General features: G+C 43.5%; 6 protein-coding genes across 8 annotated transcripts; 3 read left to right on the forward strand and 3 right to left on the reverse strand.

The window, feature by feature from the left end:
* Positions 1 to 27,462: 27,462 nt before the first annotated feature.
* On the forward strand, positions 27,463 to 57,582 carry LOC121551643 (heparan sulfate glucosamine 3-O-sulfotransferase 6-like). The gene is made up of 2 exons (XM_041864349.2): positions 27,463 to 28,309; positions 55,444 to 57,582. Exons 1-2 carry the CDS (start codon positions 27,765 to 27,767, stop codon positions 56,060 to 56,062), a joined length of 1,164 nt encoding a protein of 387 aa, XP_041720283.1. The 5' UTR covers positions 27,463 to 27,764; the 3' UTR covers positions 56,063 to 57,582.
* Positions 57,583 to 64,780: 7,198 nt separating this feature from the next.
* On the reverse strand, positions 64,781 to 66,228 carry LOC121551647 (acylpyruvase FAHD1, mitochondrial). The gene has a single exon (XM_041864356.2). The coding sequence runs from the start codon at positions 66,199 to 66,201 to the stop codon at positions 65,545 to 65,547; it is 657 nt and encodes a 218-aa protein (XP_041720290.1). The 5' UTR covers positions 66,202 to 66,228; the 3' UTR covers positions 64,781 to 65,544.
* A 68-nt stretch (positions 66,229 to 66,296) lies between these two features.
* On the forward strand, positions 66,297 to 73,031 carry LOC121551646 (hydroxyacylglutathione hydrolase, mitochondrial). 2 transcript variants are annotated; one of them, XM_041864354.2, is made up of 9 exons: positions 66,297 to 66,320; positions 67,404 to 67,594; positions 67,722 to 67,786; positions 67,936 to 68,053; positions 68,147 to 68,255; positions 70,757 to 70,860; positions 71,123 to 71,224; positions 71,769 to 71,848; positions 72,082 to 73,031. In XM_041864354.2, the coding sequence occupies exons 2-9, from the start codon at positions 67,490 to 67,492 to the stop codon at positions 72,179 to 72,181; spliced, it is 783 nt and encodes a 260-aa protein (XP_041720288.1). In that variant the 5' UTR covers positions 66,297 to 66,320; positions 67,404 to 67,489; the 3' UTR covers positions 72,182 to 73,031. The 2 variants fall into 2 exon arrangements, with proteins under 2 accessions (XP_041720288.1, XP_041720286.1); XM_041864352.2 differs by lacking the exon at positions 66,297 to 66,320 and adding an exon at positions 66,527 to 66,701.
* A 426-nt stretch (positions 73,032 to 73,457) lies between these two features.
* LOC121551644 (cytosolic Fe-S cluster assembly factor narfl) lies at positions 73,458 to 82,104 on the reverse strand. Of its 2 annotated transcripts, none has more exons than XM_041864351.2 (11): positions 82,024 to 82,104; positions 81,229 to 81,324; positions 80,762 to 80,905; positions 80,465 to 80,594; positions 80,217 to 80,351; positions 79,748 to 79,866; positions 76,227 to 76,356; positions 76,024 to 76,096; positions 75,587 to 75,724; positions 75,100 to 75,257; positions 73,458 to 74,763 (listed from the first exon to the last, which is right to left on the reverse strand). In XM_041864351.2, exons 1-11 carry the CDS (start codon positions 82,087 to 82,089, stop codon positions 74,522 to 74,524), a joined length of 1,431 nt encoding a protein of 476 aa, XP_041720285.2. In that variant the 5' UTR covers positions 82,090 to 82,104; the 3' UTR covers positions 73,458 to 74,521. The 2 variants fall into 2 exon arrangements, with proteins under 2 accessions (XP_041720285.2, XP_041720284.2); XM_041864350.2 differs by having other exon boundaries at positions 80,465 to 80,597.
* Positions 82,105 to 85,077: 2,973 nt separating this feature from the next.
* LOC121551649 (hexosaminidase D-like) lies at positions 85,078 to 103,292 on the reverse strand. Its single transcript, XM_045210690.1, has 14 exons — positions 102,851 to 103,292; positions 101,180 to 101,275; positions 100,699 to 100,993; positions 98,451 to 98,560; positions 98,118 to 98,205; positions 94,015 to 94,179; positions 93,562 to 93,745; positions 93,243 to 93,314; positions 91,487 to 91,691; positions 90,999 to 91,081; positions 89,521 to 89,596; positions 87,277 to 87,375; positions 87,036 to 87,125; positions 85,078 to 85,734 (listed from the first exon to the last, which is right to left on the reverse strand). The coding sequence occupies exons 2-14, from the start codon at positions 101,263 to 101,265 to the stop codon at positions 85,542 to 85,544; spliced, it is 1,746 nt and encodes a 581-aa protein (XP_045066625.1). The 5' UTR covers positions 101,266 to 101,275; positions 102,851 to 103,292; the 3' UTR covers positions 85,078 to 85,541.
* A 543-nt stretch (positions 103,293 to 103,835) lies between these two features.
* Positions 103,836 to 121,672, forward strand: LOC121551648 (transcription factor E4F1). The gene is made up of 14 exons (XM_041864357.2): positions 103,836 to 104,058; positions 104,561 to 104,703; positions 104,806 to 104,896; positions 105,111 to 105,292; positions 113,662 to 113,782; positions 113,892 to 114,044; positions 115,382 to 115,554; positions 115,881 to 116,126; positions 116,854 to 116,968; positions 117,303 to 117,520; positions 117,816 to 118,014; positions 118,274 to 118,446; positions 118,765 to 118,851; positions 119,652 to 121,672. The coding sequence occupies exons 1-14, from the start codon at positions 103,962 to 103,964 to the stop codon at positions 120,015 to 120,017; spliced, it is 2,364 nt and encodes a 787-aa protein (XP_041720291.2). The 5' UTR covers positions 103,836 to 103,961; the 3' UTR covers positions 120,018 to 121,672.
* The last annotated feature ends 224 nt before the right edge of the window (positions 121,673 to 121,896 follow it).

Raw genomic sequence — 121,896 nt, forward strand, 5'->3', positions numbered from 1 at the left:
AGTAGTGCAAGGAGACCAGGTTCAACCAAAACAAGGATTTTATTAAAGGTCTTGGGAAACTAACGAAAGTATAACACAATACTGTTCTCTGGTGGCTCTTAAGGGTTAACAGTTCAGGGATGTCTCTTCCACATCCAAAATCATAACTCTCCCTCGCTCAAATAACTTTTCCCCAGTCTTACTGTCTTCCACGTTGCAGCTAGTGGCCAACCCAGCAAAACGTCCTTCCAAATGTCCCACACGTATTTCCACAGGTGAGTATTTCCCAAAGGTAAGTATCTCCAAATCCTTATATTCCTCATGGAAGTGGACGTGCAGCACTCTTGTCCTCCAGAGAGCCCAGCTTGGAGACTGTGTCTCTTCACTTCAACCAACCTTCAGCTCATCAGCTCCTGATTTGTTTCAGCTGCGTGGGAAGATTGGCCATAGAGGGGTGGAGTTCCCGACCATACCAGCAGATGGAGCCATAGCTGTCTGGGTTTGCAGCCACCTCAGGGGGATGTAACGTCCCTCCAGGACACAGCCTCTCGTGACATCACACATCCCCCTCCTCGGGACCGACGTCCTCGCCGGGTAAAGGCAGCGAAGAAGGCATCACGCCGGGAGAGGGCGTCCGCATTTCCGTGGTGCTTGCCAGCCCTGTGGACAACCGAAAAGTTAAACGGTTGCAAGCTCAAAAACCATCTGGTTACTCTACTGTTTGATTCCTTGTTCTTGGCCATCCACTGCAGAGGGGCGTGATCAGATACCACCATGAAACGTCGGCCCAGGAGATAGAACCGAAGGGACTCCAGGGCCCAGACTACAGCCAGACATTCCTTCTCCACCGTTGAATAGTTCTTCTCTCTTGGAAGTAACTTCCTGCTTAGGTAGAGAATGGGATGTTCTTCCCCGTCATGTGCCTGGGCGAGGACAGCACCCAGACCCACCTCCGAAGCATCCGCTTGGACAATGAATTCCTTCTTGAAGTCTGGTGCCACCAGGATCGGACTGGAGCAGAGTGCTCGCTTCAGGTTGCGGAAAGCCGCCTCCGCCGCAGGGTTCCACTTCACCATTCGTGAGTGGCGTTTGGTCGTCAGCTCCGTCAATGGTGCCGCTATGGTAGCAAAATCTGCAATAAAGCGTCTATAGTAGCCAGCGAGGCCCAAAAATGACCTTACTTGCTTCTTGTTGATGGGCTGCGGCCAGTCCTGTATGGCCCGCAGTTTGGCTTCCTGTGGTTTGACCAACCCCCGCCCAATGGTGTACCCCAGGTAGTTTGTCTCACTGAAGGCCACCTTGCACTTCTTCGGGTTTGCCGTGAGCCCTGCTTCCCTGAGCGAATCCAGCACCGCTTGTACCCGGGGGTAGGTGGCTGGCCCAATCCTGACTTTGTATAACCACATCATCCAAATAAGCCGCTGCGTACCTCTTGTGGGGCGCAAGGACTCGATCCATCAGGCGTTGGAACGTGGCAGGTGCCCCGTGGAGACCAAACGGAAGTCGGGTATACTGGTAGAGCCCCTCCCGGGGGTGGCAAAGGCTGTCTTCTCCTTAGACGCCGGGGTCAAGGGCACCTGCCAGTAGCCTTTTGTGAGATCAAGAGTGGTTATGAAACGAGCATGCCCCAAGGAGTCTATTAAATCATCGACACGAGGCATTGGGTATGCATCAAATTCAGACACTTCATTCAACTTTCGATAGTCATTACAAAATCGTACTGAACCGTCTGGCTTGGGAACTAGTACTATGGGACTTGCCCAGGCACTGTGGGACTCTTCGATTACTCCCAACTCCCGCATCTTCCTTACCTCCTTCTGTATAACCACTTTACGAGCCTCTGGCACGCGGTACGGGCGCTGGTTTACCGTTCGGCCAGGCATGGTGCGGATCTCATGTTGGACCACCTCTGTGTGACCGGGAAGGGAGGAGAAGACATCCTGGTTCTGCTCCACGAGTTCCAGGGCCATCTGTCGTTGATGTGGGGACAGATTTGGACCCAGCTGAACCTCTTCTCGCGCCGGTTCCTGGGTCTCTGTGGGGGTAGAGAGCTAAACAGCGCCTCTCTGGCGTGCCACTTCTTTAAAAGGTTAACATGATAAATCTGCTCAGTTTTTCCTTTTATCTGGTTGCCTCACCTTGTAGTTTACTTCTCCCATGCGTTCAATGACCTCATATGGTCCTTGCCAGGTTGCCAGGAATTTGCACTCAACGGTTGGCACCAGGACCAGCACTCTGTCCCCCGGCTTAAACTCCCTGGGCTGAGCAGATCTGTTGTAGGAGGCTTGCTGTTGCCGCTGACTGGCCTCCATGTGTTCCCGCATCATGGGATAGATGGCCTTCATTCTCTCCCTCATAGCCCCTACATGGTCGATCAGTGTCCGCTGTTGGCATGGCTGCTCCTCCCAGGCCTCCTTGGCGATGTCGAGCAGTCCTCTGGGTCTGTAGGAAAGCAAGAGCTCAAAGGGTGAAAAACCAGTAGAAGACTGAGGTACCTCTCTCACCGCAAATAATATGTATGGTAACAGCTGATCCCAGTTGCGCCCATCTTCCCCTACCGCTTTCCGCAGCATGGATTTTAGTGTTTTGTTAAAACGTTCGACTAGGCCATCTGTCTGGGGGTGGTAGACCGAGGTTCTCAGCTGTTTGATTTTCAGTAAAGCACAGAGTTCTTTCATCACCCTGGACATGAATGGAGTCCCTTGGTCCGTCAATATCTCTTTTGGGATTCCCAGACTAGTTGAGAGACGGAACAGCTCCTTGGCGATTTGTCTGGATGTAGCCTTCCTCAGTGGAATGGCCTCCGGGTACCGGGACGCATAGTCCAGAATGACCAGAATGTATTGATGTCCCCTGGCACTTTTCGGTAAGGGCCCGACTATGTCTAATCCAATCCTCTCAAACGGAGTTTCGATAATGGGCAAGGGAATGAGCGGGTTTCTATATGTGGGCTTTGGCGCAACCTGCTGACACTCAGGGCAACTACGGCAGTAGTTCTCTATCTCTTTGTGTACTCCTGGCCAAAAGAAACGTTGCATGATTCTTTCCTTAGTCTTCTCTACCCCCAAGTGGGCCCCTAAGCGGGTGTGTGGGCTAGGTTGAGTACTGTGGCCCGATAGGGCTGTGGCACGAGGAGCTGTTCATGCACTTCCTCATTTTTCTTGACTATCTGATATACTAACCCTCGGTTTACTGCGAAATGGGGGTAAGTAGGGGTTGTCTTATCACCTAACACTACACCTTCTAATACCTGCACATTTCTTAAGGCATTTGCAAGAGTAGGATCTTGTAATTGAGCCGTACCATACTGGCCTGTGAGAGGGGGAAGCTCTTGGGTGCCTGGGACGTCTTCTTCACTGGAGAACGGAGCACTTTCCTGGGCTGCGTTCTCTTCTCCCGTATCCGGACCAGTCTCGGTGTCGGTCTGGGCACCTGCCATCCCTATCAGAGCCCGGGCGGGGAGTGAGTAACTCGGAGGATTGCACCGGAGCCTTCCCAGGATGAGACTTGCCTCTCCGTTTCCGAGGTACTCGGGTTATCCTCTCCTGAGACTCTCTCCAGAGTGGGTAAAAGGCTGGGCAGTCTCGTCCAATTAGGACAGGGACGGGGAGGGAATCAACCACCCCCGCCGTCGTGTGTATGGTTCCCCGTGTGCTGGTCATTGTAAGTTCAGTAATGGGGTATTCTCTGGTGTCCCCATGGACACAGGAAACTGGGAGGACTTTCCCCGGGGTCAGACACGTTGGGCCCACCAAATCCTTACGCACCAGGGTGGCCCGGCTACCAGAATCCAGTAAGGCCTCCACATCATGGTGATTCACAGTTACCGGGCAGGTGGGGGGGTCGATCTGGGCCGCCATCTACGACTCCCAAGAGCGAGGCAACACGGTGTGTGGGTGCTGAGCTGGAGGACTCCGCAGTGGGCATAGGTTCATCGGCTGGTTTCCCACACTGCCAGGAGATATGTCCCATCTCCCCACACCGGTAACACTGTCGAGTTTCCCCCTCCTGGTGTACTCTTCTTGGACCCGCCTGGTTTCTGGCTCCCCTGGAGCCGGGATAAGTCCTGACGTGGCTGGGTTCGAGACCTTGGGGTCCTTTGGACGGGTTCTTCCCATTTGTGGTGGGGCCGCACTCCTGGGGTCTTTTCGGGAAGCATTCAGCATCTCCGCTGTGGCCTGGTACTTTTCCACAGCTTCCACGGTCAGATCAGCCGTGGTCAAGGCCTGTTGACTGATGAACCGTTTTGCCTCATAAGGCAGGGCGCGTGAGGTAACGATCCACCACAACGGCCTCCACCACCGCCGCTGCTGTATTCCTCTGCGGATCCAGCCATTTCCTTGCGATTCGGACAAGTTCATGCATCTGCGCCCGAGGAGGTTGGTCTGGTTGGAAGGTCCAACTGTGAAAGCGCTGGGCCATACCAAACTTTGTGAGTCCATATCTGCTGAGGATCTCAGACTTCAGGGCATCATAGTCAGTAACCTGGTCAGGGCCCAGGTCCCGGACAGCATTCAGCGCTTCCCCGGTTAGAAAGGGGGCTAACAGACCAACCCACTGTTGCTTGGGCCAGGCTTCCCTAGTGGCCGTGGCCTCAAATGCATGCAGGTATGCCTCAATGTCATCGGTAGCTCCCATCTTAGATATAAAGTCACTTGCCTTTATTGGGCGGGTATTTTGGACCACCCTCTGTCTCTGCAACTGCAATTCCTCTGCCTTCAGAAGGTTGGCTTTCTTTTGCTCCTCCAAGAGAGCCACGTTTGCTTGCATCTGGGCTTGCTGGCCAGCAACAAGGGCTTTCAATATGTCCTCCATTTCAGTCGGCGGGGAGCCTACGGCCAACTTGGAAAACTGGGTGATCAAACCTTCGGTATCCTCCTCTGACATGCACTATTAACGCTTGAGCGTGCCTGTATTCTCCACCATCTGTGATGTCACGAGAGGCTACACAGCTTTCAGCGGGATTGCTCAAGTAGTGCAAGGAGACCAGGTTCAACCAAAACAAGGATTTTATTAAAGGTCTTGGGAAACTAACGAAAGTATAACACAATACTGTTCTCTGGTGGCTCTTAAGGGTTAACAGTTCAGGGATGTCTCTTCCACATCCAAAATCATAACTCTCCCTCGCTCAAATAACTTTTCCCCAGTCTTACTGTCTTCCACGTTGCAGCTAGTGGCCAACCCAGCAAAACGTCCTTCCAAATGTCCCACACGTATTTCCACAGGTGCATATATCCAAAGGTGAGTATTTCCCAAAGGTAAGTATCTCCAAATCCTTATATTCCTCATGGAAGTGGACGTGCAGCACTCTTGTCCTCCAGAGAGCCCAGCTTGGAGACTGTGTCTCTTCACTTCAACCAACCTTCAGCTCATCAGCTCCTGATTTGTTTCAGCTGCGTGGGAAGATTGGCCATAGAGGGGTGGAGTTCCCGACCATACCAGCAGATGGAGCCATAGCTGTCTGGGTTTGCAGCCACCTCAGGGGGATGTAACGTCCCTCCAGGACACAGCCTCTCGTGACATCACAGAGGTTTTGGGGTTCTTGTACTTTGATTACTGTGTACAGTAAAGTACGTCTGCCAGTGGCTCGGTGTCCTGCATTTGACTTCGTTTACCGCATACACGTCACCTTGACAGAATCACACATGGAGTCAGCAGGAGCGGCGGTGCCAGCTGGATCAATGGAAGAACGCATCGAACAACAAGCGGCCATGATCCAGGCTCTCGGCACCGCCATGGAACGGGCGGTGAGCACAATGGAGCGATGGGAAAGAGGGGGTCTGCCTACACCTCCTCCTCCGACGATACCACCACCATCGGCGATGCCCATCGCTTTCATTCCGGGGTCCAGTGGGATTCGGCTCTCGCTCCCGAGGGCTTATGATGGCACAGCTGCCGGGTGTCAGGGTTTCCTGCTCCAGGTTGAACTCTACCTGGCAACCATCCACCCGGTGCCCTCGGGATACGAGAGCGTGTCCGCCCTCATCTCCTGTCTGTCCGGCAAGGCACTGGAGTGGGCCAACGCCGAGTGGGGGGGAATAGACGCCGCTACTGTCAACTATGCAGAGTTCACCCGCCGCTTCAGGGCAGTATTCGATCATCCACCAGAGGGTAAAGCGGCGGGTGAGCGTCCATTCCACCTCAGACAGGGGAGGAGGAGCGCACAGGAGTTTGCCCTGGACTTCCGGACGCTGGCTGCCAATGCGGGATGGAATGAGAGGGCCCTCATCGACCACTACAGATGTAGCCTGAGGGAGGACGTGCGTCGGGAATTGGCCTGCAGGGACACCAACCTCAGCTTCGACCAACTGGTGGACATGTCAATTCGCCTGGATACCCTGTTGGCTACCCGCGGACGTCCGGATTCAGGGCCATCCATTCCATCCCCCAGCACTTCCGAGCCGACCCCTATGGAGCTCGGAGGTGCTGGTACTAGGGAGACCCGGAGAGAGACCAGGAGAGAGGCCGTACCCTGCACCAACTGTGGCCGCAGAGGACACACTGCTGGTCGGTGCTGGGGAGGGTCTCCTAGGAATCGAGGCAGTAGGCAGTGCACTGATGAGTCATTCCAGGTGAGTAGGCACCAAACTCACCCAGAGTTCCCTTGCGCATATGTGTATTAAAGTTGTGTTCCCCGAGGTTTCTCCTCATTCCCAGCATAAGGCGCTAGTAGATTCAGGCGCAGCTGGGAATTTTATCAATCGCCAGTTCACCTATAAGTTAGGGATTCCCATTGTACCAGTTGATGTGCCCTTCCCTATCCATGCCCTAGATAGCCGCCCTTTGGGGTCAGGATTGATTAGGGAGGTCACAGCGCCTCTCAGGATGAAAAAGCAGGAGGGCCATGAGGAGATCATTCGTTTGTATTTGATTGATTCTCCTGCATTTCCCGTGGTGTTGGGGCTTCCCTGGTTAACATCTCATGACCCCAACATTTCATGGCAACAGAGGGCTCTTAAGGGATGGTCTGATCAGTGTTTCGGGCGGTGTGTAGGTGTTTCCGTAGGGGCAACGACGGTGGAAAGTCCGAACCAAGTTCCCACCATGCACATTCCACCTGAATATGCCGATTTGGCACTCACCTTCTGTAAAAAGAAGGCGACTCAATAACCACCCCATCGACAGGGGGATTGTGCGATAGACCTCCAAGTGGGCGCTGCGCTTCCTCGTAGCCATGTGTATCCTCTGTCTCAGGAGGAGACGGCGGCTATGGAGACATATGTCACCGAATCTCTGAGACAGGGATACATACGGCCGTCCACTTCCCCCGCGTCATCGAGTTTATTTTTTGTGAAGAAGAAGGATGGGGGTTTACGCCCGTGTATTGACTACCGTGGTCTCAATCAGATCACCATCAAATACAGCTATCCTCTCCCTCTGATTGCTAGTATGACGGAGTCATTACACGGGGCGCGATTCTTCTCAAAATTGGATCTCAGGAGCGCGTACAACCTGGTGCGCATTAGGGAGGGAGATGAGTGGAAGACAGCATTCAGTACCACTTCGGGTCACTATGAGTACCTCGTCATGCCATACGGTTTAATGAATGCTCCTTCAGTCTTCCAATCGTTTGTGGACGAGACTTTCCGGGATTTGCATGGACAGGGTGTAGTGGTGTATATTGATGACATTCTAATATACTCCGCTACACGAGCCGAGCATGTGTCCCTGGTTCGTCGGGTGCTTAGTAGACTGTTGGAGCATGACCTGTATGTGAAGGCGGAGAAATGTCTGTTCTTCCAGGAGTCCATCTCCTTCCTGGGACAACGGTTGTCCGCGTCAAGGGTGGAGATGGAGATTGACCGCGTTTCAGCCGTGCGGAATTGGCAGACTCCCACCACGGTGAAGGAAGTGCAGCAGTTTTTGGGTTTTGCCAATTACTACTGGAGGTTTATCCGGGGCTTTGGACAGGTAGCAGCTCCCATTACCTCCCTGCTAAAGGGGGGTCCGGTGCGTCTGCAGTGGTCGGCTGAGGCGGACAGGGCTTTTAGACATCTGAAGGACCTGTTTACCTCGGCTCCAGTGCTGGCACATCCGGATCCCTCTTTGGCGTTCCAAGTTGAAGTGGATGTGTCCGAGGCTGGGATTGGTGCTGTACTGTCTCAGCACTCGGGTACGCCACCAAAACTCCGCCCCTATGCTTTCTTTTCTAAGAAGCTCAGTCTGGCGGAGCGCAATTATGACGTGGGGGACAGGGAGCTGTTAGCTGTGGTTCAAGCCCTGAAGGTGTGGAGGCATTGGCTTGAGGGGGCTAAACACCCTTTTCTCATTTTGACTGACCATCGTAACCTGGAGTACATCCGGTAAGCGAGGAAGCTGAACCCTCGCCAGGCAAGGTGGGCTATGTTATTTACCCGATTTAAGCTCACCTATAGACCAGGGTCACAGAACGTTAAGGCAGACGCCCTGTCCCGACTATATGACACAGAGGAGAGGTCCATTGAGCCCACTCCCATACTTCCGGAGTCTTGTTTGGTGGCACCGGTGGTGTGGGAGGTTGATGCGGACATCGAGCAGGCGTTACGTACCGATCCTACTCCCCCACAGTGTCCAGAGGGTCGGAAGTACGTGCCGCTCGAGGTTCGTGATCGATTGATATATTGGGCTCACATGTCACCCTCCTCTGGGCATCCTGGTATTGGTCGGACAGTGCGCTGCCTTAGTGGGAAGTACTGGTGGCCCACTTTAGCTAAGGACGTGAGGGTTTATGTTTCCTCCTGCTCGGTGTGCGCCCAGTGTAAGGCGCCTAGACACCTGCCCAGAGGGAAGTTACAACCCCTACCCGTTCCACAACGGCCGTGGTCTCACCTATCGGTGGATTTTGTCACGGACCTTCCCCCCTCCCAGGGGAACACGACGATCTTGGTCGTTGTGGATCGGTTTTCGAAGGCCTGCCATCTCATTCCTATGCCAGGTCTCCCTACAGCCCTACAAACTGCTGACGCCCTGTTTACACACGTCTTCCGGCACTACGGGGTACCTGAGGATATAGTGTCTGATCGGGGTCCCCAGTTCACCTCTAGAGTCTGGAGGGCGTTTATGGAACGTCTGGGGGTCTCGATTAGCCTTACCTCAGGTTTTCACCCCGAGAGTAATGGGCAGGTGGAGAGAGTGAACCAGGATGTGGGTAGGTTTCTGAGGTCCTATTGCCAGGACCGGCAGGGGGAGTGGTCGGGATATATCCCCTGGGCAGAGATAGCCCAATACTCACTCCGCCACTCCTCCACTAACCTTACGCCTTTTCAGTGTGTGCTAGGTTATCAGCCGGTCCTAGCACCTTGGCATCAGAGCCAGATCGAGGCCCCTGCGGTGGACAAGTGGTTTCGGCGCTCGGAAGAAACCTGGAACGCTGCGCATGTCCACCTGCAGCGGGCTATCAGGCGGCAAAAGGCGAGCGCCGATCGCCACCGCAGTGAGGCTCCGGTGTATGTACCGGGAGATCGGGTCTGGCTCTCGACCCGAAACCTGCCCCTTCGCCTGCCCTGCCGGGTGCTGGGTTGGCGGTTTGTGGGGCCATTCAAAGTCCTGAGGAGATTGAACGAGGTATGTTATAGGTTACAACTGCCCATTAATTACCGCATTAACCCCTCGTTCCATGTGTCTCTCCTCAGGCCGGTAGTAGCTGGTCTACTCCAGGAGAGTGAGGTACGAGAGGCTCCTCCGCCCCCACTGGACATCGAGGGGGCTCCGGCGTACTCAGTCCGGTCCATCTTGGATTTGAGGCGTCAGATGGGGGGCATGCAGTATCTCGTGGAGTGGGAGGGGTACGGTCCGGGGGAACGGTGCTGGGTCCCTAGGAGGGACATCCTAGATCCCTCCATGTTGAGGGATTTCCATCGGAGTCATCCGACTCGCCCTGCTCCGCGTCCTCCTGGCCGTCCCCGAGGCCGGGGTCGGCGTACGGCTGGAGCCGCGTATCAAGGGGAAGGTACTGTCACGGATTCAGCCGAGGCTGCTCCTCCTCCTTGCTCGGGCAGGCTTCGGCGTTCGTCGTCCCCGGAGTACTAGCTGCTACCGATCTATGTTTCGGTGTTTGTCTTGTTTGGTCTTTATTGTTTACACCTGTTTCCCATTATGTTACATTGTATTCCCTTTATAACCCCCTGTCTCTCATTGGTTATTGTGTGTGATTGTTTTTCGTGAGGTTGGCAGTAGCTGTGTTGTGCGAGTATTTGTTTCCTCCCTGTTAGGAGGTTTTTGGGTTTTTGTACTTTGATTACTGTGTACAGTAAAGTACGTCTGCCTGTGGCTCGGTGTCCTGCGTTTGACTTCGTTTACCGCATACACGTCACCTTGACAGAGGCTCCTCAGAGGAGGAAGGGGAGAACCATCCTCCTCAGTGAATTTCATACAAATGTAAATTGTAAAACATTTAAAAAGTTGTCCTTTTTAGATAAAACTATACTAAATATAATCACGTCACCAAATAACTGATTAAAACACACTATTTTGCAAAGAAGGTCTACAGTAGCCTCAACAGCACTCTGTAGGGTAGCACCATGGTGTAGCCGGAAGACAGCTAGCTTCCGTCCTCCTCTGGGTACATTGACTTCTATACAAAACCTAGGAGTCTCATGTTTCTCACCCCCTTCCATAGACTTATACAGTAATTATGACAACTTCCGGAGGACGTCCTCCAGCCTATCAGAGCTCTTGCAGCATGAAGTGACATGTTGTCCACCCAATCAAAGGATCAGATAATTAATCTAGTACTGAAAGCATAAGCTACAGCTAGCTAGCACTGCAGCATATAAAATGTGGTGAGTATTTGGCTCTAAGAGAGAGAAAGACAATTGTTGAACAGTTTGAATAAATGAATTTCTTCCAAAATGAAGGAGAAGCAAGAGAGAAATGGAGAGCGAGAGAGAGATTTCGTCATTTTTTTTTCACTTTCAGTTTCACTAACTTAGCTAACAAATGCAGCTAGCTAGTTTAGCCTACTGAAACACCCTGCTCAAACAGAGGAATGTTATGTTAGCTAGCTGGCTATGACTTTCCGACACAACACTGGAACTCTTCCAAGTCAAGGTAAGCTTTTAGTATTACTAATTTATTGCCACCGGGCCCGCCGGTGTAACTGCTTACTGACTGTACACTAACGTTACTGCATGGTTGTAGCAGGTTTACTAACGCATTAGTTCTATTAGCTATGCTGACTATGGTTACTTTAGCTAATATGGTGACAACAATGTAGGCTGTGTGTAGCGGTTTGGCTTGGAAAGGTTTTTTCACCTGGTCACATACAGCTGATGTGTTGTGCATTGAAGTCTACAAGCGAAGGGAATAAAACGTGGCTGCTATGAAAGTGAACTCTGTTTACACGTGATCAGGGTTGTATTCATTCTGCAGATTCTGTTGAAAACGTGTCTTAAACGGAAGCAAATGGAACAAAGCGGGGATAAACATACCTACATTTGTCCAATAGAAACTCTTGTTTGCCTCAAATTTGTCTCTCGACCTGTGTGCACCTACGTTGTAAACTTTCATTCATAGGCTAGGTTGTAGCAACCTCATGATGTGTATAGAGAAAATTTGAGTATCATGTAGTAGCCTAAACCTATCACTGTTACATTAAACTGGGTGAATGGAATATGAATGAGAGTCATCCAATATTCTGTAATAGAGATAAGGCCATGCTCATGAAAACATAGTCGTCCTCCTTCATCTTAAACGGCACTGACCGCCACTGGTACATATATAGGCCTATTCCTGTGACCAGTGGCAGTAGTACGTTACATACAGTATATAGGCTTTATACAGCCTCATCAAGGTAAACACACACTCAAGGCATCCATCAGCAATTACACTGGTTTGGTGGTTTGCTTTGCACACCACAGAGGCCCTGGTCAGATGTTGAAGGCCCATGCACGTACTGCACTGTGTATACAGAGAACAAAGCTTTTGTCTCCGTGCCCTTAACAATAATACACAACCACCCTTTCATCATGGATTAATATCTACAAGACGTGTGTTACCACAACCACCTCACCATCTTACACATGGTGCTATAGGACGGCTGCCTGCATCCTACATAAGGGGGCTGCGAACCATGTGTTTCGAAGGGGCATGCCAGACCTGGGTTCAAATCCTCTTTGCTAACTTTTCAAATACTTGATCAAGCTCTTCATTGAGCTTGTCTGTTGCAATGGAACCAATACAAAGTCCCAAAAGTCCAAACCCCACCAACCTGGCATTGTGGCTAAAGTAATCTCTCAAAATATTTGAAAGGTTTCAAATAATATTTGAACCCAGGTTCAGAGGGGCATACATATGGGCCTTTCCACGGCCTAGCCAAACATCTGTCTCTTTCCCAGTCCGTACGTGATGAATGAAAGAGTAAACAGCGTTTTTATAAATGGAATGGGAATGTGATTTCCTACTCAGGATCAAAGGGAACGTTCCGAACATCCGGAACTTGTGGCACTTCTCCAGGTTCTAATTCAACTCTATCAGGTCAACATGTGTTATAGACAGCAATTCTAGTGTAGAGGAGAACCTGGGAAATAATGAGGTTATTTGGTCTCTGCCTTTGAGATAGCGGTGAAGTGTAACGTGAAATTATGTGTAGTTTACATACTGCATAAGATTAATGGTATCTATTGGCAACATGTCTGTCATAACATACAGACTATATTGTACAGTAAATACCTTCGGCGTGTTGGAACTTGTGAGGAACCGGCATTGTAACAATATGATTTAAAGCTAAACTCAAAGTCTTTCTCTTACTAGCCTCTCTTACTTTGTTAATTTTGGTCAGTTAATTTATAGTGAGAGGGTACAGTATGTTGTGAAATTGGACATTGGCCAGACAGAACTGGCTGGCTCTGAGAGCGTCAAAGTGAATATTACAGTATACACCAACCAACCAATGATGTGAGCTGCTGGTATTGTACTAGGTATCTCTCGGATCAGGGACAAGTTTCCTTTTTGTAGAGGGATGGAGGGTGGAATGGGAGAGAGAGAGAGAGAGAGAGAGAGAGAGATAGAGAGAGAGAGAGAGAGAGAGAGATAGGAGGCCTGGAAAAGGATAATAAAATGTCTCTGATTGTTTACCTTTGTCTGCTTTTATCATCCACCATGATGGTATAGTAGACCAAAGCAACAGAATAAGAAAGGAAACGCATATCAACACTATATGAAAGAGAGTCTGTGTTCAGGTTAGAATGTGTTTATGGTATTGAGGCTGTGTTCAGGTTAGAATGTGTTTATGGTATTGAGGCTGTGTTCACGTTATAATCTGTTTATGGTATTGAGGCTGTGTTCAGGTTATAACGTGTTTATGGTATTGAGACTGTGTTCAGGTTAGAATGTGTTTATGGTATTGAGGCTGTGTTCAAGTTAGAATGTGTTTATGGTATTGAGACTGTGTTCAGGTTAGAATGTGTTTATGGTATTGAGACTGTGTTCAGGTTAGAATGTGTTTTATGGTATTGAGGCTGTGTTCAGGTTATAACATGTTTATGGTATTGAGGCTGTGTTCAGGTTATAATGTGTTTATGGTATTGAGGCTGTGTTCAGGTTAGAATGTGTTTATGGTATTGAGGCTGTGTTCAGGTTAGAATGTGTTTATGGTATTGAGACTGTGTTCAGGTTAGAATGTGTTTATGGTATTGAGGCTGTGTTCAGGTTATAATGTGTTTATGGTATTGAGGCTGTGTTCAGGTTAGAATGTGTTTATGGTATTGAGACTGTGTTCAGGTTATAACGTGTTTATGGTATTGAGGCTGTGTTCAGGTTATAACATGTTTATGGTAATGAGACTGTGTTCAGGTTAGAATGTGTTTATGGTATTGAGGCTGTGTTCAGGTTAGAATGTGTTTATGGTATTGAGACTGTGTTCAGGTTAGAATGTGTTTATGGTATTGAGACTGTGTTCAGGTTAGAATGTGTTTTATGGTATTGAGGCTGTGTTCAGGTTATAACATGTTTATGGTATTGAGGCTGTGTTCAGGTTATAATGTGGTTATGGTATTGAGGCTGTGTTCAGGTTATAATGTGTTTATGGTATTGAGGCTGTGTTCAGGTTAGAATGTGTTTTATGGTATAGAGGCTGTGTTCAGGTTACAACATGTTTATGGTATTGAGGCTGTGTTCAGGTTATAATGTGGTTATGGTATTGAGGCTGTGTTCAGGTTATAATGTGTTTATGGTATTGAGGCTGTGTTCAGGTTAGAATGTGTTTTATGGTATAGAGGCTGTGTTCAGGTTACAACATGTTTATGGTATTGAGGCTGTGTTCAGGTTATAATGTGGTTATGGTATTGAGGCTGTGTTCAGGTTATAATGTGTTTATGGTATTGAGGCTGTGTTCAGGTTATAATGTGTTTATGGTATTGAGGCTGTTCAGGTTATAATGTGTTTATGGTATTGAGGCTGTGTTCAGGTTATAACGTGTTTATGGTATTGAGGCTGGGTTCAGGTTATAATGTGTTTATGGTATTGAGACTGTGTTCAGGTTATAACGTGTTTATGGTATTGAGGCTGTGTTCAGGTTATAACATGTTTATGGTATTGAGACTGTGTTCAGGTTAGAATGTGTTTATGGTATTGAGGCTGTGTTCAGGTTAGAATGTGTTTATGGTATTGAGACTGTGTTCAGGTTAGAATGTGTTTATGGTATTGAGACTGTGTTCAGGTTAGAATGTGTTTTATGGTATTGAGGCTGTGTTCAGGTTATAACATGTTTATGGTATTGAGGCTGTGTTCAGGTTATCATGTGGTTATGGTATTGAGGCTGTGTTCAGGTTATAATGTGTTCATGGTATTGAGGCTGTGTTCAGGTTAGAATGTGTTTTATGGTATAGAGGCTGTGTTCAGGTTACAACATGTTTATGGTATTGAGGCTGTGTTCAGGTTATAATGTGGTTATGGTATTGAGGCTGTGTTCAGGTTATAATGTGTTTATGGTATTGAGGCTGTGTTCAGGTTATAATGTGTTTATGGTATTGAGGCTGTTCAGGTTATAATGTGTTTATGGTATTGAGGCTGTGTTCAGGTTATAACGTGTTTATGGTATTGAGGCTGGGTTCAGGTTATAATGTGTTTATGGTATTGAGGCTGTGTTCAGGTTATAATGTGTTTATGGTATTGAGGCTGTGTTCAGGTTAGAGTGTGTTTATGGTATTGAGACTGTGCTCAGGTTAGAATGTGTTTTATGGTATTGAGGCTGTGTTCAGGTTATAACATGTTTATGGTATTGAGGCTGTGTTCAGGTTATAATGTGGTTATGGTATTGAGGCTGTGTTCAGGTTATAATGTGTTTATGGTATTGAGGCTGTGTTCAGGTTATAATGTGTTTATGGTATTGAGGCTGTGTTCAGATTATAACGTGTTTATGGTATTGAGGCTGGGTTCAGGTTATAATGTGTTTATGGTATTGAGGCTGTGTTCAGGTTATAATGTGTTTATGGTATGAGGCTGTGTTCAGGTTAGAATGTGTTTATGGTATTGAGACTGTGTTCAGGTTAGAATGTGTTTATGGTATTGAGGCTGTGTTCAGGTTAGAACATGTCTGTGGTATTGAGGCTGTGTTCAGGTTAGAATGTGTTTATGGTATTGAGGCTGTGTTCAGGTTAGAATGTGTTTATGGTATTGAGGCTGTGTTCAGGTTAGAATGTGTTTATGGTATTGAGACTGTGTTCAGGTTAGAATGTGTTTATGTTATTGAGACTGTGTTCAGGTTATAATATGTTTATGGTATTGAGGCTGTGTTCAGGTTATAATGTGGTTATGGTATTGAGGCTGTGTTCAGGTTAGAATGTGTTTATGGTATTGAGGCTGTGTTCAGGTTATAATGTGGTTATGGTATTGAGGCTGTGTTCAGGTTATAACGTGTTTATGGTATTGAGTCTGTGTACAGGTTATAATGTGTTTATGGTATTGAGGCTGTGTTCAGGTTATAATGTGTTTATGGCATTGAGGCTGTGTTCAGGTTATAATGTGTTTATGGTATTGAGGCTGTGTTCAGGTTATAACGTGTTTATGGTATTGAGTCTGTGTTCAGGTTATAATTTGTTTATGGTATTGAGGCTGTGTTCAGGTTATAATATGTTTATGGTATTGAGGCTGTGTTCAGGTTATAACGTGTTTATGGTATTGAGGCTGTGTCTGTGTTCACACTCATGGGGGTGTCCACTGAAAGTTGACTAGCAACAACAACTGGGACCTAAAAGACACCCACCATGAGCTCCCACAAAATTTGCCCAACAAGAGGCAAACGAAATAAAATAAAACCCACACCAAACTTAAAGACAGGAAGCAAACCAAAAAGTGGAGCAAAATGAAAACAGGGAAGATCAGATAAAGTTTTTCTAGAAATCAAATAGGGAGCGCCAACTAAAGGTGTTAACCCTCCAAATCTCTCAAGACTGGAGCACTGGGCCAGCAGCTCTTAAATATCACCTGGGTCAGCATAAGTGAACCACCTTCCGATTAACGAGATGGACAAACCAGCACAGGTGTAACACAAACTGACTGACAAGGTGACACCAATCAGTGCACCCACGTGCTAATGTGCTAATGTCCGACCTCGAAATATATATGGAATTACCAAAGCCTGCAACACCTTCCCCCTTAAGACAATAAATATATCCTATATTTTAGTTTGACAAGTTTGCGCACAACCAACAAAAAATTACTTCCATCCCCAACCATGATCAAATGAAATGCTTCGCTACTTAAATGCGTCACCTCCTCCAATATAAACATGGTGTCTACTGGCTGTCAACACTTAAAAACAAGACAGAACAGCCACCTTAAAAAAATATATATATATATATACATTCTTTCTTATTTTTTACAATTTTCTTCTTATTTTTTATGTTTGTTTTCTTTCTATAGATCCCAAGGAATTGAGCTCTGCTACCTCGTTCTGTGTCTCTTTGGGTTGAGTCTTGGTTTGATTCATCCTGATGGACCAGTAAAGGAGTCAAGCATTCAGGAGTCCTGGAAAAGTCAAGCTGGTGTCAATGAATGATGAAATGGAATCAGAGATAATAGGAGCATCAGAGGGAAACATTTATCAAGCGCACACGTTTTAAGAAAAGGGAATATCGGATAAGGTTTAAGATTTCAGTCCAATCACTTTCAACCGAGGTCATTTGGAAGATGGTTGAAACTTCAATGGGTGGTGGAAAAAGCAGAGACACATACACACACATAAAGTGAATCATGCTCCGACATAACTATCTCAGTATTTCCCTGGGTATGGTGCCATGGATAACCAGCAGCTCATCCTCTCTCTCTCATCTCTGGATAGGGCTTTTAGTGTTCTCCATATGTGTATGTGGTGTGGTGTGGTGTGGTGTGTGTGTGTGTGTGTGTGTGTGTGTGTGTGTGTGTGTGTGTGTGTGAATAGGCCTGCGTTTGTGTGCGTGTGTGTATGTGTGCATTGCATGTGTATCTCTGCATGCATGCATGTGAGTGTGTACTTGTCTAGGGAACCCCTCCGGGCCCCAGATGGGGGGGTCCTAATTTATCTTCTGGTAGTCCTGATTGCTAACCTCTGTGGTATAAATTCAGGGTGTCTTGGGAGATCCAGATCCCTTTTCTTCTCCTGAATGATGGTAACCTGGGCAATTATCCATAATCCACATCATCCCCCAGCATACGAGTGGTGTTACGGAGCCATGTGGATGTGTGTGTTTGAATTTTATTCTCACACTGCAGGTGAGAACAGGAGATACTGTGATGAAATAGATGGGAGCTATGGAGAAGGACTGTCTTTCTTTAGTGTAGATAAACACCGGTGTTGGAGGAAGAGAGGAGGAGAGGGGTGATTGTTCCAACTTTACACCGTGGAGGAGACGTGTGTGTGTGTGTGTGTGTGTGTGTGTGTGTGTGTGTGTGTGTGTGTGTGTGTGTGTGTGTGTGTGTGTGTGTGTGTGTGTGTGTGTGTGTGTGTGTGTGAACATGTGTGTTCATTTCCATTCACATCTGGATCCCCCTCATCACCTGAATGAGGGGAATTCCAGATTTCTACAGATTTCTGCCCTTCAGCTCCTCCTGTGTGAACACACCTCCCTAACCTGCTTCACACATGCACACACACATACACAAACACACACACACACACCTGTCTCTGACACACTGTAAGTCTCAGCAGAGGTAAGTTCTCAGCAAACTCCTAAACTCTTAGAAAAAGGTGCTATCTAGAACCTAAAAGGGTTATTCGGCTGTCCCCATAGGAGAATCCTTTGGAGAACCCTTTTTAGTTCCAGGTAGAATCCTTTTGGTTTCAGGTAGAACGCTTTTGGGTTCCATGTAGAACCTTTTTCACAGGGTTCTACATAGAACCCAAAAGGGTTCTACCTGGAACCCAAAAGGGTTCTCCCATGGGGACAGCCGAAGAACCCTTTTAGAATTTTTTTTTCCTAGAGCATATAATATCCTGACATGAAAGATGTTGAGGGATTCATTGACATTACTTTATACTGTATATGAACAACACCAAGACCATCAATTTCACCAGATCTTGACACTTTTTGAAATAACTAAAATAATAAATTCACACAAGATTAATATTCCACAGTTGAAAAAACTTTGATTTAGTATCTAAAATTGGCCAGTGCAGTTCAGATTTAATTATCACACGTTGTTCTTTGAATGGCGTGCCAAGGAAGCAAATACCTCCTAATCCTCCAACTCATTCAACTGACATTTATTTACTCTGTCTATTTGTCAGCTTCTTTCCACTGGGTTTGATGTCTTTGTAGCCATGTCCGGAGTGTCCTGTGAGTGTACTGTGAGTGTACTGTGAGTGTCCTGTGAGTGTACTGTGAGTGTACTGTGAGTGTCCTGTGAGTGTCCTGTGAGTGTACTGTGAGTGTCCTGTGAGTGTCCTGTGGACCAGACTGACACAGGTAGTAAGACTTGGTGAGGAATGTGCGTTGTGTGGTCCACATTCATCAAAGACATGAGAGGGTTAGATTAGTCCGCTCTAAGTATGGATGGTGAAATGAAATGCTGCAAAATCCTCGTATTCTATGCTTTATGCTTGTGATTTAATAAAGTTTGGGAACCACTGCTCTATGGATAAACGTTACTTCAATTCAACAATAAAACGTTTTATTAATCCAACTGTTACGTCCATGAGAAATTGGTCTTCTGCTCCTCTCTCCACCCCCATACAAAACAAACACACACATCCACAGTGCAGCGGCTCTTTCAAATGTACTGGATGTTGGAACTGTTACAGCGTCTTTGCTTTGCTTTCAGGATGGGGGATTTTAGACTTGACTCAGTTGTAAATCAATTTGTTACAGTAATCTGTGAGAAATAACCTATCAACTGTAGAAACTGATTATGCGAATGAGGCTGATGTAAACAACATAACTCTTTGCGAGTTAAGCAATTACTTAAGTATGTGGGGAAATCTCCCACAGCATTAATAGACTTTCATTGTGGCATAGGAGTCCCTGTCTGGTGTGTGTCCCCAGACCCCAGAACCTGGACCCAGGCCAAAGTGAGGAGAGGGGAGAGGGAGAGGGGAGAGGGGAGAGGGGTTAGTTCAATGATGAGGTCAGAGCCTCAGAGCAGATTCCCACAGAACTGAGGAACTGAAGATGACAGACTCCCGTCAGACACCCCTTTAACCCCCATAATCCAGAGAGAGAGAGAGAGAGAGAGAGAGAGAGAGAGAGAGAGAGAGAGAGAGAGAGAGAGAGAGAGAGAGAGAGAGAGAGAGCAAACCCCCTCCATACACTGGGGAACACAGACGCCCCACTCCAACCCTCTCCTCTACACAAGACTGAGGTAGAGGTACCCAGACTTCCCTAAGAGCGAATATACCAAGACTGAGGTAGAGGTACCCAGACTTCCCTAAGAGAGTCTGACTTTTGAAGGAAACCCCCTCACCCCCCTTGAAGTTCCACTCTCATAAGTGTGTCTTGCTACAGAGGAAAGACATTCTTAACCTAATCCTCAGTGTCCCCTCAGGAGCATAGGCCATCCACCATGGCTCTCCCCCTGACTCACTGAAGGAAGACATCAGACATGCACATATCTAGGTATACTCCTGTCCCCTCTGGCTGAAGATATCATCACTAGCCAATGTCCTGTCTGGGGTGTGTATGTTCTCACAAACCATGTGATATGTATACTACTGGACGTGACTCGACAGCGAGGCAGTGGACATGATGTGCATCATTGTTTAAGAGTACACCAATAGTCTAAGAGGACACCCTGATTTAAGAGTACACCAATGGTCTTAGAGGACATCATTCAGGTTTTAAGAGGACACCGTGGTCTAAGAGTACACCATGATTTAAGAGGACACCATGGTCTAAGAGGACACCATGATTTAAGAGGACACCATGGTCGAAGAGGACACCATCATTTAAGAGGACACATGGTCTAAGAGGACACCCTGATTTAAGAGTACACAAATGGTCTTAGATGACGTCATTCATGTTTTAAGAGGAAACCATGGTCTAAGAGGACACCATGGTCTACGAGGACACCGTAATTTAAGAGTACACCATGGTCTAAGAGGACACCATGATTTAAGAGGACACCATGATCGAAGAGGACACCATAATTTAAGAGGACACATGGTCTAAGAGGACACTATGATTTAATTAAGAGGACACCATGGTTTAAGAGGACACCATGATTTAAGAGGATGCCATGGTTTAAGAGGACACCATGATTTAAGAGGACATCATGGTTTAAGATCTATGTACTATGTATTGTGATGTCACGAGAGGCTGTGTCCTGGAGGGACGTTACATCCCCCTGAGGTGGCTGCAAACCCAGACAGCTATGGCTCCATCTGCTGGTATGGTCGGGAACTCCACCCCTCTATGGCCAATCTTCCCACGCAGCTGAAACAAATGAGGAGCTGATGAGCTGAAGGTTTGGGAAGGGAAGAGACACACTGAGGGAGTGTGTGGGGGGTGAAGAGACACAGTCTCCAACCTGGGCTCTCTGGAGGACAAGAGTGCTGCACGTCCACTTCCATGAGGAATATAAGGATTTGGAGATACTTACCTTTGGGAAATACTCACCTTTGGATATATGCACCTGTGGAAATACGTGAGAGACATTTGGAAGGACTTTTTGCTGGGTTGGCCACTAGCTGCAACGTGGACTACAGTAAGGCTGGGGAAAAGTTATCTGAGCGAGTGAGAATTATGATTTTGGATGTGGAAGAGACATCCCTGAACTGTTAACCCTTAAAGAGCCACAAGAGAACAGAATTTTGTTATATTTTCGTTAATTTCCCAAGACCTATAATAAAATCCTTGTTTTGTTTGAACCTTGTCTCCTTGCACTACTTGAGCAATCCCGCTGAAAGCTGTGTAGCCTCTCGTGACGTCACAGTATATATGTACATTTTTAACTGACAAATAAAATCAATCAATCAATCAAGAGGACAGTGTCTCACCTTTTGTGCCTCTGTGAGGTCTCAGGTGATGTCAGGGTGGCGTGTCACATTCCTTTGGTGATGGGGGAATTTCACAAGGCGAGAAACACATCCTTGATCCAACCAATAATTACTGACTCCGGAAACCCAACTGACGGCTGCCGTTTTGTTCTCCTCTCTCTCATGCTCTCTCTATTTGTGTTTCCATAGCCTTGTGGTATTGTGGATTGATATAGTGTTGTGGGTAGGCTTTAAGTGTTGAGGAGAAAATCCAGTTGGAGAGTGATTCTGGTGTGGTCCATCCGCCCAGCCCAGGATCCAGTCTTCCCTGTCCGTTCAGTGAATCGTTCAATGGAAAAGAGAGCTGGGTGGAAATGCATGGTGACAGTAACACATAAAAGAAGGGAAGTTGTGGTTTCATGTTGACGTCATGGCAGTAGAGGTTAAGACTACGAGGCTTGAATGAAAGAAAGCCACAGGGACTCTCCCAAAAGCATTTAGACAACAGCTCAGTGTGTGTGTATGAGACAGATGTACACGCAAATATGGAATATAGACAAAGATCAAAGGGCATATTTTCCCTCCCACACACACTCTCCTCATGCGTGTGCACATATGCAGACACATTCCACAGGCATGCTCGGACACACACACACACACACACACACACATGCTGTTACAGGAGGGGGTCGCAGTTCCGGAGCGACCCACTAGGTGTCATCCTCCGACAACCTTAGGCACCTCCTGACTCACAGTCCTGACTAATCATCATCCTATTGGTGTCAACTGTGTCTACCTGTTCACCTGTGTATGTATGCCCTCACTTCCCTGTGTTCCCTTGCTCAGTTTTCTCTGCTAGTTTCTCTATGCTCAGCAGTACTAATCAGTGTCTGATCGGAGAAGTATGTACAGGTACTCGAGAAGTGTTCTCCCTGTTTCTTTATTATCTCAGTCACAGTTACTATTTCGTATTTTGGCTGTCAGCCTGTTTTTGGAGACTTATTTGCTCCACCTTTCTTTTATCGTGTTAAGTCCGTTGCTTTGTATCCTGGCTTCGGGACCACCAGTAAAGATCCTTGTTTCACAATCTCTGCCTACTGCCTACTGTCTATTCTGCACCGCACCTGGGTCACACCTCACACCAACCCTTACACATGCACACACACACACACACACCTTTACAGGGCTGTCAGCTTTGCAGACACAAGTCTTGGTTAATCCCTCAAGCGAGCTTCAAGGTATGAAACTGTATAGTGAACTAATCAGAGCTCTCTCTCCCTCGTTCTACCCCTTTTCTCCTTTTCACTAATCTTATTCTCTCTCTCTCTCTCTCTCTCTCTCTCTCTCTCTCTCTCTCTCTCACACTCACACTCACACTCACACTCACACACACACACACACACACACACACTATACACATGTACACACACACACACACTTTGACATTCTGAACCTCTTTCGCCACAGTGTTTTGTATTAGTAGAGCAGGCGTTTCTCAAACGCTGTGTGGCTTATGTGATGACATAATTGTCATCCAGAGTAATTCCCATCCTTACTGTCAGAGTGCCCTATACCTGGTTCCCTCCCTCAGTACAATAGAGACTCCTGCGAAGGTAAATAAAACTAGATGAAAGACTCCTGGATGGACTTTATAGCCAACGTGATAAAACTGAAAAAAACTGTTTCTCCTCAAATGGCTTCTGGATGTCCAACCACTGTAGATACTGTAACTATACATCTATTAAATAGGAAGAAATTGTTATATTGATCTTTCATAGTGAACAAACCTCCCACCAGGCAAAAACACATTACATCAATGCCATATTTTTTTCAACATACTGATCAATGGATTTTTTTTGTTGAATTCGCAAGATATATGACTTTTTTCGTTGAATATGCAAAATATATGTTATTTTTCTATTGATTTCACAAAAAGTAATCAACGTACATTACCCCTTATTTTAACTAGACTTCAACCACAAATCAACAACAGGTGTGTAAACCAATGTTTCTAATCACAAGTTTTGCATAATATCTAAGCCCATGTGTGCAACAGTCTATTGATCCAAACAGCCTTTGAGGTTTTTAGAGTAAGCTGCAATAACTTTATTTTCCCAAAGACCACCATATTAGTGGTGTCCCTACAAGCCTTAGGGTCTGCTGTGCTATGAAAGCCAACCTGGAGGCCAGGTGCATGGATGTAACTGTATGGGTCTGGGTAGTGCTTCAGGCTGGGGGGATGGGAGAGGGGAGGGGAGGCCTGGAGGTAGGATATACACTGGTGTAGGGACCCTGGAGGATGGGTCGAATGTAGAGATCAGTCACCACACCCAACCTTCCATCTCTCCATCCATCTATCATTCACCTGTGGCATTCAGATAAAAGGGGAAATAAAAAAAGGGAGGAGGAAGGAACGATGGCGGTAGAGAGGAGGGGTGGTGCTTTCATTGTATAGAGCTGTGTCACCATCGACTTTGATGTATCTCTCTGGGTTCTGTGATCCTGTCTGTCTGTAGGTCTGACCCAGTGGGATATCCTGTTACAATCAGAGGTGTGTGTGTATTTGTTTGTGTGTGTGTGTGTGTGTGTGTGCATGCGTGCGTGCGTGCGTGCGTGCGTGTGTGTGTGTACATGTGTGTACATGTGAGTGTGTGAGTGTGAGTGTGTAGTAACAGAGAGATGGACTTAGCGCCCCTGGGGGTAAGGGAGATTTCCGTTCTCTTTTCAAACAAGACAAACTTCAGACACAGCCTTGTACCACACTAGATCTCTGGTGATTGGAGTGAGGGGTGGTCTACCTTAGATCCAGTGCAAAAGAAGTGATACATATCACAATAGAAGTTCTATATACCGACTATGGTTGTGTCCCAAACGGCATCCTTATCCCTATATAGTGCACTACTTTTGACCAAAGCCCTATGGGACCTGGTCAAAAGTATTGCACAGGGGTGCCATTTGGGACACAATATAATTGAATCAATATAGTCAAATTACTGTGAAAATGTTAATGTCCCTAAATTAAAAAGGATCATTGAACTGATATCAGATGAGAATCAAATCAAAGGAACACATGTGAAACACATCCAGTACAGTAGTGCTGAGAAAGGGAGGTTTATACGTCCTCAATGTGGAATCCATTATTACTAAATATCTTGATGAAGAGGACGTAGTAGCATTCAGACACAATGGGTCCGTCCCAAATTGCACCCTATTTTCTATATGGTCACTGCTTTTGATCCGACCAGAAGTAGTGTACTCTATAGGGAATAGGTTGCAATTTGTGAGGCAGCCACAATATACACATCGGGTAACGTTTCCTAAAGGACTCCAGATATCCATGTAGACGCTAAATACCCTCTCATGGGTGGTGGTTAGAGGGATCTGTCGAAATGGTTTTCAACCATCTCTGCTGGGTATCTTGTGGCTATCACAACTATAGCCCAGAGCTTCTCTTCTCCAGTCCTGGAAATGACAAAATGAGAGCGGAACGTTCTCCTTTTCGGTGGGGAGGACTTGTAATTTGCCGTAATGGCTGACACATGGACACACCATCTGCGGGCCGCTAGCTATGGAAATCTATCAGTAACACACACACGTAGACATATGGACACACACACGTGAACACCAGCAGGCACACACACACACACGCACGTATACACCGTTCCCCCCCCCCACCCCCAGACACACACACACTCTCTTCAAACGTGTTTTTCAACATCACCACCAGAAAATACTGTTTGTTTCTACATTTTTTACGTTTACATTTCTGGATCCAGAACTGTCAGCATACAGGCCCAAATAGAGCAATTAGTACGGGAGAAAAGCCAATAAAAAGTCTGATGAAAGAAAGGCTGCATGTTGACCTCATTGTGACTCTATGACCGTCTTTCCTATTCCTAAATCACAGAGGGTTGCGTCTGAAATGGCACCCTATATATGCCCTATGGGCCCTGGTCGAATGTAGTGCACTACATAGGGAATAGGATAGCCATTTTGAACGCAATCAGAACGTTTTTTCAGAGCTGTGAATTCCACAGTGCCAGTCTGCCCTGTCCTTACATGGATTTACAATGGCTGTTTATGCTTAAAAACATATCATTATTCTATATTTGCTCTGCAGATGCCAGTATCCATGGAGACCATTGTTTAAGCACAGTTTCAAACACGTCTTTTTCTACAGGTGGACGTTTGAGTCATGTATGACACGTCAACTTTTACTTTGTTTTACTGTTAATTTGTCTCTGAATGGAATATGCATGGAGCTTGCTGCAAAACTATTATTCACAGAAAATAAATAAAGGAATTTTAGTGACGTGGAACAAATCGGAAAGACAACCTGAGAGATATGGCCAAATGTTTGTTCATGATTCATATTGACTGTTTCAAAACGATCTGTTGACGTTCTCCACCTTCATCGCTCTCTTAAGGCGTCTGCATGCTTCCCAGCCGAAACAGTTCGGAAGAGTTTGTGCATATATTATGCTGACATTTTGTGACGTTTTTGTTCGTTTTGGACTTCAGTACGTTTTTTTTTTTTGTGCAGGCACACAACCTTTTCTCTTGAGGCTAGCCGAAAACGGTAGCCAAAGTCTACACCCCTTCGTCGGTGATTGGTCAACAGCAGGGATTCTTCAGTAAAGTCTTTGTTGTCATTCAGTGAGAGACAACTCATTTTCATGCACATTTTTTCATTTAGAAATACTGCACCAAACATCTTAGTTAGATGTAAAATTGCGCGACTAAGATCTCCTCTGCAAAAAACGTCAAAATCAATGACAGATTTCTTGAGTTATCATAGATTAATTCTAACTATTTTGAGGAAGTGTTGACTGGCTACAGTGTCTCTAAATGGACAAACAGTACTATTGCTGCTTTTTCTCGTTTTTCAAGCGAATGTCTTTTAAGGGAGTATGGGAGCACACTGGTTCGCTTGGCCTAGCTGACTCTGGTTAGCCGCCAGCCCAACTGAAGCATGCTGATGCCTTTATACACCTCACACCTTGTCTCCTCCTCTCTCATGCTATCCTCCCTCTCTCCCTGTATTACCTTGCCACCTCTCCCTCCCCCCTCTCTCTCTCTCTTTCCCTCTCCCTTTCTCCATCCTCTCTTGCTACCCTCTCGCCCTCCATTCTCTTTGCCACCTCTCCCTCTCTACCCCCTTGTCTCCCCCCTCTCCTTCTCTCGCTCTTTCTTGCTCTGTCTCTGCCTCTCTCTCTCTCTGTCAGTTGTCTCGGGTTGTACCATAGCTTCTTCCCCCAGGGGTGTCTGTGTGCATGTGGTTCCCAGACAGATGATCTCTCCTCCAGTTTATTCTAACTGGAGACGCTGATATTGGTCAGGTTCAAAGGACCTGACACACACACACATGCATGTGCACACACACACACACACACACACCTTTGTCGGCCCTGAAACTCTATACATTATAGACCTACAGTGTGATGTGATGATCTCTCTCCCAACAATGCCTTCTATTCTGCTAGGTTACACCAAACCATAACACTGTATCTACAACAGGTATGCTTGGGAATGAGTTAGGGGCAGGGCTCTGCTTTTCAAGTCTTTGTTGTGAGACTTGTGTCAGTAGATATGAAAGGACTGCCGCACCACTTGTTCTTATGACAAGGAGTCTCGAGGTGCAGATAAAGTACAATGGTTTGGATGGATGTCCTAAGGGTCATTCTCATTCATAAGAGGAACGTTTCATCTATCATGAGGTTCAAAGGGGGAAAGGTTGTTATTCGTTTTTTGTCCATTTCCTGGGACAGCATGCACCATTAAAATACATTACTCTTTTGATTTTAAAAGTTGATACACTGTGTTAAATTGTGATGGTATTATTTTCTGTGGGCTGTAAATTGATTCAAACATATGCTTGTTACACAACCCAGTCTGGAAGGATGAAGAGAGGTGTATAGCTTAACAAGTACAGTAGAATAAAGAACCAGCAGTTGACAATAGCTTACACCATTGAATGCTGCTAAACGTCTCATGGGGCATGTTATCCATTGCTGGAGAAGGGAAGGGTGGAGATTTTTTAAAGGGTGTGTCAGCAATCTTTGAAGGAGAGGAGAGGGGAAACCTTCCATGAGAGAGCACCAGAGCTGACTTGAGTGCACAGCAAGGCAGTGGAATCATTACTGAATTAAAAGTATTGAGCCATGCAGAATGACAAATGCTTGTTTAAAAAGGTTAAAAACCCGTTTTCTGTCTAGTGTAATGATGCGTGACAATGGTATGAGGATCACCTTGATAAGTTCGATGACAATGCTCCAATTTTGGGGTGTTATGATGATGAAACAACTAAACTTTTCAGGATTTAGGAAATAGTTATATAGAGAACAATTAGACTATTCAACGTAAGAAAAAGCAGTATGCTGACAACATTTTGTTACTTGCGCACCGAACAGGACAGCGACTCATGGGATGTAGTGTGGGCTGTAGAACAAGGCTCAACTTTGGAAAGGCGCAGTCCAAAGTATCCGTGTGTTTTACCATGGTCGTGATTTTCACCTATTTCTTCTACTGTTTTACCGGATTATGTGACTCGGCGCCGAGACAGATGGATGACCATCACACTGTAAACAGAGACTATGTCTCCGACCGTGCGTACGACAATCTGCGACCGCCAGCGCGACTCTATCCTCACCACCCGGGCGCACCGACTCACTGGAACAGGACAGACCCTTCAACGGACGAGCCCGTCGCCTCGCTACAGGGTGTTGAAGGCGGACTGCTCCCACAAGAGATACCGCAGAGCACTAAGGAAAATGTAGCTGGTAACGGCATCCCCGTGTCCAACACATTTGAGAGTAAGAAGTTCCCCCAAGCCATCATAATCGGCGTGAAGAAAGGTGGAACGCGGGCTCTGCTGGAGTTCCTGCGGATTCATCCGGACGTGAGAGCTGTCGGGGCAGAACCTCACTTTTTCGACAGGTTCTACGAGAAAGGACTTGAGTGGTACAGGTAAGGCACATATTCTGCTACTTTACAATGTTCATAGAGTGTTTATCAGTGCCAGTAAAAACCATGCGCGGCTTCTAGCCTATTGTGCAGTGATCTTGTTGAATCGAATCTGTGAATTGGGGGCTGGGGCTGTATTTCATACATATCAAATCAGTTGCAATATAAACATCTAACATAGCATTTAGTTGTATTTGTATTGTTGACAACAGTTTCAGTTGAAGCTGCATGTTGAGCCTTGGAGAAAGATGACACCTCAGCCACTGTAGGATGATGAATGGAGAAAGGATGACGGGTAGATGATGAGCAGTGTTCTCCCCTGGGGAAGCTTTTCACCTGTGGAGAATTCTGCTGAAGTCTCTTGTCAATAACAGACATAGAGATGTACACATTGACAGTCAGATATCCAGTTCTGTGAGTGTGTGTGTGTGTGTGTGTGTGTGTGTGTGTGTGTGTGTGTGTGTGTGTGTGTGTGTGTGTGTGTGTGTGTGTGTGTGTGTGTGTGAGTGTGTGTGTGTGTGTGTGTGAGTGTGAGGTGGTGTCCTGTGTGTGTGTGTGTGTGTGTGTCAATACAACCCTGCCTGACTTGATGTAGATGAAGAAGCTATAAGTCCCTGGGGTGTTGTTAATCATGACAGTGTTTTAAACACCATTTATACAGTTCAACATGACATCCCATATTAACATACAATCCATGTACACTACCAGTCAAAGTTTGGACTCACCTACTCATTCAAGGGTTTTTCTTAATTTTTTACATTATAGAATAATAGTGAAGACATCAAAACTATGAAATAACACGTATGGAATCATGTAGTAACCAAAAAAGTGTTAAACAAATCAAAATATATTATATTTGAGATTCTTCAAATAGCCACCCTTTGCCTTGATGACAGCTTTGCACACTCTTGGCCTTCTCTCAACCAGCTTCATGAGATAGTCACCTGGAATGCATTTCAATTAACAGGTGTGCCTTCTTAAAAGTTAATTTGTGGAATTTCTTTCCTTCTTAATGTGTTTGAGCCAATCAGTGGGGGGTAACAGACACATCTCAACATCAACTGTTCAGAGGAGACTGTGTGAATCAGGCCTTCATCGTCAAATTGCTGCAAAGAAACCACTCTTAAAGAACACCAATAATAAGAAGAGACTTGCTTGGGCCAAGAAACACGAGCAATGAACATTAGACCCATGGAAATGTGTCCTTTGGTCTGGAGTCCAAATTGGAGATTTTTGGTTCCAACCGCCGTGGCTTTGTGAGACGCGGAGCGGGTGAACGGATGATCTCCGCATGTGTATTTTTCACCGTAAAGCATGGAGGAGGAGGTGTTATGGTGTGGGGGTGCTTTGCTGGTGACACCGTCTGTGATTTATTTAGAATTCAAGGCGCACTTAACCAGCATGGCTACCACAGCATTCTGCAGTGATACGCCATCCCATCTGGTTTGGGCTTAGTGGGACAATAATTTGTTTTTCAACAGGAGAATGACCCAACACACCTCCAGGCTGTGTAAGGGCTATTTTACCAAGAAGGAGAGTGATGGAGTGCTGCATCAGATGACCTGGCCTCCACAATCCCACGACTTCAACCCAATTGAGATGGTTTGGGATGAGTCGGACCGCAGAGTGAAGGAAAAGCAGCCAACAAGTGCTCAGCATATGTGGGAACTCCTTCAAGACCGTTGGAAAAGCATTCCAGGAGAAGCTGGTTGGGAGAATGCCAAGAGTGTGCTAAGCTGTCATCAAGGCAAAGGGTGGCTATTTGATGAATCAAAAATATAACATATATTTTGATTTGTTTAACACTTTTTTGGTTACTACATGATTCCATATGTGTTATTTCATAGTTTTGATGTCTGCACTATTATTCCACAATGTAGAAAATAGTAAAAATAAAGAAAAAGCCTAGAATGAGTAGGTGTGTCCAAACTTTTGACTGGTACTGTAATGAATACTCGGACAGAGTGGTAAGATCCAATCGCAGAATTGCGATGCTTTATTAGAGTACAGACAAGGGAATAGCTTAATCGTGGTCGGGCGAGCTGTGGTCAAAACCGGGCCAGGCAGAGACAGGCAGAGGTACCAAGGGAGCGGGTGTAGTCGTAGTCGAGGGCACAGGCACAGGGTCAGTACGGTAATCACTGGGATAGACAAGCAGAGGATTAAGCAATTCGGGGAGTCAAACAACAAGGCACAGGTCGGATACACGGGTAATCAAAACAACAAACTCTCTCTCTCTCTCGGAACAAAACGCTTAGCAAGTCACAATGGAACAATACCTCGCACCGACTGAACTTCTGAGCACACCTTATATCCTACCCTAATTACGGACAGGTGTGCTCAGAACTCAGGTGAACCAGATCGAGTCTGATGACTCCCCCTCTCTGTAGATCGGGGAAGTGTCAGACTCTGTCTAGACCCAGCCAACCCACGATCCCTTACAGTATCCCCCTCCCCAGGGCCGGCTCCTGACGGCCTTCTACCTCTACCGGGTGGTCTTCCTCTGGGTCGGGGTCCGGGATGATCTGGGTGTTCAGCGTGGAAAGTGGCCTTGAGAGCGGGGTCTAGTATGTCCTTAGCAGGGACCCAGGACCGTTCCTCAGGTCCATATCCCTCCCAGTCCACGAGATATTCGATGCCCCCTCGTCTCCGTCTTGACGCCAGTATCTCGTGGACTGTATAGGTGGTGTCCTGTTCATCCTCCAAAGGTGGTGTGGTAGGTTGTTGAGCGATTGGTGGGTACATCGGGCTATAATGGACAGGTTTCAACAGGGAGACGTGGAACGTAGGGTTCATCCTGTAGTGTCGAGGGAGTAACAGACGGTAGGTGACAGGGTTAATACGTCTCTGTACCTTGAAGGGACCAATGTACCTGGGTTGGAGCTTCTTGCAGCTCCGTCGGAACCGCAGGTCTCGGGTAGACAGCCACACTCGCTGCCCGGGTTGATAAGTGGGAGTGGGTCTCCGGCGTCGGTCGGCGTAGGTCTTTTGCTGTTGTGAGGCTTGACTGAGATGTTGATGGGCCGTCTCCCAGACCTGCGCACTCCGACGGAACCACTCGTCCACCGCCGGTACCATCCCTGATGCGGTATCCCACGGGAACAGGGGTGGTTGATACCCTAGAACACACTGGAAGGGTGTTAGGCGTAGGGAGGTGTGAATGAGTGAGTTCTGAGCATACTCTACCCAAGGAAGGAATCGGCTCCACTCTTGCGGCTGCCGCGAACATTGTTGCCGTAGATGTTTCCCAATTTCCTGGTTGAGTCGTTCTGTCTGCCCATTGGCCTGGGGATGATATCCGGAGGTTAGGCTAACCGAGATGCCCAAGCGTTCGCAGAAGGCCTTCCATACCCGGGATACAAACTGGGGTCCCCGGTCGGAAACAATATCCTCCGGGACACCAAACTGCCGGAACACCTGGGTAAACATAGTCTCAGCCATCTGAGTGGCGTTAGGCAAACGGGTCATGGGTACCAACCGGCACATCTTGGAGAAACGATCGATGACCACGATAATTACTGTATGGCCCTCTGATTCTGGTAGGTCGGTAACAAAGTCCATTGCAATGTGCGACCAGGGTCGTTGAGGGGTTGGCAATGGCATCAGCTTACCCTCCGGTAGTGCACGAGGTACCTTGGACTGAGCACATACTGGACAGGATAAGACATAGTCTCTGACATCATCTGTGAGGGAATCCCACCAGTATTTTCGGCTGATGAGGCGTGTAGTTCGAGTGATTCCGGGATGACGAGATCCCAGCGACGTGTGGCACCATTCCATCAGTTGAGGTCGAAGTGGAGCTGGTACAAACACCTTAGACACCGGGGTTTCTGGAGGGGCTGGTTCCGCTTGTAAGCTCTCCTGAATAGTGTCATCAATAGCCCACCTCACCGGACCAGCACGGCAACTCATGGGGAGAATAGGTTCTGGCTCCACGGGTCTTTCCGCGCGCTCGAACCGTCGGGAAAGCGCGTCCGCCTTACCATTCTTGGACCCGGGGATATAAGAGACAGTGAATCGAAAACGGTTGAAGAATAAAGACCACCTTGCCTGTCGGGAGTTCAGTCGTTTGGCACTGTGAAGATACTCCAGGTTGCGGTGGTCCGTGAGCACTTGGAACGGATGCTCTGCTCCCTCCAACCAATGTCTCCACTCCTCCAGTGCTAACTTCACCGCCAGTAATTCCCGATTACCCACGTCATAGTTCTGCTCGGCCGAATTCAGTTTCCTAGAGAAGAAAGCATAGGGTCGTGATTTAGGTGGTTCACCTTGGCGTTGGGATAACACGGCTCCAACTCCAACCTCCGAGGTGTCCACTTCCACAATAAACGGTAAGGTAGGGTCCGGCTGACATAAAATAGGAGCGGTGGTAAAGCGTTGCTTCAACGTCTCAAACGCACGCACTGCCCCCTCCGTCCAGTTCAGACCGCGACCCTTGTAGCTGGTCATCGCCGACAAGGGCGCTGCGGTTGTGCTGAAATTACGCACGAACCGTCTATAGTAATTGGCAAACCCTAAGAATCTCTGGAGCTCTTTCACCGTCTGGGGTTGAGGCCAGTCTTGTACCGCTTGTACCTTGGATTCATCCAGATTAACCCCGTCGGGAGTGAGTATGGCCCCAAGGAAGGAAATCGTAGTGACATGGAATTCACTCTTTTCTGCCTTCACGAACAGAGAATGGTGTAGGAGCCTATCTAGAACCTGTCGTACATGGGGCACATGTTCACTCAGAGAGTTAGAATAGATTAGGATGTCATCAATGTAAACTATCACAAAGCGATCAATCATGTCCCTGAAAATGTCATTCATGAACGCCTGGAATACTGAGGGCGCGTTGGTAAGTCCATAGGCCATGACACAATATTCATAGTGTCCTCGATGTGTGATGAAGGCGGTCTTCCATTTATCCCCTTCTCTAATGCGCACCAGATTGTACGCACTCCTGAGGTCCAGTTTACTGTAGATAGAGGCCTGCCCCACCTGCTCGAGGGCTGCTGGGATCAAAGGGAGAGGGTAACGATTTTTTATGGTAATATCGTTCAACCCTCGATAGTCTATACAAGGACGCAGTCCGCCATCCTTTTTCTTCACGAAGAAAAAACTGGATGCGGCGGGAGACGTAGATGGGCGAATGGCCCCTTGCTGTAGCGCCTCATCAATATACTTGCTCATTGATTCTCGTTCCGGCTGTGACAACGGGTAGATTCTTCCACGAGGAGGTGTAGCCCCGGATAGCAGATCAATCGCGCAGTCCCAGGCCCGATGAGGTGGTAATACGGTAGCCCTCTCCTTGGAGAACACCTGCGCGTAATCCTGGTATTCTGGGGGAACAACAGTAGACACCGCACCCTGCGCATCCTCCACAGTAGACGCTTTGCAAGGTAACTTGAGACACTCTGCCCTACATACCTCACTCCACGCTGTGATATCGCCAGATTTCCAGGATATGACCGGATCATGGGTGACGAGCCAGGGGTGGCCGAGAACTAGCGGCTCCCGTGGAGCGGAGATTACAAAAAAAATGATGTTCTCATGGTGTATGGAGCCCACTTGTAACTTGATTACCTCTGTACGGTGCGTAATGAACCCAGTGCCCATGGGCTCACCGTCTAACGCGTTGACTCGCAGGGGAGGTTGAATTGGGATAAGTTGAACTCCCAACTCCTCAGCAAGACCCATATCCAGAAAGCTGGCAGCCGCTCCGGAATCAATGAGTCCGTCCAACCTGCGCACTTTCTCTCCGACAGATAAGGTCACTGGCACATACATTTGTTTCGATGTAATGTTCAAAACTTGAGTCTCACTCACCGGTTTGGCAGTTCTGAGGCGATATCCTGGGGTACGGTTTGGTCGTACCGGACATAGACGAACGAAATGACCCGACTGACCACAATACAGGCATAGTCCGTCTTGCCGACGTTGTTGTCTCACCGAACCTTGTAGAGGTGACCGTCCCAGTTGCATAGGTTCCTCCTCAGATTCTCTCCTCCGCTCTGTCGATTGCTTAGGACCAGTGATCGAGGGCTCCCGGACTGTGGATACCTTGTGTTGCACTATCAGATTATCAATAGAGATGGCTATTTTGATAAACTCATGTAGCGCAGTGATATCTCCTCGACAAGCCAACTCAGTCTGTACGTCCTGCGCAGCCCTCTTCGGAAAACGGTGAGCAACGCCGTCTCGCTCCATCCGCTACCGGCTGCTATAGTACGGAACTCTAAAGCGTAGTCGGCTACTGTGCGACGGCCCTGCTGAAGTTCGCATAGTTGGTCTCCCACACTACGCCCAGATACTGGGTGGTCGAACACCTCTTGGAACAGTCTCTTGAACTGAACTTCCGCATTCAACTCGGGGACCTCAGCTGCCCAAAGCGCAGTAGCCCAATCCAGTGCTCTTCCCGTTAGCAGAGAAATCATGAAATCCACCCTGCTACGGTCATCGGGAAACATAGTACGATTATACGACATATACAGGGACGTCTGGAGTAGAAACCCCTGACATTTGCCAGGTTCCCCGTCGTACCTTGTTGGTAGAGAAATCGGAGGTGCATGACGAGGACTGACCGTGCTCGGGGTGGTGCCTTCAGCCGCACCAGCGTTGAGTAGCTGCAGGAGTTCATCCATCCGTTTCTCCTGTATCTCCCATCGCCTCTGTAATTCCGCTGGATCCATGGTAATGGCGAGGTATTCTGTAATGAATACTCGGACAGAGTGGTAAGATCCAATCGCAGAATTGCGATGCTTTATTAGAGTACAGACAAGGGAATAGCTTAATCGTGGTCGGGCGAGCTGTGGTCAAAACCGGGCCAGGCAGAGACAGGCAGAGGTACCAAGGGAGCGGGCGTAGTCGTAGTCGAGGGCACAGGCACAGGGTCAGAGTACGGTAATCACTGGGATAGACAAGCAGAGGATTAAGCAATTCCGGGAGTCAAACAACAAGGCACAGGTCGGATACACGGGTAATCAAAACAACAAACTCTCTCTCTCTCTCTCTCTCTCTCTCTCTCTCTCTCTCTCTCTCTCTCTCTCTCTCTCTCTCTCTCTCTCTCTCTCTCTCTCTCTCTCTCTCTCTCTCTCTCTCTCTCTCTCTCTCTCTCTCTCTCTCTCTCTCTCTCTCTCTCTCTCTCTCTCTCTCTCTCGGAACAAAACGCTTAGCAAGTCACAATGGAACAATACCTCGCACCGACTGAACTTCTGAGCACACCTTATATCCTACCCTAATTACGGACAGGTGTGCTCAGAACTCAGGTGAACCAGATCGAGTCTGATGACTCCCCCTCTCTGTAGATCGGGGAAGTGTCAGACTCTGTCTAGACCCAGCCAACCCACGATCCCTTACAGGTACTGTATATTCTATTGAAATGGAATGGTGCACTCCCATTAAAAGCCCATGTCCTCTTGAATGATCATAGGCTTTAACCTGACTTTTTCCCTCTTACTAGCTCTGACTTTGCTGATTGCTACTTTATTGAGGAAAATTGTACTTATTATGACTGAGATATGTGGTTGTCCCACCTAGCTACACTATTTTAAGATTAACTGTAAATCGCTCTGGATAAGAGCATCTGCTAAATGACTAAAATATTAAATGTTAACTTAAATGTTACAGTCTCATCTTTGTAGGCAAAGAGGGTTGAGTCAATAAGCACACCTAACTCATAGCCTATTCGTCATATAAAGCATTCATTGATCTCAATAGAAGATACATGCTTATGTGCAGTAGTTTGATTTTGGATTTGGCCAAGAGTGAATACAGCCACAGTGTGATATAGGCTGAAACATATAATATCTTGATATATCAAATCTCCTCCCAGGCACTGTAGCTACTGTGGAAGTGATAGGATCTGCTGGTAAAAGATGACACAGCTGACCAGAGCTGTAATTGGGGTGTGGTTATGGCCCTAGCAGCCCTATTGCAGGGACATGGATTTTGATGGCCCTTTACCTGCCTTACTGCAGGCCTATGGAGCTGGCCGGAGGTTCTGATTACCTCCAGATGTCTGGACTGTAGGATCCTGCTGGAGAATGTCATAGCTGAGGAGAGAGACTGTTTGACAGTGTCTAGAAGTGCTGATCTAGGATCAGGTCCCCTCTGTCCATGTAATGTTATTCATTATGATCTAAAAAGCTAAACTGATCGTAGATCCAGGCTCTGTCTTGGCCGGCCGCGACTGGGAGACCCATGGGGCGGCGCACAATTGGCCCAGCGTCGTCCAGGGTATGGGAGGGAATGGCCGGCAGGGATGTAGCTCAGTTGGTAGAGCATGGCGTTTGCAACGCCAGGGTTGTGAGTTCGATTCCCACGGGGGGCCAGTATGAAAAAATTCAAAAATAATAATGTATGCACTCACTACCTGTAAGTCGCTCTGGATAAGAGCGTCTGCTAAATGACTAAAATGTAAATTTAAAAATGTAGATCAGCACTCCTACTCTGAGACGTTTTATGACTAGGTCAGTTGTTGTTTCTTTCTCTGTGTAAAGGGTTTTCATGTTTTCATCCTCCCCAGGGCCAGGAGTTTTTCCAATCTTAAAAAAAAAAAAACATGACCTGATTAGAAAAATAATCTGGTCCCATCATAGCCAATATAAAACCTTTTTTTACAGCTGATTTATGACAATTTCATAAGCTACAACTAGGGTCCGGAGTTGGTTAGGCTAGCCTCCTACCAGATCAGGAAAAACTCTAGGCCCCAGGAAAACTATCCCCTCCCCCCATTCAACTCTGGGACCTGTTGTGCCACGTTTGAAATCACCACACAATGTTACAAATTAAAAACGAATCCAATTTGTATGAGCACATTTGACATGTTTTGGGTAGTGGGGATGGGCTTCCATAGTTTTTTGTGACTCTGCTGGCAGCTACTGCGACAATTTCAGAATGTAACAGGCTGTTACGGCAATTTCAGGTAAAAATTAAATCAAACAAGTCTCAAATATTAGGAAAATGTCTAACATTTCAGCTGTTTCAAAAACATTGTGTTGGCTCAACAAGACAGTTCTGTTCACACTGCCCTGCTACAAGGGAGGCAACTGTTGGGCGAGAGTCGTGCGCTCGAGACATAGCAAGTACGCAGTGGTGTAAGTACTACTACTACTACATTTTTTTGGGTATCTGTACTTTACTATTTATATTTTTTGACAACTTTTACTTTTACTCCACTACATTCCTACAGAAAATAATATACTTTTTACTTCCATAAATTTTCCCTGACACCCAAAAGTACTCGTTACATTTTGAGTGGTTCAATTCTCACACTTATCAAGAGAACATTCCTGGTCATCCCTACTGCCTCCGAACTGATTCACTAAATAAATTATGTCTGAGTGTTTGAGTTTGGCACTGGCTAAAAAACAAGAAAATGGTGCCGTCTGGTTTGCTTTATGTAAGGAATTTGAAAGGATTTATACTTCTACTCTTGATAATTAAATATATTTTAGCAATTACATTTACTTTTGATACTTAAGTATATTTAAAACCAAATACTTTTAGACTTTTCAAATCAAATCAAAATCAAATCAAATTTTATTTGCTACATGCGCCGAATACAATAGGTGTAGACATTACCGTGAAATGCTTACTTACAGCCCTTAACCAACAATGCATTTATTTCTTAATAAAAAAGTAAAATAAAACAACAACAACAAAAAAGTGTTAAGAAAAAAAGAGCAGAAGTAAAATAAAATAACAGTAGGGAGGCTATATTACAGGGGGGTACCGTTGCAGAGTCAATGTGCGGGGGCACCGGCTAGTTGAGGTAGTTGAGGTAATATGTACATGTGGGTAGAGTTAAAGTGACTATGCATAAATAATTAACAGAGTAACAGCAGCGTAAAAAGATGGGGTGGGTTGCAAATAGTCTGGGTAGCCATGATTAGCTGTTCAGGAGTCTTATGGCTTGGAGGTAGAAGCTGTTGAGAAGCCTTTTGGACCTAGACTTGGCACTCCGGTACCGCTTGCCGTGCGGTAGCAGAGAGAACAGTCTATGACTAGGGTGGCTGGAGTCTTTGACAATTTTGAGGGCCTTCCTCTGACACCGCCTGGTATAGAGGTCCTGGATGGCAGGAAGCTTGGCCCCAATGATGTACTGGGCCGTACACACTACCCTCTGTAGTGCCTTGCGGTCGGAGGCTGAGCAGTTGCCATACCAGGTGGTGATGCAACCAGTCAGGATGCCCTCGATGGTGCAGCTTTAGATCTTTTTGAGGATCTGAGGACCCATGCCAAATATTTTCAATCTCCTGAGGGGGAATAGGCTTTGTCGTGCCCTCTTCACGACTGTCTTGGTGTGTTTGGACCATATTTCGTTGGTGATGTGGACACCAAGGAACTTGAAGCTCTCAACCTGTTCCACTACAGCCCCGTCGATGAGAATGGGGGCGTGCTCAGTCCTCTTTTTTTTCCTGTAGTCCACAATCATCTCCTTTGTCTTGGTCACGTTGAGGGAGATGTTGTTATCCTGGCACCACACGGCCAGGTCTCTGACCTCCTCCCTATAGGCTGTCTCATCGTTGTCAGTGATCAGGCCTGCCACTGTTGTGTCGTCGGCAAACTTAATGATGGTGTTGGAGTCGTGCCTGGCCATGCAGTCATGGGTGAACAGGGAGTACAGGAGGGGACTGAGCACGCGTCCCTGAGGGGCCCCCGTGTTGAGGATCAGCGTGGTGGCAGATGTGTTGTTACCTACCCTTACCACCTGGGGGCGGCCCGTCAGGAAGTCCAGGATCCAGTTGCAGAGGGAGGTGTTTATTCCCAGGATCCTTAGCTTAGTGATGAGCTTTGAGGGCACTATGGTGTTGAACGCTGAGCTGTAGTCAATGAATAGCATTCTCACGTATGTGTTCCTTTTGTCCAGGTGGGAAAGGGCAGTGTGGAGTGCAATAGAGATGGCATCATCTGTGGATCTGTTGGGACTGTATGCAAATTGGAGTGGGTCTAGGGTTTCTGGGATAATGGTGTTGATGTGAGCCATGACCAGCCTTTCAAAGCACTTCATGGCTACAGACGTCAGTGCTACGGGTCGGTAGTCATTTAGGCAGGTTATCTTAGTGTCCTTGGGCACGGGGACAATGGTGGTCTGCTTGAAACATGTTGGTATTACAGACTCAGTCAGGGACATGTTGATATTTTACTGGGTGAGTTTCACTTTTACTTGAGTAAATTTCTATTAAGGTATCTTTACTTTTACTCAAGTATGACAATTTGGTACTTTTTCCACCACTGCAAGTATGCTAGTTTATATTTGAGTAATACGTGTAGCTGACCGTATTTTGAGGAAAAGTGTAGTAAGTGTGAAGAGGCTCTATGTTCTTTAGTTCGGCCAATTCCTCTGACTGTGTTTGACATGTTTAGCATGACAATGATAGTCAGAGGAATGGGCTACATACAGCACATACTGATCTAGGATCAGGCTATTGTAGCTACAGCGCATACTGATCTAGGATCAGGCTATTGTAGCTACAGCACATACTGATAGGATCAGGCTATTGTAGCTACAGCACATACTGATCTAGGATCAGGCTAATGTAGCTACAGCACATACTGATAGGATCAGGCTATTGTAGCTACAGCACATACTGATCTAGGATCAGGCTATTGTAGCTACAGCACATACTGATCTAGGATCAGGCTATTGTAGCTACAGCACATACTGATCTAGGATCAGGCTATTGTAGCTACAGCACATACTGATCTAGAATCAGGCTATTGTAGCTACAGCACATTCTGATCTAGGATCAGGCTATTATAGCTACAGCACATTCTGATCTAGGATCAGGCTATTGTAGCTACAGCACATACTGATCTAGAATCAGGCTATTGTAGCTACAGCACATACTCATCTAGAATCAGGCTATTGTAGCTTCAGAACATTCTGATCTAGGATCAGGCTATTGTAGCTACTGCACATATTGCTCTAGGATCAGGCTATTGTAGCTACAGCACATATTGATAGGATCAGGCTATTGTAGCTACAGCACATACTGATCTAGGATCAGGCTATTGTAGCTACAGCACATACTGATAGGATCAGGCTATTGTAGCTACAGCACATACTGATCTAGGATCAGGCTATTGTAGCTACAGCACATACTGATAGGATCAGGCTATTGTAGCTACAGCACATACTGATCTAGTATCAGGCTATTGTAGCTACAGCACATACTGATCTAGAATCAGGCTATTGTAGCTACAGCACATTCTGATCTAGGATCAGGCTATTGTAGCTACAGCACATACTGATCTAGAATCAGGCTATTGTAGCTTCAGAACATTCTGATCTAGGATCAGGCTATTGTAGCTACTGCACATATTGCTCTAGGATCAGGCTATTGTAGCTACAGCACATATTGATAGGATCAGGCTATTGTAGCTACAGCACATACTGATCTAGGATCAGGCTATTGTAGCTACAGCACATACTGATAGGATCAGGCTATTGTAGCTACAGCACATACTGATCTAGGATCAGGCTATTGTAGCTACAGCACATACTGATAGGATCAGGCTATTGTAGCTACAGCACATACTGATCTAGGATCAGGCTATTGTAGCTACAGCACATACTGATCTAGGATCAGGCTATTGTAGCTACAGCACATACTGATCTAGGATCAGGCTATTGTAGCTACAGCACATTCTGATCTAGGATCAGGCTATTATAGCTACAGCACATTCTGATCTAGGATCAGGCTATTGTAGCTACAGCACATACTGATCTAGAATCAGGCTATTGTAGCTACAGCACATACTGATCTAGAATCAGGCTATTGTAGCTACTGCACATATTGCTCTAGGATCAGGCTATTGTAGCTACAGCACATACTGATCTAGGATCAGGCTATTGTAGCTACAGCACATACTGATCTAGAATCAGGCTATTGTAGCTTCAGAACATTCTGATCTAGGATCAGGCTAGTGTAGATAAGCCTTTCTCTCATATAGGAACAACATGGGATGGATGGAGGAAGATGAAGTGGGGGAGAATTTGATAACAGATAGTTTGAGTTTGAAAAAGAGAGGGAGAGAGAGCAGAAGAGAGTGTGAAATTCTCAGCTGTAATTTAAATTCTCAGCTCTCTGCTCTCTCTCTCTCTGCTCTCTCTCTCTCTGCTCTCTCTCTCTCTCTCGCTCTCTCTCTCTGCTCTCTCTCTCTGCTCTCTCTCTCCTCTCTCTGCTCTCTCTCTCTGCTCTCTCTCTCTCTCTGCTCTCTCTCTCTCTCTCTCTCTGCTCTCTCTCTCTCTCTCTCTCTCTCTCTCTCTCTCTCTCTCTCTCTCTCTCTCTCTCTCTCTGTCTCTCTCTGCTCTCTCTCTCTCTCTCTCTCTGCTCTCTCTCTCTCTCTCTCTCTCTCTCTGCTCTCTCTCTCTGCTCTCTCTCTCTCTCTCTCTCTCTCTGCTCTCTCTCTCTCTCTCTCTCTCTCTCTGCTCTCTCTCTGCTCTCTCTCTCTCTCTCTCTCTCTCTCTCTCTCTCTCTCTCTCTCTCTCTGCTCTCTCTCTCTCTCTCTCTCTCTGCTCTCTCTCTCTCTCTCTCTGCTCTCTCTCTCTCTCTCTCTCTCTCTCTCTCTCTCTCTCTCTGCTCTCTCTCTCTCTCTCTCTCTCTCTCTCTCTCTCTCTCTCTCTCTCTCTCTCTCTCTCTCTCTCTCTCTCTCTCTCTCTCTCTCTCTCTCTCTCTCTCTCTCTCTCTCTGCTCTCTCTCTCTCTCTCTCTCTCTCTCTCTCTCTCTCTCTCTCTCTCTCTCTCTGCTCTCTCTCTCTCTCTCTCTCTCTCTCTCTCTCTCTCTCTCTCTCTCTCTCTCTCTCTCTGCTCTCTCTCTCTCTCTCTCTCTCTCTCTCTCTCTCTCTCTCTCTCTCTCTCTCTCTCTCTCTCTCTCTCTCTCTCTCTCTCTCCCCTCTCTCTCTCTCTCTCTCTCTCAGACACTCTCTCTCCTTCCTTCCTTCCTTCCTTCCTTCCTTCCTTCCTTCCTTCCTTCCTTCCTTCCTTCCTTCCTTCCTTCCTTCCTTCCTTCCTCCTTCCTTCCTTCCTTCCTTCCTCCCTCCCTCCCTCCCTCCCTCCCTCCCCATCTCTCTCTCGCTCTAGCACTCTTTCCCTCTCTCTCTGTTCATTAAGAGTGGCAGATGAAGGAGAAGTGTTTATGTGTAATTTGTGTGGTAGCACTGGTTTCCAGGAGGCAGGGCAGGGTAGTGTGTGTGTAGTATCTGGAAATACTATGTGTGTTTTAATTGCCGGGGCTTTAGCAGGCACAACACCATCACAATCACATGCAGATGTGGCCACGGCAACTAGAAACAGTGTTCAGTCATATCAGTGATGTCACATTGTTTGAACGGACAGTTGATGGAGTTATACAAAAGCGACAGTACGTATGTTACCAGAACCATTCTGTAGTGCTAACCTACATCAGTTATATGGGATGTAATAAGATCATAATCATTGCTTGCTATTTATTCAGTGTTTTGTCAGAAGATGCTGCTGAATAGCCTAAAGGGTCAAAACTTTGGGGCAAGCGAAAGTAAGATGGAAGGGTGAAGACAAGGTGATAGGACAAAGTGGAGAAGGAAAATACGAATGGATTAAACGAGAGGTATTCCTTTCTTCTTCAAGGTGCATTGTTTTCCTATTGCAGAACAGTTATTGTTATCATATACAGTAAAATGTGAGATATAGAGAAACAATAAGCTAGCCTGGACCCAGATCTATCTGTGCTGTCTTGCCAACTCCCAGGGACCATAGGAGAACATATCTGCGACCAGGCTATGAAATTCTTGTCACTGAATCTTGAAGAGTGTGAAAGACAGTGGATCTGTTTGCATTCACAGATCACAGAAAGAGGACAGTGACAGTTTGGTGGTGGGAACTCATCCATGTGGAACCACTGTAACCCTCTCACCTGGGTGTCACTGACTGGGGGTCCCTGTGAGGGTAACACACCTGACCCCTCTGTGCCCGTCGTGCTCAGTTAGCAGTAACTCAACACACTGTCACGTCTGGGTGCACACACACACACACACAATGTGACAGCCTCCTCTTAAAGCCCTTTGCTTTGACATGTCAGTGTGTGTATGAACTTCTGTCCTCCTCTCAGAATCCATGACAGCTGCATACTGTCATCAGAGCTCTAGCTACCTGCCAAATGGCCTGTGAATCTCGCTTCTTGTATTTGAAAATAATCAACAAAAAACATAGCTTTGAAATGCTTTATAACGAGAACAATATTATACACTTTTTATCTACATTGTGTGACCCTTGCCTCATGTAGTTTTGGAACCAAATGTGTTGTCATTGCCAGAGACACACACATGATTATGGACAGAGAAAGAGAGTTGGGAGAGTTGACAACAGTTAGTGCATTGTGATAATATGTCTGGAGCCATATATCCTGGACAGTGAAATATGATGACTGCATCTGATTCTAATAGAGTGGGAGAGGGACTGTTCGTGCACTGTCATAAAAAACTTTATTATTTATGACTGTCAACCACAGGGACATACAGGGGCAATAGGCATACTGGAGAGACTTAATATGCACATACGCACACACGTGTGCACACACACATACACACGCACGCACACACACACACACACACACACAGATACACAATCCCATCCCAGCATGTTCTTCCAAAAATCATTGTCTGCTATAAGACAAAACTGCTCAGACCTCTTTTAAGTGTTTTCCACTGACTTCTCTCTGTGATTCTTGCCAGCTATTTTCCTCAGCTTTCCAGAGCCTTAGAGTGTGTGTGTGTGCATGAGAAAGTGTGTGTGTGTGTGTGTGTACGGCCACACGTGCGTCTATGAGTGTGTGTGCGTGTGTGCGTGCGTGTGTCTGTGTAGTTTGCATGTGTGCCTACGGCCATTACTGAACTGGAAAAAGCCACAGAACAGTCCCATCAGAATGAAAAGGGAGATTTAATAATATTCTGTGTTGTTTCATGGGTTTAAATAGACTTAGGGCCAATGTCATATGGGCGCTGTGAAAGCCACACCAGACACAGTTGAAACAGGAAAACCAGCAAACCTCAGCTTTCCGTGGCACAATGGCATGGAGTGTTATCCATATGTCACCACGACGCGGGCACAATGAAGTAAATGAGTTGTCACTGTTTTTATAGATCTGCCTCCTGTTGTTGATGACTTTATAATGAACTAATTTGTTTTTCTGCTTTCTTATGAACGTTTTGGGTCTTTATTGTATGGAAATGACAAAATGCCTCGTTGGCTCATTCTGGGGGGAAAACGTTTGTCATTTAGATGGCATGTAAACACGTCTATAGGTAAAGCAGGGAGGGACTGGGAGAAAACAGACTTCTTGGAAAGGCTGATGGTAGAAAATACTCCTATTCAGTTTTCAATTTGATTAATGGATTGATGACTAACAAATATTACAAATATTACAAGTTACTAAATCTTTGTGTATACCAGTGTGACACCGCCATAAAGACTTGAATTAAGACAGATGGATCAAGAGAGATCATTGAATTCTATCCAGTCCTATTGAGTTATACTGTATCAATAAACCAAACTGTATGAAATATGCTTTTCTACTTTTGTGCTTTCTCTTGCTAACCCCCCCCCCCCCAACTTCTCAAATCCCAGCAAGAATGTCACACATTCCTCCAAAAGAGAACCCTCTTGTGAATAGGACCACTGAATATGCAGTGAAATTTCATACATTGTAAATTAGTGCCATGTTTCAAAACCTGCAAGCTTGGCCACAAGATGTGTGACGTCGTTGACAAGTCCATCCGTCAGTCAGTGCCTTAGCGTGTTGTGTACTAGACTAGCCATTGGTTCTGACATGTTTTACCCAGACATATGAGATTAGCTTCTTCATGTATGCTTCTGAGGCAGAGAGGAGCTTTATTTGAGTTTGGATTGAACCCAGTCAGACATCACAAGAACAGCTACAGTCCAGTCAGACATCTGGACCATAAGAGAGTCAAAATACCAATAATTGGACAAAAGATCAGAATTGGGCTGCCTGTGTAAACTCAGCCATAGTGACTGGACTGGACAAAAGATCAGAATTGGGTTGCCTGTGTAAACTCAGCCATAGTGACTGGACTGGACAAAAGATCAGAATTGGGTTGCCTGTGTAAACTCATCCATAGTGACTGGACTGGACAAAAGATCAGAATTGGGTTGCCTGTGTAAACTCAGCCATAGTGACTGAACTGGACAAAATATCAGAATTGGGTTGCCTGTGTAAACTCAGCCATAGTGACTGGACTGGACAAAATGGATCTCCACTTATTTTTCATATTGCTTTCATAAAGATTAAAGAATTATGAATAAGATGCTGTTCACTTGTTCCACTCCTCACGTTCATACAGAAAGAAACACTAGCTACATATTGCAATTCTAAAAACATATAGTAGGCAAGCTGTTAAATGTGAATGTCCTGTTATTATGATTTGTACTGTGCATGAACACAATCATGCATACAGTGAATATGCGTGATGATGATACAGCGTGATTCATGAAAAGATCATTACTGCATTTCAATTTGAGGAAAAACGTCAATACGCAAGTGATGTCATCAATATTTTGACAGCTTGTCAATTGGCTGACCTTTACCCCTGACACCGAAGGCCTCAGCCAATCGGATTGCAATTAAAATATAGTATAAATCCTTTAAGGGCAGCGGCATAGGGAAACATCAATATTACTGGAAATCCCATAGGCTCACAAAGTGCCATAGATGAAGTCATATAGATGTGATGATGACAACAGGAGGATTTTCACTGTCCTTACATTTTAGTCATTTAGCAGACGCTCTTATCCAGAGCGACTTACAGGTGCAATTAGGGTTAAGTGCCTTGCTCAAGGGCACATCGACAGATTTTTCACCTAGTCGGCTCGTTGTGCCAGTAACCGGAACGCTCTTAACCACTAAGCTACCTGCCGCTCCTTGTTGGTTACTGTTGTTATCAGTGATATGCTCATTAGTGTTATCAACCAAATGTTAAAAGATCTATTGACCGTTATGGAAGCAAAACAACGTTTAAATGGGCTGTTTAGCGCACAGCTACACCATACTCCCTCTCTGCACATGAAACAGCCACTGTAGGCCTGCTGGAAGCTTGCAGGAGCAACACACCTCTATCAAGCTAAATGATACTGTAGTCAATGCATAGTTATAGACCTTTCTGTTGTTGTTATAACCAGCTTCAGAATTCCAATGGGTACATTCTGTAAGAATAGTGTAATGCTCAATGATATAAATATGGAAGAACATTTTCCTTTCTTTCTCACTTCCCTCCTCATCACATTTTGAATTTTAAACACATTGATCATGCATGACACAATATTGATTAGACAAGTTGAATTTCTCTCCTATTCATCTGACATAAACTGTAGATTTATTGATGAGTGCTTCTGGTCTCAGTCAAAATAAAACAATTATACTTTTTTAAATAAATTATATATTTTGTAAAATATATAAGCAAAATTGACACTCACTGTATCAATCCATGAGGCTTGGTCATAGCATTAGTACCGAATAAGAATTCTGTGTGTAAAACTAATAATGACTCAATAATCCATGCTATCTGGGAATGCTATAAAATCCGGAAGTTGACTGTCAGAAGTAATACAATGTAAACGTACTTTTAATCCACCTGTCTGCATATTTCAAGACATATGGCATATGGGAGTGTAGTGAGATACCCGATGTGTTGGACAATTTTCTTCTCATCACTCATCTTGAAAAAACTTATACTTAAAACGTGGAAATTAGTTAATCCGCCATCATTAACACAATGGAAAAATCAAGTGATTTATTATTTAAATATTGAAAGTGTGTGGGCTACGGAGAGAAACAAAATGGTGCAGTTTGAGGCCATGTGGTGGAAAGTGATGCGGCGCTGGAGATGGGGGTGTGTGCTAGTGGGTCTGGGCAGCTGTGATGTAGTTGATGTTTGTATGATGTTGTTGATTGTATGTGTATGTTTTGTATTGTTTATAAAAACATTTAAATGAAATAGAAATTCCAAATCTTCTTTCAATCTCACACAACGACGATTCAACTCTGCTAAACTTATAAAAACATACTATAACCATATTTTAAGGTAGAACCCAAAATCTCACAGCATCACTCTCAGTCCAGACAATGTATAAAACTGACTATAAAAGTAACACATTATTACAGTACAGTACGCAAGCCTGATTTTCCATTAGAGTAAAGGTGATTTTCCCAACACCTCAGTCCCTCACTGTCCTGCCCTGTGGCCATTAATGATAAGTAGAGGCTGAATACCGTGTTGAGTTGTCTAACAGACCAGGAAGTGGCTGCGGCGTTCAGTTGCAAACAGAACAGGAAGTGGCTGTAGCGTTCAGTTGCATAGTGTTTTAATAGTGTTGGGCCTGGGTGGGTTGGGGTGGAGGTGGAGGTGGGGGTGGGATACGATAGACTACTTGGCCCTATACTCACACCACATATGGTGGGAATTATAATCATTTGAGGTGCGTTGTGCTCCATTTTTAGCGATCCCATAAAGTACTGAGGAGACATCAGAACGTTTTGTCATTTTAGCTGCACTCCCAGCGGTAATAAGTCAGTCAGTCAGTCAGGAGTAGGAAGCAGAAACGCGTTTGTGAGGAGAAATAATAGCTCGCTTCGACAGGCCAAAATGAAATGTTTCAGATGCCTTGGGTTGTCATGCATGGTTTCTCTGCCATCCCCACAAAGAATAATGTTAGGTTAAAAACGATAGAAAATGTTTAATGGAAATAGCCTGAAATTACCCAGAGGGCTCATGGGCCAATGGCTTTGTCACACTTAATCAAACTATTTCAAGTTCTCAATCATACGAGAGCTAAATGCAGTAACATGCAAATCTTGTAAGTATATGTTTCTAAAGATAACCTTTATATGTATGTACAGTTGAATATAGAATGGCGGCAGCATGTCATGGAGTTGACTGTTGGCGTCCTACAATAACAACGGCCAGACCTGGGTTCAAATGCTTTATCTGTGCCTCATTAACCTTGCCTGTTGCAATTGAACCAATAGAAATGTCCCAAAAGTCCAAACCCCACCCACCTGGCACTCGCGGGCAGGGTAAAACAAACACTCAAAGTATTTGAAAGATTTCAAGTAGTATTTGAGCCCAGGACTGACAGCGGCTACATGGTTTTTGACTGCTTGGCCTATGTACTTTCATGTGTGTAAATGTTGAAGCCATTAGCCGTTCCCCAGAAAACTCCCCGGAGACACATTATTGACCTCAGATCCTGTGATGATACTTCATTATGATTGGCCACTTCTATTCTAGTCACTAATTAGTCATGGGCTCCACTGCACTTCATCTCTAAAAAGAGAAGCCTACGCACGTGTACACACACACACGTACACACACGCACACTTGCATACACATGCACGCTCATACACACATACACGTACACACACGCACACTTGCATACACATGCACGCTCATACACACATACATTTTTTTTGTTTTTTTTGTTACCGTTTTGGAGAGTCCTTCATATCTCTCTATCACGCCTATGATAATGGTATCCTACTCTTGTTTAAGGAACCTGTTACAAGAGTTTGGGACTATACGGTTCAATCTACATTTTTGTCAAAATTGAGTTATTGACATAGCCTTGTTCTGTTCAATGTTCTCTACCTATATAGTGCTCTAAATACCCCCAATTAATGTTGTTAAGTAAAACAAACCAAAAATATAAAAATAGCTGACACCATTCAAATCAATGAGGGTTCAGAAATGTAAAGCCAATTATCTCCTCTGTAGCTCAGCTGGTAGAGCACGGCGCTTGTAACGCCAAGGTAGTGGGTTCGATCCCCAGGACCACCCATACACAAAAATGTATGCACGCATGACTGTAAGTCGCTTTGGATAAAAGCGTCTGCTAAATGGCATAATATATATATATATATATATATATATATATATATCTCACAATAATATTTTTACAGATAGAACCTTTCAGTCCCAAGCTCGGGTGTAGCTACTTCCCCCTACTCTACTATATACTATGTATAACCATTATTTTCCTCTTCCTGTCTGAGTATCAATGGGTGGATGTGGGCAGTGGAGCCTGATGGGAGACCCACTGTGAATCCACAGGCCTTCACCTCCAGGCTGACACACACTACATCTCGGAGACACACCAGATCCTGGCGTCCAGGCCATTCTGGTGCTTGATAGCGTGTGTGTGTGTGTGTGTGTGTGTGTGTGTGTGTATGTGTATGTGTATGTGTATGTGTGTTTGTGTGTGTGTGGGGGGGAGAAGTGATGTGGATGTGAGGCTGTGTCTGGGGTGTGTGGGTAGTTTTACTGTATTTTTCAGACTCTGGCTCCATAGTGTTTGATAGAGTGTCAAGGGGGTGAGGGGGTAGGGGGATTCAAGGGGGGGCGGGGGGGTAATGTTGCTGTGAGTCAGATTACTAAGACATGGCACCCCCCGTCCCTGGCTCCATAGTGTGTCATACAATGTCATGGAGGGAGGGGGGGGTTGTGATGCGGATGTGTGTGTGTGGTATGGGGATATCAGACATTGGCACCCCTGGTCTCTGGCTCCGTAGCATTTAATAGAGCGGTTGGTGGGAGAGGGACAGAGAGGGTAGAGTGGTATGGTACGGATGTTTGGGTGGTTTCATGGTTAATTCTCAGTCATGCAATCATGACATCGCTACAGCTCTGTGGGTTCTATTCTTTACTGAGACTGTTCCAGAAAGTTGCATATTGCTTGGCTAGTGTTGGTGTTCAATCACAGCAGCCCTGCCCATCCTGAGGCCATCCTGAGGCCATCCTGAGGCCATCCTGAGGCCATGATGTGTTGCCCCATGTGTTGCCCCAAGGTCTGGCGGCCTTGACACACTACTGGCGCCACGGCCGGGCCAACGCTATAACTCGCCAGCTCAGCTATCCCCTTAGAAGCTGTCACAAAGACCTGACATCAGAGACAGGTCGCTAGCATGTCGGCCTGCCATGGTCCTTCAGTGTCACACGTACGGTACACATGTCAAAGGCTCAGTGGCTCTCTTCTTGTACAGTGTGTCCCGTTTCCTGTTGTAGTGTGATATCAAATATCAAATCACATCATCAGGGACCGGTTTATGTTTTCTCTTTGGGGAAATGGAAGCCTACTCGTGCTCTTTTGACATGTTTACATCCTGTAGGTGAAATGCAGTCAAACTGGAGGAATGCTTGGAAAGTATCTATACAGAGTAGAGTCAAAACATGTATTTAGAATTTCAATATTCATTTACATAACATCACAGAACAGTCATTGAACCTTAAAGGTTCCAGGTTTAAGCCTGATTTCGTGTCATTCAAGGAGAATACAGTAAACAACATGCTATCAAGCTATCCAGAGAGGCAGGAAGCACTGCACGTTGGGAAAGGTTCCCACAGTCAGTCAGACAGCCCTGCCCTGCCTGTCCCCTCAGGCTGTCTGTCTGTCTCTGTCCGACACCCTCTGTGCACAGCAGGGCTGCTGGGAGTTGTTGTTTTCTTCAGCTTGTTGTTTGCGCTCCTGCCTCTTTTATGGGGCTGATTTTCAGTCTCTCTAATTGGATCGCACAGACAGAGTTCTGGGTCTGTGTTCAAAAAGTGTCTCAGAGAAGGAGTGCAGTTTTGGCTTTCAGATCTCAATGAATAAGATTATATGGGCAGGGGGGATCTGATCCTAGATCAGCACTCTGAGATTCTGTGAATATGGTCCCTGAATACTTAGAGACTACTTCCAACAAGCTCTGTGCTCAATAAACCTAGTGAGCAGATCCTCCAACTCCAACGTCCACTTCAGTCAGCTTCTCCTGCCTCTGAGTAAAGTGGAGGCATTATGATTACTTTACAGTTCTAAAGCAGAACGGTGTGAGGTTTGAACAAATAAATAGTGTTTCTTGACTGTTGATATTATAAATATTTTGGTGCAGTCATAATTCATAATTCATTGAAGTCTTAGCAATTCACCTTTCCATAGACACAATACTTCCCATGTTTCTCTTACAGGAAGACACAGTATAGGTGAAGTATGTTGTGTAGTAGTAGTACCAGTACTTTACAGGGTTATGATGGTGAAGGCAGGAAATGTGTCAGCCACATCCTAGCCGCGGGGGGTAGCTTATTCGCTCCGCTCCAGATTGGTTACTACATATCAGTCGTATAATCAGCAGCATATCACTTCAGGGTAAAAATACCCACTTCCTCTAACAGCGGGGACCTACTGGCTAATGTGGCTAGCTCAGCAAAGCTCTCCAAGAAAGCCCCAGATAGAGAACTCTACCCTGTTCTGTTGCTGCCTTTCCAAGTACTGTAGCAGTCAGACATGTTTTAGCTAACTCTTGGGCTACACTTTTAGTTAGCGCTTGGGCTACACTTTTAGCTAGCTCTTGGGCTACGCTATGTTTTAGCTAGCTCTTAAGCTACACTTTGTTATAGCTAGCTGGACGCTTGCTGTTCCTTGTTTTTCATTTCGAAGAATGTCCTAAGAAGCATATGTCCCACTATTCTACAGATTCACAAATGCATGTCGATTGTGCTTGACACTTAAGGCACACAAACACATTAATGATAGGGAGAGAGTGGCTCCTATTGATTGTGTGATGATGAGGCAGATTGTGAGGGGGATAGATAGGGACCTGGGGAGGGTGCATCACATTAACTATTCATAAATATGGAAGGAGAAGTTCTTATGGCCCATTTCAGCAATGACAAACATCACTTATGAGGGGAGACACCCAAGGCCAGACAGGAGACACCCAACCAACATCATCACCTCCATTAGGCTACGACTGTATCTGTTGTCGCTGTCCTGCCATATCTGTTGTCATCACAGATATACAGAGACAGACACATCGATCTGGCAGAGCAGGACTGGGGACAGACAGACAGGACAGGGAATTAACATTTTTGGATGTTAATCAATAAATGGGATGTGTTTATGGGCTACATTTAAAACAGTAAACACATTAGCAGAATATAATGCTGCGGTGTTATTTTATATTACTTTTGTTGATGAACGTTCAAACGTGGATATCCAGCACCCACTATTGTAAACAAAGCTGTGGAAAGTGGATAATGTGTTGTAGTCTTTTCTGCACATTTGACCACACAATGTGTGAGTCAATGTGTTTGTGTCATCCGGACTGTTTGGAGATTACAGACATCTTTGTCACACACAGGAGGTGGGTGGTACCTTCACTGGGGAGGAGGGGCTTGTGGTAATGGCTGGAGCAGAATTAAAGGAATGGTATCAAATACATTGAATACATTAGATTGCCATTCCATTTGCTCTGTTCCAGCCATTATTATGAGCTATACTCCCCTCAGCAGCCTTCCCTGTTGTCACAGTACCACTGCTCTAGTTCTGTCCACCTGTGATTATAGAAGACCTAGTCTACAATACCCCTGTACTTTGACTACAGATGACTCTTGCTGAACTATTGTAAACCAGTGCTTAGCTCAGAGCTAATAGGGGGTCATTTTTTTGTTCCACTCTGTTGTCTGTATGATTTGAGCCTTTAGAGATTGCTGAAGCTCTCTAGAATGTCAACAGGGTTGAAGGTATTGGTCCACCTAGTAATTCAACTAAAGTAAAGCCAAAATATGGTATAAAGAGATTATAGAGAGGTGTTAAAAACACTGTTAGTCCTCCTCAAAAGCCAACCAAGAGCATGCCCATGCTATCGAATACTTCAATATAATATCATTTAGAAAACTATTTAAAATAAAATATGAAATGTACAGAGGTCACTATCTGTGTTTATCATGACTGTAATCTGTTTGTGATTACTTGTTAGTTTGATTAGCTTCCCTCCCTCCTTTCTTGGTTTGGTTTTCATTCCAACTTCAGTTAAGCTAAACCGTTCTGTTTTAGTGCCATGTCATGTCTGGCAGCAGGCCTAATGAACAGTTTGATTTACCCAGCGACGTCTCTGAACCGTCGTCAAAGTCTCTGAACCATCGTCAAAGTCAGTCAGCAACCACTGCCAGAGTCCTGCTGGGGAATAACTGGCTAAATTAAACTATGATCACACACTGTTTGGACGAACTCTTTGAACTTCATTTGATGGGCGCTTCATCCCTTGTCAATAATAGACGCGCTTGAAAGGACTCCTGTCATTCTCCATTATTGTTTTGGCGAATCTTCAATAATCTTTTCATAAAAAACAAACGGACTTTTTCAAGTGCTGGCTGTCCATAGAGTATATGTTGAAGTTGTTTATTTCAGTAAAGCCACAATAAGGTCTCCTTAAGAATAACAGACTATTCAGATGTAGGATCTTAATTTGATCACCTTGTTGCAGGATAACATTTCTGCAATGCAGGACATGTATAACTTCTACTGTATTTAAGGTTTTAAAAGACTTCTGAAGCTTCTGACAAATTCAGACTTGATTTTCCTTTACGAGAAATGTATGAACCCCTGCAAAAATGTCCATTAGTTATATTCCATATAATAATTCACATACTGTTGCTGCAGGATTATTTTCCTGCTGTAGCAAACTGGCTCAAATTAAGATCCTACATCTGTAGGCCTATGATGTGGATGGATGAATGAATTGATGGATGGAAAAGTAATTGCTATTAACTAACATTTCTCCTCATCCTTTGTTAAGTAAAACAATTTGTTCCCTGAATCCATTCTTACCACAAAACAGCGGCCTCAGACGCCAGTAGAGGTTTGGACCAACTCCACACATTACCCACAAATCCCCCAGATCAGACACTTGGCATATAGAATGGTGGTCCTCTGTAGCTCAGCTGGTAGAGCACGGCGCTTGTAGCGCCAAGGTAGTGGGTTCGATCCCTGGGACCACCCATACACAAAAAAAAATTATGCACGCATGACTGTAAGTCGCTTTGGATAAAAGCGTCTGCTAAATGGTGTAGTATTATTATATTATTATATAACAGAATTTATTCAGATGAATTTAGATGAAGCATAATTATAGACAGTAGAGCTTGGAGTTTTCCCTGGTCAGTACAGTACACTACAGTACAGTAGATAAGATAATTAATAATTAGGTGGGTGATTACATTTGTTCTATACAAGTTTGTTTTTTGCATATCCCACTTCCCCTGAGACACCCTCGGAGAGTGGGGTCAGAGCCAGGGATCATCCACTGTTGACAGCGACCCTGGAGCAATTAGGGTTAAGTGCCTTGCTCAAGTGCACATTGACAGATTTATACTTTATAGTAGACTTCACTGCACTTGATTTTGGGGTTGTTGTTGAGCCAAACAGCCATGTCAGGACATGCACAGAGCAGATAGGAGAACAGATGCTGAGAGAGGTGACAGAGGCTTGTTCTCCTGTCTGAACTCAATCTGCACTGCGTTTACACAATGTTTCTTATGGAACTGTTTCTTATGACACCTCAGTTACATCTTTGCCTACAGGACAGAGTTGGGACTTTATCTGTTGTATCTTTTTCCAGTATACAGTATCTCTTACAAGAGGTGTCTATGATCTAAGACTAAAAGTAGCTGTGAGAAAGGCGGTGTAACTGAGCTGAGCACCTTAGCTAGCCTTGTGTTTCAGAGCAGTCCTGAATCTGTTTCGTCTGGTACGACTAAATTCTCCACAGAGCCTGCCTGTGGGGGGAACACATCACTCTGCGGTGCAGAAAAGGGGGCTGGAGAAGGAAGTCTTAAGGAAATTGCTGTTAAGTGGTTCTTGTGGCTTTGGCTCATCAGATCCATATTGGCTATGCAGCCTCCCAGTTTCCCATGGCTCCTATACCAGGACTGGGGTGGGCTGGGGACTGGTTCATAAACATAGACTGTACTCTTTTAATCATGACTGTTTAGGAGAAGCTTTAATTTAGGTATACAATTCTGGATTTGTGGCAGTTAAGAATGCAATGTTTCATACCTGAGTTTGTAGAGGAAAACAGTGTTTTTGGAAATGAAACATTCCATAAAAAAACATTTTTGGACAAAGTTTTGAACTTGAAGGATGTATATCTGGCTTAGACAAAGATGTGTATCTAAAATTGTGAGTCTGTAATGTCTTCTTCATTTCTGTGAATAGACACAGATGTAAGAATCCTATCCAATGTACAGTATATTATTAATAAATGTTCCAGCTATTTATGCATAGTGTGAAGTTTGACATGTCGTTGAGTGACTGACAGTAACTGATTCTTCTCCATGTCTGTTGTCAGGAACCTGATGCCTCGGACCCTGGAAGGTCAGATCACCATGGAGAAGACGCCCAGCTACTTTGTGACCAAGGAGGCTCCTCGTCGCCTCTGCACCATGAACTGCCGCACCAAGCTCATTGTGGTCGTCCGCGACCCCGTGACCCGGGCAGTCTCTGACTATACCCAGACACTGTCCAAACAACCCGGCCTCCCTTCCTTCCAGAGCCTGGCCCTCAAGAACACCTCTACGGGATTGGTCGACACCTCGTGGAGCGCCGTGCGCATCGGCCTGTACGCCAAGCACCTGGAGAACTGGCTCAAGCACTTCCCCTTATCTCAATTCCTGTTCGTCAGTGGTGAGCGGCTGGTGTCCGACCCGGCAGGGGAGATGGGCCGGGTGCAGGACTTCCTGGGTCTGAAGAGGGTGGTGAGCGACAAGCACTTTTACTTCAACCAGACTAAGGGATTCCCCTGTCTGAAGAAGCCAGAGGGAAGCAGCAGGCCCCGGTGTCTGGGGAAGTCCAAAGGAAGGCCTCATCCACAGATCTCACCAGAGGTGCTGCAGAGGCTCAGGGATTTCTACAGGCCATTCAACATCAGGTTCTACCAGATGACTGGACAAGACTTTGGATGGGTCTGAGCCGTCCACCAATGTTATATGGAAAATCAAACCAAAGGATGAAAATTATTACTTTAAAACATGTGGAGAGGACACTCTGCTTTCATCAAGACAGCAAACACAAGACTGACATTACATTTGTCAATGAGGGAACAGGGGTTCTAGGTTACCACTTTGACTTGTGACATGGTATACATTATACAATATGTGGGCATTTTTTTGTGTTTTATGAAACAATGATATAAAACTGTAATTTATAGTTTCAGTTACAAGATACAGATATTTGTGTGTTGCTACATGTTAGAATATGATCTTAAACCAATTGTTTTCTCAATGTAAAGTACATGAACCAAGAGATGTGTGAGGAGACTCATGTTAAAAAGAAGCACAGGATTATAACCAACCTGTTTCCGACCAGCGTGTGTGTGTATGTATGTTTGTATGTTTGTATGTGTGTGTGTGTGCGTGTTTAAGATACCGTAAGAAAAGTGTATTTATTGTAATAAGTGTATGTAGCTTTAATTATTCTTGTGACCACCCAACTAAGCAACAAAACGTTTCTTTATCAGGTTTGACAATCATGTTCTTTTGACTTTTGACTTGTGTTTTCAATGGTACTGTAGATCTAAAAACCAAATGTGTAACTATCTATCATTACCTGCAAGTCAATCTAATACCAGACCCTGTTTACAGCATTTACATTGGGACAGTATTACATGGATAATGAACCACTATTACAAAGACCTTGTACACATAATTATTTTTATTCTCCTTGGGTTATGAGCTATGATGTAATACTTATTTCCTCTTTTAACTCAAAGTTATTTAAGCCTCATTTAAAATGATGCTTTTACTTGCAAACCTTTTCTGGCTTTACAAAACTCTTATGCATCCAACAATGATACCTCACTTTGGGTACAGAAACATCATAGTGACTGTGATGAGAAATCACGCACATTTCATTTTGGAACCGAAACAGATTTGTATATATAGTTTACCCTTCAATGATGAATCACAATGTACAATGAGTATCATTATCTTGACGTTAACAGCTGGGTCATTTGTAAATGTCATGCTTAAAGATTATGTTTGTCAAAGTTTATTTCATTTCAAGGATGTATAGGAAACTGTTCATATTACTCTGTAAAAACGTTAAATTGAACCATACTGAAGTTTACAACCCTATTGTACATACTGAAATGAGAATATGTTGAGATGTTTAGTAAAGCTTCATTTGAAAGAGTACATCATGTTGTCTTTTTTACTGAAACACACACACACAGTGGTGCAGTGATGCTCTTGTGACCCGTCAGTGTTTTTACTAGCCACAACAGGTCTCACTGAGACCCACCACCAGGAGACTCTTGGAGGCCTGTAGACCCAACTCTACCAGGTTTTGCGTAGCCAGACGTTGTATTATTGTGTTCTATGTATTCTAGGAGAACTCAGAAGCCTGGAATAAGAGGCTGAACTCTGTCTAACTCCTCAGTAGAAAACATGCACAGACCTCAGCTTCCCTCTTTCCCTCTCCTCTCTTTCTCTCTTTCCTCTCTTCTCTCTTCCCTCTCCATCTTCTCTCTCCCTCTCTCTGCCCCTTCCCTCTCCCTCTTTCTCTCTCCTTCTTTCTCTCTCCTTCTTTCTCTCTCCTTCTTTCTCTCTCTCTCTCCACATAGTGAGACCACACGTGCAGTCTGAGGGTTGTGTGTGCTGTGGCCTTTAACCCAGTAGTCTACAATACCTCCACCCAGTAGTCTACAGTACCTCCACCCAATAGTCTACAGTACCTCCACCCAGTAGTCTACAGTACCTCCACCCAGTAGGATACAGTACCTCCACCCAGTAGGATACAGTACCTCCACCCAGTAGGATACAGTACCTCCACCCAGTAGGATACAGTACCTCCACCCAGTAGTCTACAGTACCTCCACCCAGTAGGATACAGTACCTCCACCCAGTAGGATACAGTACCTCCAGCCAGTAGTCTACAGTACCTCCACCCAGTAGAATACAGTACCTCCACCCAGTAGGATACAGTACCTCCACCCAGTAGTCTACAGTACCTCCACCCAGTAGGATACAGTACCTCCACCCAGTAGTCTACAGTACCTCCACCCAGTAGGATTCAGTACCTCCACCCAGTAGGATACAGTACCTCCACCCAGTAGTCTACAGTACTTCCACCCAGTAGGATACAGTACCTCCACCCAGTAGTCTACAGTACCTCCACCCAGTAGGATACAGTACCTCCAGCCAGTAGTCTACAGTACCTCCACCCAGTAGAATACAGTACCTCCACCCAGTAGTCTACAGTACCTCCACCCAGTAGTCTACAGTACCTCCACCCAGTAGAATACAGTACCTCCACCCAGTAGGATACAGTACCTCCACCCAGTAGTCTACAGTACCTCCACCCAGTAGTCTACAGTACCTCCACCCAGTAGGATACAGTACCTCCACCCAGTAGGATACAGTACCTCCAGCCAGTAGTCTACAGTACCTCCACCCAGTAGAATACAGTACCTCCACCCAGTAGGATACAGTACCTCCACCCAGTAGTCTACAGTACCTCCACCCAGTAGTCTACAGTACCTCCACCCAGTAGTCTACAGTACCTCCACCCAGTAGAATACAGTACCTCCACCCAGTAGGATACAGTACCTCCACCCAGTAGGATACAGTACCTCCACCCAGTAGGATACAGTACCTCCACCCAGTAGTCTACAGTACCTCCACCCAGTAGGATACAGTACCTCCACCCAGTAGGATACAGTACCTCCAGCCAGTAGTCTACAGTACCTCCACCCAGTAGAATACAGTACCTCCACCCAGTAGGATACAGTACCTCCACCCAGTAGTCTACAGTACCTCCACCCAGTAGTCTACAGTACCTCCACCCAGTAGGATACAGTACCTCCACCCAGTAGTCTACAGTACCTCCACCCAGTAGGATTCAGTACCTCCACCCAGTAGGATTCAGTACCTCCACCCAGTAGAATACAGTACCTCCACCCAGTAGGATACAGTACCTCCACCCAGTAGGATACAGTACCTCCACCCAGTAGGATACAGTACCTCCACCCAGTAGTCTACAGTACCTCCACCCAGTAGGATACAGTCTCTCCACCCAGTAGTCTACAGTACCTCCACCCAGTAGTCTACAGTACCTCCACCCAGTAGGATACAGTACCTCCACCCAGTAGGATACAGTACCTCCACCCAGTAGGATACAGTACCTCCACCCAGTAGGATACAGTACCTCCACCCAGTAGTCTACAGTACCTCCACCCAGTAGGATACAGTACCTCCACCCAGTAGGATACAGTACCTCCACCCAGTAGTCTACAGTACCTCCACCCAGTAGGATACAGTACCTCCACCCAGTAGGATACAGTACCTCCACCCAGTAGGATACAGTACCTCCACCCAGTAGACTATGCCGATCACACATTCCCACCTATCTGCCTCACTTCAATATGTCTGGCCACAGGCTAGTAGTGGGCCTCAGTACCATTTAATGTCCCTGGCTCACTTAATCTGTGCCAACTTTTATTACATTTTATTTTGCTGTCTTGATGATAGCTGCCTTTTCCGAGTGCCAGCCCAGTGGTAGGAGTGTGTGTGTGTGTGTGTGTGTGTGCGTGCGCGTGTGTAACTTCTTACCCATTCCCCCTCCATCTGGACAAGTCATTATCACCTATGTCTTCAGTACCAGCCTAACAGTACACTTAATGAAATCAGCGGAACGTTAATCATAGGCTACATGTTTATTATACACTGGGCTAAACTACTGTCGCTCTAATGGGACTCCAACCCAACTGCAACCACAGCATGGTAGGAGTGGATGCTCAGGGCAAAGCTTTCCCAAAACATTGCACAATGGGACCCTGAGGAATGGCTATGTATTTGAATCATTCCATTCTATGGGCATGGTCTCAACTTGAGATGCATGCATAACACAACTCCCATTGATATCCACTGCAGGCATCTGAATTGACGGATCTATTTACTGTAGATCTATGTATCTGCTAGCTATGATTCAACCCTTTAATAAGTCTGGTAATGTGACAGATCATGTAGACAGTCAAAGACTCCATCCTGCTTACAATGAACATGCCATCGTAAAACAACCCTGACATCATTGCCCCCCATTGTGAAAACAGTAGTACCAAGACATAATTTCTCACACGTGAGCCAAAAAGGGGATTTTGGAGTTTATAAGACTCTACTAAGTTATCCAACAGAAATGACAAACTGTGATGCCATGACTGTAGTATTACTGTAGTGTACAATAACCAATCATTGCACTTTGGTTTCCATACACAGATAATTCCACAGATAACCCCTGAGGGAAATTGTGATCCAGTTGCTCTGACTGATTTGTTTACATTGAAGAGGATGGAGGTCTCAGTTTGGTTTTAACAATGTAGACCTATAAGATCCTTACATGACTGAATGTGTATGTCAGTTAAATTACAGGTTCATAAACCTTAACGTCTTCCGTTCCCCAACTAGACAATTTGTTGTGGCCCTAGTGGTATGCAACGCTTAAGAATCTGAGCCCACAATTTGATGCATGCCATCAATTCCTAGCATTGTTGATTTGTTTACCCTTATGAAAATCACCTGACGTGGATACGGTTACAGCCCTGTAACTATTGGAGATTAGCCGTAATGAGGGACCTATATATTTTGCGTAAGGGATGGATGAGACGTACATGGGCATATGGCAGACTAATCAAAACCAGTCACGGAGGAGGGATGAACCATTTTGAGGGTTCTCCGCTGAAGGAAAAAGGCTGATTTGTACACACCAGATAAAAGCAGGATTACAGTGTAAAAGTGGTTTCCCTTTGATTACTCATAAATGAAGACACTCCGTACTACAAGGACTCCACACCATACCGCAGGCTCCTAAGGCTGAGGGGAGACATGCTTGGGGATTTTGTCTCACTCTGTGGTTAGGGTAGTACACTGTATCTTGTTAAAAGAGTGACTCCGGCTTTAATTGTTCAGAGTAATTTGGGTCAAAATGGTTTTACTTGAAATTGGTGGTGAGTAAGCCTGTTTCAGGGAATGGTTTTTAGAGTTGGGGATTAGGAAGTTTTACAATGGGACTTTATACTCTTTTGGTGGACATGTTTTCAGGACAAAACTCTCGCTTCAATACCACTTAACATCCAAGTTGCCAGTCATTTAGAATTAGCTTATTGGGGCTTTATTGGAAAACTCACACAATTAAAATTAATAGGATGACAGACACCCAGAGCTGGCAAGGTGCAGTGCTAAATTACTGTTGCCAATTGGATCGGAAAACTTCACACTTGAAACTATAACAGGGTTTTTAAATAAATGATTTACTACAGTACTGTCGACAGTCGCCACATTCTAGGCATTCTGTTTTGACTCTAACAAGTGAATCTATATCACTTTACATCTGAAAAGCACAATGATATCAGTCCTTTAAGACTAGAGATTGCCTCAAAATATACATCTACTACTTAGTGCACCATTGAATTTCTTCAATTGATAGCATAGTACCTTCAGAGATGATGTGCCCTACACTCTTCGAAAAAAATGTGCTATCTAGAACCCAAAAGGGTTCCATAGGAGAACACTTTTTGATTCCAGGTAGAACCCTTTTGATTTCAGGTAGAACCCTTTTGGGTTCCATGTAGAACTCTTGGTTCTACACGCAACCCAAAATGATTCTACCTGGAACCAAAAAGGGCTCTACCTGGAGCCGAATAACCCATTTTTTCTAAGTGAAGCATGGTCCCAGATCTGTTTGTGCTATCTTTTCAACTCCTATAGGCTATATGGTCATTTTTTGGAGTCAGGCCAAACAATTACCATATATGAGTTGGCAAGACGGCACAAACAGATCTGGGACCAGGCTAGCTGTACTCCCTTTTAGGTGCTACCGTGCTAAGCCTTAATGAAGTTCAATTTCAGCTGCCAAGGACCCCATTCTGCATGCCATAAGTCAGTATTTAAGTTCCATGGTATAGGACTAGTTTTATATAAGTATGGTATAGCTTTGCCATGCCTATATAAAGCACTCATTGGTTCTTGATATGTTCCATGGTTTTATTAAACCCCAACAACCCACTTATTAATTATTTATGATGGATTGCCTTGAACACAAAGTAATTACTTCCATGTGTGGGAGATCAACTATAGTCAAAGATTCAGTCATTAATTAGGACATTTGTGAAGAGGACAAGAAGACAAACTATGAATGTAACTAGTTGGTTTCCTAGACAGACAGACATACAGATGCACACACACACAATCCAAACTTACACACAATATTTTTCTCAGCTAATCGGCAGCAATGAAATCCCATAATATTTATTCCTCAATAGTTTCCCATTCGTTGCCAGGTGGACATATCTGTGCCTTGTCGTCATGCATGTGATATTGAATCCTCCCTCACTCTTTCCACTGGATGTGTGTGCCTGTGGCGTCTGTTTTCTTAGAATGGCCACACCACAGTACAGTCTGGTGACATACATACAGCACAGCACGCAAGCAGAACATCACGAACGGTCATTTTCTAACCGTAGACGTGACCAAACTGTATAAAAAAGTCTATAGGAATCTCAGAGTCAAGTCTATAGGACCTTTTCAAAAGTGCACTTGAAAATGACTTCACATGAACAGACAAAATAACGTTTGTTAAGTGATCTACTGTTTTCCAATCACCGCCCATTTTGCAGCCTACAGATGAGCTTGAGCATTGGGGTGAGAAATCAACATAAAAGGAGGAAGCTGCTGTCTGTATGAACCCAAGTGCAGGGACTCAATGTCCTCAAGCCAAGAGAAGAGAGATACCTACCTGCCACTACCACTTCCGCCAAGTCTTGAGCTGCTGATGAGTGCTGAGGATGGATTAAGGTGTCATACAGACTGTCTATGTGAACTGAACCTCCAAAACTCCTCTGCCTTCCTTCCTGCCTGTGTACCTCACCTCTCCCTGCTCCTGGAATAACAGCTACCAGGCCTGTCATCTTTTAAAGAGCTCTGTGTTCGCACACAGTGGAATGGTACCTGATACCTTTCTTGTGTGACTGAGTGAGTGTCAGTATTTGGTCGTTAACTTTTTTTGGGGGCTTAGTCTAATTAATGTGTAGAAATGCAAAAGCTATACCCCACAGCGGAATTGCTTTTGTTTCCCCACTCAAAAGAAAGAATGATAAAAGTGAATGTGTTTTATTTTCACAATGGGATTCCCTTTCTTCAAAGAGCGACTTCCCTCTTTGGCTCACTTTTACCCCTCTGGCTTGATGCCTTGCAATGAATGACATCATTGTTACTGTCAGTGTGTGAGTGTCGGGTTGGTTTGAAGACACGCTGTGGTCTGACTGCAGGTAATCCACTCCCTGAGAATGTTAAGTGTACCTTCTCAGGCCTCTCGCTCGATGACAACATGCCATTTCACTGTGCTAAATGCTAAGCCATGGCTCCACACTCGGCTTTGAACCCATTGTTCAAGCCTAAGAGGAGACTAGAGGATAATACTCACAGACACATATAAGCTAAGATGATGATGAATCATATCTCGTAAAAAGGAGACACCTGTAGCTACACAAAGCGTACACATGCATATGCTATAACCCAATCATTGTTCACGGGACTGTATCAGAGACGATAGTTGGGTACAGTTACAGCTACACTGAGATTCTCAGATAGATAAAAACTGAACCTTTCATAGTTGCTATGATGATGAACAAGTTGGACATACCCCTAGTCCCCTGGAGGCTGCTGGGACATAGAGTTGTGAGGCTGGGTGATAGAATACCTCTGAGGTGTGGGATGATGATGGTGTATACTACAAACAGACTCAGGTTACAGGGAGAGACAGGCCTGGGACAAGCCAGTCTGAGACTGTGATTGATCCTGAAAGCAGAGAGGCCTGTGGGAGAAGTGTAATTGAACCTGGAACAGATGTTAAACACCCCTGGAAGAATGTGGTTACGGAGAGGGCAGAGCCGGCAGACCCACGCGGCCCTTATTAACCGGCATCATGGACAACGGTTGAGCCACACAGCCCGAGCCAGTTACAGATAAGAGGATATATTTGACTGTGGATGTGAGAAACTGAGAAATGACGGACTGTAATCAAGTCAGACAGAATTTACACGAGCCTGAAAATCTGGAGTCCTTTCCTGGAAAGAGAAAAAGGCTTGTTTGATCCTATGACAAGAAACATTCCAGTTGAGAGTTGTCGCAGGTTGAGAGGAATCATACAATTTTCACACTACCGTGCCGACCCGAACCAAGCTTTGCTGGCTACGATATCAATATCAACTAGCCACTATGGTGGACACACAACCAGGCATGCTAGGTACAGAAAAGCTCAGGTTAGTTTGATTCGGTTTGGCTCAGTAATGTGAAAAGCCCTTTAGTCTGTTCCTCTTCAAAAGATAGAGATTCAAGTGGAAATGGAGGGTGACAAGGATATGCCGCAGGCCTGAAGTCTGATACTCTGATCACTTCCAAAAAACACGGGTGTAATATACTGTCTCATAAAGCCAGTGGATGAAAAGGCAGTCTCCTCTCCACTGTTATAACAGGAGAACTTGCAGCAGGCCCACAACACAACAAGAGTCAAACCTCCCTAAACTCTCTCTCTCTCAATAAGTCACGTCCCAAACATCACTCATCTGTGACACTGTAATGGAGACTCATTTCATCTATGAAATGTTTGAGATTATAAAAGGCATGCCAATATAAATGAACAGGCTGTAAATGTTTAATGTGACTATTTCTTCAGGCTAATTTGGCTTTGAAGAGGATTGGGCCTGTAAGATAAAATCCCCTGCATTATTTTCCTATTCCCAGTAGAGTAGACAGAGTACAAAAGGCCATGGGCAATGTTCCTCACAAACAAGAGAAAAAGACACATGCCCAAAGATCTTGAAGACGAACATTGTAATTATGATCACAGTGATGTGCTGTGATGGAGGCTGTTATCTAGGGTTGTGGGTTTGATTCCCACGGGGGGCCAGTATGAAAATGTATGCACTCACTAACTGTAAGTCGCTCTGGATAAGAGCGTCTGCTAAATGACTAAAATGTAAATGTAAATGTCTAGAGCAGAACACAACAATAGGTCAGGATAAGGTTAAGATCAGCACCTGTGTCTGAAATCTACTGGACCAGAATTTCAAAGCAAGACTTCAAGTTTTGCATCAATCATATATTTCCCATTGTGAAATCAATACACGTTTTAGTGTAACAGACTACATTGTAATTCTGTAGGACAGAATATGTATTCATCTTTAGAAAAATCTCATGAATCTTTGAGTGAGCACTGCCCTCTGCTGGTTTCAGAACTACAACAATGTCCTTAATCAGTGTGGCCATACTGCATGAAATAGGCCTGCCTAATGATTCCGGTGTAATTCCATACATTTCTTCCAGCACTCTGCTCTGATTAAAAGCAAATGACAGAAATGTACAATAAAATACCGATTTTAATAGTGTCTGCTAATGATCTGTCAAAGTCTGCCAACTTTAAAAGTCATGCTGACAACATCATCTATGCCAGCATGTAGTTCATCGTGCACCTGCACAGCCGATACACCCTTGGGGGTCCCAGTGAGAATCAGATCCCCCTCTTCTAGGGTGATGATCTCACTGATGTAGCTGATGAGAAAGGGAATGGAGAATATCATCTGAGAGGTGCAGCCATTCTGGCGCATCTGGTCGTTCACTTTGAGCCAGATCTTCACGTTCCCCGGGTCGGGAATCCGCTCTTTGGGGATGAATTCACTGACTGGACAAGAGGTGTTGAACGCTTTGGCCAGAGTCCACGGAAGACCTTTAGACTTGCAGTCATCCTGGACGTCCCGAGCTGTCATGTCCAAGCACAGGGCGTAGCCTGCGACGTGTTCCATCGCGGAAGATTGGGGAATAGCGGTGCCCCCTTTCCCGATGACCACCCCCAACTCGATTTCATGGTGTAAATTGTTGGAGTATTTGGGAATGAGGATTGGTGAGCCCTCTGTCAGATATGCAGATGGCGTCTTCAGGAACAACACGGGCTCTGTTGGGACGGCGTTCTTCAGCTCCTTTGCATGGTCGGCGTAGTTCCTCCCGACACAGATTATTTTCTTTCCCCACTCCCAAAACCGAGATACATTTCGTGAAGTCATTGTAAAGATATCTTGTCAAGTCTAAAGCTGCTCCGAAGCAGTTCTTACCATCAAAACGACCTTTGCCCGCGGCTGCTTCCTCGAACCAAAACGTACGGTATCTCAGAGTGGACAAAAAGGTGACGTGTTGCATAATTAGTCATTCAGAAATATGAGATATTTCGATACGAAGGAAATGCATTATGTAAATATTACAATGAAGCTAAATCAGTGCATATATATTACAAACTGAATACAAATTTGACGTCGTAAGGTTCCGTGGGTTCGCGTTCTCCAGCCTATCAGCTGATATTCACGTGCTACTCCCCCGCATTCGATTGGTGTATCTGTAGAGGTCAACGTTAAAAGGAGGCGGAACTCTTTAAACCAAACTTGTCTTGTTCCTGTACATGCGATTGCGAAATTAGCAAACAGCTACAGTGTTGCTATGTTGTTCAGGTCACTGGTAGCGAGTGCCTGCACTCTTGGCGTTCTTGGAGCCGCTGCAACGTATAAAATTGGTATGTTTCGCTCACATCCCGATCTTCCAGCTTCTTTCCACAGCTACAAAACAACCCTGCAAGTTTATTAACGAACTGTCACTGATGACACGCTAATGTAATGTTAGCTAGCTTTCCTATTTGTAATTTTCACAGCATAGTCAAATGCTAGCTAGTTACTGTCAAAGCAGTCACAGATCTTTGAAGCAGCTGTCCCGAGCTAGCTAACTTGTGTTGATTAGCGCTTAGCAAGCCCCTGATGCTGTTACATCATCCATCCCCTTTTCTGGCATTGCCTCTATTAAAATTCTCTCACACACAGACTGAACTGAAGGCTTAGCTACTGATATGCATACAATGGCAGCATCGAAATATTTGCAAACCATTTGATTCCAGTTATTGTTATTTATTATTCTGATCTTACTCCATAGTACTTTGGCTTTGTGCTTTCTTGTTTACTTTCATGTGAATGACGGCTTGAAAAAATTGACAACAACATTCTCTCTCTGACATGGTTACAATAGCGAAACTTTACGTAGAACTATGTAGCCCTAGTGTACATTGTAAGCACATGTTTACCCTGTATGAACTGTATAAATATTTTCCCACGAAAATGGATTGGTGAATATTATGTAAACTATTTATATTTTACGATGACAAATTGGTTAGTGCGTTCTATTATGTCAAATATGTCTAATGTGCTACTTTGTAAATATTGTGTAGCCCCTGTACACGTCCAAGCAGCCCTTCTACACAAGGAAGCTCCCGATTTCCCGATAAGGAAGTCTTTACTGGTGGAGCAGAGCGACATGAAGATAGAACTGCTGCCAGCCCTCACTGACAACTATATGTACCTTCTCATTGATGAGGAGTCAAAGGAAGCTGCCATCATAGACCCAGTTGAACCAGTGAAGGTATGAAATTAAATATAGCCTGCTGTGTGTTAGTTAACATTAAAGTAATGTTTGAATGAATTTAGTTTTGATGGATCAACAATAGGATATTATGTATATAAAATGTATAATTTGATTGTCTCTTCAGGTTGTAGAAGCTATCAGAAAGCACGGCGTGAGACTTACGACCGTTCTGACCACCCATCACCATTGGTAAATCAAGTTGTCACTCATTGTTTTGAATATCACTCAGTACAAATGACTCAATGAAATTACCATTGTGAGCAGTCCAATAACACTGAGATTAGATATACCGGCATTATAGGATTTCTATGTACCATGTGTTGTCTCTCTCTCCGCAGGGACCATGCGGGAGGCAATGAGAAGATGGTGAGGCTGGTGCCTGGTCTCACTGTATACGGAGGAGATGACCGGGTGGATGCCCTGACTAAGAAAGTCAAACACTCCAACACGTTCAAAGTAAGGCCTTATACCTGAGTAACTACCAGCAGAATAACCTATGTAATAACCATAACAGGCCTAAAACAAAACACCTGTCTATTTCATTGCCAGGTTGGCTCACTTACCGTCAAGTGTTTGTTTACGCCATGCCACACCACTGGCCACATCTGCTACCTTGTGACCAAAGACAACAGCACTGAGCCTCCAGCTGTCTTCACAGGTAAGCTGCCAGTATCTTTCCAATTTGCAGTGGTGGAAAAAGTATCCATTTACATTTTAGTCATTTAGCAGACCCTCTTATCCAGAGCGACTTACAGTTAGTGAGTGCATACATAATTTTTTTATTTTTCATACTGGCCCCCCGTGGGAATCGAACCCACAACCCTGGCATTGCAAACGCCATGCTCTACCAACTGAGCTACATCCCTGCCGGCCATTCCCTCCCCTACCCTGGACTACGACAGAGCCTGGATTCGAACCAGGATCTCTAGTGGCACAGCCTTAGACCACTGCGCCACTCGGGAGATTTGTCATACTTGAGTAAAAGTAAAGATACCTTAATAGAAAATGACTCAAGTAAAAGTCACCCAGTAAAATCCTACTTGTGTAAAAGTATTTGGTTTTAAATATACTTAATTATTAAAAGTAAATGTAATTGCTCAAATATACTTAAGTATCAAAAGTAAAAGTATAAATCATTTAAAATTCCTTATATTAAGCAAACCAGACAGCACCATTTTCTTGTTTTTTATAATAATAATAAATAATAATATGCCATTTAGCAGACGCTTTTATCCAAAGCAACTTACAGTCATGCGTGCATACATTTTTGTGTATGGGTGGTCCCGGGGATCAAACCCACTATCTTGGCGTTACAAGCGCTGTGCTCTACCAGCTGAGCTACAGAGGACCAGGGGCACGCTCCAACACTCAGACATCATTTACAAACTAAGCATGTGTTTAGTGAGTCTGCCAGATCAGAGGCAGTAGGGATGGCCAGGGATGTTCTCTTGATAAGTGTGTGAATTAGACAATTTTCCTGTCCTGCTAACCATATAAAATGTAACGAGTACTTCTGGGTGCCAGGGAAAATGTATGGAGTAAAAAGTACCTGCTTTTCTTTAGGAATGTAGTGAATTAGAAGTTGTCAAAAATATAAATAGTAAAGTACAGATACACAACTGCCAATTTAGTAATCAAAACAAGCACAAAGGCTTCAGAATTCATAAAGGTCATGTTAACTGACTGATATTCTCACAGAACAAAACATATAAGCTCTCCTAAGCCTGTGTTAACCTCAGACCTTATTTTTGGTGTTTATCCCAAAACCCCATTAATTTTCCCCCAAAAGAATGGCTGAACGAACCAGAGGTACACTACATGACCAATAGTATGTGGACACCTGCTTGTCGAACATGTCGTTCCAAAATCATGGCCATTAATATGGAGTTGGTCTCCCTTTTACTGCTATAACAGCCTCAATTCTTCTGGGAAGCCTTTCCACTAGATGTTGAAACATTGCTGCGGGGACTTGCTTCCATTCAGCCACGAGCATTAGTGAGGTCAGGCACTGATGTTGGGCGATTAGATCTGGCTCACACTCTGCGTTCCAATTCGACACGGTCTCGACAAACTATTTCTGTGCACGGGGGCATTGTCATGCTGAAACAGGAACGGGCCTTCCCCAAACTGTTGTTACAAAGTTGGAAGCACTGAATCGTCTAGAATGTCATTGTATGCTGTAGCGTTAAGATTTCCCTTCACTGGAACTAAGGGGCCTAGCCCGAACCATGAAAAACAGCCCCAGACCATTATTCCTCTTCCACTAAACTTTACAATTGGCACTATGCATTGGGGCAGGTAGCGTTCTCCTGTCATCCGCCAAACCCAGATTCGTCCGTCGGACTGCCAGATGAAGCGTGATTCGTCACTCCAAAGAACGTGTTGCCACTGCTCCAGAGTCCAATGGCGGCAAGCTTTACACCACTCCAGCCGACGCTTGACATTGCGCATGGTGATCTTAGGCTTGTGTGTGGCTGCTCGGCCATGGAAACCCATTCATGAAGCTCCCGACAAACGGTTATTGTGCTGACGTTGCTTCCAGAGGCAGCTTGGAACTCTGTAGTGAGTGTTGCAACTGAGGACAGACAATTTTTACACGCTTCAGCACTTGCCGGCCCCGTTATGTGAGCTTGTGTGGCCTAACACTTCGCGGCTGAGCCGTTGTTGCTTCTAGACGTTTTCACTTCACAATAACAGCACTTACAGTTGACCGGGGCAGTTCTAGCAGGGCAGAGATTTGACGAACTGACTTGTTGGAAAGGTGGCATCCTATGACGTTGTCACTGAGCTCTTCAGTAAGGTCACTCTACTGCCAGTGTTTGTCTATGGAGATTGCATGGATGTGTGCTCTTTGTATATGCCTGTCAGCAACGGGTGTGGCTGAAATAGCAGAATACACTAATTTGAAGGGGTGTCCACATACTTTTGTGTGTATATATAGTGTAACTCATTTCTGGGTTTTATAAAGCTAGGCGAACTCTAGTGAAGTCTGAATAGACTCGTCGTAATACAGTTCCAGTCACAGGGGACTTCAATCTCTTAAACAGTTCTGATCATTAAACATGAGTTACCTAAGAGTAAACCTACAGTAGTTATCTATGTATTATTAAATCAGCAGATTTTCATGGATGACCTTTGACCCTTTATCTTCCTGTTTAGGGGACACGCTGTTTGTGGCTGGGTGTGGGAAGTTTTTTGAGGGTACAGCTGAACAGATGTACAGGGCATTGATAGACGTGCTGGGACGCCTGCCACCTGAAACAGTAAATCTACCGCTATCACTTTGTGTTAAACATGACCAACTTCAATATATGATAACTTTCTTTACATGTAATGACCGCTAATGGATTAACATTATTCAGTGTCTGTCTTATAGGTTAGAAAAGGTCCGTTATTATTACATTAAATGTGACCAAGCACGTGTGCTGATAAACTCTGTAGTGTTAAATTCTAACACTACAGAGTTTGTCAGCACACGTGCTTGGTCACTCAGCAGATGGGAACAATGGTGTGTTTGTGTTCCAGCGTGTTTACTGTGGTCATGAGTACACCGTCAACAATCTGAAGTTCGCTCGACATGTGGAGCCTGACAACGAGGTCATCAAGAAAAAACTAGCATGGGCAAAGGTATATCTTGATACATTGTCTATATTTCATTAAAGGCCCAGTGCAGTCAAACATTTTCCTGTGTTTCTATATATATTTTCACACTAGGTTGGAATAATACTGTGAAATTGTAAAAATGATAATGCCCTTAGTGTAAGAGCTGTTTGAAAAGACTGTCAGAATTTTTTTGGGTAGGATGGAGTTTTGTCCTTCCATGGTGAAATCACCATGCGGTAAATTAGTTAGACCAATAAGAAAGAGTTCCAAACCTCTCTGCCAATAACAGCAAATGTTCCGTTTTCCCCTCCCCACTCAGACCACTCCCAGACAGTCCTAGCTAAAGTATTGTCAGTCCTAGAAATTGCCCTTTTGTTAAGAAGCTATTTTTGTCAATTAAAATCACAGTAAGGTACTTAATTGTTACCAATAAATTATATTGAAATTGAGATGCAAACGGCTGCATTGGACCTTTTAATGTGTGTGAACGTTAATAATTAAGATTGGCCATGGCAATCTTTTAATGGAATCAAGAAAGTTGATTTTCTGCTTTTTATTAAATCCGTAGGAGAAGGTCAGTAATGGAGAACCCACCATCCCCTCCACTGTGGCTGAAGAATTCAAATTCAACCCCTTTATGAGAGTCAAGTAAGGACAACTCTAATGATTCAGCCATTTTTAAAAAGCACTCGCTCATGTGGGCACAAGCAGCACTGATCTTTAATATGAGCATCAGACAATCCACAAGTGCCCTCTTGAGCTTTGTGTCATAGAGGAATGCAGGGAAGAAGAGGATTTTAGCATGGAAATGAAAGTGCCAATGCTCACTGGGTGTGTGGTGAAATCATTTAAAGTCACATCTTCCTTGCTTTCTATTCCAGAGAGAAGTCGGTGCAAGAGCATGCTGGGCAGAATGACCCTGTTGAAACCATGAGGAGTCTCCGTAAGGAGAAAGATGGCTTCCGGGTCCCCAAGGAGTGACGGCAGAATGGAGTCTAGTGAAATCCGTTCCACTACATGCGTACCAGTGCACTGCGAGCTGTTACTAACAACTATGGCAAAATATTTCGTACCTCTTTCATTCACTACATAAAATACTGTATTTAACTTCAACATTCTGTACATTAGCTTGTAGACCTAATGCAAGCATTAAGCAAAACAAAATTGTTGTCTCGTCGCAAGGATGACTGGAGATTGAGTATAACTGGACTTGATACAGAATAAAATTAGATCTGTATTGCAAAATATTGATTTAAGAATCTTGACTTGAATTAAGTTTTAATTGAGCTTTTAATCAGGGTTGATTACTGAGAAATGTACAGTTTGATGTAGAGTGAATACAGTATTGATATTCTGTAATGTGAAAAATAATATTTTCATAAACCCCAACCCACCAATTGCCATCTGCGGAAGCAAAACATAAATTAATATAAAAAGCAGGGAGAAGCTTGAAGAAGGAAATGTACATCTTAATGTGCAATGTTTGTACATTTATTTACTTTTTTTTTCTCTGTGTAAAGTTTTCTTATCAAGTGTTTTATTACTTTTAATATGGTATATTTTCAAGACAATATTTCAGGTTTGTGTATAGTCCCTTTAGAGAAGCCAGGGCTACTTCAGTGTGAGACTGCTCTAATTTAGTGATTGTTGGACATATAAAAATGCAAGATTGAAGCACTTCCAATATTTTTTGCTCTTTGTTAATCAAAAGCTCCATATACACGTATCAGGCTTTTTTTGAGTGCAGATGTCAACTTCGTGATGCATAGGCTTTATTAAAAGCTCCATTGTCTCTTCCACTGAAAAAGCAATAAAGCACATGTATTCTGTTGTTGGCCTGACAATTCATTTCATAACCCTAATGACTGTTACCCGCTAGCAGATTTCTTGGGTTAAAACAGTGATGTTTGCTCGACATTCTGTATTAATTTTTAAAAATTCACCACCCAATATAACAAAAGCTTCTAAACATTTTGTTTAATATATAAGCAATATATTTTTGACATATTGCTAATATTACTTAGTCCATTTTAATCAATGGCCTAGCTGCTTAACTGACAGAGCATACCATATGAAGGTATGTGCCTCTTGTTCTCACCATGCCATTCAAAGGAAGAAAACACATATTTAAAATAAATATTTTAAGTGTATGCGCTTATTTTCTACCTCTGAAACGGTTATTTTGTATTTCAAGTAAAACATGTCAGTATGTATATCACTGATTGCTGGTATTTGGTGAATAACATGTACTTGAAAGTCACACTAATGTAGCATTTTAATATGCAAAATATGGTTCATCATATAGATTATTTTTATAAATAAGGCAGAGATTATATACATTTAAACTATGTAAAATATTTCTTTAGAATTCCATCAGAAAACATTTCAAGAGTACAACAAATACTTTTCAGTGCATACAACTGAAATAACAGAATTTGCTGCTGTATTCATAATTAGTGCACACTTGACAACAGTAGTAAAGTCATAATTCTCCAACCACATTAAGGTCTGGTATGAATTAGCTTGTGTGTATAGAATCTATAGCCTGAATGTATACAGCCTTTATGTTGGTATAAATGAATGAATGATAGGCCGCCACAGTAATTAAACACTTGGCGATAATGCTCTATTTGACCTGACTGAGACAGTCCTTTAAGCACAGACAGAGAGGGATACATAGAAAGGAATTAATGGATAGATAGAGAAATCAAGAGATGAGGGGTCCTTAAAAGCAGAGAGAGACAGTGATGGAGAGGGAAGACGGAGAGACGAGAGAGAACGCGTGAAGGAAAGTGGTAAATTCAGTCGTTTGGACGGTTCTGCAGTCATCCAGTACAGATATAAACATTGATCCAAGGTCAAGTTTTGTGATTTCACTCAATGGTTCAAATAATCCTAGAATAGGGATGCATCTCAATAGATTTCCTCTCATGCCCTTTCCTTTATTTCTACCAGTGGAGGCTGGTGGAAGGAGCTATAGGAGGACGGGCTCATTGTAATGGCTGGAATGGAATAATGGAACGGTATCCAACGCATCAAAGATATGGAACCCACCTTTGACTCGGTTCCCTTTATTCCATTCCAGCCATTACAATGAGCCCTCCTATAGCTCCTCCCACCAAGCTCCACTGATTTCTACTGTTATTAAAGAACTAGAAGTGACAGAAAATACCCGACAAGAATCCGCCATGCTGCTTTCACCTAATATGTGTTAAGCTCAATGGAGATGAAACAGAGGAGGCCACTATTGAGATGTACCCTGACAGTCTTACATTCACTTACAGAAGCCAGAAACCCCTCAACATCCTTTCACCCTCTTCTTCACCATTTGACAAGGAGTCCGTTGGTGGCCTTCTCCACTGCATGGTACTGTGTGTGCAGCAGCTCCCTGGCTCTCTCCTCTCCTACACTCTGTAGCCAGGACTGGTACAGCTCTGCCACGCGCTGGTCCTCCTCGGGCACTAGAGGACGCTCCTCCCTGTACAGATCCTCCACCTGCTGTAGTAACTCCTTGTTGTTCTGCTCTGGTAAGGGCTTCACCTGGCCTCCCCCATTCAGACAACCTGTATACACACACAGTGAGGAAACAACACACAACCCGGTTTTACAAATTCAGTTAGACTTGAACTAAAAAAAATGCCTTTACAAAGAGGAACCTTTCCTCAGGGGAATTCATGCAGTGTGCTTTCTAATACTAGATTGCCTGTGGTAGCTTCTGTGCAGGTGTAGAATAAAGATTTCAACCATAGCAGTAAATAAATAAATGGACATGACATTATAATTCAATTCCACCCTCATGCATGTTTTTTTCTTCATTCAATTGTATATAGTATCTTGTGTTTATATTAAACTAAAATGTAAACCAACAAGCCAACAAACAAAGCCTCCTCTTTCCTCACCTGACGGACAGGCCATGACCTCTACAAAGTGGTAGGGTGACTTGCCCCTCTTGAGTTTCTGCACCAGGTTCTGGATGTTGCGGAAACCGTAGGTTGCGGCGAAACGCAGCACGACCACACCGTCCCTCTCCAGGGTCACCTCCTGGAAGTCCTTGTTCCTATAGGGGACAGGTTCATCAGGGTTGTGTTCATTAGGCACCAAACGAAATAAATCACACTGAAACAAGGACTTCTTGGACTTGTCCAATAACAAACGACTGTTTCTTCAACTTGCTCTAATTTCAAGGTTATTCTTCTCAACAAATCTATACTTCCCATGGCTGATAGGATGCAGAGGCAGACTTCCCTGCAAATCTCATCGAAATAAAGAGAGACTGAGTATTTTGCCTGCACTATTTCACAGTTGACACAACTAAGTGAATGCTAACCAATTAGCTGAGGTGAGCTCCTAACAGGGCTTTAATACTGCAGGACCCGACTGACTTACTTGAGTGTTTTGTAAGTGAGCTCCTTCACCTCCTCTCCAAACAGCTGTCTGGCAGCGTGTGTGAACACGTGATGGAGGTATCCTCCTGAACCACTCCCTGCATGACCCAGCAACTCATCACCACACACACTGCTGAACCTGCAGGGACACAAGTGCACACACACATCAGCAAGTGTGGAGTTCTCCTGACGCACGCGGCGCACGCACAAACACACCTTCTGGAGTTCTCCTGACATACAAGTATGTAGTCATTTACATGTAAAAGTCCCCTGTAGCTCAGTTGGTAGAGCATGGCGCTTGCAACGCCAGGGTTGTGGGTTCGTTTCCCATGGGGGGCCAGTATGAAAATGTATGCATTCACTAACTGTAAGTCGCTCTGGATAAGAGCGTCTGCTAAATGACTAAAATGTAAAAGATGATGACGTTCAAACCCTTACATTGTATCGAATGGGGCTGGCTCCACGTCGCTGAGCAACACTTTCTCTTCCTCTAGCATCTTCAGAACTTCTCCTGTCATGAAATAAACAGAAACGGGCATCATAAAATGTACATTTAAAAATGTGATTCAAAACAGAAAAACACACACAGACACACACACACTTTGAATTTATCTGCCATAGTGGTTTAGTGTCCTCCCTACCTGAAGTGATGACACAGTCCACCTCTCTGGTCTCAGCCTCCTCCAGGTAGAAGTCAGGCCTGGAGGCCTCCAGTTTCTTATCATAGCAGGGCATCACAGTCACATGGTAGATCTGCTGAGGGCTCAGGCCCTGCAACAACAACACACCTGTCAGTCATATCCTTTAGAAGATCTCATCCTACTATACAGACATGATAGAATCATCATCGAAAATGAACACACATTCTTAATATCATCTATTAAACGTTACTCTACATCTCTGCTCTATATCACCTGACTCCATTTACTCTATTCCATAACTAACATCTAGATATTTAACCCTGCAGTCTGCATCCCTGATCCATGCTGAGTGTCAGACTCCTGCATCATCGGCTGGCGGGTGTCATTTTTTTTTTTTTAATGTGCAGGTTGGCTTTCGGTTCAAAACAATTATATTGCGGGTCAGAAACTTTTTAAATCAAGATGTTTTTATTTGTTAAAATTTACAAACCCAGGAGCTTGTTGTTTTGCATTGCTATGTGAATTCCATTCTGTGAGCGGTGAGGCAGACATAGCAGCCACGCACGCAATGAAAGTGTGGAGCAGGGAACTGTCAATTATTTGTGTGGTGCTGAAACATTTTAATTTGTCCACATGCAGAGCTTATGTTCCCTTCCCCCATGTGAGAATACATTGCCATGTTTACTTTACAAAAATGGCTAATGTAACAGGACAAATAAAATAAAAGTTATTATCGGGGAATACACAATCATGGAAAAAGGTGCTGGGGCAAGTGAAATCCCCACTTTGGAAGGATTTTGGAGTCATTATGGACAAGGACAACAACCCGGTAGATGGATGCACAGCCTGCAAAAAGTGCAAGCAGGTATTTGTTTACGATAATTCAGTTAATTATTAGTGAATGATTATGTTAATTCAGGCTTTTGTACATTTAGACCCTATGCAGGCCATATAACGTTTAAACCAGTGCCGCTGGTAAAAGTGTAGCCTACTAAATAAATTATTCTGGGAAAGACATGAGGTACTTTAGCGACTAGTAAGTATTTTTTTAACCTGAGGCTTTGGGCTGGATGTCTCAATGTGTAGTTCATACATGCATAATCCATGAGCAGAATTACTGTCTTACCTCAATTAGCCACGAAATCCCTAGTTTGAAAGCGACTATTTTCTGGAACCTGTACTGCGGCATTTTCCCTAACTTTCCCCCACATGAGCCAGCCCCCTAGCAATTCGAGTTCCAGCCAATGAGATTCAGCCCATCGCCATTTGAGTGACAACTAGCAAGAATCACACACAGCAGTGCGAAAGAGAGAGCAATGACGTGGAGCACATACAGTGGGGAGAACAAGTATTTGATACACTGCCGATTTTGCAGGTTTTCCTACTTACAAAGCATGTAGAGGTCTGTAATTTTTATCATAGGTACACTTCAACTGTGAGAGACAGAATCTAAAACAAAAATCCTGAAAATCACATTGTATGATTTTTAAGTAATTAATTTGCATTTTATTGCATGACATAAGTATTTGATACATCAGAAAAGCAGAACTTAATATTTGGTACAGAAACATTTGTTTGCAATTACAGAGATCATACGTTTCCTGTAGGTCTTGACCAGGTTTGCACACACTGCAGCAGGGATTTTGGCCCACTCCTCCATACAGACCTTCTCCAGATCCTTCAGGTTTCGGGGCTGTCGCTGGGCAATACGGACTTTCAGCTCCCTCCAAAGATTTTCTATTGGGTTCAGGTCTGGAGACTGGCTAGGCCACTCCAGGACCTTGAGATACTTCTTACGGAGCCACTCCTTAGTTACCCTGGCTGTGTGTTTCGGGTCGTTGTCATGCTGGAAGACCCAGCCACGACCCATCTTCAATGCTCTTACTGAGGGAAGGAGGTTGTTGGTCAAGATCTTGCGATACATGGCCCCATCCATCCTCCCCTCAATACGGTGCAGTCATCCTGTCCCCTTTGCATAAAAGCATCCCCCAAAAATGATGTTTCCACCTCCATGCTTCACGTTGGGATGGTGTTCTTGGGGTTGTACTCATCCTTCTTCTTCCTCCAAACACGGCGAGTGGAGTTTAGACCAAAAAGCTCTATTTTTGTCTCATCAGACCACATGACCTTCTCCCATTCCTCCTCTGGATCATCCAGATGGTCATTGGCAAACTTCAGACGGGCCTGGACATGCGCTGGCTTGAGCAGGGGGACCTTGCGTGCGCTGCATAATTTTTAATCCATGACGGCGTAGTGTGCTACTAATGGTTTTCTTTGAGACTGTGGTCCCAGCTCTCTTCAGGTCATTGACAAGGTCCTGCCGTGTAGTTCTGGGCTGATCCCTCACCTTCCTCATGATCATTGATGCCCCACGAGGTGAGATCTTGCATGGAGCCCCAGACCGAGGGTGATTGACCGTCATCTTGAACTTCTTCCATTTTCTAATAATTGCGCCAACAGTTGTTGCCTTCTCACCAAGCTGCTTGCCTATTGTCCTGTAGCCCATCCCAGCCTTGTGCAGGTCTACAATTTTATCCCTGATGTCCTTACACAGCTCTCTGGTCTTGGCCATTGTGGAGAGGTTGGAGTCCGTTTGATTGAGTGTGTGGACAGGTGTCTTTTATACAGGTAACGAGTTCAAACAGGTGCAGTTAAAACAGGTAATGAGTGGAGAACAGGAGGGCTTCTTAAAGAAAAATTAACAGGTCTGTGAGAGCCGGAATTCTTACTGGTTGGTAGGTGATCAAATACTTATGTCATGCAATAAAATGCAAATGAATTACTTAAAAATCATACAATGTGATTTTCTGGATTTTTGTTTTAGATTCCGTCTCTCACAGTTGAAGTGTACCTATGATCAAAATGACAGACCTCTACATGCTTTGTAAGTAGGAAAACCTGCAAAATCAGCAGTGTATCAAATACTTGTTCTCCCCACTGTATATGCAAATATGTGATGTAGTACACAATTTTCGGGGACCACTTTTAGCTCGTGGACGCTACTTTCAGAACTACAGGCTAAAAAGTATACAAATGTACCGGAGAATCCCTTTAAGTTTCAATTAAACTATTTGATTATCTAAACAATACTGAATGTAAGGGTCTTGTTTTGTTATGTCGGCTATAGGCTTTCATTAGGTAAGAAGGCTAATTAGAAGGCTCCTTTTTTCAAAGCAATTTCAGTTGTCAATGCATAGCATTGTGAAGAAAAAAAAATATATATATATATAGTTCTTAATTCATGTTGAATAGACATGCAGACAAATTCACTCATGCAGGGAAGGGGAATATTAGCCTACTACTCAGGAGTCATAAACACTAAATAAATCGATGTTATTTGGCGGATAATGTATCAGCTCTCAGAACAATTTTATGCGGATGGGTCGGGTTGCACAGAAAAATATGTCCTGATGTCTGGTATCGGGTGGAGATCAGAATTGATGTGGCTGGCGCGGGACGGGTGCGGCTCCAAAAAACAGACCCATGCAGGACACCATGGGTGTCAATGAGCCCCTACCAACCTGCTGGCCAGCGAAGAAGCCCTTCACCAGAGAGCCCATCATCTGCTGTGGGGAGCGGGTGGTGCTGACGTAGGGCAGGATGAACTCTCCATGGGTTTTCTCTGCATAGCAGATCCAACCTGAACACAACACAAGCCTGTATTATTACTGGACCTGGAAGAGACCAGGGCCTGTATTTATAAAGTGTCTCAGAGTAGGAGATGATCTATTCTCTTATTCCTCTTATTCCCTCTTCTGGCCGTGACCCCACTCTCTGAGGGTATCTCAGGGGGAGTTGGGATATGCAAAAAACACATTTCCAATTAATACACACTTGTACATGTGTGAAATAGGACAAATATAAGCACCCACCCACTTCTAATCTGAGGAACTTTGTGAAATTGGGCCTTGGTTTCTGAAGTTCTATTGAAAGGATTCTGGCCTGGAGATAATCAGGGACTAGTGAATGGGTTGAGGTACAGCTGGTTACCTGGGCAGGCAGAGGCCAGCATGGGCAGGGCCTGCTTGTCCTGTCCCTTCCGATGGAACCGCTCCACAAACTCCCTCTGACTCTCCAACAGGCTGAAGGTCCGGCTGAAGCTGGTGTCAAACACGTGGTGAACCCCTGAAACACAACAGTCAGTATATTTTATCTAAATATAATGTAGATCACTAATGTGTCAGATAAACTGATGTCCTATATTACACAAATGTTTATCTTTTAACCTTCCCACTCACCCAGACCCTTGAAGAAGGCGGTGAGCCTCCTGCCCGCCTCACTGCTGCTCAGGCCATAGCGTGCTGCCAGGGAGGCTCTGGACTGTGGGGACACAGACACCACCACCACCTTCTGCTCTGTTACACCCGCCTGCTGGGGAGAGGAAGGGAGACTAGTTACACACAGGGAATAAATTATTGGCACGGATACAGACACCATCATCATCAGTGAACACTCTGGGTTGAGTATGACTGGTGGGTCCTGTTTGTGGATCTTCAGATGGCTGACAACACTCACACACACACACCTTACTCTACCTTGTTGTTGCGTAGCACCCTATAGATCTCTTCATGACTCTGCTGTGTGATAAGGACACTCTCAGCTGAGGTGATGCAGCCACTGCAGGCCAGGCAGTCATTCAGAGTGATCTTAGCTTTCTCCAGCTTCTGCTTTCCACCATCCTGGAGACACAAAGAACAAGGTGGAGTAATATTGTACTGTAGGTAAACAGAGAGAAAGAAAATGTGTCTCAATAAGTAGCATCCTCTCCTCAAATTAATTTGATAAAGTAAAACAAATCCCATAAGGCAGCCATATTGCTTTCACCAATCCTGTGTCTTCAGAACAAGTGCAGGTGAAGGAGAGATGAGAAGAGGAAGCAACATGGGAGTTTTGAGATTCACCCTCAGTGAAGCAGGCTCATGACAGTTGACATGTTAGTCAATGTGATATCATCACAGCTCCTGCTGTGGTCACAATGTGGGAAACATTGAGGCATCCGCACCTGGTTAACCTGGAAATAGCTCCCATCATCTTCTATTTGAATTTTAGCCACAGATCTGCCTTGCTTCTTCTCCACCTTGACTGGTTTCACACATTCCTGGGAAAGGAAAGGAGAGCAAGTAGCAATAAAAAAAAAAGGGAAAGTACAATCACAAACAATACTAGCTAGCTTAGTCACATCCAGGTGCTTACAGTATAAGGACCAATGAAATTAAAGTGAAATGAACTAATGGTGTGTCTGACGACAGACAACTGTCACAGATAAAATTGGACATCTTTGGCTAAGTTCTTCAACCTAGGAAGTTAACTAGTTAGCTAGTCAAATGAGTCACATGTCATTTCGATGACCTAGCTACTTAGCGAGAGCGCAAACCAACTAGCTAGTAGCGGAGGCTGGAAGGAAACAACGTATTTGACTCCATTCCATGATCCCATTCCAGTCATTACAATGAGCCCGTCCTCCTATAACTCCCCCCACCAGCCTGCGCGACTAGCTAGCTAGATTAAAACACGAAAACATGCGCTTTCAATTCAAAACCACCATTGCTTCAACCAATTTACACAGCAATGCCAATAGAGCAACATACGCCTTTGGAAGTTGGACAGATAATACTCTATTTGACAGCACTTAAGAGGTTAGCAAACGTTAGCTAACTAGCTAGCTAGGTAACGTTAACTAGCTACTGCGAGTGGCGACCAGTGGGTCGTTAACATTAAAATAACCACATTAGACCTAAGCCAAAATGATGTAAAACATGTTTAATAAGCTGATTTTTTATGGTTAAGTGTTATTTACCTGGGAAGGAGTGATAAAATCATCTAGATCTGTCAACTGCAAAACACCGCTAAATTGGGACGCCATGTTTAGTGCTGCAGTAAAGCAGTTTGTGTTTACTTTGTGTCGTAAACATGCTTCGTTAGAGAATGTGCTTCTCTCATAATACCAACCAATTTTGATGCTAGGTATTTTTAAACAGTACCCACGTTTGCCGAAGCGATTAAATAAAAATAAATAATGTGCGTATATAACTTCATTTATTTAAGCTCTTAGTATTCACATACCAGAATCAAATCATATACATCTATGAATCAATACACTCTTTTAATTGGTATTGTACACTGTCAGCATTGAGGTAGGCTATGATAAAGGAAACCCAAGGTGACCAAAACTTGATATAGCATACCATAACCTACACATCCAGGGAACTGTCAGAGCTCCTCGTTAAAGAAAAAATCCTGTATTAACAATAAAATAACAATAATCAAGTTAAAACCTTTTAATACATTTCAATCAAGAATAATCAACTAATATGTGCAAAATACACAATCTTCAATTTGTAATGACTGCACATTTAATTTGTAATGACTGCACATTTAATTTGTAATGACTGCACGTTTGTAATGAGCAACCAGTGTTCAACAATGTTGTACAATGAGCCAGTGTTTCAACTTGAGACTGTGCAGCAGCACATCAATAGAACTTAAAGAGCTACATCCTGTAAGCTGTAAAGGCACGTTAACGTCGCAGTATAATATAGACTGCATGAATCTTACAGCGCAATTTGAACATAACAGGATCAGTGTTCCTTTCTGTAGTGTTCATATTCAAGCATACACTTGTAATAAACATCTCTTTGCTCATAACCCATAGACCAGGGGTGTCAAACTCATTTTAGCTCAGGGGCCACATGGAGGAAAATCTATTCCCAAGTGGGCCGGACCGGAAAAATCATGGTATATATAACTTAAAAACAACAACTTCAGATTGTTTTCTTTGTTTTAATACGATCAACATACAACATAAAGCTGGAGCCTGAGGACAGTGTGTCCGAAATAGTACAAGCACAACATCACTATTAATCATAAAACACGTCAAGTTTATTTGAAAATTCTAAAGAAAAAGAACACACAAACACACAATTCCTCAGTGATTAACAGAACTGTTTCACAGATCACAGAACTATATCAGGGTGTCATTTCTCAGGCAGAAATGTAGATAAAAATAATGAAATCCTGTTCCCCAAACAAGTGCAAGAACCACAGAGTCAAGAATAGGTTAAATATACAAATAAAATAAAAACAATTAAAAACAATAGCACATCAACATAAAAACATATAAACATAAAGCTGGAGCCTGAGGACAGTGTCCAAAAGCACAACATCACTATTAATCATAAAACACCTCAAGTTATTTGAAAGTTCTGAGGACAAAGAACACACAAACACACAATGCCTCAGTGATTCACAGAAGTATATCACAGATCACAGAACTATATCAGGGTGTCATTTCTCAGGCAGAAATGTAGATAAAAATAATGAAATCCTGTTCCCCAAACAAGTGCAAGAACCACAGAGTCAAGAATAGGTTAAATATACAAATAAAATAAAATCAATTAAAAACAATAGCACATCAACATAAAAACATATAAACATAAATCTGAAAGCGTTGCTCAAACTCCCGTAACAGTCCCGTTATTTTATCTTTGAACCGCTTCATGTCTGCCACATGTTGGGTCGCGCACACATTTTTCAGACAGGGGAAGTGAGCTGCATCACCACCGGCAAGTTGCGTCTCCCACAATGACAGCTTCAACTTGAAAGAACGTATGCTGTCATAATACTGCGTGACAACTTTGTTGCGCCCTTGCAGCTGTTTGTTCAAGTTATTCAGGTGCTCTGCACCATCTGTAGCCAGGCTGACAGCGCGGGACCAGTCCACTCCGACCCTGTCCAGCGCGCCGACGAGTGCGGTAATAATATCAGCTGCTGTCGTTGTATCTGTCATCGGCACCAACTCCACAAACTCCTCGGTGACGGTCAATGTGTCATCAACTCCGCGGATGAAAATGGCCAGTTGTGCAACATCTGTAATGTCCGTGCTTTCATCAATTGCAACCGAAAACGCAATAAATGACTTTACTTTTTGCTTCAACTGGCTGTCCAAATCCACTGAAAGATCGGAAATCCTGTCTGCAACTGTGTTTCTTGTCAGGCTGATATTTGCAAAAGCCTGCCGCTTTTCAGGGCACACAATCTCCGCTGCCTTCATCATGCATGTTTTTACAAATTCACCCTCACTAAATGGTTTTGAAGCCACTGCGATTTCATTAGCAATGAGGTAGCTAGCTTTCACTGCAGCGTCACTGATGTCTCGGCTGTGAGTAAACACAGACTGCTGTTTCTTCAGACCCGCCAACAGTTCATTCACCTTCTCTCATCTCCGCTGTCCTTGAAAGTTGTCATATTTGTCGGCATGAAGACTCACATAGTGGCGACGAAGGTTATATTCTTTCAGCACTGCAACATGCTCTGAACACACCAAACATACAGCTTTCCCATTCAATTCCGTGAATAAATAGGATGACCATTTTTCTTGGAACACTCTGCACTCTGCGTCCACTTTTCTGTTTTTTGACAGAGACATATTGGGGCAATGAGGGTGCCAAAGCACATAAATGTAAAAGTAGAAGCCGTAATAAATATCGAGGGCAAAACAAAGTAGCTCATTGGCTGCACGTGCTTGACCTACTTGCTCTGCCCCGGTATAAACAGTTTGCTTGCTTAACACAATTGCTATTGCGCCATCCAGTGGACGCAATTGGAACAGCAGTTTATTTTATTGAAAAATTGCAGCGCATTTTTATACTTTACAATTTTTTTGTTTGTTTGTTTTGTTTTGTTTTTTCAAAATCATCTTGCGGGCCGGATTAAACCCGTTTGCGGGCCTGATCCGGCCCGTGGGCCGGACGTTTGACACCCCTGCCATAGACCATCCGAGGCACTCATGCTAACATTCCAAGCAGTATAAAACATATTATGCCATGGTTACTGGCAAAACCCTTAGTCAATCAATCAATCAATCAATTTTATTTTATATAGCCCTTCTTACATCTTAGTTGCATCATTATGTGGCAACAGTGAGGAGCTAAAAAATACATATACAGGAACAGACAGTGTTTTAACAGAATGTTGTTCTCATCAGAGCTCCCCACCACAAACAAACAAGAAAACAAACATACAAAGAAACAGCTTCAGTGCAGATTCTGCAAAGAGCATGATTTGCTATATAAATATGAGCCATGTGACACGTCACTATTCAGTGCAATCAAACAGTTAATGCCTTGTAAAGCCAGATAGCCAAATTGTGGACCCTAGTTACAGGCTATAACTAGCACCAGTATAACTATGACCCAGAGTATTTCCTGGTCAAGTCACATGGTCAGGAAAAACTCCTTTAGACATACCAGCAACAGGTACTGTGTGCTAAGTTCCAACCCAACAGCATCAGGTCTGGAGATTGTACAAGACAAGTCCCTATAAGGTCTTCAGTGACTTTGGCTGTCCGTTCAGTTTTAGGATTCGCTCGGCATCCCGGGCATTCTCTCTCAGTAGATCCATGTTGGCGTTGACATTCTCCTCCATCCACTCCTCCACTGTGTCTGGGAAGTAGATGCCCTCCATCTCCATACGGAAGTTCTCCATGTACGTCTCCCACTTATCCAACAGTCTGGAAGAGGAGACAAAGGTTTAACTAATGAAGAAGCTGCACTTTTTTATTCGATTGTCCTCCAAGTGGCTGAATATCTCTCATACCATCTCTCATATGGTTTCCTTTTATTTTCCTATTGATAGCTTGGCTCTTATTTTTCTGGTGGACCAGTGGTTGGTGTGCTTTATCCCTGGTCCAGATGTTACTACCTGTGTCTTTAGGGCAGCCATGGCCCAAATGTGTTTCTTGGCTGGTCCTTGTAGGTCGTACAGGCTATACTATTAGTAACCTTAGGACCACTATGCGAATATATTGTATTTGTGTGTGTGTGTGTGTGTGTGTGTGTGTGTGTGTGTGAGAGAGTGATTGGGTTGAGTGTGAATGTGAACAATAGTTACTTAAACACTTGAAGTACTCCCCTGCCACGAACTCAGCTCAGTTTGGCCTGAAGTAGTTTTTATTTCTGAGAACATAGTTGTTTCTATCTAGGTAAGATAGTGGACTGTGGACATATCTTGCACTTGGAGTATTTGATAAATGTAGTATTCGTAGTCCTAGCTTTTAGAGTTTGGAAAGAACATGTTCCTATCAGCACCAGAACTCTGAAGTGAAGCGTGTTAGTTTTTCCCCTCTTGTGATCATATTTGCTGTTATTTTTGTATTATTTTGTTATTACTACAGCAGCACTACTGCATCATTTGTCTGAAAGAAGTGGGCCGTTCAATGTGGAGCAAACGAGTGCTACAGAATGTATGACTGCTAATCGTGCTTATAGTCATCTGTGTCTTGCATTTCCAGGCAAGGTTTTATTGCCCTGTGTAGCTCAGTTGGTAGAGCATGGCGTTTGCAACGCCAGGGTTGTGGGTTCGATTCCCACGGGGGGGCAGTATGAAAAATGTATGCACTCAGTAACTGTAAGTTGCTCTGGATAAGAGCGTCTGCTAAATGACTAAAATGTAAATGTAAATGTAAATATCTCCAGATAATGTCTCATCTCTGTGGCGTTAATATCTCTCATACATCCAGATAATGTCTCATCTCTGTGGCGTTAATATCTCTCATACATCCAGATAATGTCTCATCTCTGTGACGTTAATATCTCTCATACATCCAGATAATGTCTCATCTCTGTGGCGTTAATATCTCTCATACATCCAAATAATGTCTCATCTCTGTGGCGTTAATATCTCTCATACATCCAGATAATGTCTAATCTCTGTGGCGTTAATATCTCTCATACATCCAGATAATGTCTCATCTCTGTGGTGAAGAGAAAGATGATGGCTAACCATCAATAATTTTAAAAAAGCATTACTTACTTATTCAGCTGATCTTGAAAGAATTCTATAATTCTTGAATTTGCAAAATTGTATTTTCTGTGGTAGCGACTGAAACCCCCTTTGATGTGGCTGTGTGAGATAAACATCAGATGAATAGACAATACATTGCCATCAGAAAAATATATTGTATTTTCTTTGCTTCTGAATGACTTCTCATTGCTTATGTGGTCTTCTTCGCACTCTTGAATCACAAATAAAAACAAAAGCGATGGATGCTTACTAGTGTTTCATGAGGGCTTCCACCTCCTTCTGCAGGTTTGTGTGAATGTAAAGCACCATGTGGTAGATCTGAGAGCCTGAGAAGGCTCCACTCCCCTCACTAAAGAGGCAGAGGAAAAGGAAAGAAAGGTCAAGCACTTTACTAAACAACATATGTTTTGTTAAGTTCACAAAGCAAGGCATTTCAAGTAAACTATATGTGACATGGTACAGTTCAGGTTGACTTAAGAAAGGAATGTAGCCACACACTCTTGCTCCGACACAAAAGAGAAATCACCAAGTTCCACCTTCCTCACAAATTCAGGTGTACGTTTTCCTTACTCTAGAAAATTGCAATTGCTCTTTCTCATAATACAAAACAGTATTTCCGTTGAAGTTGACTGAAGAAAGGTCATCACATTTGATTAAATCGTAATGTTCAAAAACATTGAAATTGAGATTACTACACTCTTGCGCGTACAAAGCTCTCCCTCGCCCTCCATTTGGCAAATCTGACCATCATTCTATCCTCCTGCTTACAAGCAAAAACTAAAGCAGGAAGCACCAGTGACTAGGTCAATAAAAAAAGTGGTCAGATGAAGCAGATACTAAGCTACAGGACTGTTTTGCTACCACAGACTGGAATATGTTCCAGGATTCTTCCGATGGCATTGAGGAGTACACCACATCAGTCACTGGCTTCATCAATAAGTGCATCGATGACGTTGTCCCAACAGTGACTGTACGTACATACCCCAACCAGAAGCCATGGATTACAGGCAACATCCGCACTGAGCTAAAGGGTAGAGCTACCGCTTTCAAAGAGTGTGACACAAGCCTACCAGACGAGCTGAATTACTTCTATGCTCGCTTCGAGGCAAGTAACACTCAAACATGCATGAGAGCATCAGCTGTTCCGGGCGACTGTGTGATCACGCTCTCCGTAGCCGATGTGAGTAAGACCTTTAAACAGGTCAACATTCACAAGGCCGCAGGGCCAGACGGATTACCAGGACGTGTACTCCGAGCATGCGCTGACCAACTGGCAAGTGTCTTCACTGACATTTTCAACCTCTCCCTGTCTGAGTCTGTAATACCAACATGTTTCAAGCAGACCACCATAGTCCCTGTGCCCAAGAACTCTAAGGTAACCTGCCTAAATGACTACCGAATTTGCATACCGCCCCAACAGATCCACAGATGATGCAATCTCTATTGTGCTCCACACTGACCTTTCACACCTGGACAAAAGGAACACCTATGTGAGAATGCTATTCATTGACTACAGCTCAGCGTTCAACACCATAGTGCCCTCAAAGCTCATCACTAAGCTAAGGACCCTTGGACTAAACACCTCCCTCTGCAACTGGATCCTGGACTTCCTGACGGGCCGCCCCCAGGTGGTAAGTGTAGGTAACAACACATCCGCCACGCTGATCCTCAACACGGGGGCCCCTCAGGGGTTCGTGCTCAGTCCCCTCCTGTACTCCCTGTTCACTCATGACTGCATGGCCAGGCATGACTCCAACACCATCATTAAGTTTGCCAATGACACAACAGTGGTAGGCCTGATCAACGACAACGACGAGACAGCCTATAGGGAGGAGGTCAGAGACCTGGCCGTGTGGTGCCAGGACAACAAGACAAAGGAGATGATTGTGGACTACAGGAAAAATAAGAGGACCGAGCACGCCCCCATTCTCATTGACGGGGCTGTAGTGGAGCAGGTTGAGAGCTTCAAGTTCCTTGGTGTCCACATCACCAACAAACTAACATGTTCGAAGCACACCAAGACAGTCGTGAAGAGGACACGACAAAACCTATTCCCCCTAAGGAGACTGAAATGATTTGGCATGGGTCCTCAGATACTCAAAAGGTTCTACAGCTGCACCATCGAGAGCATCCTGACTGGTTGCATCACTGCCTGGTATGGCAACTGGTTGGCCTCCGACCGCAAGGCACTACAGAGGGTAGTGCGTACAGCCCAGTACATCACTGGAGCCAAGCTTCCTGCCATCCAGGACCTCTATACCAGGCGGTGTCAGATGAAGGCCCTAAAAATTGTCAAAGACTCCAGACACCCTAGTCATAGACTGTTCTCTCTGCTACCGCACGGCAAGCGGTACCGGAGCGCCAAGTCTAGGTCCAAGAGGCTTCTAAACAGCTTCTACCCCCAAGCCATAAGACTCCTGACCATCTAATCAAATGGCTACCCAGACTATTTGCATTGCAAATAACATTTGATTTGATTTGATTTACTACTAACCAGATATCTTTCTCCACCTTGATGTTGCAGCCCAGTATGTGGTGAGCCTTCATCTTTGCCTTTTCGTCAAATGCACCTGTCCAGCAGACGCATGCATTATGTTAGTTACAAGACCGGTATACTGTAATACTTTATTTGTGGACTATTTTGCCAAAATCTTTGCCATATATTCAATAATCCCCACTTTGTGTGCCCACCCACCCTATATTTCTGTTATTTCCTGTGGCGAAGGTGCGCTGTAGGCACGTAAATGCGCACTGACTCCCACCTATTTCGAGCACATTCATTTCTTAATTGAGTGAATTGTTTGCCCTTTGTTTGCCAGTGTTTACCACAGGTGGCTGGTAGCACCTTAATTGGGTAGGATAGGCTCATTGTAATGGCTGGAACGGAATTAATGGAATGGTATCAAACACATGGTTTCCATATGTTTAATACCATTCCATTTACTCCATTCCATCCATCATTATGAGCCATCCTCCCCTCACCAGCCTCCTGTGGTGTTTACCAATGCCCCCGCTAAATATGTAATCATCAGTGAAGTTACTGTTAATCCCCACCATTCGCACATTTAGAATGTCTGGTTACGGTAATTTACAGTATTAATACATTCATTCCGTTCTCATTATCGTAGTGGACACGTTCTTTGGAGAGCTCACAAACTGCGCAAAACACTTCTGAGTAAGAAGCTTTGGTTTATTTAATTATATTCACCAGTTTTCTGTCGCTTGCTTTGTTGTCTTTTGTTTGGAGCACAAGTCTGGTTTCTCAGCCTTGTAAATGTTGAATGCACCCACGCTCACATAGTGCCAGGATGGGTGTGGATTATGGTATTTAAAGGAAAAAATATATATAAACTCAACAACTATCTTTTGGTATGTTTTTCATTAGTTTACTGTTGATACAATCCCAAAGTTTTTTTTTGTCAGCAGTGAAGTTTTCAAGATATAAGATTTTCAAAGAGCAAAGTGTCACTTGCCGTTGCTATGGATATTCACAGACTCGGAGCCGCCATGAGAAATGCGCATGCAGAGCGAGCTCCGCGCAAGGAGCGAGTGACAGACAGAGAGGAGCAGCTAATGGATTTACTAACAGAGGAAGTTATTTCTGATTTTGGGCTTCGGGCAGGGCCGGGCCTTAAATTTGGCAGAAGCAATCAGGCCTGGTTAGGGTCTTAACGTCACAGGCATGGTTAGGGCTTGGGCTTAAAATTCATGCCCGTGCAGGTCTCTACCACCTGTGCCTTTATGCTTAGGGTAGGTTTTTCCTGTTAGGAGGTTTTTTCTTTTTGAATACTGACATTTAGAAGTCAGACGTTTGTAAATATATCAACTTGTAAATGTATCACCCTCATCACCAGTGCTGTGTAAATAAAAATAAAAAACACTCATTTGCACCTCTACCTGCCTGCCTCCTGCTGAATCTTTGTCCTTACGACTGCGAGAAGGTCTCTATTTTACATTTACCCTGGCACTTACCATGCTTTAAGCTCTGTAGACACATAGCCAGGGAGGGAATGCCAACTGGGAGGAGTTCACACAACACTGTATGGTGCTCAAACCTGAAGGGTCAAATATTTCAAACACTGAGGTGCACTGTTTCATAACACAGACACACAGTAAAAGACATGATCCTACAGTTGGTTTAGTTACCAAGTTTAATGGGCCAATGGAATGAGTTATGCCTTATACAGTATATCTTCTGCATGCTCTGGTTTAGTACACACACTTTGAACATTCCCAAGACGTTATCAGTATCAGAGTCAATTGTGATTGATTAGTGTCAGGGTTGCACAATTCTGGTAATTTCCCCCAAATTGCCAGGTTTTCCAGAAATCCCTTTTGGAAGATTGCTGGAATCAGAAGGGAATAAGCATGAAATCCGGAATCCTCCAACCAGGATTTCTGGAAAACCTTGGAATTTTGGAAAAGTTACTGAAATGTTGCAACCCTAATCAATGTCTTACCTTTGCCATCCAGTTAGCAGGATGCCATGGAGGGTTATGGAGGGGTATTTGGTCATAGAGTTCATGACCTTTATCCATGACAGATGGTTCTGTAGGTGATAGTCAAGAGGGGTCCATCGCTGGTCAATACCTGTGCCCCCTTTGAATGCACTGGCGAACCATACACCCTTGAAACCGGCCTCATGGTATCTAGATATCAATGTTCCTGTTCAAAATAGAAAACATTAAAATGGGGTATTGGTAAACACAATATTTTCCCTCTCTTATTCAAAAAGTGTAAACACTTTTACAATGGTCTAGACTCTAACGTGTCATCAGTAATCCCAATTACCCCACCAAAGACATTATTTAAAAAAGTATACTTGGTCATAACATTCTTTATATGGGCAAATCAAATTCATAAAATAAAAATAAAAGTTTTATATCTTCCTATGTCTGAGGGTGGTTTTAACCTTCCAGACTTGGAATTGTATCAGCTCGCTACCCAAGGCTTTTACTTACGACATATAGTTAAATATACTAAAGAGGAACAATGAGTACATATTGAAGATGCACATGCTCATCCCCAGAATATTTTTACGTGTCTATTTTCAAAGGATAAAGCTAAGAACATGAACAACTTCATAGTTACGAACACTATAACAATATGGAAGAAAATGAAACGTATTCTACAAGAACCAATATCACTCCCATAAAATACAACCCTATGGAACAATCCTTGGATAGCTTTTCAGAATTGACCGATTAATTGGTCCACATGGAAAACTAAAGGCATAGAAACCTTAAATAAATTGGTAATAGGAAATACATGTATTTGGTAGAATTAAAAAGCAATTTGGGACTGACCAATGTTGATATTTTCAAATACATGCAACTTAAAAGTTTCATATCACAAAATTTCGATTTGAATCTTATTTGAGTCATAAAAGGATATTCATATGAAAGGTAAGATATATAAAACCTTGCAGAGAGCCTATCCAACTGACAATCTCTTAGAACAAATATAAACTATTGGAACCAAGACTTAAAAGGAACTGATGTTGGCACATGATGGAGGGGAGGTTGGAGCATAACTAACGAAATTACAGTTAATGAAAAAGTATGCTTAGTCCAGTTTAAACTAATGTATATAATTTATTAAACTGTACAAGAGACAAAATTCACAAATTCTACAGCACAACGGCAGAGTCATGTCTTAAGTGTAAAATGAATAATGACTCAATAATCCGTGCTTTCTGGGAATGCTATAAAGTCCAAAAGTTGTGGGCGGAGCTAGAAAGTTGGCTGTCAGAAGTATTACAATGTAAATGTCTTTTAATCCGTCTGTCTGCATATTTCAAGACATATGGCATATGGGGGTGTAGTGAGATACCCAATGGGCTGGACGATTCACTTCTCATCACTCATCTTGAAAATACGTATACTAAAAACTTGAAATCAATCAATCCGCCATCATTAACACAATGGAAAAATCGAATGATTTATTATTTAAATATTTAAATAGCATGGGCGACCGAGAAAAACGAATTGGTACAATTTAAGGCCATGTGTCAAAAACCAATGCAGGCACTAGGAATGGGGGTGTGAGCATGCAGGTCTAGGCAGATTAACTGTAGTCAATGTTTGTGTGCGTCTGTAAGTTGTTGTTCATATGTGTATGTTTGTATCTGGGGTGGAATTTTAGAAGGAAAAAAACACGATTACAAAAAAAGTAATGATGGCTTAGCAGTTTTCAAAACTGAAAACATAAACATACCTATACCATCTGTATCCATTTTCTTCAAATAGTTCCATATTGTTGGGGAAGCAAGATCCTGCAGGCCTGACTCTAGAGGTATGAATAGATGAACAATCAGTTATAGAGCAACTAGTCAGACACTTAGTGGGGTTTAACAATGTCCATTGTAATGCACATGGCATAATTCATTGTAATAAACATGGTATAAAGTAAAAATATATATATAACATACAAGCACTTGTGAGTCCTGAAGTCAGTCAGTTATAATTACAAAAACATACATTCATTTAATCAATACACAGTACAGTAGGAGTGCTAGGTGATCTCATCATCACACCTTTGATAGTGGCAGGGCTGATCTTCCTCAACATGTCGTCCCACAGAATCACTCTGACCCCTGACCTCCTCTCTGTGATGAAACGGGCCAATGACACTGCATGGTTCAGGAACATTTTCCCAACATCCCCCTTGTTGCTATGTAACCAGTTTTTAGAGTCCTGGCTCTCTCCCAGACCCCTCACCTGAGGAACATGGACACACACACACACACACACACACACACACACACACACGCACTGTATTATGAATGGAACTATAGAAACCAGGGGGTATGAATAATGTAGGCCTATCTCATTGGCCTTGTAACTATCTACTTGCACTGTATTTGCATATCTCAATATCCTGTTGAACGCAGAGTCCTACAGACCGATACGATTACATACAGTAGTAGTGTTCTAGTTCATACACATACAAACACACGGCGTACACACACACACACACACACACACACCTCATCAGCCCCCATGTGGAACCAGCGTGCGTCAGGATGACAGTCCATGACCTGGGAGACCATGTCCTTGACCAGAGCCACAGAGCCAGGATGGTAGGGGTTCAGACTGTTAGGGAAGGCCCTCACCTCCCTCAGGTGGAAATACCTCTCATGCTTCAACACAAACTATCCAGAGGAAGAAAGAGGAGGACAGATGAAAGAGGAGATTTCTGACATAGTTTTGACACAGGCAACAGTGGTTATATTTCATTACACAATAGTATTGAATGGTCTCTCTCAGAGCCATATATTTAGATAGATATCTAGCATGGCTCTGGTCTACTTAATGTGATCATGACTGAAAACGAGCATTCCAAGGAATGTATAGTTATTCTTGCTTTTCTGGTATGGTTACAATATAACACAAGTTATCTTCTCATTTTAGGTCATGTTGACAAACATCAGCCTCGAAACCTTAATGACTTGGAGAAGATCTGCAAAGAGGAGTGGGACAAAATCCCTCCTGAGATGTGTGCAAACCTGGTGGCCAACTACAAGAAACATCTGACCTCTGTGATTGCCAACAAGAGTTTTGCCACCAAGTACTAAGTCATGTTTTGCAGAGGGGTCAAATACTTCCCTCATTAAAATGCAAATCAATTCATAATATTTTTGACATGCGTTTTTCTGGATTTTCTTGTTGTTATTCTGTCTCTCACTGTTCAAATAAACCTACCATTAAAATGATAGACTGATCATGTCTTTGTCAGTGGGCAAACGTACAAAATCAGCAGGGGATCAAATACTTTTTTCCCTCACTGTAAGCTGGAAGTGGAAGCCTAAGTGTTGTTGTCCATTAGTTTACGCCAATTAGGTGAGGGGTGGTAGGGTTAGGGGAAAATAATAAAGGAAAATATATACATAAAAAAATATATATATATACAGTGGGGGAAAAAAGTATTTAGTCAGCCACCAATTGTGCAAGTTCTCCCACTTAAAAATATGAGAGAGGCCTGTAATTTTCATCATAGGTACACATCAACTATGACAGACAAAATGAGAGAAAAAAAATCCAGAAAATCACATTGTAGGATTTTTAATGAATTTATTTGCAAATTATGGTGGAAAATATTTATTTGGTCAATAACAAGTTTCTCAATACTTTGTTATATACCCTTTGTTGGCAATGACACAGGTCAAACATTTTCTGTAAGTCTTCACAAGGTTTTCACACACTGTTGCTGGTATTTTGGCCCATTCCTCCATGCAGATCTCTTCTAGAGCAGTGATGTTTTGGGGCTGTCGCTGGGCAACACGGACTTTCAACTCCCTCCAAAGATTTTCTATGGGGTTGAGATCTGGAGACTGGCTAGGCCACTCCAGGACCTTGAAATGCTTCTTACGAAGCCACTCCTTCGTTGCCCGGGCGGGGTGTTTGGGATCATTGTCATGCTGAAAGACCCAGCCACGTTTCATCTTCAATGCCCTTGCTGATGGAAGGAGGTTTTCACTCAAAATCTCACGATACATGGCCCCATTCATTCTTTCCTTTACACGGATCAGTCGTCCTGGTCCCTTTGCAGAAAAACAGCCCCAAAGCATGATGTTTCCACCCCCATGCTTCACAGTAGGTATGGTGTTCTTTGGATGCAACTCAGCATTCTTTGTCCTCCAAACACGACGAGTTGAGTTTTTACCAAAAAGTTATATTTTGGTTTCATCTGACCATATGACATTCTCCCAATCCTCTTCTGGATCATCCAAATGCACTCTAGCAAACTTCAGACGGGCCTGGACATGTACTGGCTTAAGCAGGGGGACACGTCTGGCAGTGCAGGATTTGAGTCCCTGGCGGCGTAGTGTGTTACTGATGGTAGGCTTTGTTACTTTGGTCCCAGCTCTCTGCAGGTCATTCACTAGGTCCCCCCGTGTGGTTCTGGGGATTTTTGCTCACCGTTCTTGTGATCATTTTGACCCCACGGGGTAAGATCTTGCGTGGAGCCCCATATCGAGGGAGATTATCAGTGGTCTTGTATGTCTTCCATTTCCTAATAATTGCTCCCACAGTTGATTTCTTCAAACCAAGCTGCTTACCTATTGAAGATTCAGTCTTCCCAGCCTGGTGCAGGTCTACAATTTAGTTTCTGGTGTCCTTTGACAGCTCTTTGGTCTTGGCCATAGTGGAGTTTGGAGTGTGACTGTTTGAGGTTGTGGACAGGTGTCTTTTATACTGATAACAAGTTCAAACAGGTGCCATTAATACAGGTAACGAGAGGAGGACAGAGGAGCCTCTTAAAGAAGAAGTTACAGGTCTGTGAGAGCCAGAAATCTTGCTTGTTTGTAGGTGACCAAATACTTATTTTCCACCATAATTTGCAAATAAATTCATTAAAAATCCTACAATGTGATTTTCTGGATTTTTTTTCCTCAATTTGTCTGTCATAGTTGACGTGTACCTATGATGAAAATTACAGGCCTCTCTCATCTTTTTAAGTGGGAGAACTTGCACAATTGGTGGCTGACTAAATACTTTTTTTCCCCACTGTATATATACACTACCGTTCAAAAGTTTGGGGTCACTTAGAAATGTCCTTGTTTTCGAAAGAAAAGCAATTTTTTTGTCCATTAAAATAACATCAAATTGATCAGAAATAATAATAATAATAATAATAATATGCTATTTAGCAGACGCTTTTATCCAAAGCGACTTACAGTCATGTGTGCATACATTTTTACGTATGGGTGGTCCCGGAGATCGAACCCACTACACTGGCGTTACAAGCGCCATGCTCTACCAATTGAGCTACAGAGGACCACCCATACGTAAAAATGTATGCACACATGACTGTAAGTCGCTTTGGATAAAAGCGTCTGCTAAATAGCATGTTATTATTATTATTTCTGATCAATTTGATGTTATTTTAATGGACAAAAAAATGTAACAGTGTAGACATTGTTAATGTTGTAAATGGCTATTGTAGCTGGAAACGGCTGATATTTAATGGAATATCTACATAGGCGTACAGAGGCCCATTATCAACAACCATCAGTCCTGTGTTCCAATGGCACGTTGTGTTTGCTAATCCAAGTTTATCATTTAAAAGGCTAAATGATCATTAGAAAACCCTTTTGCAATTATGTTAGCACAGCTGAAAACTGTTATGCTGATTAAAGAAGCAATCAAACTGGCCTTCTTGAGACTAGTTGAGTATCTGGAGCATCAGCAATTGTGGGTTCGATTACAGGCTCAAAATGGCCAGAAACAAAGAACTTTCTTCTGAAACTCGTCAGTCTATTCTTGTTCTGAGAAATGAAGGCTATTCCATGCGAGAAATTGCCAAGAAACTGAAGATCTTGTACAACGCTGTGTACTACTCCCTTCACAGAACAGCGCAAACTGGCTCTAAGCAGAATAGAAAGAGAAGTGGGAAGAAACATCTGACCTCTGTGATTGCCAACAAGAGTTTTGCCACCAAGTACTAAGTCATGTTTTGCAGAGGGGTCAAATACTTATTTCCCTCATTAAAATGCAAATCAATTTATAACATTTTTGACATGCGTTTTTCTGGATTTTCTTGTTGTTATTCTGTCTCTCACTGTTCAAATAAACCTACCATTAAAATTATAGACTGATCATTTCTTTGTCAGTGGGCAAACATACAAAATCAGCAGGGGATCAAATACTTTTTTCCCTCACTGTATACACCATCCAACGAAATGCTTACTTGCAGGTTCCTTCTCGACAATGCAACAACAATAAGAAATAATACAAGATAAGAATACGAACATAAAGTAAATGGCTCAGTAGAATAGAATAAACATTTTAGCATAACTATAATACAGGAAGGCACAATTTATAGTCCAATATTTACACATGTTTTGGGGTAGGGGGGTTGGGGGCAAGTGTTTAAATTGTGCAGTATTTAGTATTTAGTGGAGGGTAAACACACGTAAATGCTGTTTAAGCCCCTTTTCTATTTTGCGTGGGCGTTTACCCACCTTTTGCGGGAAAAATGCATTGAAAGTATAGGGAGCATTACTTTACTTACCGTGAACGGTGATCAGCGTAACCACCTATTTTTTTTACCACTATATCACTGATATAGACAGTATCCCTGACTTACCTCGAGGTGTCCAAACACTTGCACTAAAGGAATCAGCTCCAGCTTGTTGAGTTTGGCTAGTCTCTTTATCTCCTCGATATCTTCCATACTGTTTAACAGAGAACACAGAGATAGACAGCACACTGCTAATCATTGTGACACATATTTAAATAGAACACTAAATAGAACAGTAATACATGTGTCTCTATGGATTGTACATCCTAGTTCTGACATAGTTTTATCATCAGGACCAGGAGTTTTTCCTTTGCCATGCGATCTGAAGAGGAAAACTCCAGGCCCTAGTTTTTCCCTATCAGTCATAAATTGACTGAGACATCACCGTTTGGTGCTCACCTGTAGGCATACGGTGACCTGAGAATCGTCAGGTTTCCATGATAGGGAAACATGTCCTCGTACTCTATCAGAACACCATCAGCACCCAGAGAGGAGAAGAGAGGGAAGATCTGGAATGGAAACCATCACAATGATTTTGGTTCTGATGGATGAAGCAGTATACTGCATTTGTTCAATTCGATTACACTACTAGTCAAAAGTTCGGACACACCTACTCATTCAAGGGTTTTTCTTTATTTTTACTATTTTCTATACTGTAGAATAATAGTGAAGACATCTTAACTATGAAATAACACATATGGAATCATGTAGTAAACAAAAAAGTGTTAAACAAATCAAAGTATATTTTATATTTGAGAATCTTCAAATAGCCACCCTTTGCCTTGATGACAGTTTTGCACAATCTTGGCATTCTCTCAACCAGCTTCACCTGGAATGATTTTCCAACAGTCTTGAAGGAGTTCCCACATATGCTTTTTGGCTGCTTTTCCTTCACTCTGCAGTCCGACTCATCCCAAACCATCTCAATTGGGTTGAGGTCGGGGGATTGTGGAGGCCAGGTAATCTGATGCAGCACTCCATCACTCACATTCTTGGTAAAATAGCCCTTACACAGCCTGGAGGTGTGTTGGGTCATTGTGATGTTGAAAAACAAATGATATTCCCACTAAGCTCAAACCAGATGGGATGGCGTATTGCTGTAGAAGGCTGTGGTAGCCATGCTGGTTAAGTGTGCCTTGAATTCTAAATAAATCACAGACCGTGTCACCAGCAAAGCACCCCCACACCATAACACCTCCTCCTCCATGTTTTACGGTGGGAAATACACATGCGGAGATCATCCGTTCACCAACACCGCGTCTCACAAAGACACGGCGGTTAGAACCCAAAATCTCCAATTTGGACTCCAGACCAAAGGACAAATTTCCACCGGTCTAATGCTCGTGTTTCTTGGCCCAAGCTGGTCTCTTCTTCTTATTGGTGTCCTTTAGTAGTGGTTTCTTTGCAGCAATTCGACCATGAAGGCCTGATTCACACAGTCCCCTCTGAACAGTTGATGTTGAGATGTGTCTGTTACTTGAACTCTGTGAAGCATTTATTTGGGCTGCAATTTCTGAGGCTGGTACCTCTAATGAACTTATCCTCTGCAGCAGAGTTAACTCTGGGTCTTCCATTCCTGTGGCGGTCCTCATGAGAGCCAGTTTCATCATAGCGCTTGATGGTTTTTGCGACTGCACTTGAAGAAACTTTCAAAGTTCTCTGTATTGACTGACCTTCATGTCTTAAAGTAATGATGGACTGTCATTTCTCTTTGCTTATTTGAGCTGTTCCTGCCATAATATGGACTTGGTCTTTTACCAAATAAGGCTATCTTCTGTATACCACCCCTACCTTGTCACAACACAACTGATTGGCTCAAACGCATTAAGAAGGAAATAAATTCCACAAATTAACTTTTAAGAAGGCACACCTGTTAATTGAAATGCATTCCAGGTGACTACCTCATGAAGCTGGTTGAGAGAATGCCAAAAGTGTGCAAAGCTGTCATCAAGGCAAAATATATTTTGATTTGTTTAACACTTTTTTGGTTACTACATGACTTCATATGTGTTATTTCATAGTTCTGATGTCTTCACTATTATTCCACAATGTAGGAAATAGTAAAAATAAAGAAAACCCCTGGAATGAGTAGGTGTGTCCAAACTTTTGACTGGTAGTGTATATAGCTATACTACATAAATAAGACTACCAATATGCCAGTATCTCCATTAAAATATGAATCTTAAAACCTTTTACTGCAGTGGGCTAAATCAGGGTCACACAGGGTGTTCATTGGTAGCCTTAAACAAATCTACTTTGAAACAAAAGTATACACCTCACACACATGGTTATGGGCTTAAAAAAAAAAAGTAGACACCTGTGCCATGTCAGATATAGAGTTGAAATGTATTCAATTTTGAGTTTGCATCCCAATATTACACTTTATATACATCACAGAAGACTGAAATATAATTAATTAACATAGAAACAACATGTTTATGAATGATTAAATTATATTAACAACATTCCACCCATCAGGCCACTACGTCATTTGACTGCAGAAAAGGACTACACCTTATAAATAATACATTTACATTTGACATTTTAGTCATTTAGCAGACGCTCTTATCCAGAGTGACTTACCGTAAAGGCCCTGCAAATAATACTTTTTGGGGATCCACGTCAAGGAGAGAACAACTTTTCTCACCTGCTTCATGTATTTGACTTTGGGTGCAGCACCTTTCAGATCCAGGTGTACTATTCTTGCAGGGCCTTTGCTGGTTTCCAGAGGTGCTACTATTTTCCCTGTGTCCGCCCCCTCTGGATTCTGTGGTGGGGAATCATTTTCTACTGGAGGATCTGGAACCTCTGGTTTCTGGGCCCGGTTCAAAAAATAGTTTATAACCTCTGACTTGTGTACAGTAACAGCCTCCTTCACCTTTGGTCCCTGGTGCCAAAATGAGCCAGCATCCATGTTGGCCAACTTCTGATTCCTTTCAGTTCTGGAACAAGACAGATTTAAACATAAACTTTTTTTTTTCTTCTGAAGACTAATGAAGGCTTGAGAAAGTACTTGGCACCCAGAACGAACGGCTGTCCCAAGAGGCTATGAAAAACACAATATTATATCATATGAGTCTACAAACACCTCAATGAATGAGGATTGTGCCTATGGTAGGATGTCTCACCTGGAATCCGAAAGCAGAAGTTTGACAGCAGCAACAAGCACCAGACAAAGTACAACAGCTCCGAGGGCCTGCCTTTTTGTTGCCATGGTGCTTCAGCTGACAGAGAGGAATAGAAAATAATATTTCAAGTTCTTCAAGTTTCATTTTCAAGTTCAAGTTTTTAATAATACCCACATGGCAGTCAAATACACTGAAAAACATAACAATACACAAACAATAAATCATTCAAGTTCAAAGCACAAGTTTTCCTATAGTTTTTTCAGGTTTTCACTCTTAAAATCACACTTTTTTATATTAAGAAAATACTCAAATTGGATGTTCTACGTCCACAACAACATTTTTGAGGGAGGGTGTAGTTTCCCTTTAATTCAATTGTGCACTGAGCAAAATACCATTTGGCTAGCAGTGTTTCTGTCCTGTAGAATGTAGGCCTGCAGTTTACATGCGATGGCTGAGTTTGCTAAACAAATGCCCTCTCACTTGATACAAATCCTCATTATATAATTCTGCCAGGTAGGCCTAATTTGAGGTCAACCTTTAATTGGGAAGGGTTTTGGGAAAGCCTTTAGAGATGTTCATTCAAACAGCGCATGATGACTGAATTGCGCATTGCATTGATTCAACCAAACTTCGGACCAAACTTTTTCAATACCTGGTTTGCATACCCATTGTTGCCTTAGTTAGCATTTACTGGTAGATATCATAAATTCAAACCAGTGCTGTAAAGTACTTAAGTAAAAATATGACGTTGTTTTTTGGGAGGGTATCTGTACTTGACTATTTATATTATACTGTTACTTTTACGCTGCCCGCTCTTGCTGCCTGAAAGCCAAGGTGAAAGTAAGGCGGTCCGGTACGGTGTCCAGGCAAAATAAATTGTGGGGGTATGCCTTACCGGTTCCGGTAAAACATGAGCCTATCACAATAATTAAAACAAAATGTCAAGGAAACTGTAGGATATTACACAACATTTTATCATTACCGCATGTCAGAGGCATGAAAATGGGAGCAGCCTAAGCTCCAAAACACGTTGCTGTTCGACGAGCACACTGACATTTTGCCAAGGCAGATGAGTGGCCGACAACCGAGACGCGCGCAGACAGCATTGGACGCATACATTCTAGCCTAATGACAATTGCCAAATGTCATTATTGGTGTTTTGTGTAACAGATGTATCTTTCCATTCACCACTGTTTGTTTGTATGCTGGAAATATGTTGCTGGTGGAAATAGGAGGTCCCGTACCAGGAAGAAATTAATTGGACTTTCACCCCTGCCTGAAAGATTGTATTCCGTTGAAACTAGGCTATGTGTGCTGCGCCCATGTGGATATATTTCACGTACTTTGCGATTGTGTAGTATACTTTGTGCATGATTTCTCTATTGTACTAGCCTACATAATTGATACGGTGTATACCTCCACTACACTAGGCTACTTTGATACGAATCTTTGGGTATTAAAAGTGGGTAGCCTATTTGCAATTCCCACTGGGAAAAGGTGGGTATACGGCGTATACCTGCGTATAGCCTCCACTACAGCGCTGCCGTTTATATTTTCAATATGAATGAATTGCATGAACAGTAGACTATCCAACTTCACAGGTGTCAATGCATCAACTCTATGACGATGTAGATTAAACGTATATAACGGTAGGCTACTGTTGATACTTACCGGGTGAGGAGCGTGTTTGTTGTCCTAATACGTTTCAACACTTACAATGCCCAGAAAAAAAAAGAACTTGAACACAGAATTTGGTGGAAGGTCTACTGTACACAAAATGCACAACAACTGTAAACTAACGAACTTCCGCGTTACACTATTGGCATCTCTTCACACACACTACAAGCCATCGAAACGCGCATTTGCTGTGATCGCGAACAGCGAACTGTCAGACGAACTCACCCCAAAGCCGACCCAAGGCAGTTTTTGAGACTAATTCCGCTATGTGAAATGCCTGAAACACAGGCACAACAGCTATTCCAAAGATTATGTGGACAGATCAGATAAAAGTCAACTTTCTAGCCTGGATCATTTATTTATGTGAGGATGAGTGCAACTTCTCTCTACTCTAGTATATTCTGCTGCACAGAACAGAGCACCATCTTTTCGCAATGCTTTTTTAACCCTCCCGTTGTCCTATGGTCAAAATGACCCGCCACTGTGTTGAACCAACTTTATTTAATTTTTTTATTTTTTGGATCATTTGTGAGAAGGAGGCAGTGATACTTTCTTTAAAGTCTCACTGCCTCCTTCTCACAAATTAGCCCCAAAATATAAAAATTTAATAAAGTTGGTTCAACACAGTGGCGGGTCATTTTGATCCTAGGACAACGGGAGGGTTAAAAATATGCTGGGTGGCACTGTTGGTGGGTATCCATTCGAAAATCATATGAAAATAATACGGAAATCATGAGGGGTCACATCAATGTCATGCTGTGGACACGTTTGCCCCCCTGTGGCTAATATAGAGAATGACAGGGACATAGATTGTATGGAGAAACTCACACATTACAGAGCAAACATGTCATGTGAAATATTTCCAATGCTGGAATATTTTGCTAATTAAAATTCGCCACAGTCTTGGTTACATTTATATAAATGATAATTTCAGACATCAGAGTTGGCCATGTAATAGGTGGCAAAAAGGCAATTATTACCTACATCTGAAAAGAAAATAAATCCTTCCCTTGTCTTGCCCTTTTGTTGTTATGACTACGAGGTCGTAAATCCGCCATGTTTTCCCTCTAGTAGCGTTGCGACAGAGACGGAGAACTCAAACGACATGAATGTAGAAAATAATAATACGGCAGAAACAGTGAGCGAGAAAACGGATCACGGCAACAACATCGTCACAATTCAAACAACTCTCGGAGATGAAGGTAAAGACAGTTTACGTGCAAAAACAGTAATATATTTTTATTGGCATATGTAGGCCCACTCTTATTGATTTAACTTATTTAGCTGCTAGTTAGCTTGTTAGGTAGGTGACAAAATAAGGTCGGTGCACTTTAGCTGTAGCTTGCACTGTACCGGGTCAGAGCTAGCCAGCCAGCTAGATAGCTAACTAATGTAGCTCGCGCTGGTCAGATTTAGTTAGCTAGCATCCTCGGATTGTAGTGTAACTTATCTGATTTAACCTTGCTAACGAGCTAGGCTTGCTAGCTGTGCTAACGTTAGCTAAGTTAGCCGGCGGCTCCACTTGCTACAGTAGCTAGCTAGCTAACTTAGCTATGTCACTAAATATGTTTTATCTGTGATGTCACTGTCCAATCACTTGCATGTGTCAATTAATTAGCTAGCCAGTCAGTCATAAAAATGTAACTTTAACCAAGTGTGTTCTTGATTGTACGCATGTTTATCATGCATTTATTTCACTTGTAGATGAAGATGTCCACAAGTGCGGACGCTGTCAGTCCGAGTTTTGTACGCTGGAGGCATTCATCCGGCACAAGCTGCACCAGAACTGCACGCGGGCACAGGAACCACAGATGCCCGTCAATAAACCCCGGGATGACAACCAAGAGGTAGGCTAGCCCGGGAAATTGCACACTCGGTACCTACTCAATGTAGTTTGTAGAATTCATAAACGCAAGGGGTGATATGTAAAAACGTTTGTGTTTGGTCAGGTTTCTGCCCCAGATGGAACCTCTGCTACCTTGGCAAGAATGGATGCAAGTGGACTGTCTTCAGATGAACCAGACAAGTCCAACAACAACGGTAATTCAATGTTCATTGACCTGTTTGCACTCTGGCACCCTCCAGTATCATCTGGCCATAACTGATAAGACGTTATTGGTTCATCTCATGATGAAGTTTATATTCCCTCAGAAACCCAATTTCCTCCTGTTTTTACTTTCATGCCCTGTTGAAATGGGTTTGTCAAAAAAGAATCCTGGAGGGGACTGAATTAACCGCCCTTATATTCTCTCAGGTGATGTAGTAGTTGAAGGTCACTCCTGTCGAAGTCACAGGAAGAGAGGTGGAACAGGGAAGGCTACTGGTCACACAGAGGGGACTGAGGACCACAGCCCTGACGGTGCAGACAAACCAGTCTACAGGGTCAACAAAGATGGACGCTACATTTGCCAAACATGTGAGAAGACATTCAAAACGGTGAGTCGTACTGTACCTGTGCTTCATGTTGATATAGATTTGAGAATGAACCCATACAGATTGTCACTACCTTGTCTAGTCTAGAAGAAAGTTTGGAAAGCACAGCTATCAGCTGTTTTGTTCTTCCCTTGTTTATGCTCTATCAAACAAACCTACAGTATCAGTCAAAAGTTTGGACACACCTACTCATTCAAGGGTTTTTCTTTACTTTTACAATTTTCTACATTGTAGAATAATAGTGAAGACAAAACTATGAAATAACACATGGAATCATGTGTTAGAAATTGCGTAATTCAAATCTGGTATTGGAATAAGAATCAAGAGATCTTCAATCCAAGCTTAATTTATTATATGCAAAATGTATGTATGATAAGTATGAAGGTTCGTATATACGGGTCCGCTGAGATACCACGCAGGGCACTCAGAGAACTGATCCATTGTTCTAAGTTCTTCTTCAAATACTCTGACAGAGATAGTTCCCGCTACCTGCTGGCCAATCAGAGTAGAGACTGAGCGTGGTTTAGACTTACTCAGCCAATCCGTTGGTGCACGGGTTAGTCCCACCCCTCGGCACTCCATTTGTTGCACACTGTTGCCAGGCATAAGTTGCTATCATAATAACCTGCGGAGTCAGCACCCAAAAGACACCATTCCACTGTACTCCATGTACCCACGTTCAAGGACGGTTTCACAGACAACAAAGAGGCAGTGTTCGTATCTGTGAGAAATACAAGTCTTATCTATAAGAAATACAAGTTTTATCTCATCCTAGCCCCTAACGTTCCTCACATGAATAACAGCCTGTTATGTGAAACAATTTATATCAGTACAGTTCAAACCTATGCTCCTCATTAATGCATTCCTTCTAAGCTATTCATTACATACAGATCCAATTATGAGAAAAATAGAACCCAACACATGTAGTAACCAAAAAAGTGTTAAACAAATCAAAATATATTTTAGATTCTTCAAATAGCCAACCTTTGCCTTGATGACAGCTTTGCACACACTTGCCATTCTCTTTACCTGGAATGCTTTTCCAACAGTCTTGAAGTTCTCACATATGCTGAGCACTTGTTGGCTGCTTTTCCTTCACCAGGTCATCTGATGCAGCACTCCATCACTCTCCTTCTTGGTACATTTGCCCTTACACAGCCTGGAGATGTGGTGTGTCATTTTCCTGTTGAAAAACAAATGATAGTCCCACTAAGCCCAAACCAGTTGGGATGGCGTATCGCTGCAGAATGCTGTGGTAGCCATGCTGGTTAAGTGTGCCTTGAATTCTAAATAAATCACAGACAGTGTCACCAGCAAAGCACCCCCACACCATAAAACCTCCTCCTCCATGCTTTACGGTGGGAAAGACACGGCGGTTGGAACCAAAAATCTCAAATTTGGACTCCAGACCAAAGGACACATTTCCACCGGTCTAATATCCATTGCTCGTGTTTCTTATACCAAGCTGGTCTCTTCTTCTTATTAGTGTCCTTTATTAGTGGTTTCTTTGCAGCAATTTGACCATGAAGGCCTGATTCACGCAGTCTCCTCTGAACAGTTGATGTTGAGATGTGTCTGTGACTTGAACTCTGTGAAGCATTTATTTGGGCTGCAATTTCTGAGGTTGGTAACTCTAATTAACTTATCCTCTGCAGCAGAGGTAACTCTGGGTCTTCCATTCCTGTGGCGGTCCTCATGAGAGCCAGTTTCATCATAGCGCTTGATGGTTTTTGCAACTGCATGTCTTAATGTAATGATGGACTGTCGTTTCTCTCTTTTCTTTTTTTGTTTTTATTTAATATTTTTATTTATTTATTTATTTTCGGGGGGAATGGATCAGCTTAATATTGCAGATAGATTGTATCTTCTATCAATGTAATTGTCTGCATCACTTCCAATCCCCCATTTTTTTAATTTATTTTTATATATACTCCCCTTTATTACTTTTCAACCCCACCATCCTTTCCCTACTTGGAGTAAATTAGTGAACAACAATGCCCAGGCCTCTACTTTTGGTCTATAATTACTATCTACACCTTATGGACAGAGTTAATTTTACAATAAATCTATTTTATATATATATATATATATATATATATATATATATATATATATATATATATATATATATATATATATATATTTTATTTTTATTATTTTTTGCTCCTGAACTACTTCTACTCTCAACCCCTCCGATCATTTTCATGATGTCCATCCGGTTTGCTTCTATATGCCATATCTTTCTAACTGTGCTCTTTCCCAAAAGCTCCCAACATACAACCTATATACTTATTATGGACACAGTATGCTTACATTATTAGATATCTTTGTTATTATTTGTTGTTATTTGTTATTAGTCCCATCCTTCAACTCTATTCAATACCTCCCATCTATCTCTTAACACCATCCATATAGGATTTCTATTTGCCATATATATTTCAACCGTACTGTGATGTTTTACAAAAGTTCTGAACCTTTCTATTCTCATTGCTTCTACAGATTGTGAATTAAAAATAAACATTTTTGCTAAAAGTATTATTATATTATTGATTGATTGACTATGACTTTTCAGATCACCCAGTAATGCTATCTGCAAGGTTAGTTCCAGGTAAATATTGCAATCCTTTAGCCATTCCTGGACCTGTGTCCAAAAACAAGCTACAAATGGACAGAACCAAAACAAATGATCTAATGATTCTGTCTCTTCACAGCAAAATCTGCAGAGCTGGGAAGATTGTATCCCCCATATAAATAACATTCTATTGGTAGCAAGAATTTTATATAATAATTTAAATAGAGTCTTTCAAATTTTTGAATCCGGTGTCGTTTTGCGTGTCACTTCATAAACACTATGCCATGGGATCGGTACGTCAAAGATCTCTTCCCAACTATTTTGCAATCTATATGGGACGGCTGTCAATCCTTTGGTCCTTAAATGAAACTGATATACTTTTTTATTTATCACAGTTTTCCTTAACCAATTATGTTCTTTAATGCAAGGCCGACAGACAAGTTCCTTACTTTCTCCCCCTTCCACTTTCCTCTTCCACTTTTGCGGTAAGGCTGCAATTATTTGGTTGTAATTTTGGGTAGAGCAGACATTTCCATATGTTTTTGTTAGCTGCATGTGCGACATAACTCCACCAGTCCTACCGATGATATAATTTACGAAGATTATACCTTTTTTAAACATTCTGTCAAAAAATAAAGGTTTTTTGTCAATTAGTATATTTGAATTTAACCACAATGTTTGTTGCATTATTTGTTCTGTCGTTTCTGGAGGATTAAATTGAAATTGCAACCAACTTTCTATGGCTTGTTTTAGAAATAGTGACATTTGGGAGATTATTTCCTTTTCAAATAACTGAAAGTGAGAGGTTGTAATCTGAATAAAGGGAAAAAGGCCTTTCTTGAACATTGGGTGAGACAATCTTACTAATTTGCTTGAGAACCAGTTCGGATTTAAGTATAACTTTTGTATGACTGAAGCTTTTAGTGATAGGTCTAATGCTTTAATATTTAATAATTTCTGTCCTCTGAATTCATATTCATTATATAAATATGCTCTTTTAATTTTGTCTGGCTTGCCGTTCCAAATAAAATTGAATATTTTTTTCTCATATAATTTAAAAAACTGTTCGCTAGGCGTCGGCAAGACCATAAGCAAATAGGTAAACTGGGATAATACTAAAGAGTTAATCAGGGTGATTTTTCCACAAATTGACTGGTATTTTCCTTTCCATGGTAGTAAGATCTTATCTATTTTTGCGAACTTTCTATTAAAATGTATTGAAGTGAGATCATTTATTTCCTTTGGGACATGTATTCCGAGTATATCCACATCACCATCAGACCATTTTATTGGTAAACTACATGGTAATGTAAAAATTGTATTTTTTAGTGATCCAATACGTAATATAGTACATTTGTCATAATTTGGTTGTAATCCAGAGAGGTTAGAAAATGTATCTAGATCCTCTGAGGCTGTGGAGGGATTCTAGTTGTGGATTTAAAAGAAAACAACATGAATCATCAGCGTACTATGACACCTTTGTTTTTAAGCCCTGTATTTCTAATCCTCTGATATTATTATTGGATCTGATTTTAATAGCTAACATCTCGATGGCCACAATAAATAGATATGCCGATAGTGGACAACCTTGTTTCACTCCTCTTGACAGTTTAAAACTTTCTGAGAAATAGCCATTATTTACTATTTTACACCTAGGGTTACTATACATGATTTTGACCCATTTTATAAGAGATTCTCCAAAATTGAAATGCTCCAGGCATTTATATATAAACCCCAGTCGAACTTTATCAAATGCCTTTTCGAAGTCTGCTATGAATAGCAGGCCTGGTTTCCCATATTTTCCATAGTGTTCTATTGTTTCCAATACTTGCCTTATATTATCTCCAATGTATCTTCCATGTAAACAAAACCTGTCTGATTAGAATGAATAATATCCGACAATACCTTTTTAATTCTATGCGCTATACATTTTGCTAGGATTTTTGCATCACAACACTGAAGTGTAAGGGGCCTCCAATTTTGTAAATGGACTGGATCTTTATATTTTCCACTTGTATCCTGTTTCAGTAATAATGAGATCAGACCTTCTTTTTGAGTGTCAGATAATCTACCATTTACATAGGAGTTGTTAAAACATGCTAATAACGGTCCTCTTAGTATATCAAAAAATGTTTGGTATACCTCGACTGGTATGCCATCCAACCCTGGAGTTTTCCCGGACTTAAAGTCTTTAATTGCATCCAGAAGTTCCTCCTCTGTAATTTCACCTTCACATGAGTCTTTCTGTGTGGCTGTTAATTTGACATTATCAATAGAAAAAAAATCTCTACAATTAGCTTCAGTTAGAGGAGATGGAGGCGACTGAAAAGAAAACATATGCTTAAAGTACTTTGTTTCTTCATTCAAAATATCATTTGGTGAATTATGGGTGACTCCGTCAATTGTAACCAGTTTCATTAAGTTCTTTTTGGTATCATTCCTATGTTGAAGATTAAAAAAGAATTTTGTGCATTTTTCCCCATATTCCATCCAGTTTGCTTTATTTTTATAATATATTACACTTGATCTTTCTTGAATAAGTTTCTCCATTTCTTTTAGTTTTTCCTCTAATTTATTCTGAGCCTCTATGTTACAGTTTTTATTGCCATCTATCTGTTCTGTTAGACTTTCTATTTCCTTTCTTAGTATAAACTCTTTTGACCTAAATTGCTTTTGTTTTCGAGATGAGTACTGAATTGCATGGCCTCTAAAGGCACATTTAAAGGTGTCCCATACAATAAGGGGATTCGCTGTACCTATGTTATGTTGGAAAAAGTCAGTTATAAATTCCTTTGTTCTAATTATAAATAAATTATCATCCAATAGGCTTTGATTAAATTTCCAATATCCTCGCCCACGTGGAAATTCAGTAAGAGTAATGTATATGCCTATTATATGATGGTCCGACCGCATTCTGTCCCCTATCAACACTTTTTTTTTTACTTTTGGTGCCAACAAGAATGAGATAAGAAAGAAGTCAAGACGACTAGCTTGATTCAGTCTCCGCCATGTATATCTCACTAGATCAGTATATTTAAGCCTCCATATATCTACTAGTTCTAATGTATCCATGACATTCACAATTTCCTTAAGAGCATGTGGGTGATTGTTTGTGGTGTGATTTCCTTTACGGTCCATTGAGCTATTTAAAACAGTATTATAATCCCCCACCATAATAATATTGTCTTGAGTTGCTTGCAGGCTTGATCATTTATTATATATATTGTCAAAGAATTGTGGATCATCATTATTTGGTCCGTAAAGGTTAATGAGCCATATCTGTTTATGGTCCAATAACATATTTAAAATAATCCATCTACCTTGCGTATCTATTTGGACAATTTGCACATTCGGATCGAAATTACTATTAATTAATATCATCACCCCCTTTTGAATTTATTTGCCCATGGGAGAAGTATATTCCCCCCATTCTTTTTTCCACGCTACTTCATCTCGAATTGTTGAATGAGTTTCCTGTATACAATAGATATTATATTCCTTCTCTTTGAGCCATGTAAATATTGTTCTTCTTTTGTTATTATCAGCTAAGCCATTACAATTATAACTGGCTATACTTATTTCACCATACACCATAATGAGATACAAGTTTCAAGTCTATTTATCATTATATATGTTTGTAAATTTACCAATAAAAAATAGCGTAATGATTGAGTGTCCATATAGCTGTACCGTGATATTTGCATTGCTACGGAGTAACCCTTCAATTGTTCTCCACTAATTCCCCCGCTAAAGCCCCTCCCCATCCCAAGTTGAGCCGTCATCATTTCCGCCAAAAGCATTTCCAATGCTTTCACCTCTATATATATATATATTTTTTTTTATTATGAATATCCTATTTTCCATCATTATCAATTAATATGCGTAATAATGTCGGGAGTTCACGCGTAGGATTCTAACATATAACCCGGATTGCCATTGTATTACATTTAATTCATTGACAAGCAATTATTATCCTAGCAAATAATTCCCGTGGTCCATCCCCTCTCCCCCCAACATCCCCACCCCCCCACAACAGATGCCAGACAAGCACACACTCACATACTCCAACACACTCAACCCTCCTCCTCCACAATCCACCATAAAATCAAATACTCAACGGCTGTTATATCCCAGAGCCCAACTCGAGAAATAACTTGATTTACGAGTGCACATACAGTTAAAGCTGATTGAGAAAGCATGCAAATTGAGCAGAAATTGATAACAATGTGAGATTTGATTAATCTACTTAATCTATGTCAAGTCCTAGGTGATGGAGATCAGATCTACCCTCTTCACCTGAGACACAAACACTCTGATCCCCTGTTGCAACCATTTTCCCAAGCATCTCCATGCGGTCAGACCTTTGATTATTTTGTGCCACCTGGGCCACAATGATAAACCCCCTCTCTGATTGTCCGAGTGTGACCCCCTCCCCATGGGTTACTGCAGCCAGTGTTGCCAGCACTGCCACTACCTGGGTGGGCGTACCCCACCGGAATCCCCACCGGCTAGGTAAAAGGTCGTCAAGGTTCTCATTAGCAGCTTTGAGAATTTCCTTGTATATTATGCTCTCCCATCAGGGGGCTCTGGCTTTGTAGGACCAACCCTGCCAGGCAGGCTCAGAATCTTGAGGGGGTGGTGCTGCTCAACTAGGTCTCTGACCACATTTATTTCTCTGTTTAGGCTGCATATTCACAGCAGGTCCATAAAAGAGATGGGAACTTCTCTTTGGTGTATGGGTCGCTCAGGTGGGTGTCCAGGTTATAGGGTTAGGGATCTTTCCATCATGATAGGACAATGAAAAATTAGATTAGATGTATACTATATTTAAAAATGTATATCCCTCTACACAAAATTGAAAGCTCTCTCTCACTACCCCTGCTCGGCTCTGGGATATGCAACCATTTCCCCTCTCACTCACTTAACGCCGCACCTTTTCAAACACTAAAATGCACACCACATGGTTGACTGCGGAAGAAATGGGCCGAGCGTGCAAACGCACCCGCATCCACATCTGCCGCAAGGGGGAAAGGACGCCAGAGAGAACACAGGACCAACCACAACAACCATCCGCCAAAACAACAACCTCCCGCCAAAAAAGCCATGTTCTAATTATTTGTATTTAAAGATGTATTATTCTGCTTGTTATATCGTTTTATCCTTTTATAAAATACTATACTTACTATAAATGTTATTTAATATTACAATCCCTATCATTGCTAGTATCAGGTGCTCCAATATTTGACTCCTCTATTACAACTTTTAGAATAGCCATGGAGTAGACTTTGTGTCTCTGAACATTTGGTTGTCAATATATAATTTATCCACCACTAGTGCAACACGTTTCCCTTTTAATCTGTTTTCCTTGAAGATTGGATACAGAACTTTGCGCCTTTCTACAATCTCCCTCGGGAACTGATCATTCATGCCTATCATTCACTGTCGTTTCTCTTTGCTTATTTGAGCTGTTCTTGCCAAAGACTTGGTCTTTTACCAAATAGGGCTATCTTATGTATAACCCCCACTACCTTGTCACAACACAACTGATTGGCTCAAATGCATTAAGAAGGAAAGAAATTCCACAAATGAACTTTATAAAGGGTGGCTATTTGAAGAATCTCAAATATAACATATTTTGATTTGTTTAACACTTTTTTGGTTACTACATGATTCCATATGTGTTATTTCATAGTTTTGATGTCTTCACTATTATTCTAAAATGTAAAAATAAAGAAAAACCCTTGAATAAGTAGGTGTGTCCAAACTTTTGACTGGGAGTGTATGTCTACTTTTTTCCTAGACAAACATCCTGAGAACACATATGATCACCCACAGTGAGAATAAGAATTTCCCCTGCGAGCACTGTGGGAGTGCCTTCCGCACTAAAGGCTCCCTGATTCGTCACAACCGCCGTCACACAGGTACAGTGGACTGGGAGGGGGCGGGCTCAGAATGAGATGTTTGCGCTTGTGGCATACGCAGCTTCATTTCCTATCTCTATCACCAGTCTCTCTCCCCCTCTTCCCGCAGACGAGCGGCCGTACCGCTGTAACCTGTGTGGGCTCTCCTTCAGGGAGTCAGGGGCTCTGACCAGACATCTCAAGTCCATCACCCCCTGCACTGAGAAGATCCGCTTCAACCAGTACAAGGAGATCCTCGTCAGCAAGGACGGACAGCAGAAAGGTAGCAGTCTGTCAAAAGATTGAGGGAGGGATCATGCATGTATGGATGAATGGATATGGATGGATGGTAGGATACATACACTAAATGACCAAAAGTATGTGGACACCTGCTTGTCTCATTCCAAAATCATGGTCATTAATATGGAGTTGGTCCCCACCCATTTGCTACTATAACAGCCTTCAATCTTCTGGGAAGGCTTTCCACTAGATGTTGGAACATTGCTGCGGGGACTTGCTTCCATTCAGCCACGAGCATTAGTGAGGTCGGGAACTGATGTTGGGCGATTAGGTGTTCCAATTCATCCCAAAGGTGTTCGATGGAGTTGAGGTCAGGGTTCTGTCAAGTTCTTCCACATTGATCTCGAAAAACCATTTCTGTATAGACCTCGCTTTGTGCACGGGGGTATTGTGATGCTGAAATAGGAACGGGCCTTCCCCAAACTGTTGCCACAGTTGGAAGCACAGAATCGTCTAGAATGTCGTTGTATGCTGTAGTGTTAAGATTTCCCTTCACTGGAACGAAGGGGCCAAGCCCAAACCATGAAAAACAGCCCCAGACCATTATTCCTCCTCCACCAAACTTTACAGTTGTCACTATGCATTTCGGGCAGGTGGTGTTCTCCTGACAATCCTCCAAACCCAGATTCTTCCATCGGACTGCCAGATGGTGAAGTGCGATTCATCACTCCGGAGAACGCGTTTCCACTGCTCCAGAATCCAATGGTTGCAATCTTTACACCACTCCAGCCGAGGCTTGGCATTACGCATGGTGATCTTAGGCTTGTGTGCGGCTGCTCGACCATGGAAACCCATTTCATGAAGCTCTCGACTAACAGTTCTTGTGCTGATATTGCTTCCAGAGGCAGTTTGGAACTCGGTAGTGAGTGTTGCAAACACTCGACAATCCCGTTCTGTGTGGCCTACCACTTCGCGTCTGGGCCGTTGTTGCTCCTAGACTTTTCCACTTCACAATAACAGCACTTACAGTTGACCGGGGCAGCTCTAGCAGGGCAGACATTTGACGAACTGACTTGTTGGAAAGGTGGCATCCTATGACGTTGCCACGTTGAAAGTCACTGAGCTCTTCAGTGAGGCCATTCTACTGCCAATGTTTGTCTATGGAGATTGCTTGGCTGTGTGCTCGATTTTATACACCTGTCAACGGGTGTGGCTGAAATAGCCGTATCCACTAATTTGAAGGGGTGTCCACATACTTTTGTGTATATGTAAAGAGATAAATATATGGATAGATGGAAAGAGAAATATATGGATAGAAAGATAAATATTTATTGATCGATCGGTAGATAAGGTATTGATGGTGTCATGTTTTTATTTCAGGAGTGGAGGCAGAGGCCGCCTCATTGGCTGCTCAGCAAGAAGTGGACCAGCAGGAGGAAGAGGAAGCGCAGGCGGCGTTGGTCAGCGTGGTGGAGGCTGACAGTGGAGGACAGGAAGTCATCCACGAGGTCCACTTCCACATGGAGGTGGAGGGAGAAGGGCAGGAACAGCAGGTGTGTGGAGATCTGGATGCATTTCAGTACTGTAAACTGTCTTCCTCGTCTCCTCTCTCACCTTTTAATTTGTACTGATCTGAAAACACAGGATAGGTAAAGGCCATGTTGTGAATGCCTACAAAATGCCTGTCCATTTCTATCACATTAGTGCAGATGAAAGGAAATAGAGAAACACATGCATTTCCTTTGTATCCCAAATCCCTGTTGACGTTTATTACAACCTCTTTATCCCTGTTGACGTTTATTACAACCTCTTTGGATGTCACACATTTTTCCTACAGCCATGTTTGACCCTCTGTTCTTGTCTGGTTGCCTGTCCCCAGCTTCTATTGGAGCAGTCTCAGGCAGAGGCCCTGGTGGCCGAGGGGGACAACCTCATCTGCCAGGCCATCATAAACTCTGGCATCGCCCTGGAGGCGCTCACTGAGACTGAGGAGGTGGAGTCAGTTGAGGAGCAGGCACTGGACGGGATGCCTGAAGAGGTCCTGCAGGACAGGGACGTGGAGGGCAGGGTGACGGAGATCCAGGTGATGGAGGAGTGTGTGGAGATGGAGGCTGAGGAGATGGGGGTGAGTTAGTCAATGGGGGAATTAATTTAACATTTTACCAACTGTGTATTTTATTATCTAAATGTGTTTTATCCTTGTATATTTTCCAGTACCATGCTGGATAAATAAGTACTAAAGAAATGTAAAAAGCTTTTAGTTAGAAATCCGTCACCACACAGACAATTTTATTTTCAATTATCAGAGACACAAAAATGTCTTTCTCTGTTTGTTCCTTCTCTAATAGTGCATGTCTTCTAATACTCTCACCTACAGCTTGTGGTTGATAAACATGATGTATACTCTCACCTACAGTATGTGGTTGATAAACATGATGTATACTCTCACCTACAGCATGTGGTTGATAAACATGATGTATACTCTCACCTACAGCATGTGGTTGATAAACATGATGTATACTCTCACCTACAGCATGTGGTTGATAAACATGATGTATACTCTCACCTACAGCATGTGGTTGATAAACATGATGTATACTCTCACCTACAGCATGTGGTTGATAAACATGATGTATACTCTCACCTACAGCATGTGGTTGATAAACATGATGTATACTCTCACCTACAGCATGTGGTTGATAAACATGATGTATACTCTCACCTACAGCATGTGGTTGATAAACATGATGTATACTCTCACCTACAGCATGTGGTTGATAAACATGATGTATACTCTCACCTACAGCATGTGGTTGATAAACATGATGCATGTCCCTTTCCCTGTCCTGTAGGACATGTCTGACAAGCAGGAGGATCTGCCGCCGTCTAAAATGCACAAGTGTCCTCACTGTAGTCGCTCCTTTAAGGCGCTCAACTACCTCCGCTTCCATGTCAAAGGTCACTTCGGTAAGACCACTGTCTCCATGTCTTTTTAATGATTTCCTTTAATGCTAGACTCAGCATAACCCATTAGTCAACACACACACCATAGGTGATCCATTGATATCAAATGATGAATTGTGGTGATAAAAGGATTCAGCCAAGGTTTCAAAATCAGATGCATTTATATCACATATTCCCTGTGTCTTACATTGTTTTCTCAAATCTCCCCAGTGCCTCTATACCTGGGTCGTGTTCATTAGTCTCCAAGGAAACTGGTCTGATGGGGAGGTACTACCTGTTGCGTTCACTAATGAACACGACCTACAGCAGCTCATTATGCATGTTCTCATTTCTGCAGGCTACAAGCCCTTCAAGTGTGTGATGTGTCTGAAGGAGTTCCTGACAGGCTACCTGTTGAAGAAGCACATGGAGGTCCACCGGAGTGAGAGGAGGTACAAGTGTGGCGAGTGCGGCAAGCTCTACAAGACCATCGGACACGTCCGTGAACACATGAGGGCCCACTCAGAGGAACGGCCGTACAACTGCAACAGCTGTGACAAGGGATACAAGACCAAGGTTTGTCCATACTCAACTTTTATTTAATTTGAACCAAGGAAGCGACAAGCAGGCAAAATATTCTGTCTGAAAGTTGTTGAATTCCTGGTTTTCGTAAGTTTTTTATTTTGTTTCTTAAATGGCAGGAGTCTGCTAATGTTAAGTCAAGTTTCGGCGCTTCATCGATTGAGTGGTTATTTCAGTAATTTTTCTCGCATGTCAGAAGTGAATTGGTTGACTAACCGATAGATGATGAATTCATTAACTACCATGTAAACCTTGGTTCCTAAACTTTTCCCCTCCCCTTTTGTCCCAGAATGCCTTGCAGGTGCACCAGCGGACGCACGCCCAGGAGAAGCCATATGTGTGCCAGTTCTGCTCGCGGGGCTTCAGGGAGAAGGGCTCTCTGGTGCGCCACATCCGCCATCACACCGGAGAGAAGCCGTTCAAGTGTCACAAGTGTGGGCGGGGCTTCGCCGAGCATGGCACTCTCAACCGCCACTTACGTGCCAAAGGTCAGAATGATTAACACCTGTCTCCTGGGTCATGTATAGCATTAAGATGATTCATAAGATTAATTTAAGATACATCGGATCCTATCAGTGATATTACTGTTGCTATTCTTTATGCTTGTACTGGCCCTGATTTTAATTGATGAAGTAATAGATTTTCCATATTATCTTATACAGGTTATCAATTCAACAATGGACACAAGCAAACAGTCAAATAGCACTACACAGGATTACATTGATTTGTTCTTTATGTGTATCCTAGGGGGCTGTTATGTGGGCCAGAAGGAGGGGTCTGGGGAGGAAGGCGTGGTGGTCTCAGAGGAGCAGGCGTCTGCAGACAGCCTGGCCACAGCAGCCATCATGTCAGACGACCCCCACGCCGTGCTGGTGGAGTTCTCCTCTGTGGTGGCTGACACCCAGGAGTACATCATTAGGGTGAGACCATTATAGATGGGCGGGGGGTTATTCTCCTAATGGATGTATTACCTATTTCACACTGCTGAAAATGTGAATGTAATAAATCCAGACTTTTTGCTGAATTCACTGAATGTTTCAACTTGACCTGGCATAGCTTTAGGCACAAACACAGACAAGGTGCTGCTGTAAACATAATTGTTAATAGCATATTGATCTGTGTTTTTCTCTCAGAAATTAGATGCATCATCACATTCACAAATGATGCTGTCAGTATGTATGGAAGGTTCTGTAGTTCACGTGTCCTGTCTCTCTCCTCTCTTGCTCTCTTCTCCCCAGGCCCAAGGAGAGGAGGAGGAGGAGGAGGAGGAGGAGGAGGAGGGGCAGGGCGAGGAGGTGACTCTCATCCAAGACAACCAGAATCAGGTCAGTGCTCTGCTCTCCTGTTTCTCCTGGAGCCAAGAAATGGTGTTCTAGTGGTTTTATGTCTTGATGGCTTAGACTAGCGCTGGCCTACCTCAAAACATACAACAGTCCCACCTTTTTAATGGTTGCTCGTTCATAGCCGTATATTTAACATGCGACCAAAGCTAGATTTCCATCCAATTAGCGACAGATTTTCACGCAAATATTCTAAAATCTGCAATTTTTTCCACCATTGATGTTTCCACCAAACTGACATCAGTGTGTGTTGACGTAGTGCACACAAAATGTTATTTTTCGCTTACGTTTTCATATACTGAATAAAAATTGAAAGTTCAATGTGTTTCCATCGCATTTTCAACTCTACCGAAAACGGTTAAATAGCACGTGCCTACTCTGGTCTCTAGCCAACAGCTCGCAGATACATTGTGGGTAGGCTAGTCTACATGATGAGATTATTATGGATAATATTTGTAATTGTCAATTGGCAGTCAAGCATCGATCATCATGTCTCCAGAATAAGACCCTTGATATTTATTGAAAAGGAGCATCAAGCTCATCACCATGCACTTTCACCACCCTGTGAAGTTCATCATAACACAAAAGATACAGCCATGTTGAATACAATTGTACCAAAACTTCCTGTTTCCATCACAGCTGTCATGATTAATTTTTTTAATATGGTATGACTTGCATAAAAACAGGGATGGAAACATTAATGTCCACATAGATAAATCAACTATTAGGTAGACATTAAGAAGGCATCTCAATACTCATCCCCCGCTCTCTTACCCACCTTTCAGATGGGCAACCACATCATGAAGGTGGTGCAGCAGATCGTCAACCAATCGCGTGGCAGCGTCGGCGGCCACCAAATCATTGTGCGCAACGTCTCCATGGACGAGGGCACATCCATCTCCGACTGCGGCGACACCATCACCATAGCGACGCCCGAGAACCTGACCGCGCAGGTTGCCATGACGCTGGCCTCAGCCATCAGCGACGGAACCCTTCTGGCGGGAGGCGGCGCCCTGGAGACGCCCGATGGCACGGTCACCATGGTAACGACAACGGGGGGCGAGGACATGGTCGAGGTGATGGAGCACCAGGAGGAAGAGTTTGTTATTACGTCATCGGAGGAGGTGGAGATCCAGACAGTCATCATATGAGGACTTTGTGTTATGAGGACAGTGTGTTATGAAGAGTGTCTTATGAAAACTCAGGACTTTGGGTGAGTTATGAGGATGGTGTGTCTTATGAGGACCGAATGTCTTATGAAGAGTTTCTAATGAGAACTCAGGAATTTGAATGAGAACGTTGGTCTATGTTTGAGGAGTTACGTTGTATAATGTCTGTTCTGTCTGCTTTTGAATGAGGACGAAGCACTTGAGTTTTTGTGAAGACCAAGGACGGTGTGCATGAGGACTGTCATTGTATAAGGTTGAAAGATTCTGTTTGCATAAAGTTTGACATTTTATTGGACGGCATTACAGTAGATTTCTATTGGGTAAGGATTGCAATCATTTATAGGAAGGGTATTGTCTTATGTCACTGAAGTAAGGAGGACTGAAGTGTTAGTTTTACTTGGACAGGAGTGGAGTTGCCTTCATTTTGGTACATTTTCTTAACTGTAATGTCATTGCTTGTCAACACTGAGCAACCAATCACACGGTACAACAGTAGGCTTATAGCTAGGTCACAGGAGCTCAAGTACTTACATTTGCCTTGATTGTCTCCAAATCCCTAGAATTGTCACTGTTTCTGTTACACTTAGACGTTACACTAGGAAATATCAACTTTAGAAAATGCCCCCCCCCCCTTCCTTAAAACAATTATACTACCTAAAGACTCTGGAGTTGTTTACCTTTGACAGATTCATGATAAAATATTATGTTATGCTTGACCATAGACCATAGAAATGCTTTAGTGATTGATTGTGAGAGTCTGATGTGGGTTGTATTCATTAGGGCACACCATATTAAAACGTTTGGCAACGGAAAAACAAAATGAGCATTTCTTATTAGACAATGTCTACTCTTTGTTGCCTAATGAATATGACCGTGATCTGATACTGTTGGACTGTACTTCTGAGGTGTGTCTCCATACAGGCCCAGTGCTATTCTGAGGAGGTCAATTACATACCATCCTTACAGCAGGACAACTAGGCCAACCAGGAGATGGACCGACAGACTGACACCTCATACTACTGCCAAATTCTGTGATCTATTACCTGACTGGCTCAGTTTGGGTGGAATGAATAAACTCTGTACTTCATCTTTGAGAATTGAGTTTCTGCAGAAGACTAAAAGGAATTTATTTCAGTCTTGGGGATGTGTAAAATGTGCTTGTAAGAAGGAATGGATTAATGTTTGAATGATTCCTGTGTACAGTATACCTGACTGAAAATCTGATTTTAGTAGTGATCGGATGATTCATTTATTGATAGATTGATTGAGTCTGGTGTTTACAGTTGCCATAGGCAACCAAGCAGCTCTCAGTGGGCCCCAGATGGAGGAGTGGAATCATCAGCCTGGCAGATTCAGGACAAAGCAGCCTTGCTGCTCACCTTGCCCGTGGTGGTTGTTCCCTTCTGTCTCCTCTTACTCTCACTCTTCTCATGTTACTACTTTTTTTCTTTTCACTCTTTTTTTACTCTCATGCCTGCTTTCTCTCTCATTCTTCTCAGGACTGTCAGAATGAAGACATACCTTTTCACCCCCCCTGTTTTTTTTGCACACCTGTCCTTACTCTGATAGATTCCTCTGAAGTATCATAGATGCAATGGGATCAGGCTACTTGACATGAATAAAACTAATAATCATTATGTCTTTGGCTTTTTCCTTCTCAGAGTCCCAAATCCCCCATAGTCTTCTACTGTAAGGTGAACAGGGCAGATGATGTAATGCCAATGGTGTATTGATGTATCATTTTCTGCAATTCTGATACCTTAAGTATTTTGTACAAACTATTTGTCTGTTGAATTAGGAAATATGAGCATAATTGTGTGTCCCATGGTGGATTCGTTATCATGTCTGTGGCTAACACAGT

This window comes from Coregonus clupeaformis, chromosome 35 (genome assembly GCF_020615455.1).
Source record: "Coregonus clupeaformis isolate EN_2021a chromosome 35, ASM2061545v1, whole genome shotgun sequence".
NCBI lineage: Eukaryota > Metazoa > Chordata > Actinopteri > Salmoniformes > Salmonidae > Coregonus > Coregonus clupeaformis.

Coding starts and splice junctions, on each gene's coding strand:
- LOC121551647 (XM_041864356.2), bottom strand. CDS start 66,201: ATGACTTCACGAAATGTATCTCGGTTTTGGGAGTGGGGAAAGAAAATA.
- LOC121551649 (XM_045210690.1), bottom strand. CDS start 101,265: ATGGCAACAAAAAGGCAGGCCCTCGGAGCTGTTGTACTTTGTCTGGTG. Junction 98,561..100,698: donor AAGTCAAATACATGAAGCAG/GTGAGAAAAGTT, acceptor TTTCCATTCCAG/ATCTTCCCTCTCTTCTCCTC. Junction 87,376..89,520: donor AAGGTGGAGAAAGATATCTG/GTTAGTAGTAAA, acceptor CTGCCTCTTTAG/TGAGGGGAGTGGAGCCTTCT.
- LOC121551646 (XM_041864352.2), top strand. CDS start 66,629: ATGTTGTTCAGGTCACTGGTAGCGAGTGCCTGCACTCTTGGCGTTCTT. Junction 67,787..67,935: donor CTGACCACCCATCACCATTG/GTAAATCAAGTT, acceptor CTCTCTCCGCAG/GGACCATGCGGGAGGCAATG. Junction 68,256..70,756: donor GCCTCCAGCTGTCTTCACAG/GTAAGCTGCCAG, acceptor CTTCCTGTTTAG/GGGACACGCTGTTTGTGGCT.
- LOC121551648 (XM_041864357.2), top strand. CDS start 103,962: ATGAATGTAGAAAATAATAATACGGCAGAAACAGTGAGCGAGAAAACG. Junction 104,897..105,110: donor AGACAAGTCCAACAACAACG/GTAATTCAATGT, acceptor ATATTCTCTCAG/GTGATGTAGTAGTTGAAGGT. Junction 115,555..115,880: donor GAGAAGGGCAGGAACAGCAG/GTGTGTGGAGAT, acceptor GCCTGTCCCCAG/CTTCTATTGGAGCAGTCTCA.
- LOC121551643 (XM_041864349.2), top strand. CDS start 27,765: ATGGGATGTAGTGTGGGCTGTAGAACAAGGCTCAACTTTGGAAAGGCG. Junction 28,310..55,443: donor AAAGGACTTGAGTGGTACAG/GTAAGGCACATA, acceptor GTCTGTTGTCAG/GAACCTGATGCCTCGGACCC.
- LOC121551644 (XM_041864350.2), bottom strand. CDS start 82,089: ATGGCGTCCCAATTTAGCGGTGTTTTGCAGTTGACAGATCTAGATGAT. Junction 75,725..76,023: donor CCAGCCCCATTCGATACAAT/GTAAGGGTTTGA, acceptor GTGTCCCTGCAG/GTTCAGCAGTGTGTGTGGTG. Junction 75,258..75,586: donor CTCACTTACAAAACACTCAA/GTAAGTCAGTCG, acceptor TGTCCCCTATAG/GAACAAGGACTTCCAGGAGG.